Source organism: Gymnoscopelus braueri (genome assembly GCF_963280865.1).
Source record: "Gymnoscopelus braueri genome assembly, chromosome: 17".
Lineage (NCBI taxonomy): Eukaryota > Metazoa > Chordata > Actinopteri > Myctophiformes > Myctophidae > Gymnoscopelus > Gymnoscopelus braueri.
The window spans coordinates 22,313,104-22,439,159 of record NC_137617.1 but is presented as its reverse complement, the minus strand read 5'-3'; the positions used below and the strand labels follow the sequence as shown (position 1 = coordinate 22,439,159).

General features: G+C 43.0%; 7 protein-coding genes across 18 annotated transcripts in view; 4 read left to right on the top strand and 3 right to left on the bottom strand.

Moving 5' to 3' along the window:
- Positions 1–19,994: 19,994 nt before the first annotated feature.
- LOC308104883 (SH3 and multiple ankyrin repeat domains protein 1-like) lies at positions 19,995–54,051 on the top strand (the record flags this gene model as incomplete). The annotated part of the gene is given in 27 exon segments (XM_080455480.1): positions 19,995–20,486; positions 24,297–24,500; positions 26,458–26,529; positions 26,612–26,720; positions 27,251–27,402; positions 27,614–27,781; positions 28,259–28,300; positions 30,863–30,979; positions 31,214–31,291; positions 31,507–31,573; positions 32,391–32,563; positions 33,204–33,328; positions 33,864–34,021; positions 34,725–34,838; positions 35,155–35,233; positions 42,242–42,324; positions 42,521–42,645; positions 43,813–43,948; positions 44,687–44,767; positions 45,795–45,821; positions 46,033–46,089; positions 46,711–46,862; positions 48,229–48,358; positions 48,741–50,596; positions 50,598–52,009; positions 52,700–53,590; positions 54,000–54,051. Coding segments are annotated over 27 exon segments (7,152 nt in total).
- Positions 54,052–59,628: 5,577 nt separating this feature from the next.
- LOC308104887 (protein kinase C and casein kinase substrate in neurons protein 3-like) lies at positions 59,629–71,477 on the top strand. Of its 3 annotated transcripts, XR_013934871.1 has the most exons (11): positions 59,629–59,788; positions 61,765–61,835; positions 62,178–62,334; positions 64,303–64,538; positions 65,533–65,688; positions 67,289–67,464; positions 69,223–69,343; positions 69,608–69,675; positions 69,795–69,874; positions 70,559–71,060; positions 71,150–71,165. XR_013934871.1 is itself a non-coding variant. In XM_080455487.1 (10 exons), the coding sequence occupies exons 1-10, from the start codon at positions 59,764–59,766 to the stop codon at positions 70,669–70,671; spliced, it is 1,203 nt and encodes a 400-aa protein (XP_080311613.1). In that variant the 5' UTR covers positions 59,629–59,763; the 3' UTR covers positions 70,672–71,477. The 3 variants fall into 3 exon arrangements, 2 of the variants coding, with proteins under 2 accessions (XP_080311613.1, XP_080311614.1); XM_080455487.1 differs by having other exon boundaries at positions 70,559–71,477; XM_080455488.1 differs by lacking the exon at positions 59,629–59,788 and adding an exon at positions 60,029–60,145 and having other exon boundaries at positions 70,559–71,477.
- Positions 71,478–71,757: 280 nt separating this feature from the next.
- On the top strand, positions 71,758–84,864 carry LOC308104233 (circularly permutated Ras protein 1-like). 3 transcript variants are annotated; one of them, XR_013934806.1, is made up of 21 exons: positions 71,758–71,832; positions 72,493–72,595; positions 73,090–73,347; positions 73,533–73,769; positions 76,085–76,219; positions 76,373–76,450; positions 77,031–77,104; positions 77,620–77,808; positions 78,252–78,293; positions 78,428–78,517; positions 78,848–78,999; positions 79,906–79,987; positions 80,135–80,265; positions 80,526–80,610; positions 80,749–80,855; positions 81,353–81,465; positions 81,651–81,754; positions 82,862–83,002; positions 83,653–83,746; positions 83,862–83,888; positions 84,272–84,290. XR_013934806.1 is itself a non-coding variant. In XM_080454604.1 (21 exons), the coding sequence occupies exons 2-21, from the start codon at positions 72,505–72,507 to the stop codon at positions 84,359–84,361; spliced, it is 2,334 nt and encodes a 777-aa protein (XP_080310730.1). In that variant the 5' UTR covers positions 71,758–71,832; positions 72,493–72,504; the 3' UTR covers positions 84,362–84,864. The 3 variants fall into 3 exon arrangements, 2 of the variants coding, with proteins under 2 accessions (XP_080310730.1, XP_080310731.1); XM_080454604.1 differs by having other exon boundaries at positions 81,651–81,768; positions 84,272–84,864; XM_080454605.1 differs by lacking the exon at positions 73,533–73,769 and having other exon boundaries at positions 81,651–81,768; positions 84,272–84,864.
- A 1,191-nt stretch (positions 84,865–86,055) lies between these two features.
- Positions 86,056–102,421, top strand: znf646 (zinc finger protein 646). Of its 6 annotated transcripts, none has more exons than XM_080454599.1 (4): positions 86,056–88,133; positions 94,133–96,921; positions 97,170–98,261; positions 98,538–102,421. In XM_080454599.1, the coding sequence occupies exons 2-4, from the start codon at positions 94,355–94,357 to the stop codon at positions 99,418–99,420; spliced, it is 4,542 nt and encodes a 1,513-aa protein (XP_080310725.1). In that variant the 5' UTR covers positions 86,056–88,133; positions 94,133–94,354; the 3' UTR covers positions 99,421–102,421. The 6 variants fall into 6 exon arrangements, with proteins under 6 accessions (XP_080310725.1, XP_080310724.1, XP_080310723.1 ...); XM_080454598.1 differs by lacking the exon at positions 86,056–88,133 and adding an exon at positions 90,948–91,075; XM_080454597.1 differs by lacking the exon at positions 86,056–88,133 and adding an exon at positions 93,186–93,325.
- On the bottom strand, positions 88,124–92,045 carry znf668 (zinc finger protein 668). The gene is made up of 3 exons (XM_080454606.1): positions 91,939–92,045; positions 91,398–91,522; positions 88,124–90,701 (listed from the first exon to the last, which is right to left on the bottom strand). The coding sequence occupies exon 3, from the start codon at positions 90,665–90,667 to the stop codon at positions 88,694–88,696; it is 1,974 nt and encodes a 657-aa protein (XP_080310732.1). The 5' UTR covers positions 90,668–90,701; positions 91,398–91,522; positions 91,939–92,045; the 3' UTR covers positions 88,124–88,693.
- A 6,444-nt stretch (positions 102,422–108,865) lies between the features above and the next one.
- Positions 108,866–120,582, bottom strand: LOC308104524 (tumor necrosis factor receptor superfamily member 12A). 2 transcript variants are annotated; one of them, XM_080454961.1, is made up of 5 exons: positions 120,194–120,582; positions 111,287–111,385; positions 110,962–111,111; positions 110,658–110,710; positions 108,866–110,514 (listed from the first exon to the last, which is right to left on the bottom strand). In XM_080454961.1, exons 1-4 carry the CDS (start codon positions 120,273–120,275, stop codon positions 110,670–110,672), a joined length of 372 nt encoding a protein of 123 aa, XP_080311087.1. In that variant the 5' UTR covers positions 120,276–120,582; the 3' UTR covers positions 108,866–110,514; positions 110,658–110,669. The 2 variants fall into 2 exon arrangements, with proteins under 2 accessions (XP_080311087.1, XP_080311086.1); XM_080454960.1 differs by having other exon boundaries at positions 110,662–110,710; positions 120,194–120,581.
- Positions 120,583–121,410: 828 nt separating this feature from the next.
- The window catches only part of rnf40 (ring finger protein 40), a 20,109-nt gene continuing 15,463 nt past the window's right edge, over positions 121,411–126,056 (bottom strand). For both annotated transcript variants that reach the window (XM_080454415.1, XM_080454416.1), the window contains exons 16-20: positions 125,368–125,580; positions 124,734–124,859; positions 124,240–124,380; positions 123,554–123,655; positions 121,411–123,090 (exon numbers count right to left, since the gene is read on the bottom strand). In XM_080454415.1, the coding sequence (XP_080310541.1) occupies positions 122,914–123,090; positions 123,554–123,655; positions 124,240–124,380; positions 124,734–124,859; positions 125,368–125,580 (759 nt within the window). In that variant the 3' untranslated portion in view covers positions 121,411–122,913. The remainder of the gene's footprint in view (positions 123,091–123,553; positions 123,656–124,239; positions 124,381–124,733; positions 124,860–125,367; positions 125,581–126,056) is intronic.

The window sequence follows — 126,056 nt, the reverse complement described above, 5'->3', positions numbered from 1 at the left end:
GGAACAGAGGCTGAGACGGGACTCAGAAACATGATATATACAACTATGAGGTTAGGGAGCCGAGACAAGAAACACATGGTGACATTGCTTAGAATCTGGCAGGGAACAGCAGGGCTTAGAGACAGATCGTGACAAAAGCCTTTGTCAGGACTCAGGATGATGATTTGCTCTTGTACACGTAATATATTTTTGCTCTAGTCTTGCTTCAGGTCTTCTAAGGTCAGCGAAGGAACCACACATTTGTATTTATAAATCCACAAGCCACTATAGAGGTTATAGATTGTTGAACCTGTCTGAAAGTAATTTTCCAATTTGCCAGGTTCAAATCTAGAGTACCGAGTATGGACCTAAAATACTCTGAGCTTAGAATAGGGGAATGTATTTGCTTAGGGTGGACTACAAAGAAATGAGATGTACTGTAGACTTCACCACTTATGTGGTGAAGTCTACAGTACCTATATATATTTAGTTGACGGGAGTCCCCCAAGGGTCCCCCAAGGGTCTATACTCGGCTCCCTATAATTCTTTTTACCTCTACACCAAATATCTTCACCTAAAATAGCCAGTTCTACAAGGTTATGGGCTTGTAGATATGCTATTTTAGCTGAATGTTCACCCCAGACTAAGGATGCTTGGGTTCATGTGGTTATAAAGCATTATTTTATGGTGAAAATAGCTAATCTACAAGCTCCCTCAGACGTCGCATTGTGATAAATAAAACAATTAAAAAACTATTTTCAAAAGGAATATGGAAATCTGATATTAGTTTTAGATATTTGCCTATAATGACATCCAAAAAGGTACAGACGAGGACAGGTTTAAAGTGGTACGGTCCCCTCTCCACCCCCGTTCAGTTCCCTTTAACGGCCACCAGGGCTCACCGCTGCATTGTTCTTCTCCTTAGCAGTACCAGTGACCAGGAGTTGTACTGTCATACAGCATGCTGGACTCTGTTCCCATTTGCAGTGATGTAAGCAGATGTTTGATTGCATGAGTTTCATACAGGTCATTCACATGATATGATGTAGCCTTCACAGCGTCTAAAGAAGAATTGAGGAAGTGGCCAACACAGATTGTCAAAATCAAAATGATTCTACATTGCTTTTGTGTAATGTTAATGTATAGTGTGTAGAAAGGTGTACATGGTATGTGAATTGCATACAGTGTGAACCTAACCCGAGTCACATGCATGTGTTTAACCTGTGATGTAAAGTGAGGCACGCTTGGTTGAGGCTCCTCATTTCATCTCAAAGACACCTCTCCCTCTTATTTGCTTTGTCTCCCCTTTTCCTATGCCTTCACTTACCCTCCATCTCTCTGATACTCCCTCTTGCGCATTAGCGCGCACGCACACACACACACACACACACACACACACACACACACACACACACACACACACACTCTCTACATACGCAGCACATTCTCATTGCACTGTACTGTACCTCATCTGCCCGTGACCCACTTTTCTCCCCTTGCCTTTGGCATGACAAGGGTTAAATCCAGAAAGCACAAGGGAAGCCAGCTTCTCAGAATAAGGACAATGGACACACAGTAGACCCACTGAAACCACCGTGGTACATTAAAATCTTTTGGCGGATGCAGGTTCTGGAGTGGTTCACCATCATAGGAGAGCACTCCCCACTAGAGCTCTTAACCGAGAGACATAATGTGTCATCCCAGCCTCAATAGGCTGGCTTTGGTACATTCAGCACTACCTTTGTAACCACTTAAGCCCAATTTTATACTTTGGTGTCCTGCAGTGAAAACAGCCAATCTACACATCACGTTGCATAGTGACGTGTTGAGAGCTTGTAGATCTGCTCTTTTCTTTGTAAATGTTTGCCTAATAAGGACACCAGGTTGAAAGTGGTTAACACATTAATGTTTGATTTGCCCTCTGTTGTATGACTTGGGAGCTTGTGCTGTCGATCAGCTATTTTCGGCAAGCAGCACAATCCTACGACATAATGTACTGTATGCTGTAATATGTACTATACTGTATACAGTATATATAAATCGGGTCTAAATGTGTGATTATGTGTCTTATTAATGAAGGCGGACATCACGTGTCATTGTCAATCCACCAGCCCTCTCCTTCCCTCTCTCTCTCTCAAGAACATCAACTCAATTCACAGTAACTCGTGATCATGGGCGTATTCATCGTCACAATGTGCCTGTCTGAGTGATCAGTCGATATGTCATATTGTATGTTATTCTCTATTGTAACCGTAAACTCGTTTTGATATCAGCTTTGATGTCTTTGTGTAATCTTCCCATGAGCTACTGTACCTGTTTTCTTTTTTTTGCACCAGGTGTCAACGGCAATAGACTGTGTGGAACAGATGTCTTCCACAGCTCCTTCTCCCACTGGGACACCGATGTTTATAACAATACACAAATACATCTCACCACACCTTACTGAGGTAACTGTCATCTGTAAAAAAAAAATGTTGGGTGTGGGGGGGGTAGTTTTGTGTAATTTGTACGTTTTATTTATTTCTAACAGATATGCTTGTGTGTGTGTGTGTGTGTGTGTGTGTGTGGGGGGGGGGGGGGGTCATAGAGTTGTCCTTGCATTTCTTCAATAGCATGGACCCTGAAGTCTGTCAGCATCAAAGACACTGGGAACAATGAGATGGCCTGAATCTGACTGCTGGCAGAGTGAGACAAGGGGGGGCATAATATCATGGGAGGTGTGTGTGTGTGTGTGTGTGTGTGTGTGTGTGTGTGTGTGTGTGTGTGTGTGTGTGTGTGTGTGTGTGTGTGTGTGCGTGTGCGTGCATGCGTGTGTGTGTGTACGCACACGCATGTGTAGAGAGAAAAATGGGGCGACAGAAAGGATGGAGGGAAGTGGGGGACTGAGACAGAAGTGTGTGTGTGAGAGGGGGAGAAGGAGAGTGGGATGTAGCATATTGAGGGGGTAACAGAATAGGAAGGGATGCACGTGGGTGTGAGAGAAAGAGGGGGTGGGAGAACCTGATTGTGTTGAATGAGAGGAGAGCGAGGGAAGGAGAGAGATCAAACGTGGAAATGGAAAGAGTGCAGGTAGAGGCGGATAGAGAGAGCAGCTATTAAGATACTCAACAGTGGAGTGTGTGCATGTGTGTGTGTGTATGAGTGGACGTGTGAGTCAGACGGCTATAGAGGAACATGGAGGAGGTAAAGGGTGTATATGTGTGAGTGTGTAAATGAAAAGAGGGAGTGCTTGTCAGAGCCTCCCTGTATCAACGGAAGCGGCTCAGTAGACCGCATTTGTTCAGATTTGTTCTGGATCCAGCTAATGCCCATTTACAGACCACAGGGACTTGGGAAATGTGATTTCAAAAGAGAAAAAGAAAATTGCTTTATTTCTCCACCCCCCACCCCCCTCCTTCTCCTCCTCTTCCTCCATCTCTTGACTTCATTGGATCTTGTGCACGTCTGCTCTGTAGTCTGTGGGACCTACTTTCTCTGTGGCTTCATGAAGGAGGTCACTGCGGACACTAAAAGGAGCAGCGTGGACATCAGCCGCGCACTGGAAGGTATTTGCTATTTTAAGTTCCTTTTGAATTAGAGTGGTTTTTTTTCCCAGACATATTTCAGTCATACATTGTATGACTTGTACTTGTAATGTTGAATAAGGTGCTTGTGGTGTCAGGAGAGGAGAGAAAAGAGTGTGAGAAAGAAAAGTGGGGCTGGTGATAAGTGTTAATAAGATAACATAACAGGAAACACAAAGTTGCGATGACAGCAGCCGGGTGCATGTGAGCGCAGAATATGTGAGAAAGAAGTGCAATTTGAAGCTCTGTGCATCTTTGTAGCTGCGAGGCGTGTAAAGCTGAAAGTCGCAGTAATATTGAGAGGAAATTGAGCGCTGGAGTAAATGTAGCAGCAGAGGGGTGAATAACTCCAGCAACCAATATGAGAGGTCTGAAACTCATATGTTTTGTGTAATTGATGCGCAAAGTGAGGACAGAGCAAACGTGTAATCATGGTAGAAGAGGCTTCAGAGACAACTTTTCAGTAATTGCGCATATGAATTCAGAACAGCTTTAGACCATCTTAAATGGGCTAACTGTTCTCAAAGCCCACATTGCCATTGATTGATCTTTGTTGGCTATTGTGTTTGGCTGCGGCAATTTATTATGCAGTTGCACTGGAAGTTAAATAGATTCACTTCTTTCTGGAAAGTGAGTTATCCACTGAGTTGAGTGAAATTTAACATCGATTGTGTGGCAGTGATGAAAAGATTTGTTCTTCTTTGTGATGCTTCTATGGTCAATTGAAGTTTAATGCTAAAACTGAATGCCTTATGATTGAAGCTAAAGCACTGTTTCAAGCATAACATTTTATTTTTATGCACTCCAACATAGTAACTCTCAGGCAATATTGCCTAGAGTTAAATTAGGCTAAGTGGGTTATAACCTCTGGTAATGCAGTGACTGAATTTGGTCTGCAGGGGTGATTTCTGCTGATACAGAAAATATAAAAGTCAGCCTAAGATTGCTCCAGAAATATATAAATACTCGAAATACTACTCAAGTGCTTCAGAATTTGCGAGACAGACAGACGGCCTGGCAGACAGACAGACTGGAGAGCTCATCAACACAGTGGTTTCCACACTGTGTGATGGCTTGTCAAAAAACTGTAGATCATTACCTGATCTGTGTCAGAGCCTCGCCCAGAGCGTGGATTCACCTGCACACATGCACAGGCACTTACACGCATACTGTATTTGCAATAGGGATACTGTATTTGCAACAAATGCCCTCACAATATACATGAACATAGACATGAATGCACACACACATGCACACGAGCGTGCGCGCACACACACACACACACACACACACACACACACACACACACATCTTTACACACGTAGATACAAAAACACACATGCATGATGCATGTAACATACTGTATACGCACACATACACGTACATACTCACATCCACATAAAATACACACATGTGCTTGCATACACATACACAGCAAACTCCTCAGTGCTAATTTAATAGAATTCAGCGTAAAAACTGACCCACAGTATAGGATTACATTTCTGGCCATTTTACATTTTCAAAGAGTTAAATTAACATACACACACACAGAAACCATAATCATTTTAGAACATTCATGCATGTTTATTACAGTATGTGCATGCACACGCAACACGTGCGTACACACACACACGCACGCGCGCGCGCACGCACGCACGCACGCACACACACACACACACACACACACACACACACACACACACACACACACACACACACACACACACACACACACACACACACACACACACACACACACACACACACACACACACACACACACACACACACACACGCACACTTGAACATGTTTACTTCATTCCAGGCCTGTAAAAATGTGTGAATTAGCATGTTATGTGTGTCAGAGGCTCGTTGTAGCGGCAGCACACTGATGCGCTCTCTGCAAGCGTAGCAAGTCATTCTCTGAGAGCAGCTCAGTAGACTTTGATCTGGTGGGTACAGACTAATTGGCTATGCACAGCCTCCACAGGCCCTACACTACACATGGTGTAATGCACAGCAAGCAATATTGACTTTAATAGCTTATTTTTGTATGGGAGAACTGGACCCAGAGGAATTCATTTGCAGAGAGGGGAAAATAGACAACCGGGGCACTTTGCAGGAGAGTGGATACACAGTAAGATTAATGGCTCCCTTGCAAACAGAGAACAATTGATCAAAATTGAACAAAGGCATGTCTCCTGACATTATCACAGCCAACAGGAGATTAAGCAATCATAGGTGCTGTAAATGTGAGTATGTCAGAAGGGGGTGTGTGGGGGGATTATTAAAGATGAAAGGAATAAAATAAAACAAAACAAAACAAATTCTGTCCCATCAAACCAGAAAGATTTATTGTTTTGTGTATGTACGTAGGTTCTATCTTAAATCCTTTCCTTTCCTTCTTTCCTTTTACAGTAAAATCCTCAGTGTCAATTTCTTACTGTGAGAGAGTATAGATTTAACCAAATGGATACTGATGGGTCCATTTGGTTACATTTGTACACTCAGAGTTAAATTAACTCAGGAATTGACTGTCCTTTCCTCTCCCTTCCTTTCCCTTCTTGTACTCCACTGTACTATCCAGTAGTCTCCTTTTGTGTTGAGTGCTATTCCATCACTGAAGGCAAACCACAAGTATAACTACGTGTAGGTCACTATAGAAGATGTGACAATGGCATATGCTGCAGTAATTCTCCAGGGCTTCCTATGATGAGAGAGAGAGAGAGAGAGAGAGAGAGAGAGAGAGAGAGAGAGAGAGAGAGAGAGAGAGAGAGAGAGAGAGAGAGAGAGAGAGAGAGAGAGAGAGAGAGAATGTTCCCAGTGGCAGCTAGAAGAACTGCTATGAAGGAAATGTAGAACTAGGCTCCATTATGCACCTCTGGAAACAAAATGCAAAGTCCAATTTCATATTCCTAAATTCAATCCCAAGAGGAATTAAAGTTACAGCGGAATGGAACACACAGACACACACACACACACACACACACACACACACACACACACACACACACACACACACACACACACACACACACACACAAACGCATGCATATCATGATTTGCATCCTACATGGTGGTTGAGCAGTGTTGTTCATTAGCCGTGTGAGGTAATTTGATACTTAATTGAGATAATCCTCAGTCTCGGTTTTAATTGAACCGTATATATTGGTTGTAGAACAGACTGTGGTAGAGTAGAATGAATGCAGTTGAGCCGCTCATTAAGAAGGTGGAACAACAAAATAGCCGTTTCTCCTGACTCTGCGACTTTTATATTACATTCAGGCAGACATCCCTTAAGGGAAAGATATTGTGAGGATATCTGTAAACTGTGAAATGGAAGTGGTACTTCAATAATCCAAGGCTTGCACTAAAGCGATGACTATGTCTTGTAAGCCTTGTCGATATTTTAAGCAACATTTTAAGCAACACTGCATGCACCCGCTTCACATTTACCTTTGGTTGTGTATTTTGTAGATTTAATTACGCTAGGGTTACGTGGGTTAAGTCAAAAGGTGCAAGACATCACAGTGGCTGTACAGTATGTAGCAGTAATTGCAGTCTAATAGTACCTAGTAAAAGCAGAAGTAGTTCAAGTAAAGTAGACTGTAAAGCTGCTGTGAAAAGTGTCCCAAATAAGGTGACTGCCTCTCCCTGTAACCAATTACACACCATTAATCAGTAGTGGGGCAGACCCTAATGGGACCTGACAGTCATGACTTATAGACTACCGTTCCCATTCAGTGACAGGAGGAGCCTCCCGTTGTCAGCCATGACTGACAGCATGTATTAGCATCTTGTTTGCTTTGGTCTATCTGAGTTACCTCTGCATTAACAGACATACACAGTAAGTGGATCTGTCACTACGTGAGCCCATCGGTTTGTGGGGCCATTTCTCCACGCCTGTGTTACGCACCATTCATCTGAGTGGCGAGTAAGTTAGACCCTTCGTCTTCTGTGTCCTGCTTTCATTGCAGTTGAGGCCTGAGGTTTTTACTCAGGAGTCTTGGGACAGGGAGGAAACATGCCCTTGAATTTGTTACTTGATATTAGATTTTCAAGCAATGCCTTTAACCACCTAAATGCTATATACTTGGTTGTAAGTCAAATAGTAAAATAGCGTATGTTTGCCTATTTTCACCAAATGTTCGGCTATTTTTACCAAATGTTTGCCTATTTTCATCAAATGTGTCATGACCAGAATCGCGCCGCCAATTAGGATCAAGTGGTTAATGCAACAGGCCATATTTTGATCGTAAAATACTGGAACCCTGGAAAAGCAATTTTTACATTGAAGTTCGTTTTGAAGTTTAAAGCACTCAGATGCTCCTTTCATGCCATTTCACACATGAAGACAATGTGGGCTGTGTACATGTAGTTTAACTAATATATCGCGGAATCTGTACAACAATCACATTTTAAAAGACAAACATATTCATCAGCTTTTGCGTTTATTGCAGTTGCTGTAAAAAACATTATTCCACTCATAATGGTTTTGCATTTCAGGTATCACATGGATTATTTTTTCATGTTAATTAGTTTATAGCCCACAGTATCACAGTGCAGCAGCCCTTCATAACAAGAATATTAGTTTAGTTTCACTGCAGTGGAAATGTGTACAAGGGCCCAGAAGTCATTGAGTCATTCATTTTATTGCTCTAGGGAACGTTCATTGACTAAAACAGCAACAAGAGCCTCGTAATCCAGAATTATGGCTCATACATAACTTTCGGTGTAAACAGAAAGTCCGCCTACAGGCTCAAATTCTAATAACAGAGCGTGAATATTACGTTACTTTTATAGCAGATTAGTTGAACACGCATATTCATATTCCAACCTGAATGCATAGCAGGCTGATATTGTGATGCCTGAAAAATGTGAAGCATCAAGTCTTATTGCTTTGCAGGGTTCAAAATCCTTGTCATTTGAGTGCTTTTGAAAGTTGATCACAGGTTTTTTGGTGTAAAAGGGGGAAGTCTCAAAAATAGCACAGGGGATGTTGCTGCATTGAGGGCTCCCAGCCCTTGCTGCCAAGTATAGCCCAAGTGAAGTCCTCAGCACATGCTCCACCTGACCCATTTACACCCAGTCTGCCCGCTTTGATCTGCAATACACCACCCGGCTGAGTTCATACTCCATCTCACGACAGCGTCACTTGCCGAAAGGAACAGATTTTCAAGCTAGCAATGTGACGTGCATGTAGTTAGCTTGAAATTTATTTTTGGCAAGCGATACCGTCATTTTACATTTGGCCAGGTCTGGCACTCAGAGCGGCTTTATGCTGCAGCCGCTTTTCCAGGACAGAGGTGTTTGTGCGCTGGCTCAAAAGTCAGCTGTCCCTCGATTTTGTGTCCCAGATATACCAAATGATGAACGCCCAATTATTCTTAAATTGGACGTGCGTCTCTGTTCCTGTTGCACGGGTACACGCCCTGTCAACGCTCTAAAATGCTTGCAGACTTAAGGGCCACGTGTTCCAATGAGCCATGGGGAAAATTAGATGAGTAACTTTTTCAGCTCTGAAATAGAAAACCATGAAAATGTATCACGTGAACTTCGTGAAGTAGGTGGCGTTCATTAGCCGCAGGTGGAAGACCAGACACGTGGGGATATTGGATTTGGATAAAAGGATTGGTGCAGTAATTGGAGAGACTGCACAGTCAGTTACACAGTAAAATTGTCAGTGAGTATTTCACTCAGAGAGTGTACACATGGAACCAAATGGTCTTTCGTCGATACATCTCAGATTACACAAAACATGATTTGGGCATAGCATTCTTCAGCTACTGATTTCAGGTCTAGGTCTACACACAGATGTGTACACTGTATACAGGACATTTTATTGGCATTTTAGTACTTTGATGGGTATAGGAGCTTTCCGCCTGCAGTTTCTAAGCACATCCAACAGCCTTTGAGCACGCCTATGGTGCACTCGATGATGCACTCTATGATGCACTCTATGATGCACTCTATGGTGTACTCTATGATGCACTCTATGATGCACTCTATGGTGTAGGCTACTCTATGATGCACTGACACCACAAATATGGTTATTTTGTTGCTTTTAGGTTCTGCACTAATGTAATTGATTTTGCACAAAGAATGAGGCATTTCTAAATAGATGTCACATCAACGACATTTTTACACCAAGGACAAATTCAGATGAATGTCACCATGTTCATGGTAGATACAGTTTAAGACCCAAGCTGATCGCATACATGTTTCGTGAATGATGAGGGGGTGTGTGGGGGGGTGTGCTTGTGTGTGTAAGTGGAGTGTCTGTGTTCATGTGCAGTGTTGCCAGGTCTGCTTATTTATATATATATATATTTATTTGGGCTTGTTTTTCTGTAAAGTCTTAGTTTTTTGGGCTTGTTTCTAAACGTTTTTTAAACCAGTGTTTCTCAAACATTTTCATGTCAAGTCGACCCCCACATTAATATGTATTTGTCTGCAGACTGAAAATATTATATTATATTAATATATTATATACATTGGGTATTTTCAAATAGCCGATGTACTGTATATAGGTTTATATTGCTCAGTGGCCTATAGTTGCTTCTTTTGAGCTTGTTTTCATGGACCTGGTTACTTATTTCTCTCGCAACATCTGGCAACACTGTTCATGTGTGCATTGTTGGTGCACAAGTCTTTTATGTTTGACTTCACAGGTGTGTACTGTTTATGTGCGTGCGTGCGTGCGTGTGTGCGTGCATGCATGCATGCATGTGTGGTCAAAGCATGGTCCGCCTACCTGTCTGTAACCTCCAAGGAGAGTTGTGCCCCCTTTTTCTAAAAAAAAAGAAGAATTGCCCGTGGTGCTGCAGTGGCAATGCAGAAGATAGAACTAAAGACTAGAGATGAAAGGAGAGGAAATTGTTTACTGTCGTGAAGGGCTAGGGGTAATTATCCCTTTAATTAATGATTAGATGCAGAGCTTTTTGTTTGAATAGAGCTTTGATGCACATCAGGCTAATTGTTTGATTAAAATGTTCTTTCTTTTATTGTTGCTGGAGGGGAGAATTTAAGGGATGCTAGCATTGGCCTCACTGTTCTTGTCTGTGTGCGTAATATATGTAGATTAATCACAGCAGTAGGGATTGTCAATTAAGTGCTTAAAAATTACACTTGCATTGCATCACATTTTCGTAAGCCGCAATCAATTTTAATTCAAAACACTTTCAACGTGGAGTCCCTATTTGGGGTTCGCCAAAAGTGAAAAATATCCCCAAATTTCCCAAAATTGCAAAAATGTGTAAACTTGTAGATCAGCAATTTTGACTAGTTTTGAAAATAGGGCTAAGGGGTTAATCTCAGAAAACTACAAAAGCTGCAAGCTGGAAAATGTACAAATACAATGTATTTCCTTTTCCAATCCCACAAATAATAAAATGGCATTTTGGAATTCTGTATTGTCTTTTTACGACTAATGGAGAACAGATGATGTGTCTTTAAAGAGTGCCTTGTCCTTTGTAGCCTTTTGCTTTTATTGAGAGGGAAGGTGTAGGAGGAAGACCCAGCCGGGGTACAGTATGTGTGGGTCTACAAACACCTGACACAGCAACACACATGTTTCACTACTATTATTTCAAATTGTTCTCGGCCGTCAATATGGCTTATAAGTGAGTGTTGGCACTGTGCTGGATACCATTTACAACCTAGTTTAGCCCCTCCCCCAGATAGATTGTTGCATTGTTGCTATCTGCATGATATAAGTCCAAATCTTGTCGATTACATTTAACTGTTCCTTCTGTGCTCTGCCTCTGTGAGCGAGAAACTGCAAGTAGTAATTCTATTCACGTTTAGCAAATAAATGAATACAAAGTGGATTCTGTCAATATATGAAAAACAAAATAGTCCTGGTACTTAATTTTGGGAAGGTGAAACGGCTGTATTCATGTTGTATTACTCTTGACTGATACTGCCGGTATACAGTATAGCCTAAATTTACATTGGCAGAACCACATTGTGTTTGTTCATGTGCTAAAAGTGTAATTTAGAGACAATGAGAATGAATGGAATCACTACTGCCAGTTCCATACTCACAGAGCTCAGAAAAAGATGATTCACAGTATTTGGACTTGCCCAACGTTCTACCAAAGTTCAACAACGCTTTACTGTTCACTACGTCTTCACACCATTAATGTCTCAATGTGACCCTCCCCCTCTCCCCAGATTAACCACATTAATCTTGGTGTCCCTATTTTGGACAGGTTGTTATAGGCAAAGATTCAAAAAATAGCGTGCCTATGTGCTTTTGAAATTCAGTTGTCAGCTTCACCCAGCTGATTGCTGCCAAAGTGGTCAGACTGCTTACTTTATGACGTGTCGTACTACGCCGGTATTGCGTGGAGAAAAAAATCTGATCTACAAGCTTATAACCCATTGCAATGCAACGTGTTGTGATTTTCGTCATATGACGGTGTCAGGCTTAGGTTGATAAACACTTACTTATACCCTATACTTATATACTGTAGGTATAAGGGTATAAGTAAGTGGTTCCACCCTGTACTTACGAGACTGGATTCCCAATACCAAGTACTCTATACTAGGCCCCCTACTGTTTTCGCTCTACACTAAAAGTTCTTCACTGAAAACAGCTGATCTCCAAGCTTTTAGAACTGTTCTTTTAGTCAAATCTTTGCCCCAGAATAGGGATGCTAGTGTTCAAGTGGATAAACATTTCATTCATTGTGGCTGTATAGGGTTTTGGTATTCTTGAATGTTGCCTGTCACAGCCAACATTGATGGCCTGGAAAATGCGGTTGAAGGATGGAGACCCAGTGGAAGGGAGGGAAATATGGAGGACAGCACTTGGCCGCTCCACTTTCGCAGGGACGCAGAAGTGGGACAATCTGTTCCTTGGATGATCTCCAATTCTACTTTCTGGGGACCGATACACTGAAAATATATCTATACACATGCTCTGTCCTACATAGAGAGAGGGAGGGAGAGATAGAGAGATAAGGAGAGAGCGAGAGGGAGAGAGAGAGAGAGAGAGTGAGGGAGAAGTAGAAGGCGTAAGCCCTTTAAAATGCACCCTGCTGTGTCCGTGTTCATGACTGTTTCTGTGAGATTGGGCCAACACGTTTTAGACTGGAAATGAAGGATCCAGCCTTTAGATCTGAGCATGTTATTGACTGACTAACTGACTGACTGACTGACTGAGTTACAGCATTGATCAGCCAGTTGGCTCAGCAATGGACAAGTCAATCGCAGAGCAATTGTCACTATGGGATGAAGTCTATCCTTGGTTGGCCTAACAACTAGCCTATCATCAATCAATCCTCCAGGCTATGGGATGCAATGACTGGGGAGTTTGAAGAGAATTAACAGCTATGGAAATGGTCTGTGTGCGTGCAGCGTACATGTATGTGTGAGTGGAAATGACCGGATACAGTTTCGGAGTAGGCGGGCTCTAGAACCGGATGGCACTGACTAAAATGGAATGTGTGACGCAAGGTTAACGGACATTATCCACAACTTGCAACAGTGAGGCAGAAATGTGTTTACTGTTTAGTGTATGTTGCGTTGTTAGATCATTGCAATATTGGTCAGATGTGTTCACCTATTAACCACCAGAGACGGACCCCGACTCTCTGCTCTTCTCCTCCCCGCCTGTGAGCTCTCCTGTCGGGCTCCTAGAGCTCACACTGGACCACAACTCGTCTATTAATGGTGATACTGTATATTAGGCTAATAGGCTGGGTCCCTAGGCTATGGGATGAAGTGAGCGGAGAACGGGTTGTTCACGGTGGCTTGTATAGGCCAAAGGTTCTCAACCTTTTCCACAATAAGGCCAACTTAAAATGCAGTGCTTAAATCAATTAATTAAACTTTAAACCTAACTTTAATGCTTAAAGGTTTTAATCACTGGTGCTTCGTTTGTAAATGGTGCTTTACTTTCAAGGGTTTCAATGCCTCATTTGAAAGCGTCAAACCACACCCAACCCACGGGGCTTTTGGTTCAGTGTCATCACCTCAGGCAAAGCCATATTTAATGAATTCTTGAATATGCTTTCAGATGAATTTAGTCTTTTATGTGAGGAACAGCTTTGCTGTTTGTTTTTCATTTGAGCTACCTTTTATATTCAGCCACAATCCACGTGCAGACATACACCTGCAGAGTGCCTGCTGACTTAATTATATGACTCCTTTGATAGACCTGATTATTTTATATTTCACCTTGAAATGTAATTCATTTCATAAATTGCATCTAAAATCTCTCAAGATTGTATCTTCAAACATGACGAGGTCAAAACGAAATATATGGCTGCACCATGCACGAAGTGTTGGTGGACTTTTAATTTAAAATGACGGATACAGGAATAGGCGACACGGCCGGCTGACCAGTGGTGTCACTAACTTCATCAATCAATGACGTTCAGGTTGTCATGTTATCCCCATAGAGGTTCGGTTGTGCCAGTTTAATAGATCATCCAGGCTGACTGGAACCAAGGGTCGGAGATGTGTACTCAACCATGACCATGCAAGTAGTATCAGCTCTGGCGTTCTTTCTGCTTGATTGATTTCTGAACATAGCGGTGCTGGAAACTGCGGACTGGGGCTGCACAAGTTCATCCAAACTTATTAAATCATATGCTCACAAAATTTGCTACAGGAGATATATCCACCATTATGGATCAAAGGATATCTGCAGTCTTATCAATATTGATGTTCTTTCACCAGAAATAATGCATTCTATATAGACTGTAAAACAGTTGTGAAGTGCCTGCAAGAAGTGCTTGCTCTCTCTCACTCACTCACTCACTCACACACTCACACTCACACTCACACACACACACACACACACACTGAATTACGCACGCACACTGAATTACTCACGCACGCACACAATCACTCACTCTCTATCAGCGTGCTGCCCAGAGGCAATACGCAATTACAACTATCCAATCAGATTACAATAATTGTTTTAGGATTTCTTGCGATTATGAAAAGGCATGGGGGTGGGGGCACGGTTAGGGATAGGGTTTGGTGATTCTGGTTCACATATATGTTAGGAGCAAATGCAAGTGAAATTCTCACACTATAGAGCACGGTCCAGGCCAAAAGGCAAAGATAGACAGAGCCAGGAGGTATCAGTGACACTATCTTGAGATCTCTCCATCCATCCATATTTTCAACCCGGATGCCGAGGGAGGATATCCATCTCTGTCATCATTATCAACATTAATCAGCACCTAGTCCTCATCTCACTTTCAGTTCACTTCCTTACCTTCTGTGCTGCTACTGCAGACAGACAGACAGACAGACAGACAGACAGACAGACAGACAGACAGACAGACAGACAGACAGACAGACAGACAGACAGACAGAAACAAATAATAACTAATCTTAATGAGCAAAAGTTATACATTCTTTAAATCCCCATCTTTCTTTCATGATTAAAACCAACAGTCAGCGGTGTAGAGTGCTCTTTAAAGAATCCCTTTGCCCTTTGTCAACCCATCTTTTACAGTTTGTAAGGAAACTCCTTTCATTTGTGATCATTGTAGCAGCACGAGGAGGGGATTAAAACATGCATTCTCACAGACTGGAGGGGAATTACTAGCAGAAATGATAGGAACTATACCATTCACTGTTAGTTATGCTGTCTGTGTGCTATAGACCCCCATAAGTCCATCCGAATCCTCCCTGTAGCGTCTCTACACTCCACAGGGCTTCTGATGATCGGGCGTCAAGCTACAGTACCGACAGTAGCAGAAACTGTCAAATGCCTGGGATTTTTCCACGAGCAAAGCAGCTCCTGAAATGTTCAAATGCCAACCGCACCATTCTTTTCCATTGCACGTGACTATACACAGTATGGTCGGCCGAGTTGCTCTGGAGGAGGAATTTTTACATACGGTACCACCAAAAAGAAGACATTTACATTTCAGACAGTGCTAGCGTTTGAAATCGTCACAGCTTACATTACTGTAGCTGGTTGAATGGGCAGTCTCTTTCATGTAGTCATGTCTCTTTCAGACATTTAGAATGGCAGGGGAAGAATACATTTTATAATACTGTAGATGTCTAGTTTTATAGAATAATAACAATCTCAGTCCAAGTTGATTGCAGTGGAATTCAGGCGAAAAGCCCACCCGGTGCAATTTGGTCATTTTTAACGAGTCATTTACTGTATGTCACTTCATCTTTGGTTTCTCTTTTCATCCCTTACTTGCTTTTCCTTTAGGTTACTTAGTCACTCTCATTACAGCCCCACCAAGGCAATTGCTCTCTCATTCCCTTGCCCTCTCTTAATCTGATTACGCTGCTTTATGCAAAATACAACACTCTCTCTTTTCTTTCTCTCTCATGTGTTCCCCCCTTCCCAATTAATTAGACCATGCCTCCCCTCTGCCCGACCCCCACAGTTTCTTATCTTTGCCAATGCAGACTCAACGTTCTTTAATATTTAATGACACTTTGTTCATATATCAACCTGCTTGTGTCCCTTGTGTGGGGCAACCTGAATGATAGTGTTAATCTCCTGAAGACTTGTGAATGTTAACACACTGCAGTCTGTCAACCTTTGACTTATAAACCTACCGGGCTGAATGTGATGCGTGAATTTTCAGCTTCAGTCTGAGCTTAGATGGTAGCCAGTAATGTTGGGGTAAGATATTGGGTCCCCTTCTCGCACAAACAGGGCTTACATTTCCTCTTGACTGTTCATCGCTTCCAGGTAGGGGTGTGCCGATACACTAATTTCACCAAACGATACGATACGATATTTGGCTCACAACTTCGATACGATTTCGATACGATACGATACGCACTTTTTTTATTATGAAAAATATATGGGGGAGAAAAAAAGCAAATGCAAACAAATAATTCTGTTTTTGCATTATTCAGATATGCGAACTTGTAGCTTTTCAGCTACAATAGCCGTTTTGAATCAAAATAGGGCAATAGTGTGATACCTGACCCGAAAAAAAAACATGTTGTCACCCTTTTCACCTCGGGGCTGTTTGCATGCCTGATTATTATTATTGTTAAAAAAAAAAAAAAAAAAAAAAAAAAAAAAAAATTTTGAAAACGATATTTTTTTTTTCTCAAAACGATACATATCGTCACGAAAACGTATCGCGATATATCGCGGGACGATATATCGGCACACCCCTACTTCCAGGCACTACAGCCTTGCTCTCTTAGGAGGCTACTTGATGCATGCATTGAAACCCCCACATTCGCTATCTGCAGAAAAAAAATGTTTTTGGAAGAAACAACATATAAACAAACATATTTTTCTTGGATTTATTCACATTATTTGACCCTTTATTATTATTATTTAAATTTACCAACTTCTCATCCATGCTTGCTTATCTGCTTAGACACATTTTCGTCATTAAGAACTCTCCACACCACTTCTCTTCTTCTCTCTGTCTTCCCTGCCTCACTTACTTTCGCCAGACGTTTGCACATGGTGAACTGGCCCACCCTGTCACTCTCTGAGCTCCCAGGGGTCTGTCCTTCAATCATGGTCAATTCCTACAGCTATAGCATCTCTGCTGTCATCAAAACTGCTCAACTGGCACACTTCCTTAAACGCATTCAGACATGACATGGACATGTACAGACTAGGCACTATATTGATTTGCCGGCATCCAACCTGCCATTCAACCATAAACAATTATCTGGGTTGAAACATGATCTTCAAGGCTCTGTATGTCAGTGTAACCCCTACTGACACACAGAAAAAATAATGTATGTGTGTGTATACTGCCCATCTTTCGCCGCAGGCTGAAAACCCACCTCTTCAGGAAACACTACCCTTCCTCTTTGCCTGGCCTACTTGTTGTTAACTAGTTGTACGAACTCCGGTTTTATTGTTGTATTATTTTATTGGATCTTGTTTAGTCGATACACTTATTTGTTTTAGCTCTTGCTCATTTGATTTAGCTATTTTGTCTCATCTGTTTAAGAAAGTAGGTAGCTGATATATTGCACTTTTACCTTAGTGCTAGGTATACTCTTGGTTGCCTGTTTTTGCAGAAAATGCACTTAAGACTTCTGGTGATTAGTAGTTTCGTTCCATACCTATGTTGAATGCATTTATTGTAAGTCGCTTTGGATAAAAGCGTCTGCTAAATGACTGTAATGTATATCCTACTATAAATGCTTGAAATCTCTGTCCGTGTGTCTGTAGTTCTCAAGAACCACCGCCTGGCCGACTTCAAAATTGGTACTGGCGTTGGTGACAACCCGAGGTAGTGCCGTGCCTGTCGTCGAGTTGTGAAATTGGCGGTTGCCCTGAACCTCAATTCGACCATTATGTCCATATATGGGCCCGACGACTTCGAACTTGGTGCGCGCATCACAGAGGACCCGAGGGAGTGATGCACCAAGTGGGTCTGATCAGATCTCCAAAAATATCTATAAAACCACAAATCCCCATATATGGTGTACCCTGATGTCATCAATATGACGTCATAGACTCATGGACTCCATATTTGGGCATGCCTGACACGGAATTCCATATATGGGCATAAAAGCGACACAGAGAGACAGATACAGAAATCTCCATATTATTATATGGGCATAATATAGGGACACAGACAGACAGACTGGTACAATGGGTAATCTGACACTGGTACAACGGGTATTGCATAATCAAGTGGGGCATGCATTTTCAACTTGCATCATTCCCCGAGTAGGCCGGTGGCCAATGGGCACCAGTCTAGTACAGTATAATATACTGTATACAGTATAGTAATCTGAGTTCCCAGAAGTTTTCGCCAGCTCTCGCATACAAACGGGAGGGGCGAGGAAACTTCTGGGCCAGAGCCCTGGTATTTGAGGACGGAATGTAACTTACGCTCAGAATCTGAGCGGACACGCCTCTTACCGGTCTGAGAGCTGTGCAACTCGTCTAAACAGTCCGACGAGAGGCAAACAGCAGTACACAACAATGGCGGCCTCCCGTCGCTCCTATTTACATCCACTGCCTGTGGATCCCGCCCCCTTTTCTTCATTGGCTGTTGATTTGAATCAGAACGCAGTGGCCGCGCCCCTGCTGTCCAGGCTCTGAGGCGAAGTCTCCCAGACTAGCAGTATAGTAACGCAATCTGTATTTCAAATATACTGTATGTTTCAATCAATGTACTGTACACTTTAGAGTTACTAATAACCTTAAATGGTAGCCCATAATGTGTTTTTCCTTTTTACAGAACAGTGGGAAATTTCACTTTTGACTGGTTAAAGAAGGGATTCAATACTTCATACAATCTTTGTGGAGCCCCTTTTTTAATTTTCTCTAACATAAGGAAGTACAGTGCATCTTTGATCCAGTTAGTGGAGGTGGGAGTGTATCTTTTTAAGTAGAAAGTAAAAAAAAGTAATACAAAAAACAATTCCATTGAAATACAAGATCTCTGTAGAGGGAAGTCTGTCCAATTTAGGCGTCTGGTAAGTAAAGTAGAAAAACATACGTCTAGTATGTTTAAATTGTATGAATGCACTTATTATGGATTATATTTTCCTGTATGTTTCCATTAAGGCGACTTTTGACAGTGGCCCCAATTTGTAAAGGGCTGTAATGGGACCTTGTTGCACCAGACAACTCTATTACTACTACAACCTGAACTAATATAACATACAGTACAGAGGCACCAACCAGTCGAGTTTGAACTGAACCAGAACATATCATACAGTACAGAGGCACCAACCAGTTGAATTTGCAGCAGAATAAAGCGATGATTACATTTTAAACGGCTCATACTGCAAGCTATTAGCCCAGAGTTGTCTCTTAGAAACTGTAGTTGGGTTTTGTTAATTCAATAGTAGTAATATTCCTGACCACTCGGGACGTTCCATTTCATATCGCTCTCACCAGCAATGAGTCTGTGATGCAAATTCATTGGATTTATATATAGCTATTCCCGCATGCATTCCCAGCAGCTAAATGGAAAAAATGTGGACCAGCTTTGCCTCTGGCTAGTGCTTCTATTATTGGACTTGTCTTTTACCTCAAATGCCTCGAATGGCACCCTCGACATCGATTAGTACCACAGTGCACGCGCACACACCATCCACACGCGCACACACACACACACCCACGCACGCACGCACGCACGCACGCACGCACGCACGCACGCACGCACGCACGCATGCATGCACACGCACACACGCACACACACGCACACACACACACGCACACACACACACGCACACACCTGTACACAAGAGAGTGAGGTCCTGTTGGCTGTATAAGTTCTTGCGGTGCAGAGTGAGTGTGTCGATATGTCGAGCGTTGGTACTCCTGATTAAAGTGGTTCAGAATAACCTCTGTGAGCAGAGTTTCACTCTTTTATCTCTTTGCTTCTGCCTTCCACAGCATGTTTCAGAGGATGAAGCCATGGGAGCCACATGGGGCGGCCATGACGCCACGTCGCCATGACAGCAGTGTCCCTCGGCGCTCTCTGCAGTGACCCCCCCGCTCAGCGAAGGATGCTGGGAAATAACAAGCACTTTTATCATGGCCAGGACGACAAGGACGGGGACGATGAGGAGGAGGAAGAGGAGCAAAGGGAAGGTAGACGCGGCAGCGAGAACGGAGGGCTGGAGGGACTGGAGGAGTTGGAGTTGAGGGCCGGGCGACAATCGTGGGAGGGGAAAGGCAGCGATGGGGGCAAGCCGGCGGCCATTGTTGTCGGGAGGCAGAGGGCAGACCGGCAACTGAGGTCGGCCAACCCGGGGAACAGGGGTACCGCTTACACCTCCAATCAAGTCCCCGCTCACCATCAGCCAGTGAATAAGCAACATCATCATCATCATAAAGTTATCTCAGCCAATCAGCAGCTCCATCACCCCGGAACGACCAATGCATTGCAGAAGAGGCGGGCTCAAATGGAGCGCAGCATGACCACAGTGGCGCCATTGGAAGACACTCACCTGACCATCATGGTGTTCCGCATTGGAATCCCAGACATCAAACAAACGGTAGGTGCATTGTGTTGTGACTGGCCTTGCTACTGCAGGGCCTGCTACAATATGCATGAGCACTGGTCCCTTCAAGGACAGGTTCATATAAGCATACATTGCCTGTTGTTGTTTTCATGTTGTAATTCCTCTCCGCATGCCGGTGATTCCCATAGGTAAAGTCTCTGTTTATATATAATTTTACTGTGTAAAGATACAGGAAAGTAAGGATAGAAGGGGAGGGGGGTGATGTGCAGCACAGGTCTCCAATCCGATTTGAACCGGACATCTTGCAATAATATGGGATTAGACATTATCTGGTCACTTGCCCCTCTGAAATTCTCCTCTCACGGCCACCCTCCCATGTTCGACGCCGTCCGCATTTATCAGGTTCTACTCAAGCACCCAGAACCCAGTGGTTTCATTGAAGCCAAATGGACATGCTGGCCATTCATGGTACTGCAGCGTAGGGGTTCCTACACGAACGAGCGAAAACGGTTTCGACCAATGGGCTCGACTCACGAGCATGCGCACGAGCTTGCGCGCGCTTCTGTGACGCAAAACGCTTGCGTCACTTCTGTGACGAACTGGGGCCCTAAATAGGCCGCGCCCACCAAATTTCCAACCCGGAAGAAGGGGTGATTTCGGCCCATGCGCTGGGTGAGCAATTCAATGCAAGTGGATGGGAGGAGATTTCGGGTGCCCTCTCTATTATTTTTTACTCTATGGTTCTACTGCATGAGTGTGGCAGCCAGCACTCCTCTCACTGACTGTGTGTTGGGCTCCGCAGCAGGACATGGCCTTACCAGTCAGTTGGCCTAGTGTCTAGCGGACTGGCTTGAGCGGGAGTGCAGGCTTTCTGCAGACTGCAGTAACCGTGGAAGTGCAAATCCAGCCACAGAACAGCGCCCGCTAGAGCCAGGATTCATCGCCTACTGTCTAGGACACTTCAGCCGGGCAGACATGGAACTTGAACCTGGGATGTTTTTTAGGGCAGTTTGTCTACCCATTTGGGAGAATGAATATATCTAACATCTGCTATATGTAAAAGAGAAGAGTTTTCAAATGCAAACTAATTAAAAGTATAACTGTCTGCCACTGGGCCCACTTATGATTGTAATTACCTTTTTTATGACTGAGGCTAGCACCCATATACAGTTCACTCTCTGTGTTGAGGTGGAGGCAGGTGAGAATTGGCCGGGCCCACGCACTCTACATCCAGGTGACAATGCATGCAACCCCTCCCCCAAGTTACACTCTCTCCGTTTTCCAACTCCCTGAACATTCTGGCTGTTCCACATGTCAGCTAATCTGCTCTCAATATAACAGTAGTTGCTAATTATCTAATAAGGTTTTAATGAGTTTGGAGAGGGCCGGGGAGGGGAGGGGGGAGGGACATTGGAGGAAGGCGCAATTGTGTGGAAGCCATTTGTGTTGGTCTCAGGGCACTGTGTCAGCCACTGGCTGACACGCTTCTACCGCCCACCCACCGGCACCACTTACAAACATTCAGCACGCTAAATCTCTGCTGAAATGTAATCGGAAAATATTAAAGGGGCACTGGGAAAAGGAGAGAATATTAGAAACCCTGTTTGATGGAGAGAGAAAGAGTAAGAAAGAGAATGAGAAAGACAGAGAGAGGGGGTTAATAATCAGGGAGAGATGGTTAGAAATAACAAAGCTCCACCATGAGAACAACTGTGCTCTGCTTAAATAGACAGTGTTGCAGGAATCATGTATGAGTATCCTATCATTTATAAAAGAATGGTGCCACTCACACAACACTTGCATCCTCGCTTATACACACAAAAGGTATAATAACGGTACATATCGTCACTGTCGGGTGAAAACCTCATATGTCCAAAACGGTTCCTTATTTAATTTTTATGTAGTCGTTATGCCAATCAATTCCTCCCCACACACATTTCTGTGTTGTCCCTGGTGTTGTATCCTACTGACTCACCTGTCAGTGACGAGCCCCCAGGAGGACGTGGAGCTTTCGTCCTACTCCTCCCGCCCAACACTCCCCGCTGACAGGTGCCGCCCCCAGCCCGCAGGGTTACGTGCAATGACCATTATCACCCTCCCCGCCTGGCTCCCCTCCCCCTGAACACGGACCAATTGTGTTCGCAAAGACGCCCGACAAAGCTGGATGCACCACGGTGGATTCGAACCCACAACCTCCGTGGTGGTGGGCAGGGACTTTACTGCGCCACCTGAGCTCCAAACATTTATTTTCTTTTATTGATATAAAAAAACTATTAAAATAGTGAAAATAGCCGATCTACAAGCTCACAACGCATCGCATCGCGATGAGTTGTGAGTGTGTAGATCTGTTATTTTCACTACTTTTGTGTGACACACTTTTATGATGAATGAATGAATGAATGAATGAATGAATGAATCAATGAGTTTTATTTCAAACTTAAAAAAGACAAAAAAAAAGACTTAAAAAAGACAAATAAAATATAAAACAGAAGAAAATAACTTTTAAACAACTTTTAAACTCCTACACCCTTTTTCACTGGTAATTTTCACATTTTTTCAAAATGTATTCACAACAATGATCATGATTTGATCACGATCAATGATTTTTTTTAACGAAAAAAAACCAAAAAATGTAAACATGGAGATACGAGGTTTCTGCCCGACAGCAACAATATGTTTACACTACACCACAGCTCTACTCTCACAAAAGTGCACCCCCCCCCCCCAAAACACACACACACACACGCAGCCTCATGCGGTTTACCTCCCATCGAGACACCAAGAGACATTGCTACGGCAACGGGTGCCTGGCTGCTCTAATGAACCGGTTGCCATGCCAATGGTGTTGGCTACAGCATCACACAGAGCGACCTGGTGGGGAGAGTTGGGGGAGGGAGAGGTGTGTGTGGTTGTGTGGATGGGTGGGGGGGGGGCGGCGTTTAGAGGGGACGTAGAATTGTGCTGAGCTTTGCGGTTTTACTTACAGGTCACCAGAATGGAACAATAGCATAAATCCATATCTCATTCAGACGCCACAGTCCCCTTGTAAATGCCCTGCCAGGTGAACTCGACGCGGCTCCTGCCTTAATTGGCAAAAATGAAAAGGCTTGTCCTTTTCCCCAGGAAATGTGGTGGACATAATCCTTGTGAGAAAAAAATGAATGGGCAGCACGCGCATCACCATGAAATCTAATTAGGTCCACACCAGATGCACATACAACATCAAAGATATCGAATGTGGACTGTGACCAGCCAGCCTGCCGTGTATTCTTGCACACAGACACAAGACGCAAAGAGGCTTTACTCTTTATACGACTTCTCCGTTTTCTCTCATATTGCGGAGATCTAAGCTTATGTATGGGAGGATAAAAGCAAAAAAATAGCCAAGAGGAAATCTTTCTACCCAGTATAGAGAATCCAAACTTCTCCATCTGGGTGAAAACAAACAGTACTGCATAATTTGTCTTGAATAGTCAGTCCCCCTGTAACTCATCTTACTTCAATGAATATGGCAGCTGATAAATTATTTAGATAAAATACATTCATATGCAGCAGAGCACATAAGCGCGCGCACGCACGCACACACACACACACGCACGCACGCACGCACACACACACACACACCATTCTTATGCACTCTTAAAACACTAAGTCGTGCACAGGCAGTGCAGTCGAGCTTATCCATAACATAATAATATTTGCCATTTTATATGTCTATCCATGCTGACTTGCTAACAAATGTGCGTACATATGTAAGCAAACCACTCCAATCAAATACATATAGATGCAGATAGATGCGTGTGTGTGCACACATGCACACTTATCTTATACCTTATCTTTCAGAGGTGTCTCCAGTTTGACCCTGACTTCATGGTGTGGGGCGCCAAGCAGCAGATTATCTGTTCCCTCAGCGAGCCCCTTTGGGACGTCCACAACTATGGCCTCTTCCAGCCAGCTGGGGAAGGAAGAGATGCCAAGTTCCTGGACGAGGAGCGCCCCCTGCGAGACTACCCACAGTCCTTCGAGCAAGGGGTACCTTACCTGGAGGTATGGCATACCTGTCTTCATTGTTATTTGAAAATAAGGGACATTTTCTGAACTCCAATAGGTGGGTGGTGCTGCACTCTCAATCTCTTATACTGTAATGGGGGGTGTGGAGGGATACAGCGCCAAAAAAGTGGACTTTGACCTCTAATTTATAGTTTGTCATACGATGTGTTGCTCACTGAAAATAACTCAGGGATACGGTCATATACGACAAAGTGATACATTAGATTTTGACTTCTCTTGTATGAAATGTCATGAAAACATTATGCTGTATTACAGCATTGCCTGTAAATGTGTCTTGAAACAACTTGTAATTGGGATTGGGATACATTTAGAAATAAAACACAGAGGTGTTTCAAACGGTTTAGGCATTGACTGCAAATGCAGCTATTTCCCCGAAGGCTTGAGGTCTCACAATCAATGAAAATGCAGCTCTGTTCATCCGGCTTTGTCCAACACAATTGGCCCGTGTTCGGTGGAGGGAAGCTGGGCGGGGAGGGTGATTTTTTTTCACTGCATGTACACCTACGGGCTGGGGGGGGCACCTGTCAGCGGCGAGTGTTGGACGGGAGGAGTAGGATGAAGGCCCTGCGTCCTCCCAGTGGGGACTTCTCACTGGCACGCGAGTCAATAGGATACAGCACTGACATCACAGAAATGTGTGTGGGGAGGAATTAATTGGCACAACGACTAAATTATGGAGAAAAAGGGAGCAAAAAAATAATTGGCTACCCTAAATTTAGGAAACAAAAAAAGAAAATGCAGTACTGTGACATCAGTGGACTGCATTATTGGAGATGGGAAATTGTTTGCACTGGCACTTCCCTGTTTCTAGATTTATATTCAGAATGGTGTAAACAGGGTACTGATTAATCACTGTAGGTACATTAGGTACCTTTATACCTATTAAGGTTGCATGTAGCAGAGCCTTTCCAGTGAGCCAACATGCACAATAGCAGCACCCTGACTCTGACCTGAATGGAACTGAACCTCCTTAATTAGTATCATTCCATTCAGGTCAAGTAGCTGTGTTTACCCTACTATGTCAAAATGGCTGCTGTGAACAGGAAAAGGGACTATTAAATGGCTAGAATGAATACCAAAAGTACAGCCACTGCTATAGATGTAACCTACTAATTCCAAACTGAAGCAGATGTTTCCCTAACAGTGGCTTTTGTTGTGAATGGGTGTGACATGCCATAGAGTTCTACTATTATGGTACCTCACACATATTGTACAATGATGTTACAGTGCCCTCTGCAGGTGAATTGACTTTAAAACTGTGATGACCAGGGTGGGGCTCAGAGATTATATGTTCTCAATTTGCATTGGAAGCAGAAAACCACATAGTTCGTTGGGAAGGCATGTATTATGAATTTGTAACTGTGACATCATGTATCACAAAGTGAAAGTTCATCTAAGATCAGCATTTACCTTGTTATTCCTGTGATCTTTCAGACAATGCAATCTAGATTTGTGACCACTAACTCGGGAGCAATTAACACACAGACTCTGATGAAATTAACATAAGATAAAACTTTATTGATGTCCGGGGGGAAATGACCAACAACAGTAAATGTGAAACACAGGAACAGATAAGAGCTAAGTGTAATTTATACATACCGTAGTTGTTCTCCAGCGTCACGCACCGAAAATAGGTGAACAAACTCACAAGCTCGTAGATTGGCTATTTTCTGTGCATGACACAACCAAGTATAAATCAGGCATAAGAGTCAAGAGCTGATAGAAATTAATAAAGTCAAATAAAATAATTAGGCTTAGGTTGGGGCACAAGACTGGTCTCTGAATGATACAGTCTATCACCAATTAATATCTATCCCTGCCTGGTCTGTGTATATTGACTGATCTGTCTAAGCTTATGGAAATAATACAAATGGAAATCCTTTAAAAAAAATGTTTTTTACATAAATCTTTTTGTTTTGTTTTTGTTCCACAGTTTAGGTACAAAACCAGGGTTTACAAACAGACAAATCTGGATGAGAAAATCCTCTCCAAACTGAGCACCAAGGTATCTGTCACAAGTCTATTGAAAGTACCACTTTTACAACGCCCTGGCTTTTACAAACAAGGGATTTCTACCTCCTTTTCAGGCCAATCTGAAGAAGTTCCTTGAGTATGTTCAAACTGGAGCAGTGGAGAAGGTAGCAAAGGTCCTAGAGAAAGGCCTCGACCCCAATTTCCATGACCCTGACACTGGAGGTGAGTTTAACACTGCCCTGAGAGATTTACCCTGGCTCCGAATTGAAAAACAAAAGACTTTTGAAAGTTGCCATTGACCCTGTTCCCCCCATAGGATTATCTTTTATTTCAGAGCGACAGAAAAAATGTCTTTTAAAGGTAGAATAAACACGAAAAGCACTTGCGTTGCTCTTGGCTGTCAGCTGCTATTTTACTCTCTTCCGTACCTATCATACTGCATATCACTCATTCACTTTTTCACTCATTTAAGGTGAGCTTCCTCCTATTCTTCCTGTTATTCTTTGTCTTTGTTCTCTTCATCTTCATCTACTCACTGTTATTTTAACTTTAAAAAATGCACTTTACAAGAACACATATGAAGCGCCCTTCATACATGCCATGGAACTCAACGTGGCACAATAAACCGTATAAAAACATACCATTGAAACCACCACAATTACATAATATGTTTCTGTCTGTTTCTCCCTGACCTCGACACCCCCTCATCCCATCCTACCGGCCCTCCCATACCTGCACCCCCTGTGAGGCAGAGACCCCCCTCTCCGTGGCGGTGCAGTCGGGACCGTCCATAGAAGGCATTCGAGTGCTGTTCCAAGGCGGGGCCCATCTGGATTTCAGGACCAGAGATGGTCTGACAGTCTTGCACAGAGCTGTCAGGGCACAAAATCACGCTGGGCTGCTGGTAATGAGGGCCGCTCACTAAATCACATGCAGGCATTACGAGCTGTACTGTAGTTCTATACACACGCACGCACGCACGCACGCACGCACACACACACACACACACACACACACACACACACACACACACACACACACACACACACACACACACACACACACGCACGTTGGTGAACATTGTGTTGTGCTCTGTCCCTGTGCCTCCCTGACAGGCTCTCCTTAATCTGGGAGCATCTCCGGACTACAAAGATCGTTGTTTCCTCACCCCGCTGTACCACACCGTGCTTACAGGGGGCGAAACCTCCAGTTGCGAGACCCTCCTCTATTACAGGGCCAGGCTAGGCACGAAGGATGAGAATGGTTGGGAGGAGACACACCAGGTAAATCTATCTGTCTCTATCTGTCTATCTATGTATCTATATGTATCTGTCTGTCTGTCTGTCTGTCTGTCTGTCTGTCTGTCTGTCTGTCTGTCTGTCTGTCTGTCTGTCTGTCTGTCTGTCTGTCTGTCTCTGAATTGTCATACGGTTTCCTTTCATATTTTTATGTATAAAGTCACCAGTCTGTTCCTTTCATAGTCTCTCTCTCTCTCTCTCTCTCTCTCTCTCTCTCTCTCTCTCTCTCTCTCTCTCTCTCTCTCTCTCTCTCTCTCTTCTCCCTCTCTAAGTTGTTATGTAACACAATGCCATTTCCCTCTCTTATCAATGTTGTATTCATTTAACGTCACCTCTGTCCCTCTACACTCTCTGACTCTTCTCTCACTCGCCCTCTCTTCCCGCCCCTAAGTTGAGGCACATTCTGTCTCACTCATCTCTCCATTATCTGCCCCTCCTTCCCACCCTCCTGTCTCCAAATAGCACAGGGATGAAGAGGAATATGGAATGCAAGAGATACATAAGGTACCCATCACCCTGCCCATCCATCCATCCTCACCAAGCTTTGAGAGACAATGCCACCCACTGCCACAAAGAGACTGCCGATGCACAGGGCAGAAATAAACGAGTCATGACTTCAATTAACCCATTCAATCTGGGAACGGCAAATCTATGAATATGTATATTTTAAAGGGAACGTTTTTGACTCAAATCTTTGCTTCTGGAGGTCCCTGGAACAAAATATTTTCAGATGGGGGTCCTTGGCCAAATACATATAATTTTGGGGGGTCCTTGACATGAAAGAGTTTGAGTACTGATATAGCAACATATTTTTTTTTTCTGAAAACTGCTAGGATTTAGAAGACATTTGTAGATTCCCGGATTGAATGGGTTAAGCAAATGCACCAACATCTCTTGTTCTACATCTCTCTTTTCATGAGATATGACCGATTATGTAGGTTAATTCTGTCCTTGGCCTTAATTGTGCAGACAGTTCTTGAGCTTTTCGACACAAAAGTTAATCATCTTTTTGTGGCAACTGATAATTCCCACCAAGTTTCATGAAACTCCATCCATCCGTCCGTTATTTTTACACTGAACTTGATTCTTTAACCTTTTCAAACCAAAAGTTAATCATCTCTTCAGAGCAGCCTACCGATCATTTTCACAAAGTGTCATGAAAATCAAATGGTTTTGTTGTTCACAGTCACACAGACAGATAGAGTGGTTAAAATACCCTTCCATGCATTGCTACGGTCGGACTAATAAAAAAGACAAAGAAAAGAAAGCAAAAGAAATATGAACGCAACAAATCAGGAGAAACTCTTTCAAGCGAATCCTGCTTTCTATTGCATCAAGTTGGAACATTGCGTTTTATTATTATTAGTGTGCTCACATCAAGATGGAACACTGTGTTATATTTTTATTATTAGTGTGCAGCGTGCTCATATGGGTGCATTGCCAGTAATAGTATAGTCATTATCTCCGCCAGGCCGGAACAGCAGGGTCGGACAGTATGTTTTCACTCCTGTGTGTGAGTGTGTGTGTGTGCGTGTGTTTGTGACTACTACTACAAACTACTACACCGATCATATTTCTTGTGCACGCTGCCGGCAGGCCTAGAAAATCTCCAATCCGTCAACGACAACAATTTTTCTCAGACCCACTGTCCCTCCAGGCTATGGCACACGTTTCCGCGAGGCTATGAAGTAGAATTAGCCAATCGGTTGCTAGCTGCCCATCTGGCACATGGTATCTACTACTAGAGCAAGAGAAAGCGTGCTTCATCCGCCACCACTATTTTACAATTCGTCAGACAGACAGTGTCCACACGCATCACACACAAAGACAAAGAGAGACCACCTTGTGCACATGCACCGCACACAGAGAGAGGGACTGTGATACCATGCATACTGTACATGCATGCGCCCCGCACAAGGAGAGAGAGAGACACACTTATGTCGTATGCGCATTGGACAGACATGCCGTTTATTTAAAGCCCACATGTGCCAAAGTGACAACTTACCCTGCACACCTACTGGATGACGCACACGCATGTGTGCGCATGCACCGGACACAGACAGAGAGAGGGAGAGACAATTACCTCCTGGTACTATAATGCTGTGAAGAAGAACATTATGTAACATTGTTAAATGCAATAATATATTTTTTTTGCATTTATTCCGCCACACTGAAACTCTTTCAGCTCCGCTACTAAATGCTTCTATCATAGGCAAACAGCTTTATGCTCCAGTATTACAACTCATCTAAAAACACGTTATCAACAAAAAAATACGCCTATGCCTAGTACAGATTCTAATCAACGTAATCTTGCCATGATGACATGCCCTGTCATTTTACAAACACAATGTTTACTATAATGCAAGTGCATGCCTCCAACAACATATTGTACATGCTTTTTGGGTTGAAGCAATGCAGCACATTATCCCTGCCAATGCCACATTCTGCCTCTTACACCGCCCTAGTTAGGCCACCTGGCCTGGCAGAGATATGCGCTTGGCTGAGTGCCCCTTTCTTGTTTTTAGTAGTATTTCTGATGCATGCTTATAATTTGCATAAGCAGCCAAATGTAAGCAGCAATGTGCTTTGACCTGTAAGCCGGTTGTTGTCGTGCTACTTTACTTTGGCTTTGATCTTTCATTTAGTTTTTATTGAATGTTATTTGAGTCGCTCTGAACCTGTCCTGAAGACTATTAATTCACTCTGCTGCACAAAAATATGAGGAAACCTGTTGGCATGTTGGAGGCCCTTTTCTGTTGTTTTCTTGCTTGTCGCTGTCATACAGATGTAATCAACGCTTATTCCATCTGCTCTGACCTGTATTTCTGGAAGGGTAATTTTGGATCTAAATGTGGGTCTGAGATATATTCTATTTTTCTTTTCCCACTTAATGTACACAGTACATTACAGTACATACACAGTACATTAAATGGGTAAACGTGTGTATTTATCCATTTGCCCACTCTCTGAGTTTCATTAACCTTTATCCCGATGCCTCCTGTTACATGTTATGATCCTGCCAGTTTTTAACTCTTTCCTTCCATTTCCATCCATTTATATTGAAAGGCTTGCCAGAATGGCCTTGCCCAGCACTTGGAACACCTTCTGTTTTATGGGTCTGACACCGCTTCCCAGAATGCCTCAGGGAACACAGCACTTCACATTTGTGCCCTGTACAATAAGGCAAGTATGGAAACAGAAACAGAAAAACATACACAGTAAATCCTCAGTGTTAATTTAACTCTGAGAGTGTATAAATGTAACCAAATGTAACCAAATGGTTACATTTGGATACATTCATACACTCTGAGTTACGCAACGATAAATGAACACTGAGTATTACTCTGTATTACATAAAACTCACACTGGTAGATTAAATTAACCAAGCACTATCTCTCTCACTTTCTGGCCAATCAGGAAAGCTGTATGCGTGTCCTTCTGTACAGGGGAGCCAGTAAGGAGGCAAAGAACAAACATGGGCAAACCCCATTCCAGGTAATCAACATGTTTTGTATTAAACTTGTCTTGTCATATTTGAATTCGGAAAGAGGTGTTTTGGTGTGTGTGTGTGTGTGTGTGTGTGTGTGTGTGTGTGTGTGTGTGTGTGTGCGTGTGCGTGCGCGCTTGTTTAACCATGTGTGCAAGTGTGTACGTATATCCTGTATGTTTATGTGTACGCGTGCGTGCGTGTGTGCGTCTTTCTGTTGCAGGTCGCTGTAATGTCCGGTCATTTTGAACTTGGGGAAATAATCAAAAACCATCGAGATTCTGACGTAGGTAAGCCTTCATGTTGAACTTAGTCCCCTGAAGGGACTTACAGTAGGGTCTTATCTATTAAATATCATTAAATCCCTCTGCCTGTAGTAATGTACACCCCCTGATTCACAATTTGTAATCAACAAATATGTTTCTTTACTTAAAATGTAATGTGAGGGCGACTGGGTGGTGCAGCGGTACAGTACCTGCCCACCACCGTTGAGACTGGGCTGCCTCGAGCAAACACAATTGGCCATGTTTGAGGGTGGGAAGCCAGGTGGGGATGTCGTCCTCTATTTTGACACTAGTGGCCTCTACAGGTTGGTCAGGGTGTCTGTTCAACTGAGCAGAACTGGGAGGGATAGCATATTCCTGCACATGTGTTGTGCTCTATCTGTGAACCTCGTCATTGTCAGGTGAAAAGAAGTGTCTGGAGAATTGATGTGTATCGGAGGGGAATCATGGTTATCTACACCCTCCCCAAGACCAAAAAGTAGGGGTGGCGGTGACAGGGACTATACACACAGTGGAGAAATGGCAAAATGTCTAAATTGGGGAAATGTTCACAAATAAAACATTCCTAAGTAAAGCAAGTGAAATGCTGCTTTGCTAAAATTACAATAGAAAGTATATGGGATAGAGAGGTTTCTTCTATAAAATATGTTGACCTTATTTGTTGATTACTACCGTAACCCTCACAGTCTTCATTCCTCTGTCCCTCCACCTCTCACTGTTATGATGCACTCCGCCATCTCTTCAACCACCCCCCCCCCCCACCCACCACCCCCCACCCCCGCCACAAACCTCAATATCACCCCTCACACACCTCTATCCTCAGTGCCCTTTTTGGAATCCCCAAAGTATGTTCCCATACGCCAAGAGAGTGCCCGCACGCTGCCTCTCGCCCTGCTCCAGCCCCATCCCTTGCTGCGAGCCAACAGTGATAACACCATCCAGCCTGACCCCCTGGCACTGCCCAATAAGACTTCAACCAACCCCTTCCCTGCACAGGTATTCAGAGGAGAACGTCGGTGGATGTTGTCTTCCATGACCTTTATGATGTTTGAGACTGTAAAGCTGTTGAATATGTTGCCTGCTCTGTTAGTCTTCTCTCTCCCACTGCACGTCACTTCAAATGTTTTGTCTTTTACAAGCACCGTTTGAAGTCCGTCCGATTATTGTTGCCAGTACTGTCTCTCATCATCTTGATTTTCTAGCATCAAACACGTCTTTTTAAATCTTAGCTGATTTTGAAACCAAATCCGATTGTTCTGATGTGAGAAGATTACAATATATAGTGTTGGAATAAAATACCACCTGTCTTTTGTGTATTTCTCCGAAAAATGCATATGTGTGCGCCCGCTGACATCAAACATGTTTTTTTGTGTCATCAAGCGTACATATTACTGTTATTCTGGGACAAAACAGAAAACAGCTTAGACACAGCACAATGGAGCTGATCTCGATAACTAAACTTGCTTATCAATGTCAACTCAAATCAAACTTCATCTGTACGATACGTATCATAAATAGGGCAACTCAATGTGCTTCACAGGAAATTACATGTGAAAAAATGCCTAAATGTACAACAGTAACATACATTGCTGGCTTTCGCTCCTTATAACATGAAGTGCATTGTTTGTATCTGCAGCGCAGAGCGTCGGTGGGCATGAGGAGCTCCAGCAGCCCCCGAACTCGGACGCGCTCCCCCTCCAGGGGCAGAGGAGTTCACAGCGACACCGAGGAGAGGCAACGGCAGCCAAGAGGCAGGCAGGGGTGAGGAGCCAATGATGGGATGATGTCATAAACCAGGGGTCTTCAACAGGGGGTCCGGGACCCCTAGGGGGTCCTCAGATATACTGCAGGGGGGCTGCCAAATCTTTGTGTGATTGGATTTATTTTATTTTTTTACATTAACCACTTGAACCCTATTATCCCTATTCTGAAGAGTGAACTTAAGCCAAAAATAGCACTGCGAGGCGTTGTGTGCTTGTAGATCTGCACATAAAACTGTGTTAATAAGAACGTATTATTGATCATTAATAATTAGACATCCCAAACATCTGCAGTATTAACCTGTGATAAAAAAAAACTCCCTCATCCTTCCAGACTCTCATGTTGTGAGATCTTTCCTGTGGAATGTATTTTTTTCCTGTACAATGTATTCTTATTAGAGTCTTATAATCTCTCCCACACTCACTTTCTTTCCCTCCCCCTTTCTCTCTTTCTGTCTTGGTTTCTCTATGCCCCTCTCTCTCTCTCTCTCTCTCTCTCTCTCTCTCTCTCTTTCTCTCTCTCTCTCTCTCTGTAGTGTGACCTCAGGGGGTCAGACTACAGGGGGAGGGGGTGGTGGGGGTCAGATGAGGCGTATGTACAGTGCGGTGCCTGGGAGAGTGTACATAGCCACCCACGGCCACAATGCCAGTGGAGACAGAGAGCTCTCCTTCAGCAAAGGAGACAAAGTGAAAGGTGAGGAGTCAACGGGGCAGGTTCAGAGTGCAGTGGTGGCAAAAAGTACTCACATGTTTTACTTAAGTAAAAGTATCAATGCAATGTAGAAATACTCTGTTACAAGTGAAAGTCCTGAATGAATTTACTTGAGTAAAAGTACAAAAGCATTGGTATCAAAATATATTTAAAGTACAAAAGTGAAAGTACTCATTGTGCATGTGTCCCATTTCACAAGTTCAAGTTTATTTGCACTATTTTCACAAGTTCAAGTTTATTTGTTCACAAGTTTATGAAAATCTTTTGAAAATAGCCGATCTACAATATATCTTGTAGATCTGCTATTTTCAAATGGCCGAAATGTATATATGGCTGAAGTGGTTTGTTTTGCAATAATAATCAAAGTCCAAAAAGTAACTAGTAACTAACGTTTTCAAAGAATTGTAGTGGAGTAAAAGTACAATATTTACCTCTGAGATGTAGTGGAGTAGAAGTAAAAGTACGGTACTGAAGACTGGAAATACTCCAATAAAGTAAAAATACCTCAAAATTGTAGCCTACTTAAGTACAGTACTTGAGTAAATGTACATAGTTACTTTACATCACTGTCAGAGTGTACATTTGTATGTCTTTCAGTCTCATCATCTCTCTCTCTCTCTCTCTCTCTCTCTCTCTCTCTCTCTCTCTCTCTCTCTCTCTCTCTCTCTCTGTCTGTCTCTCTCAGTGTTGAGTGTAGGAGAGGGAGGCTACTGGGAGGGTACAGTGAAAGGTCGAACTGGCTGGTTCCCGTCTGAATGCGTGGAGGAGGTGGCACCACCCAATAAGGACAATCGATCAGGTGGGGCAACATCAGTGGGAGGTCTCAAGGCGGGAGGACCAACATCCATCAGTATTTTTGTTCATTACGTTTGGGGGGATATCAGTATTGACATAAATCTAGGGGGTGCATGGTGTGACTGCACACAGCTAGCCATACGGTATATGTGACCGCCAGCATAAGTACAACACAATGCATTCAGTGTGCATTTGTTACATTCACACGCGTTGCTAAAAAGGCAACACGTCTATAGAAAGACAAAGAACGTGTCAGGAGGAAATTGGCTGAAAGTTGTGATGCGCCCACATGTCACTGTGTGCCTGTGTGTCTTTTTCAGATGCACGCAGTGAGAAAGCCAAGAGGAAGTTGTTCCGAAACGTCACTGTGGGAGCCTATGACGGAATCGATGGCCCCAGGTAGGAATTGACCAGATTCACATGTTGGCTATTTTTGTCATACTTTAGTGGGAAACTCCATTTACCCCCTCCCCCCAAGGGTATGAGCAAAATGTCACCGTGTGAATATAGTCAATGGATAAAGGTCGGTAAAGGTAAAGGTCATAGGGATGCTTTCCCCTATGACCTTTACTACCTGCAATTACTACAGTAAACAATTAGGATGATCAATAAATGCCCTCATTCTTTTCTGCTGACAAATGACGGTGCTGAATAAGTGTCTGTCTCATCTTTACATTATGTGCCTGCGTGTGAGTTTCATTATATGTGTGAAAGGTGCTATGTATAAAGTGTATTATATTATTATTATTATTATTAGTAGTAGTAATGCTAGTACTACTACTAGTAGTAGTAGTATTGTCCTTTGAACAAACTATTTGACCAAGAGTAATAAGTTAAGTGCAAGTCAAGGCAAGCAGTAAGCTGAGCCTCTCTCAGTTGGGTCAGTGTGGAGACAAAGCTACATTGAACCTCCTTGACTGCTGTCCCCCATGCTGGGGTTCCAGCTGTGCTTTGTCACACGAGTGGAAGGGCAGCATCTCTAGACTGTCCGTGCCGCTGTTTTAGCTGATAGGCCTACTGGGAGCACCAGGTTGGCCAATGTGGTTGTTATCGTATTGTAGATTATGCTGGGTTGACAGTTTTACACAGTTGACAATGAGAGAGTGTGAGTGTGTGTGTGTGTGTGTGTGTGTGTGTGTGTGTGTGTGTGTGTGTGTGTGTGTGTGTGTGTGTGTGTGTGTGTGTGTGTGTGTGTGTGTGTGTGTGTGTGTGTGTGTGTGTGTGTGTGCGTGTGTGTGTGTATTTGTGTGGCATGCTTGTGTGTATGCTCGGATGCACACCTGCCCGCCTCATTGCCTCCGTATGTCTTCATGTCTTCTCGGCATGCGTTTGTTTTCAGTTGATTCTAGGCCAAAGTGTGGAGTATATGTTTCTGTATTGCTCTGCTGTACAGGCATATGTACTGTACTGTACTGTACTGTACTGTACTGTACTGTACTGTACTGTACTGTACTGTACTGTACTGTACTGTACTGTACTGTACTGTACTGTAGGTGCCGAAAAGCACAAAAGGCAGGTGTGTCAGTTCAATTCTGTTCCTTCCAGACTCCAAGAGGGGGGGAAAAACACATTTGGGTTGTGTTGTCCACTTTCATGCTGCCAAGTCTGCGTCCTTATGCTTCACTGTTTCCTAGTGCTTGTTTTCACCGAGGAGAATAACGCCATAAATGGTGAAGAGGGTTTTCCTTCTCTGTCTCCCCCATCGCATCTGTCTGATCCGCTAGCATCATACTGCAGCCCTGCCTCAGGCAGCTGCAGTTAACTGGCCTCTGTGTATACAGTATTTGCATTGTGTGTGTGTGTGTGTGTGTGTGTGTGTGTGTGTGTGTGTGTGTGTGTGTGTGTGTGTGTGTGTGTGTGTGTGTGTGTGTGTGTGTGTGTGTGTGTGTGTGTGTGTGTGTGTGTGTGTGTGTTTGCGCGCACGCACGCACTCACATATGCACATGCATGTGTCTGTTGGGACGTGCAGGTTTGTGTGTGTACAGTGTGTACATGTGTGACTATACGTACGATATGTGCATATATAGTATGTATGCATGGCATGTGTGTGTCAGTCTGCTTACTACGTGTTGTTGTGTGATTTTGTGTACACACACACAAACCATCCCACTAATGAGTCATGCCTACGGGCCATTGCTCTTACTAGTCACCTTCCCTGGAGCGTACCATGGCTCCTACCCACTGTAGTTGACACATTACACCATACCTTGTATAATCTTGAGTGATAGTTTAACTCTGAACAAAAATAAAATCTGAACGTACAAATGTAGCCAAGGATTGTACATAAAGATGAAAACTCAATATATCTATGCATGGCAAGTAGAAATTGATGTTTATTGTGATATGGAATATGGTAACAGAGGGATGAAGGTTAAGCTTGAATATGCTGAATAAAATACTATGCACCTTGAGTGTTGCTGTTTTCGGCCAGCCAGTTTCTTATCTCTGCTGTCTGACAAAGTGTCACCCTCATCAAAGTGGCATCACCTCTGTTTTGAATGGAACTAGATGATGGTGACTAGGTTCACCCCAGCCGGAAGTACAGTAGGACTATAAGACTTGTGTTAACTGTGTGCTGGTGTGGTTTTATCCATACTGCAGCTGTGCATTTGGTAGAATGTCAATTAGGTTTTCAAATGGGAGCATTAGCCCGTGTTGAGGTGAGGGTGCTGTTTCAGTTTGTCAGAGAATGAGGAGGGAGAAAGGAGCGTGCGTGCGTGCGTGCGTGCGTGCGTGCGTGCGTGCGTGCGTGCGTGCGTGCGTGCGTGCGGTGTGTGAGAGCGTGTGTATGAGAGCGTGTGTGTGTGTGTGTGTTTCCCTGTCAGTCATTAAATCCAGGGTGGCCATCCTCTCCACTGTAAGTGAGTCTGTGATACAGCAGGCATGTACAAATACACACATGCTATCCCTGCTTCCTACCCCCCTTGTGGGTCCTGATATCTCTACCCATCCCCCCATCCACACCCGCACATTCAACACCCCCCTTTATTCTCAACACCCCCCCATCTCTCTCTCTCTCCCTTCTCACATCCCTCTCCCTCCATCTCTCTCTCTCTCTCTCCCCCTCTCTCTCTCTCTCTCTCTCTCTCCTCTCTCTCTCTCTCTCTCTCTCTCTCTCTCTCTCTCTCTCTCTCTCTCTCTGATGCAGCCATCTCTGATGTTCTTTCATGCTCTCTCTCTACCTCTCTCTCTCTCTCTCTCTCTCTCTCTCTCTCTCTCTCTCTCTCTCTCTCTCTCACACACACAATCTCTCACACTCTCTCGCACGCGCACACAAGCGGGTGCTGTCTTAAGCATGCGGGGTGCAGGCACACTAGGCCAGCGCCTTCTCCCTCTCCCCCGTCTCTCTCCGTCTCTCTCTCTCACTCTCTCTCTCCTCTCTTCGACTGTCGCGGCTCTCTCTCCCGGCTGCATTCTCGCTGCTGGAAGACCGACAGGAGGAGGAGGAGGAGGAGGAGGAAGAGTGCGAGGAGAGGGAGGAGGAGGAGAGGAGGTGGTGGTGGTGGTGGCGAGCGCGCGGCTGAGCGAGGAGGAGGAGGAGGAGGGGGGGGACATGGCAATGGGGGGATGCGGAGAGAGAGATTTGTCTCTCTCTCTCTCCCTCTCTTCTTCGTGGCCATCACTGGGCCCCAGAAACAGGAGCGTGTGGTTCATATACAGGTAGCGGCTGTTTCCTCATTCATTGGCTGGCTATGGATGTGAGGAGAGCACGATGGAGAGAGGGGAGAGGTAGATGATGCTATTGAGAGGCCGTGCTTTTTTTTTCTCAAAGGCGGACTAATAAGCTATATATGTATTTTCTCTGTGCGTGCGTGCATGCATGCATGCTTGCGCATCTGTGTTCATCTGCGTGTGTCTGCGTGAGTGCGGGTTTCTGAGTGTACGTGTGGGTTTTATATGTGCGTGTGTGTAATTGTCCCTTTCCTGTTCGTGTGAGAGAGCGAGAGACAGAGACCGAGAGAGTGAGAGAGAGAGAGAGACGGAAGTGCCTATTGAATGGAGACGCAGCATGTTTATTTTTTAGGCTCCATGTATTTGTGTGTGTGTGTGTGTGTGTGTGTGTGTGTGTGTGTGTGTGTGTGTGTGTGTGTGTGTGTGTGTGTGTGTGTGTGTGTGTGTGTGTGTGTGTGTGTGTGTGTGTGTGTGTGTGTGTGTGTGTGTGTGCGCGTGCGTGCGTGCGTGTCTTAGATTGATATAGATTCATTTATACACACGTCTTTCTGCATCTACACGCGTGCATCTGTGTGAGGAGGGGAGTATGTACAGTATTAATGCATTTCACTGAGACGGTGTGGGTGTCATTCACTTTGAGTCATGATATGTTTTTCATTCACCAGGACGTTCCATTTCCATTCCATGTATCTTTTCATTTTAAAGTACCATTGTTTTTTTCTATCAAATGTTGTGTGTGCATTTGTGTGTGCACGCGCGCACGCATGCACGTTCGTGCGTGCGTGTGCCATTGTATCACCGAAGATGTGTGTTGCAGTCTCCGGAAGGTGGGGTGAAAGTGGAGTTCACAAGTGGAGAGTGTGGTTCGTTCATTATTCTTGCACATAATTTGACGTATACCGGAAGTGTGAGTGTCATTATGTGTGTGTGTGTGTGTGTGTGTGTGTGCGTGCACATGCACGTGAGTATGTATCTACATTCTACCTAGGTGTGTACATTGAATGTGTATGTCATTTCTACGTAGGCGTGTATACGTCATAGTGGCTGATTCACTGTCCATCATGTTTTTGCACATTACTAACACAAGTCCAGTGTTTTACTCGTGCTGTACAGTACACGGTGTGTGTGACTGGGTTCTGTGTCCACAGCAACAGTTCAAGTCCAGTGTTTCACTTGCGTCTGTGTGCTGTACATGGTGCGTGGGCACTGTCTCCATATCGCCGGCTCAAGTCCAGTGTTTTACTAGTGTATGTGCTGTATATGGTGTGTGGGCACTGTCTCCACATTGCCGGTTCATCTGCATGTACTGTGCGTGCAGCACGTAAATGGTTAAAATGCTGCCTTTTTCTCCTCAGTAATTGTGGATGTTGAGAGGATGACTCAGGAGGCAACATAATAACACTGCTCTCTAATAGGCTTAGAGCTCTGCTCAGGCCACTGCTGGAGAGATCGCACTATACACTGTAAAATGAAATCCTACGTGTTAATTTAACTCTGAAAGTGTGCAGCCAATGGACCCAATGATCCATTGAGTTCCATTTGCACACTCTACTGTGTACCAGCCAATAGCGCTCGCTTAACCAGGGACATTGGAGCCGTACAGGGCCACAGTCAACGGGAACAACATTGGACAACATTCTGAGTGTTCCGACGTGTCGTCCTCAGTAGCGATTCAATCAGGGACGTCAGAGGGCGTTACATGGCTCTTCGTGTGAAGGAATTTAGATTCAGGTTGTCCCACAACTAGCAACACTTCTCAATCTTCTTGGGAAATACATTTTGACTCCCCCATCCCTCCCCCCCCCCCCCCCCCCCCACACACACACACACACAATGGATGGAATACCTGGTGAATCCGTCCACCCACTCTGTGTTACTTTGATCTGTGGAGAGGGAGAGCATGATGGAGGATAGGGTGAGAGAAAAATGAATGAGGTGTGAAGAGCAGATGGTTGGCAGGCGGCTGTGCGTTGGCGAAACAGCAACATTGATGGAGAACGCACGAGGGATGGACCTCGGCGGGGGGGGTTCTGTTGCGGGCTAAAAGTTGTGTCTTGGCATAAAGTCTGGCCTGTGAGTTTAAGCCGTCTCTGACTCTCACAGCATAAACCTGTCCCACGCTGTGTTGTACAAATGCTATTAAACGATAAGAAATGAATGATTGAACACTTTAATTACCACCATTTTAGTGTTCTTAATTAACAGTCAAAGAATTTGGTATAATTTACGCATTTAATTTAATATCCTTTAATTCGGAACACCCACTGTGATTGTTGGCAAAAGATGCAGGGAAAACATTTCTTCCCCAAATTGCCAAGACTAATAATTGCCGTTATTGTTATTCATCATGATCACAATATGTAGTCAAACAATGAGCGATGTCATTTTAGCTGTAATTGTGCAGCTCTACACAGCTGGCATGATTACACATTGTTGCTGGATTGTGCTTTGTATGGAGTGACATGGAATATTGCTATCTGTGCCTGCATAATCTAATCCATCAACACCATAGTGTCATGGTGGATACATGGGTATTTTATGTATTTGTAAATTAGTGGTGGTGTACACTTACGTTTATAAATGCTACATCCAACACACTGCTATAACTCACACAGCTTGAAGGATGTATGTATGTAAACTTGTATTTACTGAACACTCACCCTGTTCATTTCACAATTCAGCCACTTCAGGGAAACAAACACACTTTGTGTGCTGCACATTCAATTGGAGTCAAATGTCAGTTTGATTTCACTTGAACACCAACTAATGCAGAGATGAGACGTTGTGGAAAGACAATTCCTATAACTCTCCTTCAAGTTGCTCAGCACAAGCTCCAGCCTCCGGGCTCTCTGACAGACCCGTGGATTGAGATTGTAGAGTAGAACTCACTGGGTCGTGAGACATGGGTTGAGTGAGGCAGCTCGGAGTCCAACGCTGGGTACCATGTAAAGGCACGGGAAACCTATCCAGACATGGTAATAGAGTGATGAAACAGCTTGACTTGCTGGTCTAAACGTGCCATAACACTACTCCCACTGTCTCTCAACGAGATCATCAACACGATCATCACTGACTTCTGTGATAGCTCTCAGAGCTCTCCTGGTCTGTGGTCTCTGTGCAGGAGTAGTGTGGAGAGAGTTTAGGGGAGTGTTGAATTCCCTCCTGTACATCATTTGTGTCATCCATGACCAGCAGCGCTGCACTGGAATCAGTAAAGCAGCAGGCCTGCTCGCCAAGGCCGCCTGAGGCAGTGATGAAAGCTAATACAATGATTTAGGTGCATTTGAAAGTTTCCGTCATTGTTGAAGTGTATGTACATAAACCACCCCACCCCCCCCCCCCCCCCCCCCAAATCCGCCATCCCCCCTCAGGCGCCGCGCTAGTCAGCGCTGGCTGGAATACGCTAAAGTACGGATGGTCCCGTGTGTGTGTACGTGCTCTTCACCCATCATGATACTAACCCCCCCCCCCCCCAGCCCATCAACCCCCTTGTACGGGTAGTGCTACTTGTATGACATACTCAAACCTCCCATCTTTTGGTGCAGTGTGATTTCATAATGTGATGCAGTATAACTGTCTCCCACATTCAGAAAATGCTTTATTTGCATGACAATGAGACTTTTCTTTTTGTTGCTAAAGAATTCATATAGCTAGCACTCTCTCTCTCTCTCTTTCCTCTTCTTGTGCGTTCCTGTCGTTCTCCGACTGCTGTCCTCCTTCTTTATTCTCTTTAAGTGACTACATCATTAAGGAGAAGACAGTACTCCTGCAGAAGAAAGACAATGAGGGTTTTGGCTTTGTGCTTAGGGGAGCAAAAGGTGAGCCGGCACCTGTCCTCCTCCAAAATTAACCCCAAATCCCTCTATCTAGACGTCTCATTCTCTCATAATCCACCGCTATCCCTCCCATTGCCCCCCTCTCTCATCTAATCTTCCCTTTCAAACCCACTTGTTTTTCTTATCGGTCACCTTTTTTGTTGTTGTTGCTAAACCTCTCTTGCCTTCCTGTCTCCAGCTCAGACTCCCATAGAGGAGTTCACTCCGACGCCAGCGTTCCCTGCGCTGCAGTACCTGGAGTCTGTCGATGAGGGGGGTGTGGCCTGGAGGGCAGGGCTAAGGATGGGGGACTTCCTCATCGAGGTAGGGACGCGACACCCTCCAGAGTGGCATTTAGAGTCGACTCACAAATCAAGGCCAACACGGGGAGCTTAAGAGGGAGCCTTTAGCTGTGATGATGAATAATTAGCACTAGCAGGCAATCTGCTGCTCACTCTGAGCCCACGCAAAGTCCAATTTTTAACCTGTCCATTCAACTCTTTTGAGAACTCAAGGGAAAACAGTAACAGTGGTGGAGGATGCACATGAGGTGCACAGCAAAATGTGATGCCGCGTGTGGTGATTTGCTCAGTATCAAAGGTTCTGGCTTAGTTAGCTGCAGCATGTGCTTTCAGGTCTTTAGGTTTTTGCCATTATACCTGTTCTGATTTGACAGTGTAACTTGGTTCATTTCACACACCGCCAACATGAAGACGCCAGCAGCTACCATCTACGTTCATTGTATTTTAGGCTTTCGGCTGATGCTCGTATACCCACAGTGTTAGTGCGTCTCAGGTCCTTATTCTGATCTGTCCTATCTCCTGCATCCTAACTCCTTCAGGAAGTTGAAGTCGGTTGGCCATTTTGCTCCTCATGTCAAGTTTCTTATGGCTGCTCAAAGTCAAAGGAGATAGGAATTGGGATTAGGAGGCACCAGTAGGAGGTAGGAAACCCAAGTTCTTGCTACCAGGAAGACTTTCCTTAGCTGAACAGCATGGTGTGTGATGACCCGCCCCTCCAGCTGGCAATATAACGCCCCTTCAAGGGAGGGGGCGTGTCACCTGTGGTGTTGTCATCAGAAATGGACGTCAGAAGAATTTACATCCCACTACTCCAAACAATGTCCTCCTTTCCTCTCCTCTTCTCGTTTCCTACATGCTTCCTCAATGGGAGGGACTACCATGCAAGGACAGGATGCAAGTGTAGGCAATGAGGATTTAACTTAAGGACCTGAGACGCACCAAGATTCAGTGTGTTACACAATGTCACTTTTACAGGCCATATGAGTGCAGCTTTGATTGGAATTTGGACCGGTCCGTTTTGGGACACTATAGCCCACCGCGATACCTGCCACAACAGTCTCACAACAGGAGAGCATTGGACTGTCATTATGCCATCATATCACTCTTCATCTCTTCTCCAGCTAATACAGTGTGATCATGTACATCATTTGTTTATGATGTGATGGTTGTGTGTCTGTGTGTCTGTCAGGTGAATGGCCAGAATGTGGTTAAGGTTGGCCACAGGCAGGTGGTCAACATGATCCGACAGGGTGGCAACAGTCTCATGGTTAAGGTTGTGATGGTGGCTCGCAACCCTGAGCTGGAGGACACTTCCAGGAAGAAAGGTACAACACTCAACATTTAAGAGTCAGCAGTTGTTGTTTTCTTGTTTGTTATGATGAACAAAGGGTGCAGTGCTTTCTAAGAATTGCTTGAATTTGTTTCTGTGTACTGAGAAAAGGGGTCAGGATTTTACATACAAAGTACATTATATATACATGTGCACTATACATAGATTATCACAGTGGTGTTTGTCTTTGGTTAACTATCTGAGGGCAATGATGAATACCAGGTAATCATTTGTTTATCACATATCCATAGCTTTATATTATTCACAGAGACAACGAGAAAATAACATGATCAACTCTTTAATTGAATAGATAGATTAATATTACTGTCAATGAGGATGTGCCACAGCAGATCGCTCGCCATGAGAGTTCAGTTGAGCAGTGGCACTTTTGCGCGCACTCATTGGTCAGCTGCCATATTTTCCTTAAGGAAAATACAGGAGCTGACCAATCAGCACAAGCTTATGACACTGCTTTTATCATCCCCCCAGGGTGATGTGGGTGATGTGATACACATACACAAATGTGTGATACACATACACACATATTTATACAGATATAAACAATGATTCAGTACACTAGATTCCGCTTTTTATGGTTATGATGTGATGATAAAGCTGATTGCACGCTCATTTCACTGTATTGGCTTGTTGTAACATGGCTGTGACTGGTGGCAGCACATGTACACCAGAGCACTAAACATTAAGACTGTGTTTGGCTGGATTCCTCTGGCAGCTCCTCAGCAGACTAAAAGGCTGACTCCTCCTGCCATCGCTATGCGCTCCAAGTCGATGACATCAGAGCTGGAAGACATGGGTAAGAAAGACACTGGAGGAGAAGAAAGGAGAAAAGAAAAAAACAAGGGAGAAAGAGTAAAGAAGACGAAGAGTTCTTCAGTTGCTAGGATTCTGACCTTTGGAAGAAATTTTAAATTTATTTCGTGCCTAAATGTTTATTTTGCAGCTAAGTTTGGTCAGAGTGGAGAGAAGGTGAAACTTTAATGATGAGGTAATTTGATCAAATGTTTATTCAGTAGCTACATTAAATCCTAAGGCAGATCTTTTTAGATTGTACAGAAAGGTCCCTTGGGTCAGAAACAATTTCAGCTCAGTGGCACTAAGATTCTCCACTGAGAGCAATACTAATGAAATTCCTTTTTGTGAGGATGATGGGAGCTCCTCTAAGCAGAGAGCCCCTACCCCCACCCCCCTCCACCAGTTGAATGGTTGGGGAAAACGCGGCATTAAATATTAAGGCGAGTTTATTTGGGGGGCCTTGGAAAGGATCTGCTGTAGGTGCGATGTCATTTTTTAATTAGCAATGGCATAATGAGGAGGACCGTGTAGATGAAGGTCCCTTCACAGAGACACTTGTGAAGGGACAATTCTGGGATATTAGCTGTAAGTGAGAGAACTGGCTTTAGGTACTGTATATGGTGAGAGCATACATTGCAGTACAGAGAATTCTAGACAACTTCATACTAATGGCTTGGACACTGTCAATAACACATATATTCACTGATATGCTTTTCTTTTCCTCCTCTCTCTATCTTTTCTTTGTTTCTTTCTATCTTTGTTTCTTTCTTTCTTTGTTTCTTATGCTGAACAAAATCTGCCACTAACAGTGGAGAAAGGTGGGAGAATCACGGATATTTGACACCCCCTCATACCCATTTCTGTGTTCATCAGCCATCACTCCCACCACATCAGCATTGTCATCATCCTAGTGTGCCCCCGTACCGTATGTATTCCATCCCTTCATCCACATGACACTGATGGCCGATGGCCATGTCACACTTTAACCCAGTTCTAATTCCTGTTTCTCCTATTGTTATATGTCACAGCAGCCTCTCCATGGAAAAAGAAAGCAGGTGATTACGGTTCTTTAGCTTATTTAAAAAAAAACTCCCATCAGCCCCTGAACCAAAATTAAGGGTTCATTTGTGATACGTCGCACGGCCGCGTCGCTTGACAAAAATAAGGGTTTTCATTTGAAATTTTCATTTTCATCAAGCGATAAAGCCAGAGTGTCACCTCGTTTGATGCTTAGAGGACGCCTATTTTATGTTCTTCCTCCATCAGAATACGAGTCCACTCAGGCTCCTGACAAGAAGAGAACGGTTTATCAGATGGCACTGAGTAAGAAATCACCCCTGCTCTTGTCATGTGCTGTTAGAGGATGTGGTTGAACGTCTATTAGAGAAGTATTGACCTGTCAACCAGCTGTCTGTTGTTAAGAACTTTCAAACTGGCGTCCCCGTTTTGGGCATGTTATTATAATTGAAAATGTTCCAAATTATTCAAATATATAAAAAACAAAACAAAGGTTGCAGGTCTACAAGCTCACAACGCAATGTGATGCATTGTAAGCTTGTAGATCTTCTATTTTTGCTATTCGGTATACGACGAAGTATGTAGGGCTCAAGTGGTTAAGAACTGATGTTTATCTGTATGGTTTATGTTTGGGAATTTTATATTTCAATGGCTTGAATTGAATTGAATTGAATCGAAATGAAATGAAATGAATTGAATTGAATTGAATTGAATTGAATTGAATTGAACTGAACTGAACTGAACTGAACTGAACTGAACTGAACTGAAATGAACTCCCATGTATTTGAACTGCAGTGAGTGCGCTATTCAATTCAGTTGAATGGAGACATCCTATTATTGTTTGCACCAAGCATGACTACACTGTGACTCCATAAATCTCCTCTATTTCCTCGCTTGCTCTCCACTCCCCCCTCCTCTCCGTCTCAGATAAACTGGATGAAATCCTGGCAGCGGCCCAGCACACCATTACATCAGACAGCCAGGGTCAGCGAGGTCACGGTGGCAAACGGGAACGGGAACGGGAACGGGAACGGGACCGGGACCGGAGCAAGAGTGTTGTTCCGAATGCCTCCAGTGAGGTATTGTTGGAAACGGTTGAAAACTATGATCAGCGTTCTTATGTCTGACAAGCTCACAATGCGTCATGCTGAGATGCGTTGTGAGCTCTTATAAATAACCTATTATTGTATAAATAACCCTTCACTGTACTTTCAATGCGTTGTGTCCATTTGTGAAATATTTAACGGTCGGCACTCATATCTTCTTATGAATTGGAAGGCATTGGATGGTAGATCATTATAGGTATTTATTGTGCATTCATACAGTAACCCAAAACAATTGACCTCTTATATATAGCTACTGTACATGTGAAAGTGTTCCTTCCAAAATGCTGTAGATCTGTTTGTGAAAGCAAACAATTGCAACCAGAAATTCACTGGTGCAAATCGGAAAAACACAGATGGTTCTATCTCTCAAGACGTTTTATAATTAAAGGTCTGATGATGACTCATAGGTTTAATAACTAACCAAATGACAAGTCTGTCTCTATTTCTAGCTAGAGTCTCTGTGTCCAGGCAGAGACCTTTTTTCCTACTGTTTCAGTGACTTTAAATATTCAAATGTTTCACTGAAAATGTCATCCCCCAATTGGTCATGCCCAGGCATGTAGGCCCACACTGAACTCATGTTAGGCCAAAGCCTGGTTGCTGATTGGCATCCATTACAGTGGCTCCCTCAAAACCCCAAGACATATTTCCATATATTTGACAGATTCCTGACATCCATTGCTTTCCATCTGTTCTATCAGTGAGGTGCTTATTGATACCTTGTGCATATTGAATGGAAGATATCTCAGTTTGATCATTCAATGACATCGAGCACACTATCTATCACAAGATAGTCTCAAGTTGGTCTTTAACTCCATGGGTCAACACATTTTGATATGATATTTATCAGACTTGACATGGGTTTGATATTGATAATCATTGTGAATTTAGTTTTTGTCTTACACTTGACTTGTGTTATAAATCATACAATTGCTAGTGACCTTATACAGTGCTGTCTCTTTAGTTAAAGCTCGTAAAGTGATGCTATAGCATATTTTTCATGTATATGAGATTTATTTCCATTTCAGAAACTGAACTTACAATACATTCTGTCCACCACTTATAAACCTTGTTATAAGTTGTTATGCATGACCATAAATACTTAATACAAAGCCTATAAATGCATTATAATGTCTTAGGAATGTGCTTATAATGCATTATAGACATTGATGATTATAGACCATTCACTCTGTGTCTCAGAGGTGGACTGTGGATGGCTTGAAAATGAAGGTGAACAGGTAAAGGACAACATATATGTTTTTATTGGATATCCAAATCCCTGTTGACCCTCCTCTTTCTCTGTGACTTTTTCTTACTGTATGTGTTTCAACACCTAAAGCCAACCTATGAGCAGCAGCAGTCATCAGCGAACATGATGCAGTCCGGGCCAGGTTTTGGCTACAACCAAGCTCAGTTTCCGACCAGCCACGGACCTCAGCATGCAGGCATAATGCGACAGAAATCTATTGGTAATTCATTGCTTATAGAAAGACATCACACATACCGCTCAGGGAGTGAGCTTATCCAGACGTTTTGATTGATTTTATTTCCATTGCTTGGGATTTTACACATCACGTTACAGTAGTAGTGGGACAGTCTCATTTACCCCATTACAGTTTCTGTCAGTACTTGGACTGTTAATTAGATGAAGTTGTGTTTAATATTAATATTAATATTAGTACAGTCATCATTCATCTCCTACTTTTTTGTGTAAAAAAACATTGAGTCATGAAAAGAATATCAGTAGCCTACAGTATATTCATGTTTGTTGTTCTTGTTTCAAGATCCTGTGTTTTGTCATAATTTGTCATTATTGTACAATATTAACTAAATGTGTATCTGTGTGTTCAGGTGTGACAGAGGAGGAGAGGGGGTACCTCAACCCTCCAGCCATGAAACTGGCTCGCAGCCTGTCTGTCCCTGGACCCGAGGAGATCCCTCCGCCTCCCGAAACGTCGCCTCCAGAGCCGCCCTTATCTGCTGGTCCGCATCCTGGGAGAGGGCCAGCCATGCCCCTGCCCCCTGTGTCCCAAACCCACTACCAGCCGGGGCCGGGGCATACCAGCCAAGCGGCCTGGGAGAGAGGCGGTCCAGGTGGGATGAATCAGCAGGGTGTTGTTCCCACCCTACATAGACAATCGGAAGGACAGACGCCTTATGGCAGGGAGCCAGAGGTTTCAAGGAGGGGAGGGGGCAAAATGGGAGGGTTGAGGAGAGGATACAGCAGTGCCGCGCCACCTGCAAGCTCTACAGCCAAATCCCAACCAGCTCCACATCAACCACATGCGGCCACCCGCGAGCGGGCTGGAGGGGCTGGCAAAGGTGCAGGCAAAAGGGGAGGCAGGGGCGGTCTGATTAAGCAGTCGAAGATAGAGGACGGGCTGAGGCAACACCGAGGGAAGGGAGGCGGTGCGAAGGAGAAAAGCTCCATTCCCATCCCCACCATCATTGTCAAGGCCCCCTCCACCAGCAGCAGCGGACGCAGCAGCCAGGGCAGCAGCATGGATGCTGACCCACCGCTTGACACAGAGGACGCCAACTCGCCGCCCGAGACCCACGATGACCCCAACACCAATCCGGCCTCCCCACTGACCTCCACACCACCCCAGCCCCTCACCTCCACACCCATGCCTGCTTCCTCTGTCGCCCCCTCCTTGCCCTCCCAGCAAAATATGGAAAACATGGACTATGCCGGGCAATACCACACAGGGTTTGCGAGTGCCCCGCGCAGAGACAGGGAGCGTCTCCGAGACATGAGGCGAAGGAGTGCCTCTTTCTTCCACTCATCTGAAGAGGACATTCAAGGCGAGGCAGGGGGTGGTGTTGGAGGAGGAGAGGGGGTAGGAGGCATGGGAGGGATAAGGATCCAGCCCCTGCAGGGATCTCAAATGGAGGTGCCCACCCCTCGACTCCGTCCCTCCAAGTCCATCGATGAAGGCATGTTTTCTGGGGACAACTATGTCAACTATACCAGCAGCATGCCCCCAGCCTTTGGCCTGCCTGAGTATTCTTCCCCTGTCCTCGGCCATGACGGCCAGCCCAAGTCAGCTCCCTCTAGCTATGGCTCGGCCACTACCTTCATCCACCCTCTCACTGGGAAGGTTCTGGATCCTTTGTCCCCCCTGGGTCTGGCGCTAGCTGCAAGAGAGAGGGCCCTTAAGGACGACCGCAGGACACGCAGAGAGGACAGGCACTTTGGACGGCAGATGTCCACCGTGGGGACATATCCCACCCCCGTGCAGACCCCTACGCCTTCACTCTTTCCGACCCCAAATCAGTCTGCCTACACCTCCCCTGTCCCCCTTCATCTCACCTCCCCAACCGCAACCACTTCCCCTGCCTCGCTGAGCCGGCCGCAGTCGCCGAGGATTCTACGCTTGGGAGGAGGCGGAACACAGGAGAGAATGGACAGAGAGCGGGAAGGAGGCCCAAGGGAGGGCCTCAGAGTGAGGTTCTCGGAGGACAGGACGAACCAGTACTCGACCCAGTTCTACCCACAGAGCCACAGGGACAGAGACAGAGAGAATGAGGGCTATGAGGCGAGATCTGTCGCTCCACCCATGCAGCCTGCTGCCCCACCACAGCAGCCCACGCCTCGCCGGCCCTCCTTCCTGCAAATGGACATTGCCCCCAACACCAGCTATGTCCCCCAGTACACCGTTCCCACGGCCCCCAGCCAGACACATGACCCTGTGGGAGAGGTTAGAGGAGGAGGAGGAGGGGGGGGGGCCGGGAGGACTGGGACTTATGGTTCTCCCTCCACCAGCCCCCTCGATAGATGTAGACGACGAGTTTGTCTTCGCGGACCCCTTGCCCCCTCCATTGCAGTTCGCCAATGGCGGCAACGAGCGGGTGCAGAAGCACCCGCCACTGCAGCACCCGCCACTGCAGCACCAACACCCACATCACCAGACTGCTACCGCCGCTCCGCCACCGCCACCCCCGCTTCCGTCTCCCAAGGCTCCCCAAGGGGCAACCCAACCTTCGCCCCAGGGTGGCGACTCTGCCACCTCTAGCCTCACCTCTTATGACAGCGAGGTGGCCAACCTCACACAGTCAGCTCTCTCCCCCTCTCTCCCAGATATTCCCCACGCCTCCTCCTCCTCTGCCACCTCCACTTTGCCAGCCTCCTCCCTCCACCGACCCCAGCCCATGTCCCACACCCACTCCTACTACACTGGCCCCCACAACCCCCCTGTGGCCGGCCAAGCACCGACCCCCATGACGCTAGCCCAGGACCGAGGCACAGCCACCCTCACTACCACCATGACCTATGCCACCACCACCATGACAGCCACCGTGGCTGCAACCACGACCACCACCTCTCCTGTGTCCTCCGACTACAGTGTGACCACAGCCGGCCCCAGCAAGGCTGGCAAAATGGCCGCTGAACCCCACCACCCGCACACCGCCATGCTGCCCAAGGCAGGTGACTGGCAAGACACGGTGGTGGATTCGGGAATTGAGGAGCTGGACAGTCACAGCAGCAGTGACCACCACCTGGAAATGCTGGGAGTGAGCGGGCCGAGAGGCGAGAGGGTTGGAGGAGGGGTACCAGAAGAGGAGAAAGTACCAGGCGAGCACCCGGACACTTACGTGACCTACTCAGGCGGGCAAACATTCGAAGTGCACAATGCCAAAGCAGCAAACCCCACGTTTCCAAAGAAGACTCATTACAAGGAAGTGGGAGGGAGGGGCCACCCACATGTGGTGCTACGGCGGCAGAGCAGCACCAACCCGTCTGCCGTGCAAATGCACCGACACAGCATGCCCCTCGAGGATACCAGGAGTGAGGCTGCCATTGCAGAGGAGAGGAAACGCAGGCAGAGCCGATCGAAAATGGATGAGGGCTTTGGCTCTGCCCTGGCCGCCTGCTTAGAAAGACCAATAGAGGCCAGACCGGTGAGCTGGGCAGAAATGGGGGAGCAGGAGCGAGGAGGTGGCAGTGGGGGTGGGATCCAGAGAAGTGGAGGGACGTCTCTGGAAGGACGTAGGGCACACCCGCCTCTTGGTATGAAGGCCAGCATCATCAACGAGCTGAGCTCCAAGTTACAACATATGAGCAACATGAAGAGCATGGACGATGCGAGCCACGTCCATAGGGCACCCGCTATGAACAGGTACTTGGATCTGATCACTCAGCTTTCATGGAGAGAACATATCAACATTTGTGTTTTTTATTTTTGGCTAGGTCCAAAATCACTACCTAATCACTAGTGCACTGTAGTGATTACGCAATTTTGTAGTGGTGTCCGAATGTACAGTGATCATTATTATACCCCATATAGTGGACTCATTTTATCCCACAAAGCATCATGAAAAGTACGGTAGCCTACAGCCGATGGTCATTATCCGCAATATACATACCGTCATGCGTTGCGCTGGAAAAAAAATGCTGATGTTGATCTGGCACGTTTTAATTGTGGGACAGCAATGATGTCATTAACGGCAAGCCATGTAGTGTCTGAAGTGTGTTATTTTTTTGTTTGTTTGTCACGATAGAGTCTCCTACATTGAACTAAGGGATTAGGGAGTACTGAATAAGTGAGTGATTAGTTCAGTTTATATATTTTTTGGGTTTAGTTGCATAAAACGTAGAAACAAATCAGGATGACAAGCAAAGATGCAGTGGCACTGGAGGAATCTGACAATGGAGTAGACATACGTGTCTAATATAGGTTATATGAACAGTAAAATGAGAGGTTAGGGTTATATTAGGTAAATATAGAAAGAAATCTATATCACTTTTAAAAGTTTAAATTTAAAATTGGTTAGCATGAGGACTCATCAGCCTGATCTTTGTCTTCCAGGTATTCAGCGGATTACTCTGAGGCATTTCACAGCCCTCCAACTGGCCGCTCCACCTCGCCCTTACCTACCTCCTCTCCCCAGCATCGTCAGATCCTCACCCCGAACCTGTCTGCCACGCCGTCCATGTCCCCGACCACCCAGGTGCCAATACAGCGCAACTGGACCCGCTCCCCTTCTCCGCAGATGCCTTCCTCGCCGGTCCACCCTCCGCTCTCTCCGACCTACTCCCCGTACCCGACATCGCCCAAGCACCGGGCAAAGTTCAGCCGACAGACATTTGACTTCCAGGGCAATGCCAGTCAGGAGATTAGGTCCAGGGTCTCCCGCCGTCGTGCCCCCAGTCCTCTGATGTACGCCTCTGAACAGCCCAATCCAGCCCCTCCGAGACCATCGTCCCTCCCCATCCTCCCCAGCACCCCCATCTACAACAACCCTTTTGACTTCCCTGCTCCCCTCACCCCTCCCTCTCCAGGCCACGCTCTTGGAGATACCTACAACCCGTCCACCCAGCCTCTGTACTCCCCTTCTGGGGCCCCGGTTCCCAACACCCTCCTGGTCGCCCGTTCTCTCTCCCCTACCCAGTTCCTGTCCGGGGCCTCCTCTCCCATGCACCTACCGCCTAGCCCTTCGTGCCTCAGCTACCCACACTTCGCGCCTCCTCCCGCCGCCAAGCCCTTTGCCGTCAAGCCCCTGCCCTACTGGACCAAGTACGACGTGGCCGATTGGCTGGCTTACCTGAACCTCGGCGAGCACCGGGAGCGTTTCCTGGACAACGAGATTGACGGCTCGCACCTGCCCTCGCTCACCAAGGACGACTTCCTGGACCTGGGGGTGACGCGCGTGGGGCACCGCATGAACATCGAGAGGGCACTGAAGAAACTCACAGACAGGTGAGGCGGGAGGGACGCCCTGACCAGCAGGCAGAGCAACATGCATGGCGTCATCGAGATGGGTCGACCAGGGAGAGCTGGAGTGTGAGGCGGGTGGGGGTGGGGTTGGGGGATAAAAAGGAAGGATGGAGAAGGAAAATCAAAAATCTTTCCTTCCACACAAGTCGCCTGGGTCCATCCCCCTTTCCTTTGTTAGATTCTCATTAGATATGATTTGTTACAGTATTCAGTCTTGCCTCTATTCTTGTCTCTCTCTATCAACTCAGTTCTTTCTAGTCTTTCACCGTACCTCTCTTTTTATCTCTTGTTTTTCTTCATTTATTCATCGGTCACACCATTTAGTGTGCTCCCTTGTCCTTTCTTTTCCTGCCTGTTCTTATTCCTTTATTTGCCCTCCCTCTCTCCCCAGGCGTCTCTTTTCTCCCTTGCATGTCACTCCTCCTCCCCAAGACACAGACTGAGAAAATGAAAGCAGGAGGGTGACTCAAAGCTGAGGGAAAGAGAGAGATGGTACAGACTGACAAAGACGAACAGTAACAGAAGATGGGCAAGAGAAGTGGACACAGTGAGGTTGTGTGGAACTCAGACTCTAGGGAAGCTACATGGGGAAATGGTGTGATCACGCAAACAGCAATTTGCTATGTGTGAAGAGCGGTCGTTTTCTTTGGTCAAGAAAGGAAATTGTCACGTGACGATGATGCTGTACGACTGAAAACAAACTATGTCCACCGATGCAGTTACTTAACAGATATGGATACAATTAACGCAACAGGTGCACACACACACACACACACACACACACACACACACACACACACACACACACACACACACACACACACGCACACATGCACACATGCACACACACAAATACCACAAACACTCATACACACAGATTATATTCTCTCACCATTTGCTGCTTTGTAGCACTTGGAAAAACAGATTTTTATTTGAGTCAAGAGATGGCGAAGCTGCTGAGTGAAGAGTCAACCTCAAGAAATGGTTCTACTGACTGTGGCAAACCCCTGACACAAAGCAAGGGCCGCATTCCAACTTCACTATAGTAGCTTTTAAGCTATTTGAAGTATGGAATGGCTGTGAAGGGGAATTCATTCCTGTTTGACTTGCAGGACACAAGCCAAAGTCAGAATATGGCCCTAAAAACAGTTAAAAGTGATATTTGTAAATCATGACGGATGAAATAGATAACAAGAGTAGTCTTTTTTTACACTGACATTATTTCTTAGCCCTATCTGCCTGAATGATGCCCCAATATGCTTTGTATGTGTGTACTTTTGCGAGCACTGAATATATCCTATGTTTTAAAAGGGATTCACTAAAAGTAGAACCATTTGATTGCTTTTTATTGTTCCAAGTGCTGACTGCAATCATTCATTTAAAATTGGTCAGGGAATTTAAGAATTGTTGTATCCAAGATGTGCATAATGAGGAATATACAGTAGACATACCGCCGCGAAATGACATTACCATAGTTAAATTACATTGAGAAGCAAAGGTGGCTTTGGGGGAGGAGAAGAAGAGTTAACAGGTTTGCATGTTATTTTACACTGCAAATTGACGATTTTCTTAGACAATATCAATGTTTACGAACATAGCACAGGTGGCAGGATGGACACATCCTCATTGAGGCCATAATGTTGACAGCTCTCTCACACACCAATCAAAAAGGGCTTTTTTACTTGCTAGTCTGTCTGCCTGACTTCCTCAGCCTTCAGTCTCTGTGAGCCTGCGTGTCTGGTTGTGTGTCTGTCTGCGTGTCTGGTTGTGTGTCTGTCTGCGTGTCTGTCAGCCTGCCTTGTTATCTACAGTAATACAGTGGTTCTCAAAGTGGGGTCCAGGGACCCTCGATGTTCCTTTAGGGGTTTCTAAATTGACCCTTACAGGTCTGTGACTCTGAAAGTGTACAAATGGAACCAGATGGACCCCTTTATGGGTTCATTTGGTTCCATTTATCAACTGACTCTCAGAGTTATGGGGGTCCTTGAAATTAAAACGTTTGAGAATCACTGGTCTAATACCCCTGTCCCCACACCCAATCCCTCTCTCTGTTGCCTTCTACAAAAACACATTTATAATTGCCAGAGAACACTGTATTTTTCACACCACTTGACAATCCTAAGGTTGCCCTATTCCACACATTAACCCCCTCGAAATCTCTTATCAGAAAGGAAGCCTTTTTCACAGTGGCATACTTCTAGTACATAGAGTTAAACACAAATAATCTGGCTTTGTTTGTTTTTTACATGCCAGTTAGCCGTTCCCTTCAGTGAATTCAACTGTAAAGGTGAAAATACGTCAGTTATAGGTCTACATGTAATAATGATGATGACACAAAAAAAAACATAGTATAATTTAACAACAGTTAACAGTGTTGATTACTAAGTACGTAAACATTTTTAAGAATCTCTGTCTTCCAAATAGTGTGGACAAATTATTTGAAGCTATTTGTTATTTTATTTATTTATTGTCTTTTTGTTTTTGTTTCAGCTTTGGTTTTACCTGTAGAATGCTTTCTATACTGCTCGCCGTGTTATGACATGCCCCCAACCCCACCCTCATGAAACTGACACATTTTATGCATATTCTCCGTGAGTACACAGTTTATGAGTGTCCTCATTCTCATGCTGAGATGCCTCAATGCTACTTGTGTGACGGATGCTACTCAGTGACAGTGTGCAAATGGGAAAGTGGCCAGCGTGGTAGTGTAGAAAGCATTACATTCTATGATTTAACAAAGAGTATTTTAGGACTAGCGAAAAACATAAAGTATGACTATATACAGTAATGAGCGTAAGTATGCAGAGATAAGAGGTATATATGAAATTTTGTTTTAAATGAAATAAAGTATATATATACTGATTTAAAAAAATAATATGATAGAGCTATAACTAAGGTGTTGAAATAAATGCTGAATAAACTCATGGTCTCGCCTCCATTCTTACCTGCCATACCACCCAAGGCCTGAGCAGCAGCTGTGGATAGGTTCCAGTGATCCTCTTTTCTGTCCACCAGGCCCCAGGTGAACAGGTTTGCAGGGCTCGGGAGGACGTCATACACTGGCTGGTACAAGAAGTTGAAATGGTGTGGCCCCCCCTCCTTCCTGAGTTGTGCCTAGGTGATCTTTTGTCCGGCTGTGTGCTCCCACTTGGTCCAAGCCCCCTGGCTGCACATGCCCACCATTCTGTTGATGCAAGGTTCCTCCACCTCTGCACGCACCTCCTTCCGGGATAAGGTTTCACCTCGATCTCCTTTCCTCTGGCTTTACTGTAGCCAGGTTTACATGCATTCAGCATTTCTAGTAGTCAGGTCTAGGAGTTATTTGCATTAGGTATGTCATCAAAATCTGCAGTTTTTCCAGGTTTCAGCTTTCTCATTGCAGTTTCAAAAGGCTCGGTGAGAGGCATGGCTGGTTGTGGTTGATCTGACACCACTGTTTGGGCGGTGTTCTCCTGTGGGTCGTCTGCAGATTTGGCTATGACCATTGGCCACATGCTGTGATGCAAAGTTTACTGTTACTGTTGTGGTTATGGGTGGTATGGTTTGGTTTTAACCGAGATGGCGAAATGTGGTCTTTGCCTTCCTGCTGTTGTTTGTCGTGTCATCTCCTTCCAGACTTTCCTTCCAGTCTCTCCAAGTTCCATGGTAGTAGAAGAAAGGGTCATTATTGTAGCTCTCAGCAGGATGCTGGATGTTTCTGATAGCCCAGGGATCTATTCTGTTTGGCTTCATCTTGGTATGTGGACCTTTTCACCAAGTATGTGAAATTAGGATGTGGTCGCATGCTGGAAATGTGTGTTCGATCTCCTGTTGGAATCCTATCCAATCCACTTTATTTATTAAGCACATTTTACAACGCAAGGTTACCAAAATCATAAAAAGCTAAATACACTACATAAGCTAAGACACAGAAAACAACAGCAAAAACACACTGTAAGATAAGAAACAAAAATAAACGACAACAAAATGAGACATCATAGAATACAAGACACAGCAGACAGTGAAACGAAGCAAAGACCACAGAACTCTCAAATGGGATCAAAAGCCAAGGTATAAAAGTGGGACTTAAAGGGATAGTTCACCCCCAAAATAGCTTTTTTTCTATCGATTAGTCCATGGAGACTTGAATTAATGGATTTTTTTTTTGTCGCATTCCTAAGCCAATAATTTGATGACCGGCAGTGGTTCCGGTAGGAGACACAAAGAGTCTCCTTTGTGTCTCCTACCGGAACCGCTGCCTACCGGTCCGCTGGTCATCAGATTATTGGCTTAGAAATGCGACAAAAACCAAAATATCCATGAATTCAAGTCTCAATGTGGTGGCTAATAGATAGAAAAAAAGTAATCTTTTGGGGGAACTATCCCTTTATGGCTAGATTTAAAGGTCTCGATGGTGGAATGACAACCAAACAACCAGCTTTCCGTAGGTTGAACCTTCTGCGGAATGGGACGGTGGGTTGTTGCTTGGAGCGTGGCTCTGGCAATTGGTCAGTGGTGGGTGTGGAGGACAGGGTCCAGGACTTCCTTCACAGTTGTGGATGATATTTCGCTGCTCACACAAGCAATGTTTGGGTTACATCCTCATTTCCATTTGGCGCTGTGGAAAGATTTGGCTGCAATTTACAATTTAGTTTGGCATAGTTTTAGTTTGGGGTAGTTTGGTAGCATTGTGCATTGCAGTCAGGTGTTTGGACCAGAGCCAGGTATCGACTTCATCTCCATCTCAGTTGTTGCTCTCAAAGCCCCAAGATCATCTTCTTCTTATCGTGTCCAAGATGTGCCCCAAGATGTGCTGTGGGCACTGAAGTTGAATGCTGAAGTGGAATTTCCTCTTGCATCTCTCTGGTAGTTCTCTGTGCGGGAATGGGCTTGGGGGTGGCTTGTACACTGATGTGACAGAGACATTTAGGAGGGCAGCCATGATGGTTTACATGTGCCCTTCAGTAGTATGGGGGGGGGGGGATTTCTTCAATTTTGAGGTTTGGTCTGCTGAAAACAGCTGATGCGTGTCTGTGTTGGATCTCTGCAACTTCATTACAGGGATATTGTACAGGGCCGATGTGGGTTTCCTGTATGCAGAGTATGTCAAATCCTTTGGCCATCGTTTCCAATATGTGTGCCTTGCATCTGGAGAATCCTTTGATGTTGATTGAGAGTGCGGGCCCAGAGAGGGGCAGGTATTTGTGTGACGCTATTGTGATCTGGAAGGCATCATCAGTATATTGGATAGGTATGTATACAGACATCGGCCTACTGGCCATATCAAATTGTATAACTCTTGATTATATCTTATTCAGCCAGAGTTTCCCAAGCTGCACCAGGGAGGTCCTGTACTGTATCTGCAGCCCATGGAGTCGCATAATTAGATGTTCATGTTCAGGATTACACTCATCTAGGCTAAATGTGTGTATGTGTGGGGAGGGGTGCTCTGTGATCACTGGGACAGTGGACAGGACACATCCATTGAAAGCGTACAGTTATTTTATTAACATGCCGTACCGCTCGGAAAGATGCCCGTAGGGTGTGACAAAGACAGGAAAAAAGTTTCCCTGGACTGGGGCTGGTTTCCACCGTCTGCATGTGGAACTGTTTGGCATATATCCAAAAGAGAGGAGGCCTAGGCCAGAGAGAGTCGATACTATAATGGCTCATAGACTTTGACACAGGCACATTTCTAGGCCCCACCGGAGAATGCCCGCTCACAAAGGAGTACAGGGCCATGTGAGCGTTGGTTCATGGGACCCCCCTCTCTCACACACACACACACTCACTCGCTAATGAGCTCACATGATTGTGTGGCACACTGACACAGTACTGTGACTAACAGATTGTCGAAATGAATTTCGCATTCTCTCCCCGGGCTTGCCTAACGCGTTGGCACTACCGTTCATTAGCACCATATTGAGATGGAGGGAGGGACTGGACGGAGAGAGGAGGGGAATTCTTCCAGCTGTTTTTGTGCTACACAGTGGAGAGAGGGGGGTAAGGGCAGAGGGGGATAGTCCAATAGGGGCAACACAAACTTAACAACACTCAGGACAGGAAGGGAGCCAGTCAAGTCCACTACAGGAAAAGAAAGAAGGGATGGTGAGACAGTAAGAGAGAAAAGCAGAAGCAATCATCCGTGGAATGAGTGTTAGGATAGAACACCACAGATGACAGGGGAGGAGAGCAAGAAAGGTATGGTGCTTCTTGTTTTGTTCATTTCTCTACCCTCGGCCAGTTGACAAGTGTTGCAATTACCTTTGTTTAACTTTCCTGCTTGCATCGCCTTGGTGACTGTGACTCACACTCACCCTGAGATCAACAATAACTATCTCTGTGTATGTGTGTGTGTGTAACTTTAAGTGTCAGGAGGGAATTGGGTCAGTGAGTGAGGAAAGAGTAGCATGAGTTACATAGGAGGAGAGGCACACACTCAGAGAGAGAGAGAGAGAGAGAGAGAGAGAGAGAGAGAGAGAGAGAGAAATGGAGTGAAATCCTCAGCAGTCCTAACAAGTGGTCACTTGGGTAATCACTGGTGATTCAGAGAAAACTGTAAGTGCGGGTTTGTCCCGGGCATGGCTTCTGTTTGGTGTTTACAAGAACACAAGAATTATTTCTCATCAAAGTCCTAGGGGCAGTTTGATTGCATCTTGAATTACAGCACGGCAAAACGCTGGGGTCTGGCTGTTTAGTCACGCATTACTAGGCAAAGGGTAGACAAATCAGTTGGTGCTCACAATCTACTCTTTTGTGCTCTGCATGATCCGACGGTATAAAACGGTGTGTGTGTGTGTGTGTGTGTGTGTGTGTGTGTGTGTGTGTGTGTGTGTGTGTGTGTGTGTGTGTGTGTGTGTGTGTGTGTGTGTGTGTGTGTGTGTGTGTGTGTGTGTGTGTGTGTGTGTGTGCGCGTGTGTGTGCGCGTGCGTGCGTGCGACCACACTGTGTGTGTGTGTGTGTGCGAGCATGGGGGGTCATCTGTTAAGGATCATGACAATAGGGTGACCTGATGGAATTGGTCAATACTTCAACATGACAATATTTCTAAACACCAGCAGTATTTAATAAACATCGCACAGACACAGAGAGGAGGAGAGAGAGAGAGAGAGAGAGAGAGAGAGAGAGAGAGAGAGAGAGAGAGAGAGAGAGAGAGAGAGAGAGAGAGAGAGAGAGAGAGAGAGAGAAGAGTGAAGATAAACATGCAGTTCCTTTTTAAGAGGAGCCTGACTCTGCCTGGTAGTCAGAGTCTTGTGATGAGGTGTGGTTAGTCCCTCTCATGCAGCTCAGACAGGCAATGTGTGCAGCTGACTACGCAGACAGAAATAAGTCTGGATGTTAGTCAATGTTTATGCATGTCTCTCTCTCACAGTGTCTCCAGTACTTCTACAACACATTGGCCTTAGTCTTCACACAGTGTGCACACTGTCTGTCTGAGTTTATTCCCTTTTTAAGTTTATTCCCTTTAAAATTCTGGACCCAACCTTGTATGCCACAACAAAAATCTCCTCCCTGGTAGACTTGTTGTTCTTGATCTCCCACACCATAATGGCAGGTGGGGTGAGAGTGTCAGACAGTTGAGGCTAATAGGCCTGGCATTAGAGCTAAAGGAAAGATGACCTTTCCTAGCTGTTTATTTTGGGACGGCTACGGAGAGGAATGCCGGAGCGGCTGTTCTATTCCGGCTGTCAGATTCCTGCCCCATGAATTCCACCTCACCACTGGGAATGTCAGTCCCCTTATTCACGTATGCGCGGGGCTTGGGTGTATGAAAGCAACGGTTACAGTATAAATAACAGCTCATCAGAGTCTTCCAGGTTGCCATGGTACTGCGCTCAACAAGCCGTGCTGCTAGGATTCAGAAGCCAATTACTTGATATGATATGAGACACTACTACGCAGCGCAGAGGAGATGGTTCTGTTTATAATGCAGTCAGCTCACTATATCTGGACATTACACAGGCAGACTGTGGTAACATATTGCCATTGCGCAGCCACTTGCAAGCACACTGTTCCCAAAAGCATTTTTTGTTTTTAATTTCATGCTTGTCAATAAAGTGTTTCTCTCATTCTGTTATGGTTATCAACTGTCCGACAATGGGAAGATGTTTATCTTAAAACCACTCAAGGAATTATCTGATGAAACAGCAATGACTTCCACTCCCTCTCTACTCCAGACAATTCCCCTATAATGGCGGCTCTCCCAAAAGATCCTCCTGAGGATGCCAAGAAGCAGAGCTTCTGGATGGTGAGGAGGATATTTTTAATGATACATTTGAGAAAGCAGCCACATTAGAAATTGTCAAAATGTCCAGCAGCAGCAGAAAGTGTACTGTATGTGTGTTTGTGCATCAGTGGTATGTATCTTTGTATGCATCTTTCTATGGTTATTTATCAATCAATCAATCAATCAATCAATTTGTCTGTCTGTCTGTCTGTCTGTCTGTCTGTCTGTCTGTCTGTCTGTCTGTCTGTCTGTCTGTCTGTCTGTCTGTCTGTCTGTCTGTCTGTCTGTCTGTCTGTCTCTCTACGTATCTACCTAATACCCACCCCAATTTACCACTCTCTTTATGTTCCCTCGTCTACCCAGCCAGGTAATTATGATCGAACGGTGCACCGTACAAACCAATCCTACCAGGCCTGCAATGACATCATGGCCTGCTTCCTGGAGAGGGCCAAAGTAGAAAAACAGTATGCTCAGCAACTCAGCCAGTGGAGTAGCAAATGGAAGGCCATAGTGGATTCTCGTAAGTATTACAACAACAATGGCGGCCTGCAGAGAGCCACAAAACGATCTGCATTTATGCTCAGACATATTGTAGTCTGAAGTGCTTAAAGCCCCATTGTGTGATATGCCGCCTCTGTGGATAAGAAGTGGGAATTATGCCATTGTTTTAGCTCTCCTCCTCCCCTTCTCACTCGTCCAAGAGACTACGACAGCCAAAGTGAGACACACATGGGGCCCTATTTTCACGGTGCCTTACCCATTATCCCTAAACGTCTTTGCCATTTTTTTATATTTTTAAAAACATTTTCAAATAGTTCAACTAGTAGATCTACATCGACATGTTGTGAGCTTGTAGAGTGGCTATTTGAACTATTTGAAAATGTTTTTAAAAATAGTAAAAAAAAATGTGCCCTTAGGATAATACACCATATTAGGAAGCATGTGTATGGGAGCGGGTGAGCAGTGAGGGAGGTGTCGAGGTGTCTCAACAGACCTGGGAGCAGTTTGTGGAGGAGAGCCTGAAGTATTAGTAACGCCGGATTTTTTCTAAATATGCTTTAGAAAGGAGGGGAGAGAGGGCCGTGCCCGGACAATGCATTGCCCCACATAATCCTTCTCCCTCCTCTGCCCTCAGTTTCCTGTCTCTCCACTGTCCTATCTAAATAAAGCAACAGCATATACAGCTGGTGTTTGCACGTACCGCATCGGCTGGCATCGCTATGTCTCAGTGAAACCTTTATGCACCATGTGTTCAGGCCTTAGTGGGCTATAAAAAAATTACGTTGGCCGTTTAACCCATTCAATCCGGGAACGCGTCTTTGTCATTTTAGATTTCTTTGGCTATTCAAAAATAGCAGATATACAAGCTCATAGCGCAGCACTCTGTGCCACGCTACGAGCTTGTATATCAGATTTTCTTTTTGCCAAAGTATAACATAATGGTTATAGCTAAAAATCTAAAATGACACAGTACATGTGTTCCCGGATTGAATGGGTTAATAACTTGGGTCTCGAGTGTGTGCCCCTTCATGGCCAACGATCGATTTTCGCCAGCCAACCAGCCAACCCCCACCCCAACCCCAAAGGCGTCTCCATCAGTGGTTATTGTAGAATAGAGCAGAACGATGAACACCAAATAGCTCCCATTAACTCATTAAGACCGATTCCACAAATGCCTTCTAAATCAGTAGTTCTCAAACGTTTTCGTGCCATGGACCACCAATAGGATGTATTTGGCCGCGGACCCTCATCTGAAAATGTTATGTGCCAGGGACCCCCAGAAGAGAAGATTTGTGTTAAAAAAATAAATCAACATTTTTCAAAAATGATCAAAAATAGCAGACGTACAAGCTCGCAGTGCGGCACAAAGTGACGCGCTGTGAGCTTGTATATCTGCTATTCTTGAGAACCACTGTTCTAAATCCTAAGAGTTTTCTGAAAAACATATGTTGCTATATATATAGCTTAAATCTAAAATGACACAGACACTTACCCGGTTTTAATGAGCTAAGAGGATTTTATTTCATCAAATATTTTATTAATGTTTAAAGCAGCTAGCGCTGCCCCAGACTTCAGAAGTCTGAGGAAGAGCTTGCACGTTATTGCACTAAATAAAATCCTCTCTATTCTACAAGGTATTTCTTGGATCCAGCCACTTTATTGGACATTGAGATGTGCATATCTTTTTGATCTTTTTCCTATATACTAACCATTCCCAAAGGAAAAAAATATACAAAGGGGCGGACCACCCACTGTAAAAAGAAAAAAAAAGAACAATGTACATGGATCCCACGTTATACCGTGTATAGTAGGTCTGTTTGATCATGTGAAATCACTAATGCTCCATTCCCACCAAATGGACGCATCTGCCCTTGTTTGAACATTTCCAGTGGGCAGATGGAGATAATTATTTCCTCATTGGTTCCATGATCGTGACTCACCCTTTTGCTCTCTCTCAGACCTCTCCTTTTTTATCCCCCCTCCCCAGGACCACTGTACGGCTCTCTCATGAGGGCGTGGCAGAGTTTCTTCTCTTCCACGGAGCGTCTGTCCCTCCTCCATTCTTCCATCTCCCAGTCCCTGGTTTCAGAGGACGGGGACAGGATGAAGACCTGGCAGAAGGAGACCTTCCCAAAGAAAATGTTCTGCGGGTTCAAGGAAAGCCATGACAGCAACACAGGCTTCTCACGTGCTCAGAAGCCCTGGTCCAAAAAGTTGAAAAAGGTCTAAACTCATTACATCCTCATTTTCAAACAGAGAAAACCATACACTGTGAAATCCTGAGTGTTAATGTAACTCTGAGAGTGTGCAAATGGAACCTTACAGGTCCATTTGGTTACATTTGCACACTCTGACTTACAAATGGATACACACACATGGATGTGTGTGTGTGTGTGTGTGTGTGTGTGTGTGTGTGTGTGTGTGTGTGTGTGTGTGTGTGTGTGTGTGTGTGTGTGTGTGTGTGTGTGTGTGTGTGTGTGTGTGTGTGTGTGTGTGTGTGTGTGAGAGAGAGAGAGAGAGAGAACATGCATTTTAATGCCAATAACATTATTTTGGCATTGTCTATTCCATTTAGCCTACACTCTTCCATAACTAGTCTGTTTGTGCTTCATTTGATGTTGTTTAGTTAAAATGATGACAAAAGTGATGTAACGGTGATGTAACGCATTTCTTGGCATAGAAAGTAATGTTGCAATCCATCTCATCACTTTTAATTGAAAGTAATTATGTAATATGGGCACGCATGTGCACTGTAATCACACATACAGTATGTATCTATGTATGTATATATATGTATGTGGGGTATATATTTGCACATACATTACAGTATGTGCAACAATGTATGGACCTGTATGCGTCTTTTGGTTTTCATATTGAGTGTTCCACACTGGTGGGAAACTGAAGAAGAATTTTGGTGAGAGATTCCAGGGGCCTCAATATATCTTTTATGTGCATGTCACACCCTGGATGATTAGATTACTGCACAGGGAGGTTCTGCATTTACTTTTAGCCAAGGGAGGTCGATGTTAATGAAAACAGGCCTCTATGTATGTGTGTGTGTGTGTGTGTGTGTGTGAGAGAGTGTGTGTAACACATTAAAGCATAAAAAGCACAATTCTTATTTAAAAAATGTGAGGTTAGGAAACAGGATAAATACATGTGTCTGTTTATAATATAGTGTGTGTCATGTATTAAGTAGCGTATTGTTCTGTTCTAGCTGGACGATGTGCGAGGAGCCTACCACAAGGTCTGCCAGAAGGAGAAGACGGCCATAGACAAAGAGACACAGGCCAAGGAGAACACGGAGATGAGTCCGGAGAAACTACAGAAGATAACGTTGGCCAGAGAGAAAGCCACAGAGGAGAAGGAAAAAGTGAGGAGAGATGTTGACACACAACACCACATGACTGCTGCTGAGCAGGGGTCACCACATCCATCAAAAGAAAAAGGGGATTAGAGGGGGTCACTTTATCCCCTACGAAACAATGGAAGTTCACCGTTCACTCGCTCACTCCGCTCACATTTTGCACACGGCCCCAAATTTCCCTGTTCTGTCTGATGAAATCTCACTCAGCGAGACACATCGCATTAGTAGAGAGTATCAAAGTGATTCACGGGGATGATGTTTATTCAGCTGACATGCAGTGTGACTCTATTATGAGGAAGCCTCCGAGGGAACTGATCTCTCCAAACACAACTCCTCCAGCCTTGAAAGTAATTGTTTTATTCTCTCAAGCCGAGGCTCCTTTTATGGCATGTTGTTATTGTTACCATGCCCGATGTTTAAGCCGACGTAGATCATAGGTCGACAAAACATGGGGACGGCGAGGAGCGCCAGAAATGATTTACACATCTCAGAACCAGCATAAAAGAGCCATATTGGAAAGAAATTGGGCCTGTTCCTCACTTCCTTCACAGGCCTGACCAATTATGCTAATTAAGGCTCTGTTCCATTTAGTTCCAGTGGTTCTCAAACGTTTTAATTTCAAGGCCCCCAATCCCCATAACTCTGAGAGTTACACATCCGTAAGGGGCCATTTGGAACCCCCTCAAGGAACCATGACTGGGTACCTGGACCACACTTTGAGACCCACTGGTGTTGCAGAGCGTTTAACTTTCCAGTGAGCCAACATGCACAATATCAGCACACTGACTCTGTTTGACCTGAATAGAACAGAGCCTTAATCAGTATCATTGGTAACACCTGCGAAGGCAGTAAGGAAGAGGCCAAATTTCTTTCCAATGTGGCAAATGTGCACAGAGCCTATTGGTGCTGTCCCGAGAGGAGGAGGAGGGCACGGTTAAAGGAGAATACCGGACAAATTAAGTGTTGCCTTTGATGTCTCGTTACTCACCGACCGACGTGAAAAGTGGCGTACTTTTTTTCCATAGATTCCCGTGTCGTCATTTTTTAAACCCCCTCCGTTGTCAGAATGGGAGCGCGTGGGTCAGGGAGATTCGTCTATTATAACCGAGGCAAAGTTGTTTTTCTCTCTACTCCTAGTCATTGTGGAGTCTCATGATAGTCAAACGTGCGTTGAAATTTCCTGCGAGGCCACCGTCAATGGCGAACGAGTTAACACTGGATGCTTGTTTCTTTCCAGAACCTGGCAACTCGTGTTGCCAGATTCTGGAAACAAGCAACCAGTGTTAACTCGTTCGCCATTGACGGTGGCCTCGCAGGAAATTTCAACGCACGTTTGACTATCATGAGACTCCACAATGACTAGGAGTAGAGAGAAAAACAACTTTGCCTCGGTTAAAATAGACGAATCTCACTGACCCACGCGCTCCCATTCTGACAACGGAGGGGGTTTAAAAAATGACGACACGGGAATCTATGGAAAAAAAGTACGCCACTTTTCACGTCGGTCGGTGAGTAACGAGACATCAAAGGCAACACTTCATTTGTCCGGTATTCTCCTTTAAGACTTTGGGATGGTAAAACTGACCTCTTCATGGGTTCCTTGCAGGTCCGTGAGCGCTACGAGAAAGGGCTGGAGGACGTGACGTCCTACACGCCTCGCTACATGGAGGAGATGGAGGCTATTTTTGACCAATCACAAGAGGAGGAGAGGAAGAGGGTCAGCTTCATCAAGCAGGCCTTCCTTTCCATCCACCGACATCTTGACATCACCAACAATGAGAGGTAAGGGGTCACATGCTTCTTTCTTTCTTTCTTTCTTTCTTTCTCATCCTATTCCAACAAAAGTATTCAAGTGCCAAATAAATGAGATATTAACCCTGCCGTCACAATTTTGACCATGTCATAGATGAAAATAAAATAAATGAATACAACGTCTGAAAATATCAGATCTACAAGCTCACAATGTGTCACTAGACTGGGTCTAGCACAGGATGATCATGATTAATAGCTAAACCAATTAACCTGTTAAAAAGCCTATCAATGGAACCTACTGTAACAAGTTCACACTTTTGGGCCTGGTGTGCATGTGTTAGACGTGCCAGCCATGTTCTAAAACCAGACTTCACACCTGCATATCTCTGAAATGCTGAGGAAGGCTTGATAGGGCTGTTTCTTTCTGCTGCTGTGCATTGCGTTATTAAAAGGGTTACATATTTATTTGCCCTTTTTGTGCCTTTTGGATCGGCACATATTCTGAAGACTTTGAGTTGAGCGTGCCAGTTTCTTGTTCAAATCACACTTTATAACAGGAGGGGAAAACAAAAAAACTAGCCTAGTCTTTCTATCCTTAGGGCGTAGAGCAACTGTGGTTGAGGCAAGGTATAAATGAGAGAAATTATGTAGTCATAGAAAAGGGCCTTTTCGTCAAGTGATTGGGCATTGTTTGGCTATTGTATGTGTGCGTGTGCATGTGCCTGCTCAGTCCTGGCTGTAAATGAGCTTATTAACTGCATTGATGACATCAACCACTAGATGTCCATGTCCCTAACCTTTGTACAGCAGCTGAACAAAAGACAAGTCTGAGATCCTAGCAGTATATGCTGAAGGTCAGAGGCAGGAGTTTGATTCATTCCTATTTGATTTGATCTCTCGAACACAGTGAGCAAATCAGTCACCTATAACACTCAGGATTTTGTAGTGTGGTGTTATTGATGAGGATTACATTTTTCTAAATCATGTCACTGCTTTTTATAATTTAAAGAACAGCTCCAAAGCTCAGTCTTATTTTGAAAACTGGTGCATTCATCTCCAACAGGTTAGATTACTGTAATGCCACCAACGTTCAACAAACATTCAGTGTTCAAAAGTTCTACTTTATAGTCACATCAGAGGTTTATACCAAGTATATACAGTAGGAGAGGGTGACTTTATTTTGTACAAGCTTCCTTTGACCACAATGACATTGTTAAAAGTAGGGTAAGTGATTTGCAATTATTCAAATAATTGCAAAATGGGTCTATGTTCTGATAGTGCTCGTTACTATAGTGTCCTGTCCATATGAGGAGTCTCCAATATCTCTCCAGCTCTTTATTAAACAGAAAATGCATTTTCAGTACTCTCTCCTGTTTGGCTTAAAATGTGTCACCTACCTGAAAATGTACTATATTCTGTTTACTAAAGAGCTGGAGAGACCCCTGTGACCGAACAAACGCTCTGTAGAAACGATTACTATCAGAATATAGTACTTGAACCTTTTTAACAAAAAAAAAATCACTTACCCTACCTTTAATTAATTAATTAATTAATAAAAGGGTTCAGAAAATGTGGTACTGATATATTTACATAATCAAATATTCAATAAACATTGCATGTTCTTCAGTTTACTATTTGTGAGAATGTGGTGTCAGTCTATTGTGCAATCCTTGCTTGCTGAAAAGACTGAAGTCTCTATTTCAAGAGAAGCTGAACACATGACTCCTAGATCACTTCATTCACGTGTCTCTCTCTCTCTCTCTCTCTCTCTCTCTCTCTCTCTCTCAGTGTAAAGACGGTCTACAGTGAGCTCCACCACACCCTCATGTCTATCAGTGACCAGGATGACCTGAGATGGTGGAAGAACAATCATGGGCCAGGCATGCCCACTGACTGGCCAAGGATTCAGGTGCATTTGAAAATGATCATTACTGTAGGAACAGCCCTGTATACCTTGTTCTTCCCTTAAAACACTGTAATACACTAGGTTGAAATAATATAGAGAAAGTACAAAATGTTCATAATCAGTTCCTAAGTAATCTTTAACCCGAGTTTGAGTGTATCGCTAACATTCATCTCTGAAGATTCACCAGGGATCCACACAGCATCTGTTTCTAACATTTTGTTTGATGGAGGGCTCATTAAACTCAGGTCTATATGTGTCTTACATCAGGAATGGGTCCCACCGGTTAAAAAACTGAAGAGAAGGAAGCGTGACCAGAAACTGAATGTCAACCGGCCGTACGTTAACCATGTGCAGTTTGTGACAAACAGCTCTGAAATTGAACTGTTCATCACAGTGTATATACAATGTTCTATTTCTTTCGACCCTCACTGTTCTGCCCTCTCTCCTCCTAAAGGGTGATGATTGGGGGCGTGAAGGTGCGTGCTTTGTACGACTACGTGGGAGAAGAGGGAGATGAGCTATCCTTTAGAGCAGGTGACAGGTTTACACCAGTGATTCTCATCATTTTTATCCCATTCAATGCGGGAACGCATAGGCTACTATGATTTTTTAGCTATAACCATTATTTTATACTTTGGGCTATTGAAAAATTACAGATATACAAGCTCATGGCACGGCACCGAGTGCAGCGCTATGAGCTTGTAGATCTGCAATTTCTTTGGGAAAAAATTGTGAAACGTGTTTTGTTTGTTTTGTTATATGTCTTAAATTCGTTAAAGCAGCAGTTCCCAATCTTTTCTGGATCAGGGCCCACTTTAAAAGGCCACGTGCATTTTCAGAGCGTGTTTATTTTAATAATCGATCGATCGATTGTGATACGTGAATTGTTTTATATTAAATAACCCATTAAGACCAGGAAAGAATCTGTATCATTTTAGATTTTAGCGTTGGCTATTACAAAATAGCAGATATACAACCTCACAGCGCGTCACTTTGTGCCGCGCTGCGAGCTTGTACATCTGTTATTTTTTAACATTTTTGATAAATCTTGAAAGTGTTTGATTTTTTTTCAATAATTTTGAATTACAAAAACGTTTGAGAACTACTGATTTAGAAGGCATTTGTAGAATCGGGCCCACAGGTTGGGAATTGCTGCATTAAAGGTATTGCTTGCCATGCATGATAGTCTTTTTTTGATTCCCAAAAATGTGATCCCAGGCGAGGTGTTCCTGAAGGTTGAGGAAGAGGATGACCAGGGCTGGTGTCGGGGGGTGCTCAGCGGAGGCAAGGAGGGCTTCTATCCAGCCAACTATGTGGAAGTCGCGGAGTGACGTCCTATCATCAGTCACATGTCATGAACACAGTTTTCACCAAGTGCATGCCATGGGGGTTACTTTGTTGTTTATACAAGTTCATGTGAATTTATTTTTATGGTTTGCAAATCTCTCTAAATTTATCTTGATTAACATAATGATGTCAAAAATGCTGTTACAATGATTCTGATGAAATGAGTGCCGTTAATGTTCCCAGACTGTATTACATCAGATTTCGTTATTTACTTTAAAAGTCTAAAACTCTTTTGGTTCCAGTACTTGTGCAATATGAATTAATTTATCACTGATTTCAGTGCACTGGGTGCTTTCTGTGTGTGTGTGTGTGTGTGTGTGTGTGTGTGTGTGTGTGTGTGTGTGTGTGTGTGTGTGTGTGTGTGTGTGTGTGTGTGTGTGTGTGTGTGTGTGTGTGTGTGTGTGTGTGTGTGTGTGTGTGTGTGTGTGTGCGCGCGCGCGTGTGTGTATGTGTGTGCGCGAGTGTGATTATGAGTGAGAGAGTTGGAGTGTGTATGTGCACACATGCGTCAACAATTTGTGTACGAGTCTATATGCTTGTTGGTTGATGAGCAAAATAAAAGTATTATTTGATATTTATCCTGTCACATAGTCCAATATTATTTATTCATTAGGTCATAGAAATAAATTATCCTCTGCTCATGATGCACAAGACTTACCCAGGTTTACAAAGACGTGCATATAAGTCCAGCTGATGTTAGTTGATAAATTAATGTTTACATGATAATTATTATACAGAAGGACAGAATTCCTTTTGACATTAGGATTGGATTTTCAAAATAAAAAGTCTAACTCAACCTTGTGTGCCCCAGTGTCATTCTTATAGATGGGCCTACCTATATAGTGGATGAAAAACATTCAAACTGTCTTCTCCTTTGACTCCATACAACGGCTCTCAGTTCTCCTTGTTATCTATCACCTATCACTTCCACGCCCACTCTTTTCACATTCATGGCATGTTTGACAAACATTAGGCAACGTGCAATTAAATCACAGGCTGAGTTTACTGGGCAGCTGTATGTTGGAAGAAACCGGTTGCTCAAGCTGTTTGACATTACAGTATGACATGACAAGACGTCAGGTACTGTGCGACTGGGAGGGATTACTCAAACAACAGTCATTGTCCAAAGGACTCCGTGAGTACAGGTATGTCTCCACTCGTATTTTTATTTGTTTATTTAATTCAGTAGGCCTATTTTTTTGGTGACAATAATACCAGTCTGTCCACTTTTGCTTCATACTGTATTGTTAATTGGACTAGCTGTAATGACTGGGCTACATTTGCTTTATTAAATGGGGGTAACCTTAAAGGTAGGGTAAGTGATATTTTTTGGTATTTCTTTTTTTGTTGTTGTTAAAAGGTTAAAGTACTATATTATGATAATCATTGCTACAGAGCATTTGTTAGGTCACAGGGGTCTCTCCAGCTCTTTAGTAAACAGAATATAAATACATTTTCAGGTAGGTGACAACTTTTAAGCCAATCAAGAGAGAGCACTGAAAATGCATTTTCTGTTTAATAAAGAGCTGGAGAGACCTGGGAGACTCCTTTTACTGAACAAACACTCTATAGCAATGAGTACTATCAGAATATAGAGCTATTTCACACTTATTTTAACAAAAGAAACTTACCCTACCTTTAAGCAATGCATTAGCCTAATGTGTACACGCTTGTAAGATTAATTGTTCTTGATTAAGTGAGTGCTTTAATTGGCTGTCTATGGTAAAAGTGTTAGCTGTTAAATGTATGTTTATGTTGGGTTGAAGTTGGGTTTGTTTCATGACTGTTTAATCTTTAACTGGTAGGTATCAAAGCCAATGGAATTTGCCTGTGGGTTTGTTTATGTCCCACCATCAGCCAATCAGAGAGAGGTCCAAAGTGCAAATCCGCATGTCATCAAACGCTCAGGTAAAAATGTTATTTGAAATGTTCAGTGACAGTCTGTGCCTATTTGGTCAGTACAAGTATAGGCTGCTCACAGCAAATTAATGCAGCTCTCTGTATTTAAGATAATGTTCTCAGATAGCCTAGGCCTACTGTAAAAGCCACCTGAGTCTCACTTCAATCTCTGCAGTGCACATAGATGGTGTAAGCTACCATTTTAGCCTACTTTCACTGTCTGCATCCTAATATATAATTCACATGCATGGCTGCTGTTCTCTTATAAGATAAGATAGGATATAACATGAATGGCCCTCGAGGCCAGCTGCATAAATTATAGCAGACTAACACGATATAGATGGAGATAGAGAAACAGTGTGCAATACATTTGATGTGATTTGGTGCAGTATCAGGAGGAATCTGCAATATGTACAGTAGCCACAGTTATTGTGTGTACAAAATATGATAGAGAATATTTCCATTACAATCTTAAACCAATCTTTTTCTTGTCATGTTTTTAGCCCTCCTACCTCCCATTAACAGGGTCCGTCCTCGCACACCACCCCCCCCTCCTCCAACACACTCAACAGAACACAACCGTCCAAAAACCCTCCCTCCTGCCCAGAAGTTCCTTGAGCACGTGTGCAAGAATGAAGAGGTGACGAAAGATGCAAAGCCTTCTCCTGTGTATGTGAATGCAGCCTTTCACCTCAAGACAGGAGCAGGTGCCTCTGACAACAAGACACAGGATCAACTGATGACACCACCTCGAAAGACAGGTACCCCATGTTTTACACTAAACAAGTCTGTAGATATGATATGTAAGTAAGAAGTATTGATAATTTATTCTAAAGTGATTAGGATTCTGATCACTAACCCACAGTTCATTGTAGATTATTTTCAGGAATAGTGATGAACAAGGGTGGTGTATGGCTTAACACTGTGCCCTTATCCATTTCATTAGCCCTTCTTCCACCCCACATGAGACCTTCAGCAAATAGCCAGTCCCTACCTTACAGCAAGCCGCCACTCCCGTCCCCCAACACACACAGTCAGACATTCACCTATGACCTTCCATTCACCCATGAGCCTGACACTGCCGCCCATCCCTGGGACCCAAACTACTCATATAACATTCCAGAATGCAGCGGGGGAGAGGCAAAGTCACCAACTGCTACCAGTGTCTCAACACAGAAGACAGGTGAATGGACTCTATAGGTTTTCACATAGATATAGTACATATTCGTTGGGCACTGCGGTTCACTGGAGCGATGCGTCATCATGGATGCCATATTTTGAGTGGAACTGTATGTCTATTAAAGCAGGATCTTCTTCTTCTTTTTTTGGCTATTTCCCATCGGGCCTCCACAGCGGATCATCTGTTTCCATCTGCTTCTGTTCTCTGTGTCCTCTGTCACTCCAGCCACCTGCGTGTCCTCTCTCACTGCATCCATAAACCTCCTCTTTGGCCTTCCTCTTCTCCTCTTGCCTGGCAGCTCCATCTTCAGCATCCTTTTCACAATGTACCCCTCATCTCTCCTCTGCGCATTCCCCAAACCATCTCAACCTCGCCTCTTTTGTTTTGTCCCCAAACCTTCTAACCTGGGCTGATCCTCTAATATAGTAATTTCTGATCCTGTCAATCCTTGTCACTCCTAAAGTAGGCTGCCCCAACGCTCCTGATTTCGTGTATAGAGGGGCGGGTGTATAGAGCCGGAGAGAGATTGCGCCTGATCCCATTGGTTCACCGATCTGTCCGTCAACCCCCGCCTCATCAACACAACATTACGAGCGACGCCCACTGCACTCTGGTTGGTTGGGGAAATGAACACTTCCTCATACCGGGTACACCGACGCGTTGGTCCAGGCTTTTATTTTTTAGTAAAACTAAACAATAAAAGCCTGGAGATCGAGGCTACTATAAAGAGAATCGTAGCATCCTCAATTCTGCCACCTCAAACTCAGCCTCTTGTCTTTTCGTCAGTGCCACCGTTTCCAAGCCGTACAGCATGGCTGGTCTCACTACTGTCTTATACATCTTCCCTCTCACTCTTGCTGGTACCCTGAATTCTGTCACAGTCACATAGTTGACCCTAGTTATTTAAACTCTTTCATCTTCTCCACCTCTACTCCTTGCATCCTCACTGTTCCACTATCCTCTCTATCTTTCAGACACACATATTCTGTCTTACTCCTGCTGGCTTTCGTTCCTCTTCTCTCTAGTGCATGCCTCCACCTTTCAAGACTCTCTTCAACCTGCTGCCTCGTCTCACTACATATCACGATGTCGTCCGCGAACATCATAGTCCACGCTGCCTCCTTCCTGACTTCATCTGTCGACCTGTCCATTACCCATGCAAACAAGAAAGGGCTCAGAGCTGATCCTTGGTGTAGGGCAGGCCTACCAACCATCCGTCACTCCTACCGCACTCCTACTGTACTCTACCCATTCCTGACTTCCTCATGCCATTCTTCCTCTCTTGGCAGTGGCACCCTATCATAGGCTTTTTCTCAAAGACACAGTGTAACTCCTTCTGTCCTTATACTTCTCCATCAACACTCTCAGGGCGAACTGTGGTGCTCTTCCTTTGCATAAACCCATACTGCTGCTCGCCAATTGTCACCACTCCTCTTAGCCTAGCTTCCATTACTCTTTCCGATAGCTTCATGCTGTGGTTCATCAGCTTTATGCCTCTGTAGTTACTACAACCCTGTACAACACCCTTGTTCTTAAAAATTGGTACCAGTATGCTACTTCTCCATTGTTCAGGCATCTTCTCACCTTCCAAGATTGTGTTGAACAATCTAGTGAGGAACTAACTGCAGTCTCTACCAGTATATCGTCTTGACCAGCCGCCTTCCCATTTTTCATCCTCTTCATAGCTACAAGCTGGCCTCCCTTCCTCCTCCCTAATCTCCCTCACTTTCTGGTTCACTACCCCCCTCCACCATCATCCCTTCTCTCTCTCTCATTTTCTTCATTCATCAGCTCCTCAAAGTATAATAAATATGTTGAATGCACTTATTGTAAGTCGCTTTGGATAAAAGCGTCTGCTAAATGACTGTAATGTAATGTAATGTAAATGTAATAGTAATAATATAATAATCATAACTCGCTGAATTCTTAACTGATTTTGAAAACACCTTATCTTACATAGATAGTAACAGTAATGGTTATAGAACAGAAACACTTTTTTATTCTACTTCTACTACTACTTAGAAGTACTACTTCTATACTACTTATTATACTTCTATACAACAGGCATATGCCTTGGAATTATGGCAAACTCCACTCCTTAATATGATGGCGGCGTTGACGGCGGCCCAGTGGCCAAGGAGGCGTCTGCCTATTTATGTCTATGGGTTTTCACCTTTGTGGTGGTCATTTACAGTTTGATTCAACAAACCTGCAGACTCTAAACAGGTGATGATGATTGGCAAAATCAGCATCACCTGTTTGGACGAAGACAGACCAATTAAACAAATCAGTTCTGCCTCTGTCGTCCCCAACCTCAGCTCCACCCCTCCCACCCAGACCCTCGTTCATGAGCTCAATGCCAGAGTACCTGCTGTTGTTGCCACCCGCTTCAATGTCCTCCTCATCCTCTCAGAAGAACCCCTCAAGCACCTCTCCTGAAATGGCTCCTACTGGTAAATGTTTACTTTTGATACATTTTTATATTCTTTATATTTTCTTTTTCTGTGGCTTTATCTATAATCTGTAACTGCTTACTGGCTGCTGTGACAACACAATTTCCGCTCAGGTTTCAATTTAGATTTACCTTATCTTCTTTCACGGTGCAGGTTCAACAGAGGGACCTTTACCGGGTAATCCAAATGTGATCCTTGTCAGTTTGGGAAAACTGGTTTCAGATGAAAATGGTTGGTAAACAAGTGATATTTCACATAAAATAAAGCTCAATACAGTATAGTACTATACATATATAGTGAATAGTAAATAGGCTATACAAAATGATGTGCCAAATGTGCAGAAAATAGTAAAACAAGTAGCCTAAGTAGTCGAGCCATGTGCACCTATTTTCCTTGATGTTCAAGTACACCCCCTGGACATGACGCTTGTATGTCGCAGGGACATTGGGTACCATTATTTTGAATAGTCTTTGGTATGACTCGGTCAAGGATTGAATACCGACCTCCCAATCTCAGGGATGACACCCTAATCACAAAGTCACACTGAGCTGGTAAAACAATTTCTGTACATAATTATGACTAAATATGGTTAAGTGGGGGTGTAATATAGACTCTGATAAGGGGCAAGAGGTGGTCAGTGTTAGTGCTTTCACAGGACAATGGTTGGTTAAACCTCACCCTCAAACCTGTGTTATCTCTCTTCTCATCGACAGTTTGTTGATCTCAACATATTTTAATCTAAAAATGTTTATTTAGCCACTGAATATTAGCCATTGATTATTTCTTGATTAGTGTATGTATATATTTCCAGTGGTAACCATACAAGGAGTGCCCACCATCTGTTCCCAGTGTGGCTCTGTACTGGACTCCTGCTATGACAATGTGGTAATTGGATCTTAGCATTTGACCTTTACCTCTTTGCATTTATCCTGCAACAGATATCCTATGTAGAAACATTGATGTTCAAATTATATTTGTTACTGTGAATGTCCTCATCAAGCAAATAAAGGTGATTATCTTAACCACTTTCATCCTGTCCATATTTTGGGCATGTCATAGCATAGGCGGAAAAGAATATATAAAAAATATTAAATCTACAAGCTCACAACGTGTCGTAATGCGATGAATCATGCTTGTAGATCGGATTTTTTTTTAAATAAAATTTGAGGGCATGATGAGTGGTTAAAGTGTTTCTTTTACTCTGCCTTTCTCTCCGCCTTTCTGCCGTTGTCATCTGTTCCTCTATCTATTTCTAGACTAGATTAAATATTGTATCATTACTTATTATGTATTATCTGCTACTGTACTAACGTCTTGACAAGGTCTCCCCAGTATAAGAGATCTTCGATGGCATTAACCGATATGATAAGAATCACTTCCATCACTATGTTGAACTGCAGGTTAAGGAGTGTTACTTCTGTCAGTCATGGGAGCCAACAGAAGCTGGCACTGCCAAACCCCGGTGTCCTCAAAATGGCTGCCAGGACAGCCTCTTCCTGTTGAGCCCAGATGAGAAACTCCTGTCGCCTGACGACACCTTGCTCCTCTTCTGTATTGACATCTCTGGCTCCATGAGCATAACCTCAGAGGTATTGACCTTTTATATCAGTGCTTCTCAAACATTTTCATGTCAAGGATCCCCAAATGTATTTGGCCACAGACCCCCATCCAAAAATATTTTGTGCCAGGGACCCCCATACAAGATTTGTGTTGTTAAAATGTTTAAAAAATATTCTCAAGATATTTGTAAAAGAGCCGATGTACAGTTTATAGGGTTAAAGTGGTTAAAGATTATTTGAATGCTACATTGACTAATTCAGCTGGGGACCCCATGGAACCCCACCAAGGACCCCTGGGGGTCCCCAGACCCCACTTTGAGAACCAGTGTTTTACATCACTTGCTTGAAGTTGGGTTTTATTTTACATCTAGCATCTATACCCTTTTCAAGAAATGTCATCACCACATCAATTTGGTTTTATGTGTTAAATTAAATGAGCTAAACTAAACTATTGTGCCCTTTATCCATCTTAGGTGTCAGAGGGAGGGCAGCTTTTCTACAGGTCCCGTCTTCAGGTGGGGTTATTATCCTTAAAGCAAATCTTTTAACTCAAAAGAATCGTAAAATATGTAAAGTATACAACCACATTGCATTCCATTCCCTGGTACAGATAAATGCTGTTATTGATAAAAATCTCTTTTCAAACCAGTATGTCCAGGAGTCTGTGTTACTGTGTGTTCAGAAACTAACTCGGGAACAATCACATGTACGAGTGGGTCTGATCACCTTCAACAATCAGGTAGGCAACAGAAACATTTGAGCTCCATTTTCCACTTTTACCAAAGAGTCTTTTTCACGCCTGAATAGCTGGTGGTGACAGAACAGGCAGCCAACTTAAATGTTACCTGTAATTGAAACATTTCTAATGACACACAGCGCTGGGATCAAAAACATGTATTTATACTATCATACATTTGGCCAAAGAATTGGCAATTTTTTTTTTCTTTGGGCAAATTGTATACTTATTATGGTAAAAAAAAAAAAAATTGTATACTATAGTTACATGTAAGAGAATGTGAAATTGAATTGTGCAGACAACAGTAAATATCTTGAATTCTATGTGTTTCAGGTGACGATACATGGTTATGAGGAGTTCACGACCCGTTTCCTGATGGGTGCCGAGTTGATTGACAGCGAGTATCTGAAGGAGGCTGCCTTCAGCTTCCCAAGTCCACCTCCGCTCTCACGAACCAAGGACTACCTGCAGAGAGAGGTTCTGGGGTAAAAATGGAAAACGGCCATGTTTAAAGCAATGGTTCTGAAATATTTTCATGTCAAGGACCCCCAAAATGATATGTAATTGGCCACGGACCCCCATCTGAAAAGATTTTGTGCCAGGGACCCCACAAAGAGAAGATTTGTTAAAGGAGTAGTTCACTGAAAAAATTACTTATTTTCTATCAATTACGCACCCCGTGAAGCCTTGAATTCATGGATTTAAAAAAAAAGAAACGCATTCCTAAGCCAATCATTTGATGACCGGGTGTATTTCCGGTAGGAGACACAAAGAGTCTACTTTGTGTCTCCTACCGGATACATTGGCATCTTTCCGGCGGTAATCAAATTATTGGCTTAGGATGGGGTGAACTACTCCTTTAAACATTGTCAAAATTATCTCAAGCTCACAATGCATCACATCAAGGCACATTGTGAGCTTGTAGATCAGCTATTTTAGAATGGCCAAAGTATAAAATAGGGTCAAAGTGATTAAATGTAACCCCCTGGATCCCCATCAAGGATCCCTGCAGGGGTCTCCGAACCCCAATTTGAGAACCATTGGTTTAAGAATGACTTTTTGTTCTCATAATTCACTTCAATTCATTTATACAACAGTAGAACACACTGTAGGAGACTGTCGAATATAGAATGGTTTAACCTAGAAGATCAGAGATAAATTACACTTTGTTTCAGTGAGATAAAAAAACAAACAAAAATATTCTTTCCACGGTTCCACCAGGCAAACAAAAACGAAAAAGCGGAAACAAAATCAAGATAAAAAGCTAAAACATAGGATCACATCATTTTATGGATAAAATGCAGGTCACAGTTGAAAATTTAAATTAAAACAAGAAGCTACAAGCAGCTAGAAATTAAAATAAATTCAAATATACCTAAATCTTTTTTAAGATTATCAGAGTGCGGAGCCACAGCCCTGGGTCCAGCTGCACTCCTCACCGTCGCAATGGCCTCCAGGCAACCAGGTTCAAAGGTAAGTCTGCACCCTCAGTCCTCTGTTCAAATACCTAATTTGTCAATGTTTATTGCTAATTTATGTAATGTATCTATTTTTACCATATTCCTATCTGTACTTCTGTGTTAGCTATTCAAACACCACCTATCTTTGTCTGTTTCCAAGGTGATAATCTGTACAGATGGAAAGGCGAACACAGAGTTGGGCAATCTAGAAGTGGAAGACAGTGATGCTCGCACTCTTCTGTCATCAACCATTTTCTACCAGGATTTGGGGGAATATGCTGCCAGACAGGGGTTGGTACAAATCTCTACATCCATGTCATGAATGTGAACAACTGTGGAGGGACCACACAGATACAACCTTCAAAAAGGTCACATGTTTTACCTGAATCGGAAGCACTGTTGCCCGTCCTTCTAATATAATTGTTTGGAGAAGAGCATAGTGCTGCTAATTTAGGAACATATAGGGTGGTTAGGACCTCTACTATAATGGATACCACAGTAGGTGTGCTGCTGCAATGAGATTTATGGTGAAATAACCTTTTCTTCGCTAGTGTGACAGTGTCTGTGCTGTCCATAGAAGGAACAGACTGCAGGCTGGATGAGCTGGGGAGACTCGCCGATCGCACAGGCGGGAAGGTATGACTTTTTAAGACAACGTATAAATTAGGCTCAACTGTGTCAGACTCTGTGTTGTGATGAAGTGGTACGCCATGCAATATCAACCTTCAAATCGTTAAAGTTTACATTGGGTGTGTCTCCTGTCTTTTCCCCTAGGTGGTGATAGCAAGCCCTCATAAGCTGTGGACAGAGTTTGAAGAGATCATTGAGAACAGCACCATAGCTACGCACTGTGGCGTCACTTTACTGTTGCCCCAAACACTGTGAGTTCTGAATCCCACTTCTGTGCATCTGGAAAACATTAGATGATCCAAGCTTTTGGTCCAATGTGTTTCGAAGCAGCCCTCTTTCTTGGTCCATGGCTCAGATATAAAGCACATGGTGTGTCATGGCCTTAGCATTACATTACATCAGTGGTTCTCAAAGTGGGGTCCGGAGACCCCCAGGGGTCCTTGAAGGGGTTCCAGGGGGTCGCCACTCTCCAGTGAAAATAGTTTATATAGCATCACAATCTGTTTAACCACTTTAACCCTATTTCATACAACACAATGCGACGAGTTATGAGCTCGTAGATAATTTCTTTTGAATAATTTAGACAAAATCTTTAGCTCAAAATCTTTTCAGATAGGGGTCCACGGCCAAATACATATGATTTTGGGGGTCCTTGACATAAACATATTTGAGAACCACTGCAATACATCGCTAACAAAGCCCTCAGCCCTAACTCTCATTGTCCTTGTCACACTGTCCTGTCCTCCAGGAGGGTGATGGGTGAGAGGGAGGGGGGCCACAAAGGGACAAGAGAGGTGGGTAACATGGCTCCAGAAAAGGAGATCACCTTTCAATTTGGAGCCAAGGAAGGAGATTCAGAAGGTGAGAAGACAAACCAGTGATACAATTAGAAGAATATTAGCCACTTAAGCTCAACTTGTTATACTTCATTGTACGACGGTGTTGTGCAAAATAAATGTTATGTTAATATCCATGCAAAGTGTCTGCTAGTGACCATGTGACTATTATAGGTCTTGCTACATTTTTCTCTGCATTTTTGCTTGTAGTGTCAACCCCAACCTCCGGCAGCCATGTGTCCATCCAACTACAGATCAAATACAGACAGAGGGATGGACAGAGGATGCTCCGAGTCCTGACAGAAGACCGGGAGGTGACAGATGACAGGTGTCCTGTTTGTATTCCTCTCTCTGCTCATCATTTCAAGCAACTAATTTCCATTTCCTTAAATCCGTCTCTTTCATGACGTCAGGTACCCAGGTATCTCACGTTACCCTGGTTTGATAAACCAACTCTGCCCCAAGAGGGAATATTTAAATATGACCGTCATGTGTTTACATCTCCCCTTAATCAAATTGTGATGTTCGTATTGGAACGTAACAATAAGTGCAATAATCAGTGGTGTAAAGTAACTACGTACATTTACTTAAGTACTGTACTTAAAGGTAGGGTAAGTGATATTTTTGGGTTAAAACAAAAAGTATTTTGTTAAAAGGTTAAAGCACTATATTCTGATAGTAATCATTCCTGTTGCTCCTGTTTGTTCAGTAACAGGAGTCTCCCCGTCTCTCCAGCTCTTTAATAAACAGAAAATACATTTTCCAGTAGGTGTCAAAATCTCAGCCAATCAGGAGAAAGTACCCATTTTTAAGCTTCATTTTGATAGTGTTCCAGTTCCAATTTTGCCTGCTCATTTCTTAGTGTCATCACTTCCAATTTCACTTGTTTAATCTATATCCTGATTGAGTTCTCTATCCTGATTGGATGAAATTGGAAATTAAACTGAAACTGAAACGGAAAATGCATTTTCTGTTTTATAAAGAGCTGGAGAGACAAGGAGACTCCTTTTACTGAACAAACACTCTATAGCAATGAGTACTATCAGAATATAGAGCTATTTAACACTTATTTTAACCAAAGAAAATCACTTACCCTACCTTTAAGTACAATTTCAAGGTAACCACTTCAGGCCTATATACATTTAGGCCATTAGAAAATATCAAATCTACAAACTCACAATCTGCTAGATTTTTATACATTTGAAAACTTGAAATGGGACATTCTGCATAATGAGTACTTTTACTTTTGGTACTTTAAGTACATTTTGATGCCAAAATACATTTATACTTTTATAAGTACATTTTGAATTCTGGAGTATTTCAGAGTATTTCTACATTGCAATATTGATACTTTTACTTAAGTAAAACATTTGAGTACTTTTTTCCACCACTGGCAATAATAAAAGACTGTCCCCTTACAGCTCGTTGGTCCTCTCCTCTCTGTCTCTGGCCATCATTCAGCTCAACTCATCACAGGCCAGCGCTGCGCTGGCAGTCAGAGGACGCTTCCTGGATGCCAAGGGAGAAGGAGAGATGCAGAGACAACTAATGGAGAGAGCACTGTGAGTGAACACGATGGAGGAGGGAGGTGGTGGGAAAGTTTTGGGATAGAGGCTGATGTGATTATATAGGGGCAATGTTTAGAGTGAGTGAGGTAGTAGATCCTTTCTTCCTCTGTGACAAGTTGGTATCACCAGCCAAAAAAACAGCAGTTTTCCTTATCTCACAAAGTGGGGGCCGCCGGGGGGGGGGGGGGCGGAATTGGAAAGGAGAGGGAAAAAATAAGTAAAATAATCACGATATAGATATTTGTACATCCAATTCACTTTATTTCTATAGCTATATAGCTATATAGGCTAAGACACACACACACACACACACACACACACACACACACACACACACACACACACACACACACACACACACACACACACACACACACATACATGCATATAAACTTAATTTCAACTCAAATTCAATTCATGAGATTATTGTGGCGTCCCTATTTTGGTCATGTCCCAAATGTTTAAAAAAATTACGAAAATAGCTGATCTACAATCTCAAAATGCGTCACAATATGACACTCCAGAGGCTATTTGGTTGTCCTTGGCATGAAAAATGAGTGGGAACCCTTGGTTATGTGATGCACCTTGTCATAGCCTACTTGAGAAGAGAGGTAGAAATGTCATTTGTTTCCCTGCATTTACAGAGAGCATAATCGCAGTGCAGAGGACAAACAGACATATGGAGAATGGGTTAAAACCATGGACCCAATATACAACAAAATACACAACTACACAAGGGTGAGCCTTTGATGTCAATTTTCATAGCAAAATACACAGTTAATATGCTCAATACAATATTTTATACTAAAGTCTAAGCACAGCATGATCATCAAATATATATGTTGTTTTCTAGAGAATGTCCGTCATCTCAGACACAAAGGTACGTTACATGTCATAAAAGCTATCTTTCATTTGTCTTGCACTGTTTTGAAGTTAATTACTTAATTACTTGTTCATTTTTGTATCATTTGTTCGTGTGTGTAAAGACCATTACTCTGAGCGATGTATATTGGTTGAATTAAATGCACTCGCTTACCATAATGCTACAAATTGTTAGTAATTTACCCATAATCAGAATATACATATTTCATTCCGGGTTTATATTTGTTCATATTTTCTTAGTACAAAAGTACATTGTTCAAAACCGTGTCTGAAAAAATGCCTTGAGTTGTGTGTTGGATGCTGTCCATTGTGTGTAGTTGTAGGCAGCCTACATCTAATTGAATCCTTGATTCCTTCCCTTCATCTCTCTCTCTTCAACAGTCTCTAACAGACCAGGGTGCAGCTCTGCTCTACAATATGAAGCACAGTAACAGGAAGACCATCTCACTTAAGAATAGACACAAAACCTAGTCACTTGTGATTTGTTCTCCCTGGCCCACAATTATTAGCGAATACAGCCTGTTTAAATGTCAACCAGCCAGTGTCATACCCTTCCTTTGGCATTTGAATGGACACTTGAAGCTTAATTTATGCTTTGTTGTATGACTGTCGGTGTAAAAAAACAAAGTAAAATATATTTAAATCTGTTCTTTTTGGTGAGCAACACAGTCTAATGATGTAGTTAGTACTCTATACTATACAAAGCTTACAGGTGAATTTGGCATAGTTTATTATTGTCCTAGCCTCAACCTTATCTGCAGAGCACTCTCTCTTTTTGTATATATATATATTTTTTTTTTCTCTCGTCATACCAGTAACCTGAAAGCTGATTGTATGACATTCTGTATAGTAGTGTGTATATCTGCCTGCCTCTTATATTTCATCATGATTTGTGTGCATGGGGTCCTCATCTTAAACAAGCGTAATGCTTAATGAGGGTTTCCAGTTTAGTAGACCTTGTATTGTGAATTTGTACTTCCATGTACTGTTATGTACTGTCATGTACTATTCTCATGTCTTTCTAAATAAACTACATCAATCAATCAATCTCTTTACCTCTTTAGAAGCAACTGTCATGTGACTGCTGTTGACTGGCAAGCTGACTGATTAGCATTCTGCAATGTGAGTAATATATTCCAGTTACCCAGTTATCTACCTGTAGATATTGTTGCTCATGTTGTAGAAAATATTTTTTGATTCAGGGTGCAGACTTTTGGGAGGGCAGGTGTCCCCTAGACAACAAAGGTGTACATGCTTTATATGTTGTTAATATGTCATTGACAACTGAATTCCCCTCACAGGATCAATAAAGGTCAATCTATATAACAATATACGTAGATGATGATGATTAATAGTTAAACTCTGGCCTGATGACCCAGTGCCAGACAGTGGAAACAACCATTGCTTTTACATTTTATACAAGCATAAAATAAGTAAATAATGTAATAATAAAACCTATCAAAGAATGAGTCAATAATTTAATATTAATATGATTAATAAGATACAGGTTATGTGAGGAGAAATGTTTTATGCACAAGATTATGAAAGAAAGTAGACAGTATCTCACTTATCAAGAGGTTTAATTTACATTATGAAACCACATTATAAATATATTGCACTGTTATTCTGTAAGAAATACGAAAATATAATCCAAACAAGGCAATGATTAGAATGATGGAAAGCAAAAACAAGGGTTCATCAGTAACTCATCAAAAAAACAAAAAAAAACAATGGAACCTACTGTAGCAAGTTCACACTTTTGACCGTGATGTGCATGTGATAGATGTGCTAGTCATATCCTAAAACAAGACCTCACACCCACATGTCTGAGATACGCTGAAGGCTTAGGGCTGTTTCCTTCTTCGGCTGTGCATTATTAAAGAGATATTTCACTTTAACCCATTTATACCTGTTACACCTGTACGTTGTTATACTGTAGCTTTCAAGCTGGGAAACACCTCTGTATCATTTTAGTTGCTGCTACCGTCACTGACGGGCAGAAACTTCTTATCTCCATATTTTAACTTTTTGTGTTTTTCTCTACAGTGTCACACAAAAGTATCAAAAATAGCAGATCTGCAAGCTCGCGCCGCGTTTTGCGCTTGTAGATCTGCTATTTTTGCTATTTCTTTTATTTGAATCCTGGACTATATAGCAACATAATTTTTTTTTTCAGAAACCCTAGGATTTAGAAGGCGTTACTAGAATCGGCCTCAGGTCTAAAAGGGTTAAAACACTTTTGTCTGTCTACTCTGGCTTTTGAGTGCTCCCCAGACAGTTTTTAAGTTGCTCGATTCAATATTTAGATATTTGATAATCATTAGATCAGAAATACCAGACCAGCAGAACATATACAAACCAGACTTCCACCACAATACGCAGAATGGTGCCGAGCAAGTCTAAAGTCTAAAGTTAATTTGTCCCTGTTAAGATATATGACTGTCTTGGCCTTGGTGTCTGTGTACCCAGCTGAAACATCAGTCTTCCCTTGGGCCTCCACCTCAAAACAAATAAAGTTTTATTCATGGAGTACGTCATATAACAATGCGATGTGCTTCACGAATATTGTTAAAGAAAACATAACCCACCTCCACATTGGTCATCAAGCGGGAGATCTTCTTCTGGGCCACAAAGCGCAGGTGGGAGGCGAAACATCTCCATGAGGAGGACAGAGAGCTGAGGAAGTTCCAGGCCGTCATCATGATGGGTTTATGGAAGTGTTCATTGTAATAGGCTTGAGTGGAGACGCCGTCTCTAGTGGAGTTGCGGCTGAAGTCAGCGTCCAGCAATGAACCAGGGGAGCTCTGCCACCAGAAACAGCACAACTAAGCGGGTACACAGGAAACTGAACCAAAGTGAACGGCACTTGTAGATGGCCGTGCCCTTACTGCTTACAGTATGGGGATGAGGCCTGTTACTATTGCATCCATTGCCTAACAACATGCAGGGACATTGGGCAAAAGTTTTAAATGCAGCAATTGTTTTTCATTATAATCCTTTGTATTACATATACAATTTTACATTCATTTAAAAACAATTTCTGAGCAAATATCTTACTCAGCCCATTATATCCACAACCACTCAGTTCGAAATGCAGTACATTTTTGTACACCTTTTAATTAGTTTTACACAAGTCTTCAAAACATCATAAAGGAATTAATGTGGCATGCCATTAAATCTTTCCACCCTTTTTACACTTACAACATAACATTCAGATTTAACTAATTGCCATGCACATTTACATGTGGATGATCCAATTATTGTATTGAATTGCAGACTCTGCTCAGCTGTGGAGAAACTGCAACATTCCATTTGACTTTCTCCATGCTACACAAGGACCTCAAACGTGTACTGAATGCACATACAACTAAGTTAATGTTATTTTCAAGAGCTAAAGGTAACAATAGTAAAAAACAAAACAAAACAAATAGGAAAAAAGTCATATTTCCACTGTAAAATGATCCATGATTAAGAGAGTAACAGAATATAAATAATTTGGTATGTGGATAGATGACAAACACATAAACATTTTATATAGACAATCATGTCAACAAATTACGTAAAGAAAGTAACTTTCTCTGTCATGGATTATGATGTAATTTACAGGCATGCCTCTACTCTGAAGCTGATACTGTTTAGCACTCTGCTCTAAGGTTTATTATCTGTGATGTTTACAGCACTGATTATTGCATTCGGTCTAGTAAAGTAGGGTAGTCTTCTCTTTCTGAGAGACGTGACAGGCATATACATTTATTTATCTACAAGGCTCTGATAGGGAAGCTGCCATGTTGCATTACAACTAGATTGGTCCTCTGGACCGGACCACATGATACCTGATCTCAATGACTGGCTTTCACTGCAAATCGCTAAAACTTGTACTTGACTTGGGAAATGTTTAGTTTTTCATGCTTCCATCACCTGGACAGCACAGCACCCTAAAAAATTGTCAATTGGGACAATTTGAATCTTTGATCTCTTTGAACCATTTAACCTCTGTTTGCACCATTTAAAATGATTTCCTTATATCTCACTTACAGTATCTATACAATTCTACTTGTTTTGTTTAATTTTTTATAGGTTCTCAAAATGTGTTGAGTCAACTTGAGGCCATCCCTCTTTTTCCAAGCCACATTATGCATCTACTTGGCTGTCAAAGATGCTTATAAGTATCTAATACAACAAAGATACTGAAAGAGGGGTACATTCCTCAACATTAGACGTTTAAAAAGCAAGTTCATAAAGGGTAATGTACAACTGCTCAATGGAATTACTGTGACGTGTTAAAGAAATAAAAGGTGATGGTGTTTAAAAGGTTAAAGCGAATAGGATAGTAATATGTTACACAAAATCCAGTGACACATTATTTACTTAAATTCACCAAATTGTAAATTTATAGACTGGCAAACAACCAAGACAGGGCACGATTCAAATCATAGTACATAACACATTCAATTGAAATTGTGTTGAAATGAAATTAGTTCACATAGTAACTGCTGTAGCATATCATTTTAGAAGACTGTGTGCTTTTGTGACATGATCATGACAAATAAGACACTTTATATCAGGGTCCATAGTAACAAATATGCACTATTCTGTAGCAAAAAAATATATATATAAATAGCATCTTTCAAATCACACAGCAATAGGTTTTATAAAAACAAGCTCTGGGCATTTTACAACAAGCTGACTTGATATTCAAAGTCTTGAAGCCATTTTGAATATTTGTAATTCAAATGAGTCCTCGCAAAATAAATGTAAGAGCCTGTAAGTCAGACTGTTAGTGACATTGCTACTCCATATCTATTACAGTCCCTCTTCCTTAACCAAGTACTCTGGTAGGGTCTGAAAGGCAGTCGCGGGTACAGTCACCGGAACAGCTAAAGGTATTGCACTAGGTTCTACAGTGGTAGGGGAAATCTCAATGGGTGGTGGTGGTGGTGGCGAGGGCAGCGGGTCTGTATGTTGAATAATGCTCAGATCAGAGAGTGAAGTGGCTGGAACCTGGTCTGGGTGTGTGCGTAAGTGCTTGCGCAGATAGGCAGCAAACAAAAAGGCTTTGCCACACTGAGGGCAGCAGTGGGGTTTGTTGGTGGAGTGGATCTTCTGGTGTTTGCGCAGTCCGGCTTTGTTAAGAAAGGCTTTGCCGCAGCTGTTGCAGACATGGGGCCTCGGCTTGGGGTGCTGCTTCTCATGCTCCTGCAAATCTGCCAGCTGTGCAAACTCAGCATGGCAGGTCTCACAGATATGTGAGCCAATATGAATTTTCGTAACAATGGAACTAGGCATGGTGTGAAGGTTTTCATGGGCCTGCACTTCCTCCCAGGTTCCAAACGTAACATCACAATGGCTACAGGAGAACTGGGGCAGGGTGGTGTGAGCTGGAAAGACAGGCGCAGACTCAGACACTGTCTCTGGTTGTTGTATCTGCTGCTGAGATTTTTCAGCTAGGTGAGTTCTCTCATGCTTGCGCAGGCTTGAGGAGACAACAAATGACTTGAAGCACTCTTCACATTTGAACGGGCGCTCCCCCGAGTGCACGCGACGGTGCTTGTTGAGACTGGACCGCTCTGCAAATGACTTGCCACACTCGGTGCAAGAGAAGGGCCTCTTGTCTGTATGCACAAGCATGTGGCGGCGCAGATCCCAGGATGCGACGAATGCCTTGTCACAGCTCTGACATTTGTAGGGCCGCTCCCCAGAATGGACGCGCTCATGCACTGCCAGATCCGCTGGCTGACGGAACCTCTTGGAACACTTGTCACACGGATATGGCTTGAAACCAGAGTGGGCTCTTTGGTGACGCCGGAAACTAGAGGGGTCAGAAAACATCTTGCCACACTGTGGACAGAGAAACGGTTTCTCTCCAGAGTGCGTGCGCAAGTGAGACTGGTAGGAGGAGAGCTGGGTGAATCCCTTGCCACACTGCTCACACTGGTAGGGCTTGCTCTGTGAATGGATGCGCTGGTGGCAGGCGAGCGAGGAAGAGCGAGAGAAGGCTTTGCCACAGTCTGAACACAAGTAGGGCTTTTCCCCTGTGTGAGAGCGCTCATGGTTTTTCAGGTCCTTAAGTTCGGTGTACGTTTTCCCACATTTGTCACAGGCGTATGGCCGGTGGCCTTGATGGTTACGTCTGTGCTTTCTGAACACAGAAGGGTCAGCAAAGCTCTTGCCACACTCAGTGCAGAAATACGGCTTTTCTCCTGTGTGAGAACGCATGTGCACCTTTAGTTTAGAGAGAGTGGGGTAACTTTTCGAGCACTGGGGGCAGGAGTAGGGACGCTCTCCACTATGCTGAGTCATATGTATCCTCAGGCATATGGCTTGCATGAATGCCTTACCACAATCTGTGCATATGAATGGCTTCTCCCCTGTGTGAGAGCGGCTATGGTTGCGTAGCTCTGTCGGGGTCTTATATGCCTTGTGACAGTCAGGACACTGAAAGGGTCGCTGGGCTGAGTGTGTGCGCTCGTGCTTTGAGAGTTGGGCCTTGCTAGAGAATGTTTTACTACACTGGCTACATGTGTGCTGTTGCGGCTGCTGACGCTCCTTGCCGTGTTCCAAAAGTTTATGACTTCGTAAAGCTGAGGGGCTCTTGAAAGCCTCCTGACACGGAGAGCATTTGAAGGAAAGCTTGGATTTTGGAGGTCTGCCTCTCCCTCGCTTTCTTGTAGGTTGCTCCTTTGCCACTTCTTCCTCCTGTTGGCCCTCCTCACTCTGTGCAGATGTTGGAGTGTATTGTTCTGCAAGTGGAGGGCTGCCAGGTTGGGGGGATGCCATATTTGTTTATGCTATACCTTTGTGTTAATTGTCACTGGAGAGAGAGAGAGAACTTATATTAGTAGGTCATCTGGGAAATTGTTAAATAAAAAATACCATTCACTTTTGGGTTGGAGTTCTGGTGGTATTTTCCATAGGCCTAAGCCTTGAACCAAGCCTTGCATTACCAACACAATACAGATTAGCTTCAGTGACAGTCGTACTGGATACTCAGCTACTATGGTCAATTCAAAACTAGGATAAAGTGGGTGTGCGTGTGCATGAAGGGGGTGTGTGTGGTGCAACGCACAAAATGGCTGGCATTAGGACCTTAGGGACAATAAGCTAACCGCTTGCTTGATGCCAGAAGGAAGTTGGCAGGGCATTGGTATGGAGACCGAAACGTTAGCAGGAGGAGAGACTAGAGAGGTAAGCTATCTTCTGAATGAAGAAAGAAAATCGTTAAGAATCATCAAGTGATATGAAAACCACTCGCCACCAGCACAGTGCGGCGTTTTGACCAAACTGCACACGAATTACGCGTTTCGATAGCGTTTTAGCTAACCTCGCTAATGTTTAGTTAATTTAACCTACTCAAAATGGCTGGCTTTAGGACCGAGCCTCGGTGGAGTCATCGTCGTTTATTATGACCATCATCATCATCATCATACAGGGTGAATTTAGCTCCCGTCTTTAGCATCACGTTTACATTCACGCGTCGGGGGAAAAAACCCAAAAAACTAATTCTTACCTGGTTTAGTGGCTGGATCGGACGTTAATGCCGCGACAAGAGCTTAGGCTGATGGTCGGAGATACTGCTGCGCTGGAAGTAGACTGCGGTGCCCGGAGGGCGGCTTTAGGACCATGATGACGTTCCTGCTGTGGAATGGTTAGCATAGCGGGCTAAACAGTGACACACACAGACACACTCTGTGAAACAAGTTAACCCAAACTGCATAAAGCTGAACATTTATGAAAACACAAGTCTTTCCAACGCCTGAGCGGTGTTTTTTTTTAAGGTAACAGCGTTTTGCGATTTGATTTAAGATGACGTAGTTGATGTTAAAGGGCCATTCCGGTGTTTTTTCTTCGTGTTAGCTGCTGACTACAAGTCATGTGTACTGTACTTACATCACTGCCCAGTAGATACTTCCCAAAACATGATAGGTCTACCTAGTCATTCAATTAAAGTTGATGGTCAGGGTACTAACTATAGTATAATTCGGGTCCTGCATGACGCACACAGCTGCAAACATGAGAAATGAATTCCAGGAAGTCATTTGTTACCATACATTTCAGTGCTGTTCGCACAGACTTGAAACTTGCATGAGATGTGCAGTCCCAACAGGAACACGTATTTGTCATTATCGTTGCATTTTTAATGCAGAAGCGTTGATTTATTGTAACATTCCAGCTGCAAACAGTCCCTGGAGGAGAAAAAAAACGTATTTTGTTATCTTGATGGCTGGAGAGGTAGATCATTTCAAAGTTGGTGAAGTCATAGTCTGAAATAGGGTAATGAATTATTGCACGATCTAACAAGATATACAATACACATTACTTTTATTCAGTAGGCTAAACATGCAAGTCCGGAATGGTCCTTTAAGTTATTTCAAAGAGCATTTCAGTCAGTGTTTTAGAGGATATGGTTTGTGTGTTTATAAAAGGAGAATGAAAGAATATTTTTTTCTTTACAACGTAAACTATTTATTCATTTTTGTATGGTGATACCTGCGTGATTACGTTAACATTTATCTAATTGTTTCTATAAATGATTAACCCCAAAGGAACTGTGTTCTGTTTAAGGCAGCTAGCTTCTCTTAAGTCAGTGGATTTCAGGTTCTCTCAGGGTTCCTTTAGGGGGGTCTAAATTGACCCTTACAAGTCTGTAACTCTGACAGTATCCAAATGATTTGATTCCATTTGTATACTGTCAAAGTTAAGGGGAGACCGTGAAATGTAAAAGTTTGAAGAACCATTGAGCTATAGTGAGTTAGCTGGATACCTTTTTAGAGGGGGAATCATTTCACCGTGACACATTTCCTGTTCCCTAGCAACAAGAAGAGCGATGTGGAAATGAGGATCGGTGTTGCCAGGTCTGCTTATTATAAGCGACTTTGGGCTTGTTTTTCTGTAAAGTTGCTTGTAAATATCGGTTGGTTGCGTTTTTTTTTACTTGTTTCTATAGTGCAGTTGTTTATTTGGGCGTGTTTCCTAATGTTGTTTAAACCAGTGGTTCTCAAAAATGTTCATGTCATGGACCCCTAAATTAATCATATTTGTCCCTAACTATCTGAAAATGTTTTGTGCCAGGGAGCCCCGTGCCAGATTTGTGTTAGAATGTTTCAAAAAATCTTCCAAATATTCCACATTTTATTTCAAGATTTTTTTTTGAAAATAGCAGATCTCTTGTAGGCTATTTTTAATGTATACGGTTTAAAGTGCTCATAATGGACTAGTGCCTAGTTGCTTTTTTTGGGGGCTTGTTTTCTTAGACCTGGGTGCTCATTTCTCTCGCACAACCTGGCAACGCTGAGAATGAGGATGGAAGGAAGGGGGGAAAGACAATTGAAAAGAAGGGTTGTCCTTTAACATTGCATCAAGAAAACAACGCTGTGTGAATCAATAATGAATGAAAACATGTCGTCGGAGGTGCTTGTCGAGTCAGAGACGCCAGAGGTAATTAATTCGGAAGGCATACGCGTTGATAATAAGGTGACTTCGCACAAAAGGACTTCTCTCGGCTTTTTGGTGCAATGTTTGTTTAGCTAGGGATGGTGATGCTACTGGCTAGTGTGCTAACGTTAGCGCACTGTTTCGTAAAACAAACTCTGCTTTGCCTGCGTATCGGCATAACTTTCCGCAGCGATGATGAGATGCGATTCGTGAATGTGATTCGTTTTGAAACGCGGAGGGAGAACGTAACACGGCTTTGATTTAATAAACGGTCGTGCGTTTTGTAGCGCCGAGGCGTTGGTCTTCCCCGGTTTATTGACATTGCTAGCTGTGTTAGCCTGGTGGACGCTAGTGCGATCACGGTAGGATAGACCCAGAGAGTCCCTGAAATCCACGTTGAGAACCACTGATCTAGCTAGTTAATGGTGGTATTTTATCCTTATACATAGCATAATAGCCGATCTTCGAGCTCGCTTGTAGATGTGCAGTTTGCAGTGAGCGACACTGTCTGCACGCAACCAAGTAAAACACCCTTTGCTTAAACTTAAACTTTCAAAAAGCCATATATGAGGGGTGTTTGTGGTTACCATCCTGAATCTAGAGACCCGAATATTTTCGCGTGCAGTGGTGATTAGACTAGGAGCTGAACTGAAAGTAATTTAAAGAGATGTGTATCTCTTATTTTATTTTAAATGTTGTGATTTAATGTTTACTTGAGTGAATGATACACCATAGTGTTTGAAAACGATTATTTAGAATATGTGTCCCAGTCCCCCCAATTAACTTTTCTTTCTTTTTTTTCCTCAACAGATTCCATGACTTGCCTGCCTCTCCTAAACCCAAGCCACCCCTCACTTCATGGTGTGGAACTTATGCCTACCATCTTCTCTAGTGTTACTTTGTTGGATCTTCCTTGGACCTTACTGCAAAGAATAAGACTGTTATTAGATGGACTGGCTTGTCAGTTAATGTATTTCCCCTCCAACTGTCTATACAATCTGTACCCTGCTCAATTATTTCAAACATCCTGCAATGGCCATGCACGAGTCTGCCAGGACAAAGGGGTTTCCTTGCAAACAGTGTGGCATGGTATGTTCCAACATGCCCAGCCTCCTAGAACATATGGAGATTCATCAGGACCAAGATGAGGAACGCAAATATAAATGTGATGAATGTGGTCGTGGCTACAGGCATGCTGGTAGCTTGGCTAACCACAAGAAGACTCATGATGTGGGCTCTTTCCAATGTCAAATATGTGGTAAAGACAACTCTAATGCTTTGGCCCTGAAAAGTCATCTCCGGAGCCATACTTATCAGAAAAAGCATGCCTGTCTGGAATGTGGGAAGACATTTCGTCTTGCTTCCCAACTATCCACCCATGAAAAGGTTCACGTATCTAGGCACGCCAAGGAGCAGTCGTTCAGGACCGTAGGTATGGACTATGCTTCAGGTGAAAATGAAGATGGAGCTGAAGATGATTACTTTGATGAAGCCAGTTCTTCACAAAATAGCCCGGTTGAGGTAGCCCATAATATAGAAATTGAGGCCGCTGAAGATGTAGGAATTGGAAATAGACCTTTCAAATGTGAATTGTGTGATAAGTCATACATTCACCATCGAAGCCTAACCAATCACAAAAAAACTCACCAGGTGGGAATGTTTGAGTGTACAATCTGTTTTAAACTGTTCAATAACATGGCTGCTCTCTACAGCCACCAGAGAACTCACAAGACAAGAAGTGCAGCAGACCCTAGTTCAATGGATGCTACATACACAGGTCCACCATCAGACCGGTTTTCACCTCAGAGCGAGGAAGCACCAGTAAATTTCTGCCACCTCTGTCAAGTGTTATTTCCTAATGATAAAGAGTTCCAGAAACACATTCAAATGCATAATTCTTCATCTATGTCACTAGGGCATCATGATGGCACCCCAGAGAACCATAATATGTCTTATAACAATAACAATAGCATTGCTTCTCCTGAGTCAAGTTTTTATGCCTCACCTGTAAATAATGTCCCCTCAGTGTCCTCATCAATGGACAACCATGGTGATTTTGATCAGCCACAGGAGCAGATTATGAATAATGGTCACATGTACCCAGACTGCTCCAACAGTCATACACCATCTGCTATGAATAGTCAGGGTGAACCCTCAGTCATGGATACAGATGTGCTCAACCCTGGCCTAGCACACATGGCAAGCGCTGATGACATGAATGAGATGGAAGAGAACTCTGCTGCCGATTCAGGCGAGCGTCGTTACAAGTGTGAAATCTGTGGCAAACGCTACCGGCACTCTGGGAGCCTAATCAACCACAAACGGTCCCACCAGGTGGGGATTTACCAGTGCTCCATCTGCAGAAAGAGCTACCCTCACTTGGCTGCTCTTAAGAGCCACCTCCGCCTCCACAAGGCACAGCCATCCTCCTTCAGCCTCAACAGTGAGGGAGACTGGCTATCCTCAGAGCCCCTGACCTTGGAGGGCTGCTTCCCCTCTCAGGAAGAGGATGACAGTGGCGCCATGCTCGGCCTTGATCAGGAAAACTCGGTTGACTACAGCAGTGGAGAGTTGTACCATGAGCAATTCAGTCCTGAATTCTCTCAAGATAGGACTGTACATCTACCTCACGATGAGCACCTGATGCAAAGGCACATGTGTGCTGACTGCGGTGAGACTTTTGCAGACATTGCAGGGATCAAGTCACATAGCTGCCCCTTGCTGCAACAGCAAAACACAGCCTCCACCAATGGCTATGGCAGTAATATGAACTTCCAGCACAGTAATGGTCAGTGCACAATTGGAACCCCAGGGGACAACATAGAGTTCCAAGGCCTGAATGGCAGCCATGATCAAAGTTACTTTACTGAGCAAGATTTCCATGAAAACATAAACGGCGAGCAGTTGAATGGCGGTGAGGAAGGTGATAATGCTGATGACGAGGATGAAGATGATGGAGATCTCTATCAATGCTCTGTATGCGGGAACAGCTACACTAGCATGAGTGCTCTGAGGAGTCATCTCCGTGGACATACTCAGTCTCATAGCACGCCTGTGAGCTCAGGCCCTTCTTCCATGTCCTCCCATGAAGAGGTGAAAGATGATGAGTCAGGGGAGGTGATGATCTGTAGTACCTGTGGGGAAAGTTTTGCGAAAAGGCAGGACTTGATTGCCCATCAGCGTTTACACAACCAGACCCAGGTAGATAATGCTGAACATCTGGACATGACAAATGGTGAGAAGACTGGAGATGGAGAGGCACATAGCCTCATCTGTGGAGCTTGTGGCATCTTCTGCACCAGTTATCATCATCTCGAGGACCATAGTTGTTCAGCTAAAAGGAAAGACAACTCAACCCCCAGTGAACAGAAAATGAATACATGCGATGATGAAATGGTTCTCCCAAAAGAAACTGTTGATAGTGGAGAACGTCAGTACAAGTGTGAACAGTGTGGGCGGTCATATAGACATGCCGGCTCCCTTCTCAACCACAAAAAGTCACACAAAACTGGAGTTTTTCGCTGTCTTGTCTGCCAGAAACGCTTCTACAATCTACTGGCCCTTAAAAACCATCAGAGGTCCCATTTTGATGTTAAGAGGTTGGTGCCTGAATGCAAAAATTAGCACTAATGTTGATGTTTGTTTTTGTTATATTATAATTGACTGATATGTTAAAATTCTTATCTAAAATAACCATGCTGCTGTGGAACAAGATAAGAACGGTCTATCAAGTTTCTGTTGTGTACATGGCAGATGTGTTTTGGCATCACACCTCCCATTCTTTCTGTAGAATGTGCTTTGTTTTGTAAACGTAGGATTAACGCTATGCCTCTTTTCTCCCCCACAGGCATACTTGCCAAGAGTGTGGGAAAGCGTTCAAAATTCAGAAGCAGCTGTTGAACCACCTGAAGAGGCACAAGGAGAACCAGGCAAAAATCCAGGAGCTCAATGACCAGATCCAGGCCTTAATGCAGATGAATGGGACTGGGACAAGGTCAGAGGGAGGAATGCAGTCACTAAATGCAAATTCCAATCAGGCTAATGCATTCATCCGACGGCGCAGACAACGACCTCAAGTTAAATCACATCAAACTCAGTCTGAAAATGCAGTCAAATCAGAAGATTCGGGTGACCCTCGACCCTTCGCCTGTGACCAATGTGGGCGTACATATCGGCATGCAGGAAGTCTGGTGAACCACAAAAACTCTCATAAGACAGGCGAATATTACTGCTCTGTGTGTAGCAACACTTACTCTAACCAACTAGCAATGAAGAACCACCTGCGCACCCACTTTGCATATAAGAGGCACACTTGCCAAAATTGTAGAAAAGGCTTTAGGGGAAAAAAGCAGCTGTTGGCCCATGCCTGTGGACACCTCAGAAAGGGTGGGCCAGGCGGTGTGAGGGGTCTAAAAACCAGAGCCGTTAAATGCAAGGGATGTAAGCAGGCCTTCTTGTCTGTTGACCAGCTGGCAGATCACACGTGTGATGGACCTTCAGGCAGGGTTGGTGCACGCTCACAGACAGACGTGTCACTAAAGAAGGAGGAACGGCCTTTCACATGCAACATATGCAATCGCAGCTACCGTCACGCAGGCAGTCTCCTGAACCACAAAAACACCCACAAGACGGGGCACTTCAGCTGCACGTTCTGCTCCAAGCCCTTCACCAATCCCATGGCATTACGCAATCACACACGCATCCACACACAGAAGAAAAAGTATGTTTGCCTCACGTGTGGAAAGGCTTTCCGCCTCGCCAGTATCCTTCACAACCACCAGAAGATCCATAACCGCGCAGTGAGCCACTTCAGCTGCCCTGCATGCGGCAAGAGCTTCCAAGGCAAGTCTGGCTTAAAGAGACATCGTTGCCGGAGGGGCCAGGATAACTCGCCAAGGGCCAATGTCCAACATTCAGAGGGTGGAGACAAGTGCTTCATGTGAGTTACTGTCCCATAATGAACTGAATATGTAAGTCATGCTCTATCCTCATGTCATTTTTCAGTTTAAATCTCTGCCTATACATTTTATAAACTTTATTTTCTAATATATTCCAACAATGTTTCAGTTTTTCCTTTAAGTAACAATTCATTATTATCGTTAAGTGTTCTAAATGGGAGTTTCTAGTTGACCGTCCTATCATTTAGTCTTGGGTAGAATGATCTTAGTGGTAGTCTAATGCTTATGGATTGAATGTGAACATATCCCTGCTGCAGGTGTGACCTGTGTGGGCGCTCCTACCGCCACGCTGGCTCCCTCCTCAACCATAAAAAGACACACTCCGAAAACCTCCACCACTGTACCTTGTGTCTCCAGACATTCCCTGACCCTCTCACCCTACAGATCCACTCCCAGATGAAGCGCCACTGCTGCCCTGAATGCGGGAAGACCTTCTGTCTGATCACGCACTTGCAGAGCCACATGGAGGTGCACTCCAAGGACAGGTCTGTGGTCTGCAGCCCCTGCCAGCAGAGCTTCCCCAACACGGCGAGCTACCAGCAGCACCAAGACATCCACCACAGTGTTCAAAACCACTTTCAACAGCAGGGCATGGTGACAGATCCGGTGGAAAGCAACCTCTGCTGGAGTTCAGGTATGGAGCAAAGCATGGGGCTCGACGGGATGCCCAAGTTGGTCCCTTCCTTCTCCCAGATGCAGGGCGGTGTTTCAGAACCGCAGGAAGGCAACGAGGAGAAGAGCCACGTCTGTGAGCACTGCGGGCGTACGTATCGCCATGCCGGCTCTCTGCTCAACCACAAGAACAGCCACAAGACGGGCTCCTTCTTCTGCTCAGTGTGCCAGAAGGAGTTCACTAACCTCATGGCTCTGAAGAACCACAGACGCATACACACAGAGCCCAAGCGATACCAGTGCCTGGAGTGTGGCAAGGCTTTCCGAGTGTCCACCCAGCTCATATGTCATCGGCGGATCCACACCAAAGAGAAGCCCTTTGCCTGCCTGCTGTGCGACAAGAGCTTTTCCAGCAAGTCTAACTTGCGGCACCATCAGAAGATGCACCAGAACTCCCAAGCCTATGACTCCTCATTTAGTATGGATGCCAACTCCTTTATGGACCTTGACATGGAGTCTTTCCTCTGAAGTAGGATTATAGAGTGCTTAAAAGAAAAATGTGTTTTCTTTTTTTAATCCCTCTATCAATAATTGTAAAATAATTAATATTTTTTCAGAAAGTGCCCCCAAGTCCTGACATACTCGTTTTTGAAGATGCGCACATTTCATTATTGACTTCCGATCTTACCTCTGCAGTATAAAAGTCTCCATTGTCTGTTGGGCCCCCTTATAAGCGCTGAATGTTTTTCATGGAGTGCACAAGATTCCAGAACGCTGAGCTGTGCAGTGGAGCGGTTGATCAAAGTAGAGAATCCACCGCTCATTCTTCTGAGACATCAACTAACCAACCAAAGTGAACAGTAAACTGCATCAGCCCAGGTCCATGTGCAAATGTTGATGCCTTTTTTTTGTTTCTTTTAATGAGAGACGGTACTGTTCTAACAAAGGTGATGTTTCCTTTATCACTATCTATATGGGATTTTGTTCAGTGCCTCTGTAAGTTCCTTACAAAAGAACTATACAGATATAACTCTGAATTCTTTCGTCAGCATTGTAATGAGATGGAAAGGGTCATTCGGTTTCCTTTTTGATGCAATTTTGGGCAAACCTGTTCTAGTTCAGTCAAAAATACCTCTGGGAGTATCCAAAGGTCAACGGCAAAGTGATTTACTGAAATCATTTAATCAGTGGTTGTACTGCTAATAATATTCAAGTACACATTTGAGTGGCATTGTATGCTAAAATGGATGTATTTAATAATTTATTATTGGTCTATTGATTTTATTTTTGTGTATATTTTAATAGGACAACTTTTTATGAATGTTTAAAAAAAAAAAATGTTGCGTCTTCTAAGATTCATGTAGCCTTGAAGGAAGTTTCATCAGTCACTCTGATTCCAGAATTATTCAGTTAGTTGAACGGCAGGTAGAAATTAAATAGCCAAGGATGATGATATTGGCATCACTCAGGGTACACCTTGCAAAGGAACATACCTGATGTGTAAAATGTTGTAGATAGTATTCCCTTTCATATATATATATTATTTTCCTTCAAACTGTGCCATTTCTACATTATTGTCCCTTTTGCTCATAAATTTTTGCTCCTTGTCCAACCTTTTAACATTGCTGATACATTTTCCACAGCTCCACATTGTATTGCATGCTCTTGAATTGTAACCCCTGTCAAACCTATTAAGAAGCATAAAGTGCCAGTGCCTAAAATGTAAGTCGACTGTAGCAATTAAGTGTGAACAAATATTCTCACTGTATTTAATATACTGTAGAACACAAAACATTTGTTTTACTTATGAGATATAGTATTTTTTACAAACACTTTGTTCTGGACTCACTAATTAATTTTTAATTAAATTAACTCATTAATTAATCTGTCACATTTAAGAATAATGCAGTCAGTGGAAATCGTATCAGAACTCGTGAAGTGAAATTGCTCTGGTCAATCTGAAAGTTCTTTTTTAATCCTCTGCTCAAAAGCTGTACATAAAGCAAATTATCATTTTATTGATCTGAGTATCTTGTATCTAGTATGTTAAAACAATATTCAATTAAGATGTCTGGGTTCAAGTGAGCATAAGTACTGCTAGGAAATGTTTAAAAAGGAACCGGTTTCACTCTCCCAATACTTTTACCACTTGCCGAATTTGCTAAATGTGTACATTATAGACAAATGAGCTTCTATGTTTTACACAAAGAAACATGCCAATTAAGTTGCAGTGCCTGTTATTAATGTTCTGCAGTTTGTTTTACATAATTTTTTCAAGCAAATATCGGTGTAAAACAATGGAGCTGGGAGCACGACCTTCTGGGTCATTTAAACAAACTATTGAAATTTGCTTTTGTTTATGCCTTATGCTTTACATTTCATATATTATGAATATATATAAATATGTGTGGCACTGTTCTGACGTATGAAATACCTCATCAAAGCCCCTGCCTACCTAGCAAGCAAATATTTAAATGCCTCATGCAGCTTAATTCTGGAGAATACACTGTAATCATGCAAAAACAAGTTATAGTAATCAAATGTATGACATGGTGACAAGACTGATCTGTAAAGCACCAAATTCATATGTTCAACTTAAGTAATTTTTGCCATGAGATGATTCCTTCTCTTAAATTTTGCCATTTTTTTTTTACAGATATATTTGCACAGTTTGTAGAGAAGCTTGTAGCCTAACGGGGCTCATAAACATGAAGCCTTGATTGCAGTACTCAACTTGTAGAGAGAGTGGTGTTTGTTTTGGGATTTGGATGTATCCCTTCCAATGCCCATCTCCCAACTGGCAGGGAATGAGTTGGCTAGCCTGACAGTTGGCTTCACCTAGTTTGTGGGTTCTAATATTAAAGCAATATGCTATATTGGAAAACATTGTTTCAGCTGATGGTTTTAGTACACCTCAAACCTATCATCTTACCATTGTATTGAGTACAATGAAGTCATCAGATTCCGTATACTCTGGAAGTTACAGACCGTAGGAAAAAAAGGTCTGATTTTTAATTTTTGTTTTGTTACTTTTAGATCTTACGTGTTGATTTTCTAACTGTAATTATGAATGCGTCATTGTAGCCTAATTGGTGTAAAATGACGTATGATTTCAGTCAAAATTGCAGGACTGACCATCTGTTTTCCAAAAATGGTTCTGTCTCCTATGGCACTTAGATGTACTCTCCTGTTGTCATTGGTCCCAATCACAGCCCTGTATGTGTACTGTGTTTATCTCAGAGCATGTAAATAGAAGGAAATATCGATTGGGTTCTCTTGTACATTTAATGGCAAGATTTTCTTCTGCAGAAGGAAGACTGCTAGATTAGCTATTGTGTAATAAAAGGCATATACCACACATTTTGATTTATTGAATTTTTAGTGTTCAGAAATACAGGTCTGCTCAATATTTAATTCATATTTATATAACTATTTTGTCACTTTGAAATGTAGATTTTTACTTCTTTGTTAGGACTATGAACTTAGTTTAGAATATAATCAAATTATGGAAAATTAGTTGTTGAAATTAAATGACTTGGAAAATACCATTGGTGTTTTTGTGTCCATATTTTTTGCGGGAGAGTAAATGTGACTATGCAATGGTTACACATTTAGCTGTTCTCAAATTAAAGTAAAGATATAAAAAACTAGAAAATGTGCTCCTCGGAGCACAAGTCTCCGCCAGCAGACTATAGCAATTATATTATCATAGCAATAACTAATGAGATACAGTAGAGTAAAATATATATACTGTAGTTAAATAAAAATGTGTATGTTATATTTTGTCTTCTAATGTTTAAAAATATGTTTAAAAAAATGTTATCTGAAGGTACTGTTCCAGGTACTGAAGGTACTGAAGGTACTGTTCCAATCAAGTCTGATTGATCCTGTTTTACCTCACTTCAAAAAGTAAGGGCTTTTTGAAGTGACACACCTATTTATAGAATTTTATTTCGTCACGCGTCCCTCTAGCCAATCAGAGGCATTGGTGTCAACAAATTGACACGTGTCACGTGGAGCTTGCCCAATGTTAGCTTGGCTAACAATGTTTGCTCACACAAAGCGAAAACATATTCTCCACCTTCAGCAATGAAGATGAATCTGTTCAAGACAATGAAGAGTTGAATTGTGGGATCAATTCAACTCTAGTCCTCTTCTGTGTTACTGTTGTAGATGAGTATGCTTTCTTAGCTTTGGCCTTCTGCGCCTTTGCTTGACCAATGTCAGGTGTTCTCAAAGGGACACACACACGCATGGACGGGTGATTTGGACTAGAAGATACTGTTCCAATCAAGACTGATTGATCCTGTCTTACCTCGCTTCAAAACGTAAACGGCTTTTTGAAGTGACACACCTTTTTATTATAGGATTGTATTTCGTCATGCGTCCCTCTAGCCAATCAGAGACATTGATGTCAACATATTGACACGTATTAAGAGTTCTTTCTTAGCTTTGGCCTTCTGCGCCTTTGCTTGACCAATGTTAGGTGTTCTCAGAGGGAAACACACACGCACAGACGGGTGACTTGGACTTACTGAAGGTACTGTTCCAATCACGTCTGATTGATCCTGTTTTACCTCACTTCAAAAAGTAGAGGCTTTTTGAAGTGACACACCTATTTATAGAATTTTATTTCGTCACGCGTCCCTCTAGCCAATCAGAGGCATTGGTGTCAACAAATTGACACGTGTCACGTGGAGCTTGCCCAATGTTAGCTTGGCTAACAATGTTTGCTCACACAAAGCGAAAACATATTCTCCACCTTCGGCGGAGACAATAACACTGATGAAAGGTAGCCTGTACTGAGTGGATTAGATCAGTGGTTCTCAACCTGTGGGTGACGGGTCAGGACCCCCAAGGGGGTCCCCACATGATTTTGGGGGGTCCCCAGATAAGTAAAGTGACAATTTAAGGACTTAACCTTTTTGATAACTTTTTACAATTAAAAATGAAATGAAAAAAGACCATTACTGCCTCAAAAGTCATCAACAAACTATACTAAACTATACCAAAAACTGGTCTAACATTGGCCAAATTGTCAAATAATATAAGAAAGAGGCAAGAATTGTGAAAATAGCCAATCTACAAGCTCATAATGCGTTGCGAGCTTGTAGATCTGCTATTTTCACAATATCTATCTGTGTAATCAAGTCAAACGTAATGCCTCAACTCCTACATTCCAAGTGATTATCAGGGTGGGGGTCCTCAGTTAACATATGATTATATTGGGGGATCACGGCCTGAAATGGTTGAGAACCCCTGGATTAGATGTTTACCTGATATGTCTGACGTTTTGAGTTCAAACGCCACACTTTATTCTGGAGAAAGGAAAAATTACCAAAAGGGCATGAAAAGATCCATCCAGACACTCGGGGTAGGTTAAGCTCAAACATACCCTGAGTGCCTGAACCTAGATTTTATAATGCCCCTTTGGTCATAATCACTCCTTTCTCCTGAATATTACTCGCTTCCATGAGCACAGGTGGTTTGAGGGATACCAGTCCTTCACTATATATTTGGAACTTTTTCACTCCACATCTAAAAACTATCAGGCTAAGTAATAAAATATCCTTAAAGGAGTAGTTCACCCAAAACATTACTAATTTTCTATCAATTACTGTTACGACTGGGGACATATTTGGGGTTATACTGTAGTTTATTATTATGAGTTGGTCCTAGTGTGGAAGGGTGTGTGTGCCAGAGGTGAGATGGTGGGGATGAAAGGAATGTAGGTCAATTCAGGTGTGCCATTCCCGGAAGGCGATTGGTGGGGCGCTCTTCCAGGCCGGCCAGTGATTGGTGGGGCGTTCTTCCAGGCCGGCCAGTGATTGGTGGGGAGCTCGTAGGAGTGCTGCCTTCCAAGTGGCTAATAGGGTGGAGGCTCCCTATATAAGAGGAACGCAGATCTCAGTGCAGCACGCAGGGGGCAGGAGCCTGTCTTCCTCCGTTTCGAACTGGCCACCACACCTTATGTTTTGTTTAGTTACTTGTTTTGAGTTCTTAGATTTGACCTAAGTTACTTTAGTTGATATAAGTTGATCCTGAGCTGATTGTTTCTTTTGCTTATTGTTTATGATAGGAAGGTATGCTATTGTATTATTGGTTCTTTTGATAGGTAAGAGATATTATTTTCCAGTTAGTTCTTTTAATGTATTACTTTAGTTTCCTCAGTGAGTTCTAAATAAACCATTACTATTTTCTGCACTTTAACCCTTTGTTTGTGTGGCTACTTGGGAGTTGGGGAAGGTGGGAACCTATTCATGTTGTGTCTCAGGCACCCCTAGACTGGGGCATAACAAATACACACCCCATGAAGCCTTGAATTCACGCCGATTTCTTTGTTTTTGTCGCATTCCTGAGCCAATAATTTGATGACGGGACATTGGTTAGTCGGAGACTCAGCCGGATTGGCTTAGGTGCCAAAGTTTTCAGATATATGTTTTTGAAGTTAAATATCTCAAATTCTAAACATTTCAAAGTAAAAAGTTCAAGCATGTGTGTCCACAGTAAGCTGAATTATAAAAAGTGTGAATGGAGTTTCTAGGTGAAAGTTTTTTTTCTTTTTTTTTTTAGGTGCCAAAAGCTACCATTGACCTCCGTTATAATTTGGCACCTCAAAAAAACACTTTCACCTAGAAACTCCATTCACACTTTTTATAATTCATCTTACTGTGGACACAAATACTTGAACTTTTTATTTTGAAATGTTTTGTAGTTTGAGATATTTAACTTTTAAAACGTACATCTGAAAACTTTAGCACCTTGCTGTTCCTTCATACTTTAACCTATAAACTTGATTCACAATTGAAAAAAATCCACCTTACTGTGGACATGTATGCTTGAGATTTTTACTTTGAAATAATGTGTAGTTTTAGAAATATTTAACTTTAAGCGCCCAATGCATTGTCAATGGCAATGGCCATTTAAAGGCGAAAAAAGTAAGTAAACCGGTGGGGGCCAGATTGCTCAGATGCCGAGTTTCCTGTGCTGGGATTCGATCCCATGACCTTGTGGTCTGAAGTCAAGAGCTCTTCCGACTGAGCTATGGATAGAGCAGCCGCATTATTGGCAGAAGTCACACTTTCAACTCCCACCCTCGCCAGGGTCAAAAACTTTATATTTGAAATCCGAACGTTTATGTAGATGAATGAACAGGTCAAAAATGGAGAAAGTGCAAACACCAGGTTGAAGGTCATCCATGACGGTCATGACAGATCCAGACTGCACTAGCGATTTGTGTACATTCGACCGCATGGCTCATTTGCATAAGACGTTACCATATTGATTTTATCCCACTGTTGAGGGTTAGGGTTATGTTTTATATATTTTGTTTAAGACTTACAGTAGGCTGCCTTACCCCACTGGAATACAGTGACTGATATGAATCAATAATATACTGGACCATACGTAAAATGAAGAATACCTTGTGATGTCAGTGACATTTTATTGCAAATGAAAATAAAAATAAGAAACAGTGCAGTAACAATACGTTTTCGTATAGCAGCAATTTTGCATGTACAATATAAATATAAATATATTGTCTGTTGGGCGGAAACCTCATTATGGCCAAAACTGTTACTTTTCAGCATAAACATTCTAAAATAGCAAAAACAGCAGATCGAAGAAAAAACATAATTTGGCAAGACACACCATCTCCGGTTTACGTCCCGTATCTGCATAGTCTCGCGTAGCTATCTGCGTGAAGTGGGCAGACGCCAACCTGCTTCCGGTCTCCTAAAAAGGCGTCCGCCCACTTCACGCAGATAGCTACGCGAGACGCGAGACTAAAACTTTCAAAAGTATTCAGAAATTGTAAAAGAAATGTCAAGATGTAGAACTACTTGTAGGTTAGAACCCAGGACCCTTGAACCATGTAGAGAATGTTTTTACACAGTGAGCTATTGAACTTGATACTCTTCAGAAGCCAAATGGATTTTCCATTGTGTTTCCATTGTGCTCAAAACGGCTCCATAAACAATCCAGACAAGCAACAGCACAGCAAACACATACCTGTATTTAAAAACAAAAATAAATTCAACTCCATAATGACCTTGATATATTTTGTTTGTTGTTAGTTAAAGTAGTACGAAAACAGATGCTGGGCAGGCAGCTGGCTAGGTCACTGTGTTAAGACACTGACTACTAGTACATCACTCAATGGGGGTTGTGGGTTCAAATCTGCCTGTTGTCTCTGTCCAACGTTGAGTTTTAGATTCATTCCCCACCAACATAGAAAGAATGCTAGCAGTAATTTATTTACATAATGTATATACACACAAAAAAAATGCTATGAATAATTATGTTGTCAGTGCGTTTATAAAGCTTTGACTTTTTTAAGCCAGCAAGTGTTGCGGCAACAACATGAGACCAAAATACTTGATAGTCACGTGACTTTTTGCCTTTTGTAGTCAAATGTATTTATATTAAAATAATAATAATAATAATAATAATAATACCAACCAATGTCCCTGCCTGGTTGACGTCCTAATCTTTTAACTCTATGGTTGACATAATCATTTTTAGCCTGCTTTACTTTATGTTCTTTATGGTAGTTAATGGAACTTCACTCTATAGGTAGTTAATAGCAATCATATATCTTAGCTTTATTGAATTTAGGGGGGGGGGGGGGGATTTACTACCATTTCGTAATTCATTCATTGTTTGTCAGTAATCCATCCATCAGCATTTTGCGACGACGTCGTATCGACGTTGTGAAAGACGTGTCTTTTCAACAGATATTACCCACTGGGCACACACAATACAACGACCATACGCCGTGCATACACCGTCCATACGACGTCCGAGTCAGACCTCAGTCAGCAGCTATTTTGCAAAAAAATACGTTGAAACGACGTCGACTCACGTCTGACTCGGACGTCGTATGGACGGCGTATACACGGCGTTTGGGCGTTGTTGTATGTGTGCCATACCTGCCAACCTCAGACGTCCGATAACAGGAGATTTTTTTCCAGGGGGGGGGGCTCTTTACCACGCTGGGGGTCTCCCCCAGTACATTTTTAACAGAGTAGATGTAATTTCCAGTATTCTGATGGATTTTGGGAGTTTGACACTTTTATCAGGCTTTACTTACATAGGATCGATTAAAAAGTTAAAAGTAGCAATAAAAGAGCCATATTTAATAATTTTTGTTGCAATTTTTGTTGCGTGAGTCTTGGTTTTTTTGAGGGGCGAAGGTTCGACTCCGGCTCGGGGCACTGCATTTCTCGGCCGTTACAGTATGGTAGCTTGCCAAAGTTTGTATCTTTTTCCTTTAAATGTCCATTGCCATTGACAATGCATTGGGCGCTTAAAGTTCAATATTAAAAAAAAAAACTCAACCATGTCCACAGTAAGGTGGAATTTTAAAATTGTGAATCAAGTTTGTAGGTTAAAGTATGAAGGAACCGTGCCAAAGTTCTCAGATGTAAGTTTTAAACTGTACATCGATGAGTATTGGCTTCGGTGCCAATGCTAGGCAGGACAACCCTGTGCGCCTTGCTTGCAGAGACGGGAATTAAACCTGTGGCCCTGGTCGCCGTGTGGCTTTCTGTGCCAAAGACCACAGAGGTGTCCACCAACTATCCGCTGCCCTACGGTACCTCCACACATTTTCATGTTTCTTTTAGGGCTTTTAATTGTCGTTTCTGGATGTTAGTTTTCAAAACATGCTTCACAGTAAAGCAGCAGGATAATTTGAACGCACAACCTTTGGATCATGTACAGTAGACAGTGTATTAACACAGTGACCTACCATGCCGCCTGCACTGAACTTGTTTTCCTCCTGTTTTAACTAACAACAAACAATGATACAAACAAAGTATATCAAGATATGCAGTCGTTTTATATATATATATATATATATATATATATATATATATATATATATATATATATATATATATGTGTGTATGTGTATGTGTATGTGTGTATATATATATATATAAAATAAAAAAGGGACAAAATAAGAGACATGTCCTAAATAAATGTTATCAATTTTATTGTGAAAATATGTTTGGTACACTAAGTATAATTCATCATCTAACAATGCAGTAACTAAGAGATGCCAGTGCATGTATATAATTACACAACTAAAAAAGCACAAAGAAAACTGTTAGTTGTTGCTTCCTAACAACATTGGCTTGCATGGTACAAATATTACAAAAATCTTCACAGGCGTCCCTTGGACGAGTGTCCACATTTTGCAGTTGTTGCAACTGAACATGGCAAGAGACTTAATAAATAATATAAAGGTATTAAAAAAAAGCTAGTATCTTTAACTAATTCCCCAGTTTTACTGCTACAGGGCAAGCAGCACACCCACACATTATTTATATGAAAAGGATGCCAGTCATAAAACATCTCAATAGTTTGCCTTTAGGAATGTCTTCTGGACAAGGAAAGTGTTTCAAATAAGCATTAGTCACAATTTCAAAATAATCGAAATGCCCACCCAATTGAAAATGGACCCCTATAGGCCTTACACTGCCTGTGCAGCACTGGTGGAGAACTGAGAGGCTTCAACAGGCCAGAGTTAGTAAGCAATGTGGTTATATAGCTCCACCTACTGTAGCTCTGTAATTGGCAACTGTATGTGTAATGTTTATTTCTGTACATTAAATGCGTGTGTCCTATATCTCCATGTTAGCGGATTGAGATTCGGTATCTAGTATTCTAGATACGACACATACATGTACATGATTGGGGGTGCTACAGCCAAGTCCTGCCAAAAGGTTTGTTATATTACAACAAAGACAATGAAATTATGTTGGAATTATTGTTTTTCTTCTTGGAAGACCCAGTAACAGTGCATAAGAAACATTCTGGTTCTCTCTTTCAACAACTTCAGTTATAAAATTCCTGTATCAGGCTCTTGAAATAACAGTTATATACGTATACAAAAATGGAGGTACTGGCAGGATTGATATAATTCACCTAAGAAGTACTGTAGCTACATTCAAATGGCCTTGATGTGCCAAACAGCCTGTTGCTCACTTGTGGTTCATTTAAAAGAGGTTGATGTAAATGACCAGCAAATAGACCCCTTCTGACCTTACCGAATAGCAGGTGACCCATTATGGTTCAGCAGGCAACAATAGCTGTATTACATTCACTGGCGCCCTGTCAAGAGACAGGGCAAATCAGGCACTGGAAAGCATCTGTCACTTGGGAAGGAAGAATGTAATCATGTCTAATTCACGAATAAAAACTAACAAAGGTTTCTTTAAACTGAACACAAACTACGAATTAATTGAAACATTTAGGCAAGTAAAATACGAAATAACTGAAAACAGCTACTGTCACTATTCCTAAAGAGGAGCAAGTTACTCTTTCTAAGTCGTATAATCAGTGCACTGATGAACTTGTGTCCACAGACAAAAGCAACTGTGCGATAAGTAAAAATCCACTTCCCTGTGAATCCTCTGCAACCTTTTAGGTTTTGCTGAGCACTGAACACAGCTCTCAAATGAACAGTATAATAAATTAACATGGTCCAATTCTACTCAGAAAAAAACAAAACCCTGTGGTCAGAGCACAGTTTATGGTACAGAGATTTCTTCGGACTCTGGACTAGTCTTCCCTTGGTTCCGGTTCTGTCGCATCTGTTTCCAGAGAAAGATGAGGCTGTGAAAGTCAGGAAGTATCAAATCAGTTAGTTGATGATGCATTGAGTTACAACCTTCACAAAGATCATTTGCAATCACATTCTGCATAAACATAAGATTACGAATGCATTCATATTTAAGAATTGAGAAGTGAAAATATACCTACTGAAATGTTCATGCTTGATAAAGTGGCCCTGCTGTTTCTTCAATGGGCTCTGTCGTGTATGAAGGAAAGGTTGCTTTATTTTCCCATATCATTCAGCCCTGTTACAGTATCCCTTGGTATCATGTTTCTATTGTGAGTCATCATTGACAAAAATGCATCTTCACCATTAAACTCTTGAGTTCACAAATGACACAATTTTATAGGCATAATTAATGTAAGACATAATTGTTTTCTTTTTTCAGCACAGAAAGCTAACTAAAGCTGAAATGCTATACTTATGGGATTTCGTAAGAGTCTTACCTCGCAGTGGCCGTTTATGTGACTTGCGCCGATGCACCATAACGCCAATGATCATTGCAGCACCCACCAGCACAACAGCCAGAACTGAGAAACTGGTGATAGCTGCCAGCCTCCACACGTCGGAAGTCTCCTCCACAAATATAGGCCTACCTAAAAAGGGATGACATTTAAAGAGAAGGTATGAACTGACACTGGAACAGAAATGCAGAAACTTTGGCTGCAATGTTTTAGATCAGTAGTAGCATTTTCTATACATGTAATTCAGCCACAAGGACTCTAAAAAGCTAGCACAAGCCAAAAGGTCGATTTGACCTAAATTACTTACATGTGTTACATGATGGGGTCTTTGGGTATTGCTTGCATGACGCACAGGGCACACAAACATCCAAATCTGAATTCCAGAACTCTGAACTGCTGCATGAGCCTGTACACATAAACACGATGGAAATCATTTATTAGTTTTGTCATTTTAAGTGTCATGAGTCATTCCTCTCAACACGTTATTTAATAGCCAAACCCACTGGCATTTACTGTATACGAGTTCTCTCCACAAAGCAATATTTCTAATGTATAAAGTATTCACCATTACTTAAGCTTGTGAAAGATTAGGATGGTAGAATGACGTTCAGGGTGAGCCAGGCATCCCATGAGCCTCATGCAGATGTTTTGAAAAACCATCACATTTCCTTCCTCCATCTCCGAAAACAAAAAACCAAACAAAAAAAAACAGTCCAAATTTTGGACTGATTGAGAAACGGTATGACATCAAGCTGTAAGATCTGAGAACCCTTGTGGGTTTTCTGCCTCTCATGAAATTTAATGGGGAATTCCTTGGGGGCTGGAAATGTGCTGATGCACTTAAATGCAAATGAGAATCACTGGCTAATTTTGGTCGTACAGGCACAAGGCACTGTGACATAGCTTGTGTGTGTGAGCAGCAGGATGTCTGTGTGTTTTCACAAAGTTCTTCCGCTGAATTGTTTTGAGTGCCGGGTAATGTTTGTATATGCGTGTCTTTCGGAGAATAAACGAATGTGGTATTCGGTGTCTGAGAAAGATGGCCTCGGCAAGTCGGCAAGTAGTGAAACGTTCCCTTCCCTTTCATACAGAGAAAATGGCTACCTCTCTAGACACAATGGAAAACCTCCATATCTCTTTATGGCAGCCAGACAGTAGAACAATTAAAGCTGTGCACTTCCTAGGTGATAAGGGAGGAAATAGCCTGAAAATAGAACAGCAAAAGCCAACTGCAAGTTCAGTGTACAACACAATGCAATGCAACGCATGTAAGCATGCACACTCACAGCCTGATGTGATAATGCAGAAATCAATCTGAAAATAAGAGACCTTATTTATATAGCGCTTCTCAAAACAATTGTGCTACACTAAGTAAAATAAGACAAGAGCAACACATCAATGTCAATACGATAAACCTTAATGATGACATACATAAATACAAAGTTTACAGCGGAGTAAAACGCATTTAGAATTGTGCAAATATAATGTGTAGTGCACATACCGTATGTATTGGCCTATGCTTTTGTTTCACACAGTAACCATGAACTGAGTCAGCATTCATCAAAGAAACCAATACCAAAATTACTTATGAAACAGGTTTGACGTAATCTACAGTACAAGTGACGAAATGAGTAGGCGCTACAGGAAACCTCTCTCCTTCAATGAAATAAACAATATGGGGTTTTAATGCAAGTGTGAAACACACACACACACACACGCACACGCACACACACACACACACACACACACACACACACACACACACACACACACACACACACACACATTTTGTTTTGTTGGAAAATGTATAACAAAGATATAACTCAATATATATAAATGTTATTAGTATTTGTATTAGTATATGTATTAAAGGTATCTGCTCTGTTTGTACATTAGTTGTAAACAGAGATCAGCATGGTGCAGAATAGTTCAGGAATACACCAGTGATTGACAGTCTGTATGGTGGTTGTATTCCAGTGGATTTCCTTTTCCTGTCACAACAGATCACAAATCTTGCTGCTGTGTTTGCACAATGCTGTACTTCACCCTGCATACATGGGAGTTTTTTGTTTTGTTTTTTGTCTTCACATTCTTTTGGGGTGTTTGTAATCTGTGGGAAATGTCTCTCTGATGTCTTGGCACAGTTGGCAGGTAGTTAGAAAGTGCTGCTCAGTTTCTCTTTCGCTCTCTGTCTCCCTCTCCCTGTTAACTGAGTGTCTGTCCCATTCAGCGCTGCTGTTTCTCACTGTCTTTGTGTCAGGGGCCATGTGTCACGATGTATCTGTGTGAGTTGTGTTGGTCGATGTGTGTGTCTGAGGAATTGTAAACTGCTGTCGGAAAGAAAAAGCACAAAGCTTGTAAATCTGAACGAAAGGTATAGTCAATGACATCACCACCCATATACGCGGTGTAGCTCATAGAAACACTTCCATATGAACTGACCTCACGGGCCAGTCCTTCGCCATATGAAGGAGTGCTCTGGAGGGACAGTGGGTGGGGGTAATGTTACCCGAGATTTGCGAGATTAGCTCACACACTCACAAACACACTCGCAAAAGAACAGGGGCGAAAACATAATCTCTGCCCCCGGTCTTCGTGACCTGCCGGAGATAACAAGGCTGTTTGTCTGTATACTATTTCTGTCTGCAGATCCTGAATATAATTTTGGCTGCACTAAAGGGTCAACTACAATGACCTGCAGTATTGTGTAAATGTAAGGTCAGAACTCCAGTTCCCATAAGCCTGTTCACCCAACCCTGCACCTCTTCCCACTCCAACACACCTGCTCAAATTTAAATAGATTGAATTAACCATTCTACCCCCCTTTGACACAGTGTACACGCTGTCATTATTACACAAGTCACAACTTTAAATGTAATCCTTGTCTTCCAGGTAACTGTGATCAAGGACAAAAGAGTGTTTCAGCAAACAATCGGAGAGAAAAGAAGTGATTGAACCCTTTTCAATTCTCAGTGATGAACTTGAATGTCTCATTTAGCTTCATGTCAACTAGGACAGAGCAGACCTTAGACAAGAGCCACTCTGACATTAATAAGTAAATTGGGTTGTAAGTTTGTATCTTGACGTGTGTTTTTCTACACACCAAAATCTTCTGTGTTAATTTAGCTCTTGACAGTGTACATTTTGATCCAGTCTGTATGAAAACACTAGATTTGATGGGTTGAAGCCCCATCTCCACGCTTGACATTTCAAAGTCTAGAGAAGTGATCCCCCCCTCCATCAACCAAGCCTGGTTCCAGACGAATCTGCCATTGCAAAAAAATCAGATTCAGTGATATTGTCTGGCCACGCGAGGCTACCATCAACCAACCTTCCTCTCATTTCAACACACCTCCAACTGCACAACCAACAGCAATGGCTTCAAACCCTCAGGCAACTTACACAACACAGCCTTAACGTGCATGTTACTTAACCAGTAGACCACCAGTGAACCATTCTATAAGCTCACAGAGAGAGCTTTTCAATCTGATCTCCAAGACCTGGCTCTCAACTTTAGATTTCCTCTTGGTAGGACTAGAGCAGGGTTTGAATGCATAACCTTGGACATAATAAAGCAAGCTCCTAATCCACTGAACTGCATGTATGCTGCTTTGAGCGTTTCATATTTAGTCTTTCAAACTGTATACACGAGATGAAGATAAGTGGGATTGACACGTTTTTTTCCATTAAAGATTTATTTTTGGCATACTTTATTACAGGAAAGTCATTTATAGAGAGATAGGAAGAGAGAGGAGAGACATGCAAGACAAGACAGGGGTCAGATCCAAAGCCAGGTTTTCACTCTCACATGGAGCACATGGAGCACATCGTCGCTGTCGGGCAGAAAACTCTTATCTGCATTTTTCAACTTTTCTTTTTTTTGTGTGTGAATTAATTCCCTTTTTGTCATACAAAAGTAGATAAAAGTAACTGATATACAGGCTAAAAAAACGTGACACGTTTTGAGCTGCTATTTTTTAACAGTTTGGGAAATATGAGGAAATATGAGGAATCTGCTTGTTTTTTTGCAATGGCAGATTCATCTGGTTTCCAGGCTAGAGGGTTCCACCCCAACAGCGACAACATGATGTGTGCTCTAACCAGGCACATTGACCAGCTTGAGAAAATTAAGCTATGGGAAAATGGACCGGAACAGGAAACAGGTTTGCAATTTTTTGGAAATCTGGGACTACAGTTAAAGTTATACAATGCAGAATCCCAAATAACGATTTTTAGCAACCTCTGCTGGTCACTACCGTCACTGCATACAATTTCCGTAATCCTCGATTACCCAGAATTCCATTCGTTTTCACCGGAAGCCGGAAGCGTTTCAAAAAGCGATCTTTTAATTGTTTTATACTATCTACGGATCGTTTCTCTTAGCCAGTGGAGCATTAGTTACCATGAGCTGTGCTTTCTTTTTCTGTTCTTTTTCGATCTTCCAATCCTACATTATCTTAACATCAGCGTGAGGTTCCTTTTTGTTATAGCGCGGTAGTTCCTGGCCAAACAGGAAACCGTTGCGGTAGTTCCTGGGGACGTCGGCCACGACGTCATGACGTTGGCCAGGAACGTCATTTCCCCGGGAAAGTCCCCCCAGTCCACTTTCAATAGAAAATATATAAATAAAAGGCTTCCGGGGGTGAAATTCACGGAGTGGGTGTTGTGAAACTTTTGCCACTCGCAAAAGATATACAATTTAACTTTAGTTTTGTTGAAAACGTTACCTAGTATTACTTTAAAGGTAGGGTAAGTGATTTGCGTTGGTTAAAATAATTGTTAAATAGCTCTATATTCTGATAGTACTCATTGCTATAGAGTGTTTGTTCAATATTAGGAGTCTCCTTGTCTCTCCACCTCTTTATTAAACAGAAAATGCATTTTCGTTTCAGTTTCAGTTTCATTTCCAATTTTATCCAACCAGGACAGAGAACTCAATCAGGATATAGATTAAACAAGTGAAATTGGAAGTGATGACACTAAGAAATGAGCAGGCAAAATTGGAACTGGAACACTATACAAATTAAGCTTAAAAATGGGTACTTTCTCCTGATTGGCTGAGATTCTGACACCTACCGAAAAATCTATTTTCTGTTTATTAAAGAGCTGGAGAGACAGGGAGACATCTGTTACTGAAAAAACACTCTATAGCAATGATAACTATCAGAATATAGTATTTTAACCTTTTAACAAAATACTTTTTGTTTTAACCAAAAGATATCACTTACCCTACCTTTAATATGCACAGAGCCGATTGAAGGGTACCTGCACTCTGTCTGCAAGTTACGTCAAAAAGCTGCAGTTTGTAACTTTCATGTCCTACCCTGGATTCCAACCCTGGTCCCCAAGTGCAAGTTAATAGAGTGCAACCGCTTACTAAAGGGAGACTTTGAATTTTCACCTAAGTGTCAAAATAGGGACACTGGGGTTAAAGTGGTTAAAAAACTACTGACAGTAAAATATGTCAAAATATCATTGCCCCCCAAAAAAAAACACTTCTAAGACTTACCAATATACACGTCAAGGTCCTATTAGATGGGAATTGCATTCAGTAAAAACATGTTAATCATTCCAGTGCCGAGGATAATCTGTCCTCTGCCCTAAAGCTAGAAATCAGAGAGCTGAGACTCTAATCTGTGATGTCACATCAAGGCACAGCTCAACTGACTGAGTGGGAAGACTGACTGAGTGGGAAGACTATCTTCATGGCTTACCGTGTTTGTCTGAACTTTTGCAACCAAATGAGGCTCGCATTATTTGAGTGTTATCAGCTCTGAATAAGAAAATGTACCCTGATCCCAGAAAATCTTCCTGGATACTTTCGCAGTAACCTTTCTGAATCTTTTGCATCTTGTTCTCTATGGAACTGTACATCAGACAACACCGATGCGGGGGTGGGGCAAATCTTTTCTCTTTACAGCTATCAGATTTGTGACTGTGGCCAGGCTATTACAGACTTAACAGTCTGATACACAACAGTTAGTTAGACAGACAGACAGACAGGATTCACACATGTGTACAAGTGGTATTTCCCTTCAGTTTTTGATTTCACAGGGAGTGTTCCACTTTCATAAATCATGATACAAGGAACCTAGTACATCACAATATAAGAATGCAGTTGGAATATACACATTACTAATGGCATTGGCATTGTATTGTGCAGTGCTGCACTTGCAGACTACATTATGCTCAGCCAGAGTTTTAAGCTTATTGCGATATTCCAGGGGCCACTAAGCTGTAAGATTCATATTCCGTCAGCCAGCCATGAGAAATTGCAACAATTTAACCAGTCAAATGGAGACATTTAAAGTTTAGAACAAATTTGCTTTAAAGGAGTAGTTCACCCAAAAAATGACTTATTTTCTATCAATTACACACCCCATGAAGCCTTGAATGAAGCCTTGAAGTTTTTGTCACATTCCTACGCCAATAATTTGATGACCGGCTGAGACTCTTACTGAGTCTCCAACTGACCGATGACCCGGTCATCAAATTCAAGGCTTCATGGGGTGTGTAATTGATAGAAAATAAGTCATTTTTTTGGGTGAACTACTCCATAATTATGTTTTAACAGCAACGTTTTGCGCATGCCTCAAGAGACAAGCCTGGCCCTAGAGGACTAGAGGAGGGCTGAACCATGTTATTGGGGTCGCAGTGAAATGTGTCATTGTTCTTCTCTGCATTTCCTGTCATGTTTGTAACCTGGCTACACCCTCAAGGTGCAAGCGACCTCTCAGTTGAAACAAGGAAAGGGCCATTTGACTGATTGAGGAAGAAATTATATGGCTGCTTATATCTAACCTTTATATTTTACCATCACTTATAATACTTCTACAATACATTATGATATTTGACAGCTTGTAAGAGCCTATGTCGCCACTAGGCCTAATAGCTATTGTTTTGGTACAGCCTATCTTGTTATGGTTCAGTTTGTCCTTGAAGCAGCTACAGTATAACTATGATCTCTGCCCTGTGCTCTTGGCAGAACTACCGTACCACTGACATGAGCGTTGTTGTACTTCTCCCCATGATATCATGTACATGAAGCAAAAAAGTCACCACCTAGAATATTGTCTCGACTCCTATGTGCCTCATCGATTACTGATTGATCCAGAATTCCACGAAAGGGTCCATTTAGCACACAACCGTGACTCAGACCTGAGAGTTTGAGCTATAGCCAGAAAACTATCAAAACAAAATTAGGCCAAAGGGCTAATCACTTGTGTTATCAAATCTAATTCATTTATTTTTTCTTTCTCGTTTGTCTTTGATTTGTAGAAACAGACATTTTACATTACTGATGCATGCATGCATTCAAACCGTTTTCCAAACCATTGGATCTGTCCTGAAAAACAGGATGAGTATTTAAGGGACAAACATCCATGGCCTAAAGGCACATGAGCCTTAAAAAGGGCTCAGCCCAGGAGAATGATCAACTGTGCTCTTTCCAAAGTCATGAATGTCATTGTTTGCCCTGGGCCCTGGGGGATTAGCGGCAGCCGATATCCAGATGTAGAGATACTAGAAGATGATACAATTACTATTAACTTTGTCCAGATGTGGTCTATTGTAAAAGGAATCCCAGTTTACTTTCAAGTCTTGCATTTTAATTCTAGTCAGATTAATTTGACGTTCAACAGAAATACCATTATGGTAATACTGTAATCATACTAATAATTTAATTATTCTAATTGTTCAAGGATGTTGTAATATCGGTGTAATTATGCAGTGCAGCCTACTGTTCTGAGTCTGAATTGTTACAGCATGTGTTCTGTTCTTAACAATCAAGAGAGAGGCACGGAGAGCAAGCACACATTGTCATTTTGTGTGTGAAAATGTTAAACCTTTTATTTATTTTTTCATCCCGTCTTCTATATCATGGTACATGGGGACCCCATTCAAAACAAGCCATTAGGCTTTCATGGGCTTTTCAATCCTATTTAGTTGACCTTGTATTTAAACTGTACTTTCAAGTGCAAAATTCTAAATAAAGTATTCAATCAATCAATCAGTGGTTCTCAACCTTTTCAGGCCTTGGCCCCCCAAAATAATCATATTTGACCCTGACAAGCACTTGGAATTGTAGTTGAGTTGAGGCATAACATTTTGTTTGACTCAGTTTCAGATAAATATTGTGAAAATAGCAGATCTACAAACTTGTAGATCGTCTGTTTTTGCCTCTTTCTTATTTTATTTGACAATTTGGCCAATGTTTGACCAGTTGTTGTTTAAAAGGGTATTTAAAAAGTCTTAAAAGTCCTTAAATTGTCACACTTTACTGTCATTTGGGGGACCCCCCTGGGGGTCCCAACCCACAGGTAGAGAACCACTGTTCTACATGACAAAGGACACACTAGCAGCAGTGCGCCATTCCATGTGGCTTGTCCTTTTCACCCAGGGCCATGGATGCATGGATGGGGTGAAATAAGGCGATTGGAATGCGGAACCGGTGAGAAGTGCAGCTGGTAGAGGAAGCGGCTCTGTAAGCAGACCATTATCCAGTGTTGCCATGTGCGCTTATTATAAGCGAATTTGGGCTTGTTTTTCTGTGTGAAGTTGCTTGTAAATATTGGTAGCATGAGGGTTGCGTTTTTTTTTGGGGGGGGGCCTCGTTTCCAAAGTGTAGTTGCTTATTTTGGGCTTGTTTCCTGAATGTTGTTTAAAACAGTGGTTCTCAAACATTTTCATGCCGATGACCCCCAAATTAATATTCATTAGTAGATCTCACCCAACCTTCTGAAAATATTTTGTGCCACAAGATTTTGAGGATTTGAAAATATTCCTAATTGTTCAAATTTTTCCCAAGATATTTCTTAGAAAATAGCAAAGACATAGCCGATCTTCAAGCTCACAACGCGTCGCATCGCGAATTCGCAACGCGTTGTGATCTTGAAGATCGGCTATTTTCAAATAGCCAATGTATATAAGGGTTAGAGTGGTCGCTTCTTTTCGTAGACCTGGTTGCTTATTTCTCTCGCACAGTCTGGCAACACTGACCATTATCTGCCTCCATTTGAGTGACTGACCAACATATTCCATGTTGAATGAAACAAGGTTTCCCATGCAAATTAACTTAGGGGGAAAAACTCCCAACATTAGCAATACACATCACAGGGCTAAGAACTTTCATCCAATATCAACTTATTCCTATCTCACACATTTCTTTCAAACTTTAAAAAACAAAAAACAAGCGTTAAGTTATTTATTTACTTACTTTTCTCTGCGTTTACACCATGGAAATTCGCCACAGCCGCAATAATAAGTCCACACAGCGCACAGAACACGTTTGAAGCCATAGTAGCCTGGTACTGACTGGATGTGGCTGCTTACTTTTCTATGGCTATAGGCTACACAATTCCCGAAAAGTTCATCTGATTAACTGTGGGATCCGTGCTGAGTTTTCACCATGGAAAAGCGAGCATCAGAATGAGTCACCCAGAGGAGTCTGCGCCTTGTTTTAATAGCGCACACACCCACGCTAACAGTTCAACTCCTATGAGTCATTTCCTATGTACTGCAGGCTACTCTCGGATTCTCAGTGCGCACGAAGGAAGGGGAGCTCGTCCCGGACTTACGAGAAACTTGACTAGTGTGTGATACAATTTGGTTTCGTTTGTTGTAGTAAAAGTGAAAGTTTACAGCAGACAGACCCGTCTTTAATACGCTAGAATAGAGAACAACATTCAAAAGCCCCACCCTCCACCAGCTTTTTCACATTTTTTACTTCTTGGACGGCAAAACCCTATGTAGTCTGGATTTAATAGTGTTCTCATTGTTATTACCACGCCTGTCGACGTCATTCGCCGACTGCTGCCAAAAAACACAAGTATCTGGCATGGGTCTCTGCTCTGGGTCCCAGCAGAGAAGTGGTTCCCAAACAGTGGGTCGCGGGTACATTTTTCTGGGTCACGAGTAAATATCCCTTTATTTTAAGTTTTCTACATTTTGCTTAATATTATTTATTCATTTAAAATAAAACAAAAATCCCCAAAAATATTTTTCGTGAATTAAAAACAAATGATTAATATCAAAATAATTTCATAAATAAAAATCCATGAATTAGAAAACAAATGTTTAAGTAGTGGTGAAAATAGCCGATCTACAAGCTCGTTGTGAGCTTGTAGATCTGCCATTTTCACTAGTTTGGGTCACGGGGAGACATACAATTTCTCTTTTGGGTCTCGAGATAAAAAGTTTGGGAACCACTGCCATAGAGTAGTCATAGACAGTAGAGGAACAAAATCAGAATGTTTTACTCAATACAGGGAATTTAGCAAAACGCTATTTGCACTTCACGTAAACGTATGAGTAGGCTTAAATTATACTCCAAACAAAATAATGTCTCCACTATCTCGTTTCGCCTGGTTGCTCTCCACAGCTGTTTCCTCACACAATTTGATAATCCTTTGTTTGAGGAAAAAAAACAGAAAATCACATTTGAATATTTAATGTCCTTGACGCAGAGTCGAGTTACAAATGTCTGGGGCTGGGGTGTAGTCTGCTCCACAAAAATGCAATAACAAACCCAATGAACGCTCGCCATAAGTGCAATCATGTTGGCTCCTTTTCAAAATTTCACTGAGCCAGACAACACTGCACAACAGATCAGACTTGTGCTGTGCGTGACATCAAATTATCACTATCAAGCACAAAGGGAAACCGGTTCTAATTTATTTATGACAGGTTATGTGATCATATGACCAAGAAACACAGCCCACTCATTATCAATCAAAAATATTCAGACATATTCTCAACATTGCATTGAAATCTAGTGTAAGTGCTAACTCTTAATTTAACCCTAATGCATGATAATAAAAAAAAAACTGAAGTTTCTGAAGCCTGGAACCTTTTATGTAATGTTACAGTGTGAACTGCCTTTCCCACAAGAACTAACGTCAAACAGACGCTAACCAAAAACCCATTAAACAACTCGCATCATCTGAACAGAGGGGGAAAAAAAACGGGGTTCGTCAGTTCAATTAAAGCAGAACCATGTTGTGAAGCAGATGTTTTTATACTTAAATGTCACGGATAACCTTTGGTAAAGTAGTCTAGGAGGACTTAGGGCAGCACAGCCCACTAAGGACAGCCATATGAGCTGAATTTCCACTGCAGTGACTTCATCAGTAATGAGGCACTATAAGCTGCAGATGTTGTGTCAAACTCTCCAGTGGGCGCCATGGTAACAAAATGAACACACAGCGAGGATTCTTGCCCAAGGTGATCCAAACACTTCCGTATGTGCTGAATCAGTGCCAGACTAAGCTGGACGACTCTTGGGTATTGGCTGTACTGTTAACAGATTCAGTGTAGGGTTAACTCACAGAATTATAGATTGCATTCTCATGTTTTTTGTATAATGATGATTACATGGTTAAAACGTATGCATACATTCCAGTGCAATCTGAAACAGACGGTTACTTGGCACTTTAAGAGCAGTTCCAACTGTATTGAATTCATGAAATTAGCTAAATCAGCAGTACAACAGAATCCAAAAGACTACGTGTTGTTAATCAGTCATGTGCCACCCATCTCCCCAATACATAAACAAATAAAACGGACCCAGTCAGTTAAAAGTGAAAGATGTTTAACATTGGCAAGGATTGCAAAACAAAGACAAGACAGAGAAAGAACAGTGCAGAGCATCCACATGTACGAATATCACTGTATGCACAAACAACTGTGTTTTATTAACTATAGCACAACACTCTCACTCAAGTCAAAAGTCTCTCGCCATCCGTTTGGTCACCAACGTTAGCACCAACTGGTAATGATGCAGTAGAACAAGTCTTTTTCCGATGAGAGTGTGCGTGAGAGAAGGGGGGACACATCGGAATGCCTGCCTCTCTGAATACATCCTCAGTTCATTTGTCTCCTCTCCTTTGGTTCTGTCCACCTACTTTTCTTTCCCCCTCTCCTGTGTCTCTGTGTGAATTAGGTGATGTAGATGCGGTGGAAATCGTTAGCTCCGAAGGCGCAGTTGCATTTGGGGCACTTCCTCTGCCGGGTGTCGTAGCGCGTCTTCAGACACTCGTAGCAAAAAACGTGGAAACACTTGGTGAGAACCGTCTCCTTGTCCCGCGTGTTGCAGCACGGACAACGCAGCTTAGCCTGGATCGAGGCAAGCATGAACAAATAATGATTTACCAATTACTAAAATCTATGCCAATTACACTCAAAGGATCACAATGGAAATAAACTCTCGGGCGTTCTTGTGTTTGATCCTTTTGACAGATATGTACAAATATGTTTATGTATATACATTCTTTTGTCAATGAAACATCAATCAATCAAACCCGTTTTCAGCAGATGGTTACGAGGAAAACACTACTGATGACAAAATAAATACAGTGAAAGGTGCTACTGACAACCCTTTTAGTGGCACTTCATCATGGGGTGCACTGATTGGTGACTGGAGTGGACAGTGTGTCAAACACAAAAGCAACACAACCCCGGTTCAATTACGACTGGAGAATTGTGCTGCATGTCTTTCTGCCCTCAGTTTCCTGTCTCTCTACTGTCTCTTCTAAATAAAACAAAGACTGTTCCCCATCATCGTTACTCTCACTCTCACCTTGTACTGGTTGATCTCTTCCTGCAGGATCTCATCAGCGTCTGTGTAAACCTCCACCTTCTTCTGTTTCTCCAGCTTCCGTCTCAGCCTGGACAGATCCTCCTGGAAGACAGATGTTTTTTACAGTTAAAGCTGCTGTTTGCTCCAGTTTTTGCAATAAAACACTTTAATTTCATTGCTTTGAGTTGCATTCTAGCATGAATGGTGCTATATGCAATTAAAGTTTAATATTATTGTTGACCATTACAACCAGAGCTTACTCAAACCCACTTTGGTAGACTCGCTAGGTGCAGTATACCAGTTCATTTTTATTCATGTTGCACATTTCACACAATAAACTGTACAGCGAGCTCATGTTACAATAAAAACAACAACTAAGGCAGTAAAAGAACGAAGATAAAGTAGTAAAATGAAGATAAAGTATAAATGTCAATTTTAATGAGGAAGAGCAAGTAGAAAAGATCACCCCTGGGATACATTAAGAAACAGGAAACATAATACATCAGAGCAGTGATTGGAAGGTGCTCTTTGTTGGTGGATTTGCCAAAAGACTAAATGACTGACATGTGTTGGCCACATGCCTTTGTCTGGCAGTTACTTGGGTTTTTTTCCCACTTCATGTGTAGTTGTAATCTTGCAACTCATGATGAGCGCCTCCCTGTGCCTGATAAAGACGTCCAACGTACCTGCGCTCGCTTGAGGTTTCCAAGCTCCCTCTCACGGGCGGTGCGGTTCTCAGCTACAGAGACCTGGATCTCCTTGAGCTTGGCCTGGGTGTGTTCCAGCTGCACCTTCAGGTCCTCTGCCAGTTGGGCAGCTTCCACTGCCTGGAGCACAGAAGGAACAGGATACACTTAGTGGAAAATAAATAAATAAATAATACAGAGGGTGGTGATTTGGTTGCCATGTTGAACATTTGTGTTTCACTCACAGCTATAGATTCACTTGTCATTCCAAGTACAGTAGCTGTACATTGACTCGTCTTGGTGACATGGGTGCAGAACATAATCAACACTCGCTATCACAACAACATACTGGCAACAGAACCTCAGTGGGAGTGGGACTGGGACTGGTTTGTAGGCTGGAATAAAAACTTGTCATCTCTGTGCTGGTCTTTTGCGTGAGCCAGCAGTGCACATGGCTGAAAATCAGTCTGACTTGTGGGAGTTCTCCAGTATACCTTTCTCTTGTTGGATTCCACTGCTTGGGTCCGGACCCCCAGCTCCTTCTCCAGAGCAGCCAGTGAGTTCTGGAGGACGCCCTCTTTCTCCTCTAGCTTCTGTACAACCAGTAGCTGTGCGTCCACCTGTGACAGACAACCACATTAAGTCAAATCAAGTTTAGCGCATTTAAAAACATCCAACATTTGACCAATTTGCTGTACAATATTAAATTAAGCACTTAAGCACTTTTCGAAGAACTTTCATCAATCTTTGCCTATACTGACATGCCCAAAGTAGGGACGCCAGGATTAAAGTGTTTAAGTGAATAAAGTGCTTCAACATCAATAGAAAAGATACACGACAAATTAAAAATAATTAAAGTAAAATAACAGTAACACATATCTTGGTTATGTATGGAGGCCTCTGTGGCTGGACCAGTTACTATCTAGTTACAATTACAATAATTCAATGACAGATGAAACATTTTAAGCCCTCAGACCCTCATTGGTGTCTGGACAGAGAAATACACTGATAAAAGGTCCAACAGTAACCCAGAATAAAAGAAAGTGTTCAATGCTTCTGCACAAATATGGATGCCGTTATGTTCTCCTCCCATCCATCTATCCCATTCCTCTCCGAAGGTCTCCTAACCTGGGTCTTGAAGGTCATGACCTGCTCAGCCAGCTCCTCCTTCTCTTCTCTCAGCAGCTTGTAGATCTGGTTGGATTTGATGCGCTCGCTCATCAGCTTGAAGTTGGCATCGTCTTTTTCCCTGAGCTGCTGCAGCAGGCGGCTGTTCTGCTCTTGCATGTCTTCGAACGCCTGGCCCGTCACGTCCATCTCGCTCAGCAGGGCCTCCTCCTCCTGGAGAGAGACACACAGAGGTATCTGAGATAGGAGTTTGTTTGTGCTGTCTGTGTGCATGTGTGTAGGGTGTGGGGATGCGAGCAAAGATATATTTTTTTAAGAGAGAGGGTCAAGAGAGAGAGAAAAAAAAGGGAGTGCCTCTTTGTCTGACCTTTGTTGGATGCGTGTGAACGTCAGTTTAAGAAAGAATGGAGTCTGGTTTTCATAACCATAAGATAAGAACATCATAAGGTTGATTAGGGTAGGGGGTTGTGATGCATTTACAAATGTCTTTTAGGGATCGGCTAGAACGATGACAAGCAATCAGTTAAAGCTGCGAAACACCACCACTCCCTATCAAACTGAGCTCACAGAGACAGACATGTCATCGTTAGAATGGGGACTGCTTTACTGTAATATTAACAATTAACTAGTGCGAGGAAATATATCCAGACCTCTGATATGAGGTGGAAGTTTGTGAGCCAAATGCTAAA

What these genes read in the sequence shown, in the direction of transcription:
- LOC308104887 (XM_080455487.1), top strand. Translation starts at nt 59,764, where the DNA reads ATGACAGGGGAGGAGAGCAAGAAAG. An exon ending in GGTCCAAAAAGTTGAAAAAG is followed by an intron (nt 64,539 to 65,532) that starts GTCTAAACTCAT and finishes GTTCTGTTCTAG; the next exon opens with CTGGACGATGTGCGAGGAGC. An exon ending in TGAGCTATCCTTTAGAGCAG is followed by an intron (nt 69,875 to 70,558) that starts GTGACAGGTTTA and finishes ATGTGATCCCAG; the next exon opens with GCGAGGTGTTCCTGAAGGTT.
- LOC308104233 (XM_080454604.1), top strand. Translation starts at nt 72,505, where the DNA reads ATGGAATTTGCCTGTGGGTTTGTTTATGTCCCACCATCAGCCAATCAG. An exon ending in ACTCCTGCTATGACAATGTG is followed by an intron (nt 77,105 to 77,619) that starts GTAATTGGATCT and finishes GTTGAACTGCAG; the next exon opens with GTTAAGGAGTGTTACTTCTG. An exon ending in TCTACAGGTCCCGTCTTCAG is followed by an intron (nt 78,294 to 78,427) that starts GTGGGGTTATTA and finishes TTTTCAAACCAG; the next exon opens with TATGTCCAGGAGTCTGTGTT.
- znf668 (XM_080454606.1), bottom strand. Translation starts at nt 90,667, where the DNA reads ATGGCATCCCCCCAACCTGGCAGCCCTCCACTTGCAGAACAATACACT.
- znf646 (XM_080454599.1), top strand. Translation starts at nt 94,355, where the DNA reads ATGGCCATGCACGAGTCTGCCAGGACAAAGGGGTTTCCTTGCAAACAG. An exon ending in TCCCATTTTGATGTTAAGAG is followed by an intron (nt 96,922 to 97,169) that starts GTTGGTGCCTGA and finishes TCTCCCCCACAG; the next exon opens with GCATACTTGCCAAGAGTGTG. An exon ending in GGTGGAGACAAGTGCTTCAT is followed by an intron (nt 98,262 to 98,537) that starts GTGAGTTACTGT and finishes TCCCTGCTGCAG; the next exon opens with GTGTGACCTGTGTGGGCGCT.
- LOC308104524 (XM_080454961.1), bottom strand. Translation starts at nt 120,275, where the DNA reads ATGGCTTCAAACGTGTTCTGTGCGCTGTGTGGACTTATTATTGCGGCT. An exon ending in GACCCCATCATGTAACACAT is followed by an intron (nt 111,112 to 111,286) that starts GTAAGTAATTTA and finishes ATCCCTTTTTAG; the next exon opens with GTAGGCCTATATTTGTGGAG. An exon ending in ACATAAACGGCCACTGCGAG is followed by an intron (nt 110,711 to 110,961) that starts GTAAGACTCTTA and finishes CATACACGACAG; the next exon opens with AGCCCATTGAAGAAACAGCA.